Raw genomic sequence first — 128237 nt, forward strand, 5'->3', positions numbered from 1 at the left:
CATCTGAAGGACCTTGAGAAACAACTCCATTTAAGGACTTTGGGTTCATGGTTTCTGATTTCTCATTTGAGTTTGGTTGCCACAAAAACTTTGGGGAAAACGGGATTTGGGGTTTCACTTTTATCTCTTTGGAGAAGCTGATCTGCATTTTGGAAGAGCCATTCTAGAACACAGGAGTTGGATATCTAACCTTCTATGTTACTCTCTCTTCAACAAGTATTTATTGAGCACCTGTGGGGATACCAGGGCCAGTGCTACACACTGAAGTGGCCCATATGCTGCAAACAGTTTTCATATTCTGATGAGAATAAAGTGGGAGAAAATATAAACTTGACTATAATAACTCTTGCTCCATCACTGGGAGCACAGTTCTGTGTGATTTTCTCATTCCAAGTCCTTGAAATACCAGTAAAGAGACTCAAGAATTAAAAAAAAAAAATTGTTTATGTTCAGGCACATTTACTTCCAAACTATGCCTTTTTTTCCTCCCAATATTCCAGTAGGTATCAAGTAGTTTTTAAGAAACCAGGATCCTATTTTCATGGCGCAAGCTTTTGTAGGACAAATCAAGTAAGTAATAAACTGCAGAAAATGTCATAGAAGTTTGTCTGAATATTTTAAATATGTATATTTAATTTTGTTTCAACATTTTATCACAAAATTTACTTGAGACCTGAGGGATTTCAGCAAAATAATGCTGCATGTTTGGAAATAAAATCATTCTTTTAGCCTTTTTTTCCCATTTGGCACTCTACTGACATCTACCAATGCTATGAAAATCTAGTTCTTTAGTTCTTTTCCAAAGATTTAGACAACTATTTCCACCTTGAGACATTTGTAGAGACTAAATAAAAAGCAACGTAACTGAGACAGAAATATCTGGTACTTTACTCAGCCAAGTTACAATTGTAATGTTCATCATCTTTCCACTGGGGGAGGCCAGTGAAAAATAAGTGTGAGCCATCAAGAAGCCACTAGGAAAGCTAATTGACCACAAAAGCCTAAGGAACAGCAGTCCCAGATTACATAGTGCATACAGATAGATGTTTTATTCATTCATTCATGTATTTATTCAGTTTAGTACTAATGTGGACTCTGGAGTCAGACTGCCTGACTTTTAATCTTGACTTTGTTACTTATTACTAGTGTGTGACCTTGTTCCAATCATTCAACTTTTCTGTGCCTCAGTTTCCTTATCTGTAAAATAGTACGTAGTGCTTCATAGGGTGTTTAATATTTGCTCTTTGAACAGTGCCTGGCCCATAGTAAACATTACAGAAGTGCTTGTTAGATTAATTTAACTCAATAGTTTAACAAATATGCATTGAGCAACTACTATGGTCCAGGCATTGAGCCTGATGCTTGGGTTACAGTGGTTAATAAGAGAGTCACAGAATCTGCCGCCTTAACTTTGAGACAATGGAGAAAGACACAATTAAACACGTGATAACAGAAAATGTGAGGAGTATTTTGACCAGGAATGTATAAGGCATTATGGGAGCACAGTGTGGAGGAACATCTCTAGCCCATGTCAAATGGAAGTCTGGCTGTTCTTGGGAGGAGCTTTGCAGGCACCAGAGGGGCAGTACAGTATAGTGGTTAAGTGGCCCTGAGAAGCCCAGCTTTCTGGGTCTGTATCATGGATCTCTGTCACTTACTGCTTATGTGACCCTGAGCAACTTACTTAACCTCTCTGTACCTCAGGTTCCTCATCTACAAAATGGGAATCATAATTGTACCTGCCTCTTAGAGTTGTAATGTGGATTCAATGTGTTTACACATCTAAGATAGTTAAACAGTACCTGGAATATTGTAAGTACATTTTAAGTGTCTTAATAATGAGTATTACTTGAGTATTAGTATTATTACTTAATAATAAGTAATAAATGAAAATAGGATGATAATATGATAATACTGTTGTAGTTGATCTTTTTTTTTTAATACATGTTTATTTATTTTTGGCTGCGTTGGGTCTTTCTTGCTGCGCGTGGGCTTTCTTTTCTCTAGTTGCGGGCAGGCTTCTCATTGCAGTGGCTCCTCTTGTTGCAGAGCATAGGCTTAGTTGCTCTGTGGCATGTGGGATCTTCCTGGACCAGGGCTTGAACCTGTGTCTCCTGCATTGGCAGACAGATTCTTAACCACTGTGCCACCAGGGAAGTCCCTGTTGTAATTGATCTTATCTAGCTCTCTTCTTCAGCTTTACCTCTCCTTTTATGAGACAGGTGAAAATTTTAGAGCATTTTAGAGCGTTATGTTTTTCCTGCATCTTTTGCCTAAATCCGTGGTATAACTAAAAACTTCCTCCCCTTTGAAGTCTAGCTTTTTTTTTTAAGTTTTTCTTTTTTCTTTTTTTTGATGTGGACCATTTTTAAAGTCTTTATTGAATTTGTTACAATTTTGCTTCTGTTTTACGTTTGTTAGTTTCATTTTTTTGTTTTTTTTGCCTGAGGCATGTGGGATCTCAGCTCCCCAGCCAGGGATTGAACCCGCACCTGCTGCATTGGAAAGCGAAGTCTTAACCACTGGACTACCAGGGAAGTCCCTGAAGTCCAGCTTTTAGTATAGGTTTTAAAAGGGATCTTTAAAATTCTAGAAGCTGTAGCCATTGCATGCATGGATAATACCAGCATGCCTTCTAATGTATTTTGGCTTTCCGTTTCTTGAAAGAGCACTCAACTTGCAGTCAGAAGACTTAGGTTTCATGCCTGGCTGTGCCACTTTCTGGATGGCAAGACTTTCTGGGCTTGGGCAAGTCACCTAATTTGTCTGATCTTCAGTTTTCTCATCTGTAAAACTGGAGAATAATAACTCCTCATTTGGGCTTCCCTGGTGGCGCAGTGGCTGAGAATCTGCCTGCCAATGCAGGGGACACGGGTTTGAGCCCTGGTCGGGGAAGATCCCACATGCTGCGGAGCAACTCAGCCCGTGCGCCACAACGGCTGAGCCTGGCTCTAGAGCCCGTGAGCCACAACTACTGAGCCCGCGTGCGGCAACTACTGAAGCCCACGCACCTAGAGCCCGTGCTCTGCAATGAGAGAAGCCACTGCAATGAGAAGCCCGCGCACTGCAACGAAGAGTAGCCCCCGCTCACCGCAACTAGAGAAAGCCCACGCGCGGCAACAAAGGCACATAGGAAGGAAGGAGGACTTTGTAACCTGTAAAGATCCATTCAATTAGAAATACAGCTGATCTCCCTTATATGTGGAATCTAAAATAGTCAAGCTCATAGAAGCAGAGAGTAGAAGTGATTGCCGGGAGCTGGGGGGAGAGGGGGATGAGGAGGTAATGGTTGAAGGATACAAAGTTTCGATTATGTGAGATGATTAAGTTCTGGAGATCTGCTATACAGAATAGTGCCTATAGGTAACTACTGATTAGTTAAAATTTGCTAAGAGGGTAATTCTTTTCTGTTTTTTTGAATTTTATTTTATTTATTTTTATACAGCATGTTCTTATTAGTTACCTATTTTATACATATTAGTGTATATATGTCAATCCCAATCTCCCAATTCATCCCATCACCACCACCACCCCCGCCGCTTTCCCCCCTTGGTGTCCATACGTTTGTTCTCTACATCTGTGTCTCGATTGCTGCCCTGCAAACTGGTTCATCTGTACCATTTTTCTAGGTTCCACATATATGCGTTAATATACGATATTTGTTTTTCTCTTTCTGACTTACTTCACTCTGTATGACAGTCTCTAGATTCATCCACGTCTCACAAATGACCCAATTTCATACCTTTTTATGGCTGAGTAATATTCCATTGTATATATGTACCACACCTTCTTTATCCATTCGTCTGTCGTTGGGCATTTAGGTTGCTTCCATGATCTGCCTATTGTAAAAAGTGCTGCAATGAACATTGGGGTGCATGTGTCTTTTTGAATTAGGGTTTTCTCTGGGTATATGCCCAGTAGTGGGATTGCTGGGTCATATGGTAATTCTATTCTTAGTTTTTTAAGGAACCTCCATACTGTTCTCCATAGTGGCTGTGTCAATTTACATTCCCACCAACAGTGCAAGAGGGTTCCCTTTTGTCTACACCCTCTCCAGCATTTGTTGTTTGTAGATTTTCTGATGATGCCCATTCTAACTGGTGTGAGGTGGCACCTCACTGTAGTTTTGATTTGCATTCCTCTTTTAATTAGTGATGTTGAGCAGCTTTTCATGTGCTCCTTGGCCATCTGTCTGTCTTCTTTGGAGAAATGTCTATTTAGGTCTTCTGCCCATTTTTGGATTGTGTTGTTTGTTTTTTTAAATATTGAGCTGCATGAGCTGTTTATATATTTTGGAGATTAATCCTTTGTTCGTTGATTCGTTTGCAAATATTTTCTCCCATGCTGAGGGTTGTCTTTTAGTCTTGTTTATTATTTCTTTTGCTGTGCAAAAACTTTGAAGTTTCATTAGGTCCCATTTGTTTCTTTTTGTTTTTATTTCCATTACTTTAGGAGGTGGATCAAAAAAGATCTTGCTGTGATTTATGTCAAAGAGTGTTATTCCTACATTTTCCTCTAAGAGTTTTATAGTGTCTGGTCTCACATTTAGGTCTCTAATCCATTTTGAGTTTATTTTTGTGTATGGTGTTAGGGAGCATTCTAATTTCATTCTTTTACATGTAGCTGTCCAGTTTTCCCAGCACCACTTATTGAAGAGACTGTCTTTTCTCCATTGTATATCCTTGTCTCCTTTGTCATAGATTAGTTGACCATAGGTGTGTGGGTTTCTCTCTGGGCTTTCTATCCTGTTCCATTGATCTATATTTCTGTTTTTGTGCCAGTACCATATTGTCTTGATTACTGTAGCTTTGTAGTATAATCTGAAGTCTGGGAGCCTGATTCCTCCAGCTCTGTTTTTTTCTAAGAGGGTAATTCTTAAGTGTTCTTATCACATACACACATAGACACACAAATAATAATAATACTAATGAGGGAGGTGGGAGGAAAATGTGGGATATATTTATGGCTTTGATGGTGGTGGTTTCACAGGTATATACTTAACCCAAACTCATCAAGTTGTATACATTAAATATGTACAGCTTTTTACATATGAATCATATCTCAACCAAGTGGTAAGAAAATTAGAAATACAACCACATGAATATACCTCTTAGAATATCTGATCTAGTTTTCCACATAGTTGGTTACTCCTGTGGCCCATTCATGTTGCCCAATAAATCCTCAGCCATCTGCCCCAAAGCTTTGGCTACTTACATCAATTCCAGATCAATCTCAGAGGGCTAACTAGGGCTTAAATTGCGAGAGGGGTAAGTTTGTGGGTATGGGAAAGAAACTAAAATTGTTTTCTTCTTTTTTACCCTGTTCTCTTTCTTCTCTCTCTCCTTTACTTCCTGAAAAACCTTTGAACCACCCATTCAACAAAAGGAAAATAGGTAAGAGGAGTTTTTCTTTCTGTCCCTTATCTGTATTTCTATGGTCCTTTATTTCCATCTGTATCACATAGAGAGTCATGGTGTATTGAAGTTATGTGTTGATCTATCTGTTATTCCTACAGATCTCTTTTTTGTTTGTTTTTCATGGTGAGTTCTCAATAAATGTTTGTTGGATTGAATATACCTGAATAGAGTGTAATATAATTGAAGCTATTCAGAGCTCAGAGCGTATTTCACACACTTAGATCAAGTGATTTATTCAAAAAGAGTTTCAGGGGGGTTAAAAATAGAGATCTGGATCCAGGCAGTTTTGTTCAGAGAATTTTGAGGGGGTAAAATAGCTCTGGCTGCAGGCTAGGGTCTTTGTAATGAGAAAAATGCAAATATGAAGAATTGCAAAACACCACTGGGGAAATGTCTGGGTATTTTTGAACCTTTGGCAGAGTTGTATTTCTGTCTGGAATACACTTCCTTCTCTTCCCTCATGTCTCTAATCTTAGTCATGGCTTAACCCAGTAGCACATAATAAATATGCAAAATTTATAGAAGTCTTTTTCTAAATCCTCATCCCTTGAAATTACGACCTGGCAATTTCTTCCCTCACCAATAATTCTGAATTCAACATGGAATATAAATATGGCAACTGCATATCCTGACTTTTCCACCACAGTTTTGATTTAAAATATTATCTCAGTATCAGACTTGTTTCCTTTTTGTTTCATATTTATGGGGGTCCTATAATAAATAGTTTATGTGAGAAAATGACTAAATGACATTATTTTTAAGATATTATGATTTATTTAATTATGTTTTTAAACATAAGGTAAGGAGAGTATTTGGATTCCTAAAGAAATATATTTCAACAAATTCCCGAACTTGGCCAGCAATAAAAAATGCAAGTTAAAATTAGATATCACTTTAATAAAAAACTACTTAATAACATATATTTAAAAGTTATAATATTTAGTGTGGGTGAAGGTTGGAGAATCAGGTTCATCCTATGTAAGGAAAGTAAATTCTTTAAAACAAATTTGCAATATTTGTTGAGAGCATTAAAGAATTCATGCATGTTAAACTAATAACATTACTTCTAGGAAACCTTTCTAAAGAATATGGACAAAGATTCATACATAAAGATGTTCATCAAAGTATTTATAACAATGAAAAATTAGAAGAAATCTAAATATTCAGTATTAGAAGCTCGGCTACATAAATTTAGGACTGTATATCCATGCACTGGATTAATACACTGGCTTTTGAATTCTTAGCACATAAATGTTCTCTGAGCAGAATGACAAAGTTGAAAACGGTGATTTCGAAGAATATTTAATGATGAAGAACATAAGAGGGACTTCCCTGGCAGTTCAGTGGTTAGGACTCTACACTCCCATTGCAGGGGGCCTGGGTTTGATCCCTGGTTGGGGAACTAGGATCCTGCTCAGCCAAAAAAAAAAACTACACATAAGAAACAATGTAAATACATAGTATTAATAATTTATAGTAATATCAATATGTCCAGCTGGAATTAAAGCAAGATCTCTAATGATGGGATTACAGCTAATTTCAGTTTTTATTCCTTGAACTAGTTTGTGTTTTCTAAATGCTCAGTGATGAGCATGTGTTATTGTTATAATCAGAAAAAAATAATTTAAAATTATGGATGCTTAACAGTGACCTCAACACAGAGATAAACTATTATACTAGAAGCAAGGTTGGGTGAGTGAGGGAGTCAGGAGAGGTGTGTCAAAGAAATTCTTGCCTGGAAAGAGCATTGTAGTGGACCACTCTGCAGACCCAGAGGTGAGAGCTGGGCTTTGCCTGTTGACATCCAGAGAATATTTAACCACTGAGAACTCAGAAAGCCAAGATCGTGGAAGAATTTGGTTTGAACATGTTTAAAAGAATTGAAAACCCCTCTGTCTTGTAGGAGAGAGGATCAGAGAAGAGAACACCAAGAGTTTAAGAAAAGCTAACAGCTATGAAGTCACACAGCAATGCAGAACAGTGTTCTGGGAAGGTCAGCCAGTCACCCAGACAGGTCCCCCACCTCTGCCCAGGAAGGTGGAAACTAACAAATCATTCTCATTTATTTATTTATTTAAGATATTTATTAAGCACCTCATAAGTACCAGGCACTGTGAAAAACCCAGGGAATATATATTGGTGAATAATATACCAGGAACACAGGTATAGTTGAACAAGCTGAGTTTATTAACTCATTGTTGCAAATGAGTTAATAACACCATGGGGAAATGAGGGGCGTTTCAGAAAGAAGGTTTTAGAAAGGACTTAAAAGATTTGGATTTTGTTTGGGTAATTTGGGGGAGGGTTCAAGGAAACACAGGTTTGTTCTGGATTGGGTGCTTTCAGGAAGCAGGAATAATTCTATGATTCATCATATCAATCTATCTTATCTATAGGGAGGGCAAACTGAAGTAAGGCTAAAACTGTAGTTGGGAAAGAAGTGACAGTCACTCACATTAGCTGGAGGGAGGGTTTTGGCTTTTTTTGTTTTGGTTTCTTTCTTTTCTTTTTTTTTTTTTTTTGCAGTACGCGGGCCTCTCACCGCTGTGGCCTCTCCCGCTGCGGAGCAAGGCTCCGGATGCGCAGGCCCAGCGGCCATGGCTCACGGGCCCATCCGCTCCGCGGCATGTGGGATCCTCCCGGACCAGGGCACGAACCCGCATCCCCCGCATCAGCAGGCAGACTCCCAACCACTGCGCCCCCAGGGAAGCCCGGATTTTGGCATTTTATAGCTTGGAAAATGTTATCATTTTCTCTCCTATTCAGATGTGATTACAGAGTGGTCTTATTTTGGTCTTGATTCATCATGGTCACAGAGTGCCTTTATCTGCTGTTGATGTTGTGTGACATTGTTTATGTTCAGTGGGAAAACATCAAGACCTAGTTATGAGCGCTGGGCCAACTCACAGCAACACCAAGGCCTAAGTGATTATATCTGGCCAGCTCCTGGATATCAGTGGGCTACTTTTTCTCACAAGTAAGTAAGTAAATGTAAAACTTCAGATTATGCTAAGTGCTATACAAAATTAATAGGATGCAATGATAGAGAATCAAGGACAGGGTGGGATCCATTTACATAAGTTGGTTAAAGAAAGCTTCTCTTAGGAAGTAATGTTGCAATCAAGGCCAGAAGCACATTACATTTTCTTATATACATGTGGATTCTGGATGATGATGTAAATGTATTTCTTATTGTGGGTTGTCAAAAGAAAAAAAGAAAAAGGAAAACCATCACATTATGAAGATATGAACATGCGTAAAACAAAGAGATGAGATTGGATCCAGATCATACAAGTCCTTATAGGCGAGGAGTTTCTGTTTTATTTTTATTAGATTGATCAACATAAAATTGTTGATTTTCACTTTTGACCAGTGATTTTGATGCTGAAAACATAGCCTCTGTGCACCGGTGTCTACTGAATCTTGGAGACAGAGTTTTGGATAAAGTAGAAAAGAATAGCTTTATTGCTTTGTCAGGCAAAGGGGGACACAGCAGGCTCGTGCCCTTCAAAACTGTGTGTCCCAACCCGGGAAGATTTGGTGAGGGGTTTTACAGCAATGGTTCAAGGGTGGGATTGCTGATAAGGATTAGGGTGTGTGCAGGGCCTGCACTCCTTTAATCTGGCCTCAGGTGGTCTTCTTCTGGAATGAAGAATGATAACATCTTCCATTTGTTGGGGGTTTTAGTCCTGTAAAGAGCTCAAAGATGTTGTTATGTGTATCCCTTGAGGTGGAACCAGGACCCTGTCCTAAGTCTGCACTGTTGTTTCTTGGCTGCTCCTCCCGTGTCTCTGTATCCCCTCCCTTCCCTGATTAGCAACTCTTCCAATCTGCCCTTTGGGACTCAGGGAAGGTCATGGAGGCTGGACTCTATTCCCTATAAACAAGTAACAGGGGACACAGAAAGGCTTCTGAGCCCAGGAGCCCCACAGGGTCCTGCTAGATTTCTATTTCACTTGGTTCAACTTAATGCAGTTAAACACCTTTAAAGGTTCTAAGCAGGGGCTGCAATGACTGGATTTATGTTTTAAAAAATCACCCTGGCTGCTGGGTGGAAGATAGATGGGAGGCAGGTCAGAGGGCAGGGAAAAGATCAGTAAGGATGTGATTGCTTTGAAATAACCCTGTTTTGATACAGAGTCCTTGCATTGGTTGAGTTAGAAATCTGTTTTATTAGTTACACAGTGGAATGTGGGCAGTAAGGAGTTGACTCATGCTAGAAAAATTCACAAGAAAGTGATAATAGTAGAATCAAAATGCCATTTATTAATTCACAATGAAAAATAAAACTGTCAGGCAGGGCTTCCCTGGTGGCGCAGTGGTTGAGAATCTGCCTGCTAATGCAGGGGACACGGGTTCGAGCCCCTGTCCGGGAGGATCCCACATGCCGCAGAGCAGCTGGGCCCGTGAACCACACTACTGAGCCTGCACGTCTGGAGCCTGTGCTCCGCAACAAGAGAGGCCGCGATAGTGAGAGGCCCGCGCACTGCGATGAAGAGTGGTCCCCGCTTGCCACAATTAGAGAAAGCCCTTGCACAGAAACGAAGACCCAACACAGCAAAAATAAATAAATTAATTAATAAACTCCTACCCGCAACATCTAAAAAAAAAAAGAAAAAAAATCAGAGCGAGGGGAATTAGCCATTGCTAGCAAACATTGTTGGCGTGACCCCTAGTCGGAAGTACATTTTACATGGAGACCTAGTTTACACCACACAAAATAGAGCTGAAACAAAAATTTTACAAATCAGAACATACCCTTATTACACATGAGACACTGATACTTTGTTATATTCTATCTTTTTTCAATAAAAAAATATTGAGGCACAGGCCCAATAAATTGATTTCAAGATCTACTAATGTGTCACAGCTTGCAATTTCAAAATCAGAGTCAAATCATCTTAATGCTAGTTGGCATCACACTGTGATAGTCCAGTTTGGGATGATGCATCAGTAGCACCTCTAGATTCAGGGTTAGTCTGCCAGCTGCCCTCTGCAACAACTTCCTGGCTTTCACATTTCCTGGCAACGGCCCCAGGCTCAGTCTCCCATTATCCTCCAAAACCTGCTGGGAGCCTTTCCTTGCCGCAGTTTTTTCCCAGTCTCTGCTCAGGCCCTAGGTGATGGGTAGCACCTTGCTTGAACTGCCTCCGCCCTCAACCTCACCTTGCCTTTACCCTGTTGAGCAACAGTGGTCTTTCTCACTCTGGGTAGGACAGAAGGAGAGAATGAGTCACCTGCGCAGCTAACGGCCTATGCCCCAAAGTTTAACTGTGCTACGCAGCTCCATATTTCAGATTCAGCAAATTAAAGTTAGCTATAAGGACTCAGTTCCACCTCCAGCAGAGGTCCAGGACTGATTGGGTTGAGGATGAAATGAGGACTCTGCAAATTAGAGTCATGATCCGAAACACCCAGGAGTCAGGAGGCCAGCAGCAGCCCCTGAAAGTGAGGTTTCTCCCTGGAGATTTTTCCACTTGCTACTGATCCAAGTTTCCTACCAGAACAGCAAAAAGGGAAATGCTTCCTAGAACTCCGTTAGGTCACCCACCAGGGAGCAGTTTAAGGGTAGGGGCGATAATGCTGAGATGAGTTAGAGGTCAAGAAGGCCAAGAAGGCCTGTTGCAGGAGTGACCTCTGGGGAGGCCCAGATGCAGGTGTTGTCACTCTAACCTCTTTTGGTTGGCCCTAAGTAGAAATGTTGCCCTGCATAATTGTAGGTAGTACTGTCACTCACATCTATGTTCAGGTCCTGGACTGGTTCTCGTTGTTGAAAGGATTTTGTACCTTTTCTTTTTTTTCTTTCTTCTTTTCTTTTTCTTTATTTTTTATTGAGGTATAGTTAATTTACAATGTGTTAGTTTCAAGTGTACAGCAATGTGATTCAGTTATACATGTATATATTCATTTTCAGATTCTTTTTCATTATAGGTTATTACAAGATATTGAGTATAGTTCCCCATGCTATACAGTAGGACCTTGTTGTTTATCTATTTTATATATAAGTGTGTATATGTTACTCCCAAACACCTAATTTATCTCCCCACCCTCCCACTACCCCCTTTGGTAACCATCAGTTTGTTTTCTATGTCTGTGAGTCTATCTCTGTTTTGTAAATATAAGTTCATTTGTATCAATTTTTAGACGCCACATATAAGTGTATCATATGATATTCATCTTTCCTTTTCCGACTTACTTCACTTAGTATGATAATCTCTAGGTCCATCCATGTTGCTGCAAATGGCATTATTTCATTCTTTTTATGGCTGAGTAGAATTCATTGTGTGTATATATATATATATATGTATATATATATATACATATATATGGCACATCTTCTTTATCCATTCATCTGTTGATGGACATTTAGGTTGTTTCCATGTCTTGGCTATTGTGAATAGTGCTGCTATGAACATAGGGGTGCATGTATCTTTTTGAATTATAGTTTTGTTGGGATATATGCCCAGTAGTGGGATTGCTGGATCATATGGTAGCTCTATTTTCAGTTTTTTGAGGAACATCCATACTGCTCTCCATAGTGGCTGCAGCAATTTACATTCCCACCAATAGTGTAGGTTATTATAAAATATTGAGTAAGACATGCTTAACTTTCATTCGGTTTAAAGTATCTTCTAATTTTACTTGTGATTTTTTTCTCCTTGGGTCCTTCTTAGTAGTTTCTTCTCTCTCAATCTCACTCTGCCTTGCACACCAACATTTTTCTCCTGTATATTCATTCATTCAACAAATATTTATTGATCACCTGCTATGAGGTGCTAGGTACTGTTCTAGGTATTTCAGAGACAAGAGTGAGTAAAATAACTATCCCTGCCCACACAGAACATATATCTTAGTAGGAGTTACTATTTTATGATTTGGCCTGTATTTACTCCTATCAAAGGGTCACCTTCCTTTTGAAGTCTTGACATACTATTTCCTTCCTATATCTCCTTATGACTTTACAGAACTTACTTACAACTATGCAATGGTACCAGTGACTTTTACATCTAAAAAGTACTTAATGCCTCTTATTTATATTATACTTAAACAGTAGATTCAAACCTCTTGTCTGCATATATTTCCTAAATTTATAATCATCTTTTTGAGAGGGATGGTATTTATTGGGAGATGTGTTCTTCTCTGTCGTATTTATGACTTGTTCTGTCTGAACTCAGGAAGATGGACTGAATTTTCATAAGCAATGGCTAGCTTTAGGATTGAATCATAACCAAGGTTTCCTAACATTGTCAACAAAAAAAATTCTGGGATTATGCTGATTTAAACTTTCTCTTTTATACTTTCACTGTTTGAAAAATGAACAAAGTAAGGAGACTCTCCAACGACTGTGAACATAATTAACAACTTTTCCTGGTCACTTGTGGAGTGATCATAGTTTTTAAAATAAGGCAGTCAAAAACCAAATACATATAAAATGAAACCAAAAAATGAATAGCTGAGAAGGGATTCATATCCACAATATATAAAGAACTTTAAAAATCCAACAACAACAAAAATCAAATTAAAAAATGGACCAATGACTTGAATAGACATTTTTCCAAAGAAAATATATAAACGGCCAATAAGCACATGAAATGACGTTCCACATCATTAATCACTATGGAAATGCAAATGAAAACCAAATGAGATACCACTTCATACCCATTAGAATGGCTATTATCAAAAAAATGAAAATAACAAGTATTGATGAAAATGTGGGGAAATTGAAAAGCTTGTGCACTGTTTGGTGGGAATGCAAAATGGTGCAGCTGCTGTGGAAATGTTATGGTGATTCCTCAAAAAGTAAACACAGAATTACCATATGATCCAACAATTCCACTTCTGGGTATAATTCCAGAATAATTGAATGTAGGAACTGGAAATGTTTGTTCACCCATGTTCATAGCAGCATTATTCACAATAGTCAAAAGGTGGAAGCAACCCAGGTGTCCAACAGATGAATGGATAAACAAAATGTGGTCTATACATACACTGGGCTATTATTTAACCTTAAAAAAGAAGGAAATTCTGATACCTGCTACAACATTGATGAACACTGACATTATGATAAGTGAAAATAAACCAGTCACAAAAGGACAAGTATTGTATGATTTGTCTTATATGAGGTACCTAGAGTAGTCAAATTCATAGAATCAGAAAGTAGAATGGTGGTTGCCCATGGGCTGGGAAGAGGGGAGAATAGGGAGTTGTTTAATGGGTACAAAGTTTGGATGGGAAAGATGAAAAAGTTCTGGAGATGGTTGGTGGTGATGCTTTGAGAACAGTGTGAATACACTTAATGCCACAGAACTGTACACCTAAACGTGGTCATAATTTTAGGCTATGTTTATTTTATCACAATTTAAAAAAATGAATACCCAGACTTGGTCTAGGTACTGTGCAGGTGTAATTTTAGAAACCAAGAAGCAACAATATTTCAATGCTAGAAAGTACCTTTTTTTTTAAACTACATTTTTAAAATGATTACCTTGCTTTGGCATTGTCACGCTTATGACTGGAGATTAAAAATCTTAAAATCAGGACTTCCCTGGTGCAATGGTTAAGAAACCACCTGCAGGCGACATGGGTTCGAGCCCTGCTCTGGGAAGAATCCACATGCCGCAGAGCAACTAAGCCCGTGAGCCATAACTACTGAGCCTGCGCTCTAGAGCCCACAAGCGACAACTACTGAGCCACAACTACTGAAGCCCATGCACCTAGAGCCCGTGCTCTGAAACAAGAGAAGCCACTGCAGTGAGAAGCCTTCGCACCACAACGAAGAGTAGCCCCTGCTCGCTGCAACTACAGTAAGCTGGCGCACAGCAACGAAGACCCAACACAGCCAAAAATAAAATAAATAAATATATTTTAAAAAAATCTTAAAATCACAATATACTCAACTAAGTTCTAGCAGCCACATTAATTTTCTGTCTAATTTTAAAAGCATCTAAATTAGTCTTATTACTACTTATATGCTTATTAAATGAAATGTGTAAATTAAAATGTATAAGGTTATGCAACATGGCTGAGTTAACGCTGCCATGGGAGCCTCATTAAAAGAGTTCGTTGGGGCTTCCCTGGTGACGCAGTGTTTGGGAGTCCGCCTGCCGATGCCGGGGGCACGGGTTCGTGCCCCGGTCCGGGAGGTTCCCACATGCCACGGAGAAGCTGGGCCCGTGAGCCATGGCCGCTGGGCCTGTGCGTCCGGAGCAGGGGAGGCCACGGCAGTGAGAGGCCCGCGTACCGCAAAAAAAAAAAAAAAAAAAAGTTCGTTGATGCTATGCTATTATTAACACAGTCATCCCTGGGTATTCACAGGGGATTGGTTCTAGGACCCCTCACCAATACCAAATTCTGAGGATGCTCAAGTCCCTTATATAAAATGGCGAAGAATTTGCATATAACCTACACATGTCTTCCCCCCTAACCATACTTTAAATCATCTCTAAATTACTTGTAATACCTAATACAATGTAAATACTATGCAAATAGTTGCCGGCACCAGGCAAATACAAGTTTTGCCTTTTGGAACTTCCTGTAATTTTTTTCCCCCAATATTTTTGATCTGTGGTTGGTTAGATCCTTAGTTGTGGAACCCACGGATACAGAGGGCTGACTGCATTAATACAATGTATCTTTATCAGACACTCATTCAATGGCTCCTTTTTTCTTTACTTAATCCCCATATTTTACCCTCATTGTTCTTTATACTGATCGTCCTATGACTACAGCAGAATATCTTCTAAGTGTTTTATATTAAATTTATATGTTATTTTACTGAATCCTCACAGCAATTCAGGGAAAGTATTATTTCTATTTTAATGGATGAGGAAACTCAGAGAGGTTGAAAAACTTGCTTACTATCACACAGTGTGTCACTGGCAAGGTAGAAATTTAAGATTTTATTTTTTTTTAATAAATTTATTTATTTATTTATTTATTTATTTATTGGCTGCATCGGGTCTTTGTTGCTGCACACGGGCTTTCTCTAGTTGCAGCAAGTGGGGGCTACTCTTTGTTGTGGTGTGTAGGCTTCTCATTATGGTGGCTTCTCTTGTTGCAGAGCACGGGCTCTAGGCGTGCGGGCTTCAGTAGTTGTGGCTCGCAGGCTCTAGAGCGCAGGCTCAGTAGTTGTGGTGCACGGGCTTAGTTGCTCCGCGGCATATGGAATCTTCCCCGACCAGGGCTCGAGCCTGTGTCCCCTGCATTGGCAGGAGGATTCTTAACCACTGTGCCATCCGGGAAGCCCAAGGTAGAAATTTAGATTCAGGGCAACCTGTCTCAAAAGTCTCTCCTCAACTCCACCAGCATGTAAACCTTACACTGCTGATTAGTCCCTTCCTAAAATCTCAACTCTTCCATGAAGCAGGAAGAGAAGATACACAATACACATCACTGAAGAATGGCCCTAGGCCAAAATGGAAGCAGAGATATGACACACACAACAGCTTCATGGTAATCTGGTGTCTTAAAATCTTCTTTCTCTAATTTATTTATTTTGCATTTGTTTGCACTTGGGAATGTTTCCTATTGTCCTTTGTTTCTGAGTTTACATCATGTCCTGAACAGTACGGTAGTTTATTTCAATTAATGCTCTCTTGTTCCTTGTACATAGTTCCACTTTGAGTATTCTTCTGATAGGATGAATGCTCTGCTTTTTCATCACACTCAGACAGAGCTCTGCTTTCCTCAGTAACTCCCCACTGTCCTTCACACACTGCTGCCCAAGACTGGAGCCAAGTATTCATGCTAATTCCCAGAATACAACCCAGACTCTTTTTTGATCAGGTAAATTGACTTTGCCACCAGCACTATTACACTCCTTTACTCCTGCTCATTTTCCTGTTCTATGTCACACACCTCTGTGGCACATGCCTCCTGTCAGGACACAAGTTCTCACATGTATATGTAGGAAAACCTCTCAAGAGGATTCAACCAGCTAATTCCTTAGCTGGAGCCCTGGTGTTTTTCATCTAACGAAGTATGGAATACCCTATCCCCTTCAGGTCCGTATTGGCAATCCATGCATGAGGAAAAGAGGGACCAGCCTTCTTTTCCAAGAGTTGTCAGGTACTTGCGAGAGAGATGGTGGAATATGAAGCCGTTTTCAAGGAGCCCACGGTATAGTCTGGCAATGGGTAGAAGACAGCAGCTTGACCTTTCCTTACCTTTATTCATTCAACAAACGTTTGTTGGCTACTAGCTGCCTCTACTCTTCTGTGTGCAGCTTTCAGTCCAGAAGGACAGACAAACTTCTGGGAAATTATAGTACATTATTGGAGAGCACAGGATGGTGTGTAGTCCAGGCTGGGGTAGGAGGGGCGGGGCGGAAATGATGCTTGAGAAGAGTAACCAGATGAAGGGGCTAAAGTTATTCCTGAACGAGAAGATAGTGCCAACAAAGATTTGGAGGGAAGAAGGTGTGACTCCAGCAGCTAGAGGGAATACCCCATGAAGAAGGGAGCTGCCCTGGTAAAGGGCTCCAGGAGCTGAAGAGGCTCAGAATGTGTATCTAAGTAACCCAGTAAGCACTAAAGAGCCTAAGGGGAGTACGTGTGAGTATAATTGAAGAGGCCTGAAGGGACCAGGTCGTGAACTGCCTTGTATTCCATTGTAAGAAGTGTGGACTTGCCCTCAGGATAGTGACAAGAACTTGAAGGGTTTTAGGGGGAGGATGAAGTGGACCCTCTGGTCACACTGTGGAAGGTAAACTGGAAATGAGTGAGACTGGAGGCAGGAAGACCAGTTAGGGGGCTGTTGGAATAATCCTGCCTATGAAGGGAGGCTTTTACACAGAGTCACTTGCTGCATTGTGGTTGCGACTCTCTCAGGGAAAATCTGGGGAAATTTTGTGTCCTATTCCACCAGAGACTGCCAGTGTTCCAAGGCCAGTAGTTCTGCTACTGCAAACCCACAGCTGGCCACTGACTGGGGGCAAACGTGACGGTGAATCTGTCATGCCTGGAGTCCTCCACTGGCCGGATATGGAAAATCACAGAACTTGAAACTCACCTAAATTTCTAAGCCTTGTCCAGAGGAATGCTGGCAGCTCTGTAAATATGAAACCTTGGACTTTGTCACTTTTTCACTGATCTGTTCCCCCACTCCCAGCCCCCATACGCTCTCGTGACCATGTAAAATTCTAGCATCTATCCATTCATGTGCCACTTCCTTCATGTAATTTTCCAATGTTTATTTCCTGGACTCCAAGTAAGAGTTAACTGTCATGGAAAGATATCTACATCCCCATGATCACTGCAATCTTATTTACAATAGCCAAGATATGGAAACCACGCGGCCAAAAAAAAAAAAAAAAAAGAATGAAATCTTGTCATTTGCGACAACATGGATGGACCTTGAGGGCATTATGCTGAGTGAAATAAGTCAGGCAGACAAAGATAAGTACTATATGATCTCACTTATATGTGGAGTCTTAAAAAAAACCAGCAAACAGGGAATTAATTCCCTAGCAGTCCAGTGGTTAAGACTCAGCTCTTTCATTGCCGGGAGCCCGGGGTTCAATCCCCAGTCTGGGAACTAAGATCCCGCAAGCCATGTGGTGCAGCCAAAAAAAAAAAAACACAAAAAAAAACCAAACGTCATAGATACAAAGAACAGATTGGTGGTTAGCAGAGGCAGAAGTTGGGGGATAAGTGAAATGGGTGAAGGGAGTCAAAATATACAAACTTCCCAGTTATAAAAATCAATAAGCCACTGGGATGGAATTACAGCATGGTGACTATAGTTAATAATACTGTATTGCACATTTGAAAGTTAAGACAGTAAATCTTAAAAGCTCTCATCCAAAGAAAAAGGATTCTGTAACTGTGTATGGTGACCATGTTAACTAGACTTACACGGTGATCATTTTGCAGTACATACAAGTGTTGAGCTATTATGTTGTACACCTGAAACTAATATAATGTATGTAATTATACTTCATTTTTTTCAAAAAAGAATTAACTGTTCTTATTTTAAGATTTCAAAGAATTTTGTGTATACAGTTAAAACAATTAATTGGAGCAATGAGGGAAGTTACAAACAATGGATCAATTAGACTGGGGCACAGTTCTACCCCTTACCCCAGATAAATCACAAATTGGTTAATTGCTATTACTTCCATGTTTGCAGTGCACTCTTACAGCTTGGTTAAACTCCTCCTAAGTAATTGAGTATACCTCCACTTAGCACTTATTTTGCCTTAGAAAAAGTTTATTTTTGTTTAAACAGCACTCACAGAGCACTAAATGTCAGGCACAGTCTAAGCACTTTATGAATAAGCCTCTTAACAACTCTACAGTGTAGATACTAATATTATCACCTGCATTTTGAGATGAGAAAACTGAGCCACTAAGGAGGGTTTCACAGCTAATAAGCAAGGGACACAGAATTTGAATCCAGGAAGCCTAGCTTTAGGGTCTGTGCTCTTAGCCACAATTGCATACACATGGCCTCTTTCTCCGCCAGTAGATCTTGGAAGCACCAAGTTCCGCAAATTGTTTTTTTCCTGAATTGTGACTGTAAGCCAGGGATGTGGCAGCAGCAGGGAATACAAATGTAAAAAGACATAGCTGTTGCTCTCTGGGAGTAAATCAGTTGTTTATTGAACATAACAGACCACAAAACTGTGGTCTAAAACAGCAGCCACACTTGCTCACAATTCCGAACTCTGGGCTGGACTCACTTACCCATTTGCAGTCAAGTGATGGCTCAACTAGGACTAGAGCATCCGAGATGGCCTTACTCATGTCTAGCATCTCAGCTGGTTTAGCTGGAACAGCTGGAGGCTGGCTAGGCTTCTCTCCTCCTGGTCTTTCATTCTCAAGGAGGCTGGCTGGGGTTTCCTTTCATGATATCTCAGGGCAGTAAAAAGCAAAAGTGGAAGCAGCAAGGCCCCTCAAATGCTAGGCTTGGAACTCAGCCAACGTCACTTCCACTGTACTGTTTTGGTCCAAGCAAGTCAGAAGTCCCACCCAGATTCAGTGAGGCAGATGATTACATAATGGCTTGAATTCAGGGACGTGGGTGGTGGTAACTTGGTGGGTGGTTGACAGAGGGACATAGAGAGAAAGATAGGTATTCTAGGCGGATAGGAAAGCAGATGTACAAGTACACGTACCAGAAAGCATGTCGTACCTGGGGAATAAGAAATAGTTCAGAGTGATTAGAGTAAAGGGCACTTGAGGGAGAATAAGCGTGAGGAGGTTGAAGAAGGAGGCGGAACCAGATCAGGAAGTGGCATGAGTGCCTTCCTAAGAAGTTTCAAATGTTACCCATAGGAACTAGGTCACTGAGAAATTTTGATTAGGGCACGTACATGATATGATTTGTGTATTTGAATGTCACTTTGGGAGACCATGAGAAGGGGTGAGATGGAAATCAGGAAGACCCTTGAGAAAGTTATTGCAAAATACCAGGTATAAGAAGATGAGACCTCGGGCTTCCCTGGTGGCGCAGTGGTTGAGAGTCCGCCTGCTGATGCAGGGGACACGGGTTCGTGCCCCGGTCCAGGAAGATCCCACACGCCGCGGAGCGGCTGGGCCCGTGAGCCATGGCTGCTGAGCCTGCGCGTCCGGAGCCTGTGCTCCGCAACGGGAGAGGCCACAGCAAGTGAGAGGCCCGCGTATCGCAAAAAAAAAAAAAGAGACCTTAATGGAACAATGGCATAGGGAGCAGAGAAGAGAAAAAGGACCCCAGAAATATTTATGAGGCAAGATGAATAGGATATGGCAATTGAAGGAAGAATATGGAGTGAATCCCAAGTTTCCAACTTTGGCAACCGAGTAGATACAGGGGACTGAGTTTTATGAGAAAAGTGCTCATTTAAGCTTTGGATCAATTGACTTTGAGATGCCTGTATGACAGTCAATAAAAGTGTGGGGTAGACAAGTTGGATATACAAATCTGAATCCTAGGAGAGAGGACTGGATTAAAGATACAAATACAAAATTCATTAACAAACATGTGGTGGTAAGAAGCCATAGATCCCAGAAGCATGTAGAATGGTAGAATAGAGGCTGGGAATGACCAAAAGGGAAGAACAACATTTAATGATGAGAAGAGAGAGAGAGATTCCCTGGTGGCGCAGTGGTTAAGAACCGCTTGCCAATGCAGGGGACACGGGTTCAATCCCTGGTCTGGTAAGATCCTACATGCTGCAGAGCAACTAAGCCCGCGCACCACAACTAGTGAGCCTGTGCTCTAGAACCTGTGAGCCACAACTACATGAGCCTGCATACTGCAAGTACTGAAGCCCACGCGCCTAGAGCCAGTGCTCCACAACAAGAGAAGCCACTGCAATGAGAAGCCCGCGCACCGCAATGAAGAGTAGCCCCACTAGAGAAAGCCCGCACGCAGCAACGAAGACCAAACACAGCCAAAAATAAATAGATAAAATAAATAAATTTATTAAAAAAAAAAGATAGAGAAAGAGAAAGCCATATAGGAAACTTAAAAAGGAGAACTATAAAGACAGGAGGAAAACTAGGAGGGGTGGTGCCCCATAAATCAAGGGAGAAAAGAATTTCTAAGGTATTCGGAAAAGTGCTTGTGGGATTTGACAATCCATCACTGGTGACCATGCTGAGAGCAGTTTTAGAGGAGCTAATAACCCAATTGCTATGGATTGAGTAAACCTCAGTCAAGTGAGTGCATGCCTGTATGTGAGATGATAGGTGAGGGGGAGTTGCAGGAAGTTGGATTTCTTTCATCGAAAGTGATCTACCAAGAGGGAAATGTGTGGGCTTAAAGAGTGTGTGAGGGGAAGGCTCATAATAGTTGTGCTGAGAAAGAAAATCTTCTTTGAATGCCACTTCCTGCCAAGTTTCTGCTCAATATTTTTCTCACTTTCATGCTAAACTTCGGAAAAAATCCCTTTACCTTTTCATTCTCTCTTCTCCTTCACTCCTTAAGACCACTTTCACTGTAATCCGACATTTGTCTCTATATAACAATGACTTTCAAAAAAATAACCCGTGACTTTTGTGTTCCACCTAATGTACATTGTGTCATTCAATATTATTTGTTCAGAAGAATGAATATGCTTGCTATTCTTAACAATGTACTCTGTGATTTTGTTTAAATTATTTAATTCTGATTTCCAGTAGTGAAATGAGACTATAAACTCTATTTTCTTCCAATCTCAGTGGAATGTTGGGAGGAGTTGATAAAGTGAGGGTGTGAGGTACATGGAATATCTATGAAGTAAACAGCTATAATTATATTTCCCTAGTAGGATTGTTTCAGGGATTAAATGAGATAATGTAAAAACAACAACATTATTAATAAATATTCTTAATAAATATCTGGTATATGTTAGCAAATTCATTTTTTATTGAAGTATAGTTGAGTTACAATGTTGTGTTAATTACTGCTGTACAACAAAGTGGCTCATTTATACACATATATACATACATTCTTTTTCCTATTTTTTTCCATTATGGTTATCACAGGATATTGAATATAGTTCCTTGTGTGTATACCATAGGACCTTGTTGTTTGATAGCAAATTCTTAATAAATTCTTAATAATTATCTGGCATATGATAGCAAATGGTAATGACTGAATTTTAGTTTGAAAATTAGCAAACTAAAATTTAGCAAGTGAAAAAAGAAGGTCCAGTTATTTGGGGGTGCTTAGGTAGAAAAATATTTGGTGTTTATGAAATGATATGTCTGCAAATTGCTTCAAAATAATCTCCTGTGTTGGGGGTGAGGAACAGGAACTGACCAGCTATTGAAGCTGGTCATTCATTATTCTAATTTTGTATACATCTGAAATTTTCGTAGTAAAAAGTTATGATTGTTTATCTGCATGCAACTATATTGACGCAATACACTGGTATATACAGTAGATGAAATGTAATGAACTTAGTTTGCAACCCATCAAATGGATTTTTGAGGTTTAGACACCTTACACCCCACTCCACTCCCCAAAGTAAGGGAGTAACGCAAGGAAGATTTAATTTGAAATGGAGATAATTATTTGGATTTACGGCTTTCATATCATAAGTGGGCGTCATTTCAATAAACAGTCTTTTTCTGTTCCAGCTAACCAACTTTAATCACTAGAAACAAACTACAAGTCCCAGGATGCACTGCACGATTAACGTCAACTCGAGGACCTCGGGTCTTCGAACTGGTTACCCTCGCCTGACTTGAATGGGAATTTTCGTCAATCCCGGAGAAAATTGACGTCTGTGACTTAGAGCAGATTTTGGAGTATTTGTACGCCTGTGTCGGTCGAGCGTGCATTTCGGAAGGGACAGCGTGGTATCTTTCTGATTAGGCGCGGCCCCGGGCAGCCTCACCCCCTTCTGGGGCTTCCGTGCGGCGGGAGGGCTCTGTTAGTTCGCCTCCAAGATGGCGACGCTGTTGGCGGTAAATTCGGGTAGGTACGGGCCGGGCCAGAAGGCAAGCTGTGGGGCAGGGTGCTGGTCCGTTCTTCAGGCAGAGACGCGGGCAGTGAGGTTCCTCGGAGTCCAGGTCCGCACTTGTGCATAGTTCCCGCTTCTCCCTAGCTCTGGGCCTAGAGTCCCGCCCCTCCCCAGTTTGAATGGCGCGCGTCGGCGCTGCGGCTCTAGCCCTAGAGTTGGGGCTTAAGGATCGAGGTACGGAGGCTTGGTCCTCTGGAACCGGGCGTGCAGTTCTCGCAGCCCAGGGCCGAGTCTGGTCCCTTCCATTCCCCACCCCATTATGTGTCTGCGGTCCGAATTCCTGCGGGATTTGCAGTTCTCCGGCAGTGAGGCCGGGAGACCTGAGATATTTTTCAGCCACGAGCGCAGGCTGAAAACTCGCACCTCAAAATGGACACTGGGGCCCTTCTTGGAGGTTGGGTGGGTGGGTGGGTGGGTCCTACAGGAAGAGAGGTCCCTTGATTATGAAGCCTGTAATCCGGAAGGTGGCCCAGGAGTGCCGTGATTCCCAGCTCTGCGTGTGTGGCCCGCCCCTGGATGCTCCTGTACCTTTGGAGCAGTAGGTCTTCGGGGAGGGGCAGAATCTAGAAGGGAGTAAAGAAACTCTGGAAGATTTGGATTGGGTCCTCTGGGCAATTCTCAATCAGGGGCGGAGCCCCCCCCCATCGGGGCGTTTGAAAGAGTGGGTGCATTTTGACTGTCACAATTCCTGGGATGCACCGCTGGTTGCTAGTGGGCGGGCCAAGGATGCCAAAAGTGCTGCAGCGGTCGGAGCGGGCCTGAAAATGAAGAATTTCCTGCTCAGAATGCCTTGATTGAGCCGTACTAAACTTCATGGGCGGTTAAGAGCACGTCTGTGTGGTAAATGCTTGTAGAGGATCTCACTCAAGAGGAGTCTTTTCTGGGCGCCTTTTCTTTCCGTCCTTATACAGTCTTTTTGTTGCTGGTTTGTTCTTTTCACACGACTGATATTCTTGAAAACTTGTCTAAACCTGACTTTCGCAAATCAAACCATTTCGGAAACACTACGATAAATTGTTGTATAATAATGCATGATTATGTTTATCGAGTACCTCCTTTTTCACAGCCACTGGACTAAGCGTTGTACTTTCATCTTATTTAGTCCCCTTTATACAACTCTGGGGTAGCTGCTATTAAACACCCCATTTGTGATAAAGCAAAAAATAAAAAAATAAAAAAAAAAAAAAAAAAAAAAAAAACACCCCATTTTACAGGTTAGGAAATAGAGTGTTAGAGTGGTTAAGTAACTTCTCCAAGGTTATACAGCTAATGATTCTAAGCCAGTCTTTGATACTTAAATGTCTACATGCTCCTACTTAAGCAAAACCTAATTCATTTCATTACATAATATTTCCATACATCTGAATGTAAGTAGTGAAATTACTTCCTTAGTACTGCTGTCCTGCCCTCCCACACAGATGTAAACTTAAAACAAGACTTGGGTGTTATATGTGTGGTTATATACTTTTCTTTAGTATGTACTCGTCTTAAGTTACTATCATTAAACATAAATCATTGAAGGAAAAGGAGTTGCCAACAGTTGCAAAGAATATACATTGTATAACAAGGCCTTGTGGCAGGAGTGTTTAATTGGCAACATAGAAAGGAAACATTTTAAAGAGCCCAGTCAGGAGAATATTTTTTTTAAAAAAGTAAATGTCCAGCGAAGCAACCCAAATGCCCATTGACGAATGAATGGGTAAACAATGTGGTCTATAGATATATAATGGAATGTTATTTAGCTTTAAGAAGGAAATCCTGTCCTATGCTCAGCATGAATGAACCTTGAAGACATTCTGCTAAGTGAAGGAAGCTAGTAACAAAAAGACAAATACTGTATGATTCTAGTTGTATGAGGGGTTGAAAGTAATAGAAACAAAAATGTTGGTTGCCAGAGGTTGGTGGGAGGGGGAAATGGGGAGTTGTTTAACGGGTACAAAATTCCAGTTTTGCAAGATGAAAGAGTTCTGGAGATATGTTGTACAACAATGTGAAAGCCCTTAATGCTACTGAACTGCACACTTCAAAATGTTTTTAAGATGGCAAATTCTATGTTATGTGCTTTTTACCATAATTCAAAAAAAAATTAAACATCTCAGAGTTGTAGAAGGGGAAAAAAGTAGAGGTAGAGTTTGAAGGCCTATGCCTGAGTTTCAGCGGCATGATTTACTAGTATTGTGACCTGTATCAGCCCCGCTGAGTAGACCTACAGGCTTGTGAGTAAGCAACCATTAACACTGACAATCCTTGGATGGCTGTCTGGTCACCCCTGTCCTGTTCATAGCATTGTCTATTTCAGACCTTTTCCACGCTCCTCATATCTTTAAGCTCCAACTGATCCCTCAGTCTCCTAGCCACAGAGAAAATAGAAGCCAACAGGCATGAACTCTTTTTTTCACCCTTGAACCTACAAACCTAGATATATCTGCACTCTTTCGAGTCAGTTTCCCTGTGTCTTCCTGTCCAAGGTAAATCCTGCCCTTTACACTCTTCTCCCCATTATTCCCTCCTCTCTCTTTTATTCCTTTTCTTTCCACTAGTTGCCCAAATCTTTATCTTGACCTCATGCCTCATTCCAGTTACTGTCCTTTTGCTCCTCTTCACAGTCAAACCTTTCAAAGATTCATCAGTGTTCAGACTCTGTTGCCATACCTTCTCCTCCTCTACCCACTCTAGTCTGTTCCCATCCTCCTAACAGCTCTCAACATTTACATGCTTTTCTGTTTCACTAAGTCCACCAGACATTTGAAATCTATCTCACTTGAGCTTTTAGGGTAAAGACCCAAATCCTTAACATGGGCAGGTAAGCCCTGCATGGTATGGCAGTTGCTTCCCTTGCTGATCCCTTCTTGGTACTCTCGCTCTCTTGGCATTTTCAGGGGTTTGAGAGTGCAGCATTTCCTCTTGCCTTGGGAACCCACATGCTGTCTTCTTTTCCTGCAGTGTACGTCCACCACCTCCCACTCCTACTTTTATCCTTCACATTTCAGCCTAATTATCACTTGCTCAGTGAATCCTTCCCTTCCCTGATCTCCCTGGCTAGGTCACATTCCCCTATTATGTGATCGTTGCCCTGGGTACTTCACCTTCATAGCACATACCATAATGGATATTGCCCATATATATGACTATATGGTAAATGTGCTTCCTCACTACACTGTGAGCTTACCTATACCTAGTACATGATGAATGAGTGAATAAATGTGACTTGCTGGAAGTATTCCTAAAATTTAGGAAAATAAATGTATTCCTCAAACAAGCAAATGACTTATGTTAAAAATACATATTTAGTAATTTGGAAAAATTATAGCCTCCTTTCATATGTAATCAATAACAGGGAGATATTTACCAAAATTAGTCAAACCAAAGACAAAATGAATATAAATCTTTGTTGCACCTACCTTCTGTGATGTGTTGATGTTAATGATGGATTCAGGAGGCTGGTATCTGTGGGGTTTTTTTTTTTTTTGGGCTGTACGCGGCCCTCTCACTGTTGTGGCCTTTCCCGTTGCGGAGCACAGGCTCCGGACACGCAGGCTCAGCGGCCATGGCTCACGGGCCCAGCCGCTCCACGGCATGTGGGATCTTCCCAGACTGGGGCACGAACCCGTGTCCCCTGCATCGGCAGGCAGACTCTCAACCACTGCGCCACCAGGGAAGCCCTATGTGGGGTTTTTTAGTGTAGATTTTTGATCTGTTATTGGATGCCTCCCCACAAATGGGGGGAAGTGAAATTCTCTCTAGAATTCACTGAGTTTATTCAAACTAAGTGTGTATAGTGCAAAGAAAGTTATTCTTCAGGGGTTCTATTGAGTATTACTTTTACAGACAGTTTACTTTTGTTAGCTTTTTGTCAGGTTTTAAAAATACCTGTGGTAAGGCAAGTTTCACATTTGCCTACAAGTCATTTTTGATAACTTTCCTTCATCCCCTGTGCCAATCAGTTACCAGTTCTGACTCTACCAACAGACCTTGCCTTTCTCTTTTACTGCCCTCATCCTGGTTAAGGTTCCATCACCTCATGAGTAGCTTACCTACCCAACATCCTTGGGTCCTGACACTTCATATTCTAGTTAGTCCATTGGTCACACCATTGTCCAATTTCACTTTGTCCTCTACTACTTGAAATATTCCCATTTACTAACAGGAAAAATTCCATCTTGGCCAGGAGTAGAAGGCTCAAACCTACTCTGTCCTTTGCAGCTGGAAAGAGCCAAGAAAATGATCTCTAGGGAAGTCAGTTAGTCACCATCCAACTAGCACCTCACAGGCAGTCACCAGGATCCAGAGTCAGGTCCTCATTTTGGCAGGCCTGGAACTGTGATGTTTGTTAGTGTATCCACAGTTGAGTAGATTCCAGTAATTGATGTTCTCTGATCACATTGGGAAAAGACAGATATATAAACCAGTATGTCAATTAATTGATCTTTAGTGGGAAGTACATCTGCATGGGTACTCATTTCATCAGCACATTTTTAATTCTAGAAATTTGTATGATGAGCTATATTTTTCATTAGAAGATTGGCAAGTTTAGGATCAAACAGGAGAAGCAAAGCAGGGAGTTGGATGGTTGCTCTCTATGTAAGGTCTAGACATGGTGATTCCCATTCCTCCACATCCCCACACCAAAGACCTGATGCAAAACTTCCTGCTCTGCCCTTCAGATTAGGTTAGAGTCTTCCTTTTATATGTTCGCATAGCACTCTGTACTTCTCCATTAGACTAGTACTTCTGTTTTTTTTTTTAATTTAATTTTTATTTTTGGCTGTGTTGGGTCTTCGTTGCTGTGCGTGGGCTTTCTCTTGTTGCGGCGAGTGGGGGCTACTCTTCGTTGCAGTGCGCGGGCTTCTCATTGCGGTGGCTTCTCTAGCTGCAGAGCATGGGCTCTAGGCACACAGGCTTCAGTAGTTGTGGCGCACGGGCTTCAGTAGTTGTGGCTCGCGGGCTCCAGAGCGCAGGTTCAGCAGTTGTGGCGCGTGGGCTTAGTTGCTCCGTGGCATGTGGGATCTTCCTGGACCAGGGCTCGAACCCTTGTCCCCTGCATTGGCAGGTGGATTATTAACCACTGTGCCACCAGGGAAGCCCTGGTAGTTGTGTTTTGAATCCTGCATTTAATGCCTGTCTTTCTTGTCAATCTATAAGTTCCCTGAGGCCTGGGATCCCGTCTGTCTTGCTTGCTCTGTAGTCCCTGGCACATGCATGGCCCTCAGTAAATGTTTGTTGAGTGAATGGCTGATCCAGCTTGACTGGTTTAGTCTGTCCTCTCCCTGCACATCCTTTTAAAAAAATTTTTTTGCCCAATAAATTGCCTTCTTCTGACAACATTGTTCATAAGATTGTAATGCATTTAGTTAGGTTATCTTGCATGTCATTCTGACTGTTCTGGTGACTTTAGTGGGATTTGTGTTTTCTCAGATGGCAGTTAAACATGTTTGCAGACCACCCTTTACGGTTTAAGCTATAGTTAGTTCATCTGTTGAGTGAGTGAGTGGTTTTGATTAGTTTCTCTTTCAGAGTCTTTATAAACACAGGGGTGCCATATCTGATTGTTTGCAAACAGAAACTTTGGGCTTCCAGGTCGTGTTTTTCAAACTATGCTTAGTAGCAAAAGCTCTCTAAGTATTACTTATTATTGTTATTACCTTTACAAAGCAAAATGTGATCCTTTTTATAAGAGTTTACAAAAGAATTCCATATTTCTATGTTGTTTTTTAATAGCTAGTGTCCCAGCCAAAATAAAAACTTATTTTTTCAGCTTCCAAGTTTTATAGAATCTGATTTTTCCCCCCCATTCTTGCTTTTCCTCTGGATGATAGGGAGGGAAGGAAAGGCAGTTACATTTATTGAGTGACTATGATATGCCAGACACTATATTGTATATTTTACCTAGTTTATCTCATTTAATTCATTCAACCCTATGAAGCAGGAGATGTCCCTATTTTATATAAAAGGAAACTGAAGTTCAAAGAGGTTATTTTCTCACTCCATGTCACGTGAGTAATATTAAGTGACAAAACCAGGTTCAGCTGATATTCCAATTTAAAGTCAGGATTTACTTTATATTAAGTTAGGTAAAATGACATTTATATTATTGCTTGTGAATTCTAATATTCTTTTATGTTAATGTTTGGTTTGTATATATAACTCCTTATATTTAAAAGTAGCTGTGAGCATGGCTAAAATGTATAGACGATAACCTTACCTTATTTTCCAAATATATGTTTTATTTGATGCTGATTTTTATTTTTTTTCTTTAAGCTGCTAGTCTGTGGGGTCCTTACAAAGACATTTGGCAGACTGTGGGAAATGCTCTTTGGAGAAGACAGCCTGAAGCTGTTCACCTTCTTGACATGATTTTGAAGAAACACAAACCTGACTTCATCTCATTGTTCAGAAACCCAGTAGGAAATTTTCTTTTTTTGCTTCTTGCATTTGCTTTTTCCTTTAAAGATTGAAGGAGCAAGTAAATTCTTAATGCATGTAAATGAAATGTTACTTGTTCTAGTCCATTGATTCAAGTTTTTTCTAAAAATGGAAGTTTCCTGGGAGCAATTATTATCTTTTTTCTCTTCTCCATAGAAGTTAATATTGTATTTATCTCTAGCTAGGAGATATCTTAATAGTATTTGAATACAATTTAGAAAGTTCCGTATATTTCAGAAATATGAGCCTCCTTGGAATTTCTGACTTATAGTTAATCTGTCTAAGCTTACTTAGTAAGATTGATTATTTTATTTATTCCCAGGTACACTTCAACATTTTAACTCTTCCTAATGTTATGTAAGTTGTGTTAGCAGTTAATTCTTACATATTGTTAATCACTGCATCTTGACGTACTTTTCAACCAGGGGTAGTGTACTTCAGTGGCAGGGATTCATACTTGGAAGCTCCTTTCCCTGCTGCTTGACAATTTTTTTTTATAGACCAGCAAGACCATCTAAGAACTATTTAAGAGCCCTAGCCTGGGAGCCAGTTGAGCTGAGTTCCAGTCTTGGCTCTACCACTAAAGAGTTGTATGACCACAGGCAAGTCACCTGACTTATCTGGGCATCAGTTTTTCCATTCTATTAATAGAGAAGTTGAATTAAATGACTGTATGGCCTTTTTCAAGGTGTAAATACCTAAGATTTTATGATCTATCAAGTAATTCTATACTATATGTTATTTGTTAAATATTTGCACTAAGTAAGCCTTTTTGCAAATAAGACTACATTTTAAAATAACATACTAATAAGCGATCATTAGCCCTACTAATTAATTCTATAATTCTTTTCGATTTGCTATTTCCCACTTGAAGATTTATTGTTTTTATATTTATTAAAGACATAATTGGAAAGTTTCTTAGACATTTGAAAAATAGTATGCTATTTTGTGTGATTTCTCAACATTTTGTAGTTCAGAGTTTAGCAGAAGCAGTTATTGAGAAGGTAATAACAGTATAAAAAGTTGAAAGTGATGTAAAATGTTACCTCATAAAGGTCTAACTATATCTGATAGTTAGACCTTTATCTGATAAGAAATGCTCCTGTTTGTCACTTTACCAGACTGCCTTGTGAATAAACTTCTCTAGGTAACAATTTACCTTGTCTCCATGTGCTATTGTCATTACATGATCCTATTTATTTATTTTTATTGTTGTAGCCAAAAAATGTTCAACAACACGAGAAGGTTCAGAAAGCCAGTACAGAGGGAGTTGCTATCCAGGGTCAACAGGGAACCCGACTTCTTCCTGAACAGCTCATTAAAGAAGCCTTTATCCTCAGTGACCTTTTTGATATTGGAGAATTGGCAGCTGTTGAGCTTCTCCTTGCTGGTAGGTTGACATTTAACTGAACCTATGCTAAGGTAGTACATAAATGTAAAATTATTCACTTGTAATTTAAAATATTATATTATTTAGATTCCAAAATAGTTTCTAAAGATGTAGTTTATTTGATATTCACAGTGTTTCCTTTTGTTTATCTTTTTTTTTTTTTTTTTTGTGGTACGCGGGCCTCTCACTGTTGTGGCCTTTCCTGCTGCGGAGCACAGGCTCCGGACGCGCAGGCTCTGCAGCCATGGCTCATGGGCCTAGCCGCTCTGCGGCATGCGGGATCTTCCCGGACCGGGGCACGGACCCATGTCCCCTGCATCGGCAGGTGGACTCTCAACCACTGCACCACCAGGGAAGCCCTCCTTTTGTTTATCTTTGACTAATGGGAAGGCTTTAGTTTAGTGATCAGAGTTGTTAAAGGAAATTTAACTTTTTTTTTTTTTTTGCTGTACACGGGCCTCTCACTGTTGTGGCTTCTTCTGCTGTGGAGCACAGGCTCCGGACGCTCAGGCTCAGCAGCCATGGCTCACGGGCCCAGCTGCTCCGTGGCATGTGGGATCCTCCCGGACCGGGGCACGAACCCGTGCCCCCTGCATCGGCAGGCGGACTCTCAACCACTGCGCCACCAGGGAAGCCCTTAACTGTTTTAAGATAGACTTTTTCATGGTAATTGACTAGCAAAGAATGACTCTATCTCAGAAGTTTTGTAGCACAAAGCATTTATTGTTATATAATGAGTAAGACGGTAAGGTCACTGCTTTTTTGGAGTTTCTTTTTGAGGGGGTGATTCAGATAATGAATAAAGAATAAGATAATTTCGATAATACTGAGTTCTAGGAAGAAAATAAAACAAGGCAGTGGGATATAGAGACATGGGGGGTGATAGGGGCACCTGTAAGTAGGGTACTTAGGGAAGGCCTCTCTGAGATTGGGGCATTTGATCTGCGACCTGTATGATGACAAGATACCAGAGTTGTTGGGGAAGGGTGTTCCAGGGAGAATAGACAGCTCAAGGTGCGAACAAAGGCCTGCTGAAGGCTACAAAGACCACTGTGGCTGGAACGTCAGGAACTAGGGAGAACGAAGGAAGACGAGGACAGAGCAGGAGTCGGATCGTAGTCTTGCAGGCCGTGAGGATTATTTGGATTTTATTCTAATTACAGTGGGAGGTTGTTGGCAGGGGCTTTAAGCAGGAGTTGCAGAATCCAGAATAACTGAAATTATTTCTCTGGCTGCTGTAGAGAGAAAAGATTGAAATTTCCATAAAATAAGCAGTTCATTTTGATTATAGCAAGGGAACCATGTGAAGAAGCCAGGTGGGCATTTTAATTGAAAGAAAGTCTAATATGTCTGAAGATAGCATGTGGCTGCCAGAATCCTTTTTGACCTAAGGCTGCATTAAAAGAAATATGATATTGAGAATGACTAATGTCGTTTTCCCATTCTGTGATGCACATGTTAACTGGCCATGCTTGAATTTTGAGTTTAACTCAAAACTTCATTTAACAGTTATTTTTTCTGTGCATATTATGGGCCAGGCACTGTGTTAAGACTCCAGGGTTATAAAGATGAATAAAACTTCAACTAGTGTAAAGGAGCTCATGGTCTAGTAATTGAGAAAGACATGGAAACCAATAACTATGCCACCATTAAGTGCACTAATGCAAGGTTTAGGGATTGTCCAGAGGGGAGGCATTTAAATTGACCTCAGGTTGTACAGGGAAGTCCACAAAGATAACGAGGCTTACGGTAGTTGTTGAAAAATGAGTAGGCATATGTCAGATGTAGTAAGTGTGCAGTCAGGAAGACAGAGGGCATCTAGACAGAAGAAATCGCCTGTAAGAGGTGTGAGGCAGTGAGATGAATTTGGGGAACAGAAGGGAGTAGACTGTAAGAGCGATTGGGCCAAGGGGCGAAAAAAACCATAGGAGATGAAACTGAAACTATAGGCAAAATAGTTCAGAAAAGAGAAAGTAGAACTTGTTCAAAGGAGAGCAGTTAAAAAGGGTGAGTAAGGCTTCCCTGGTGGCGCGGTGGTTGAGAGTCCGCCTGCCGATGCAGGGGACACGGGTTCGTGCCCCGGTCCGGGAAGATCCCACATGCCGCGGAGTGGCTGGGCCCGTGAGCCATGGCCGCTGAGCCTGCGCGTCCGGAGCCTGTGCTCCGCAACGGGAGAGGCCACAACAGTGAGGGCGAGTAAAAGCTGAAACATAAGAAAATGTTATTTAATTTACTAGGGGAAGAAACATACAAATATTTGAAAGACTTCTTGTGAAAGAGAGAAAACAATGGGTAGATGTTTGAAGTAGGGACTCTTAAGACCCTTTAAACCCTAAGGTTCTGTGATTTCTTTGAACTGAACATTGGTATAGTGATTTTTGTCTCAGCCTAAACACATACGTGTTTATTTACTAAATTATTTCTCAACTTCCTTTCCTAGGAGAGCACCAGCAGCCACATTTTCCTGGCCTCACCAGAGGCTTAGTAGCTGTTCTCTTATACTGGGATGGAAAGCGATGCATTGCAAATTCCCTGAAAGCCTTGATACAGTCTCGACGAGGAAAGACATGGACCCTCGAACTCAGGTCTGTTTACATGCTAAGATTTCAAGGGGTTAATTAGAAATTGCTTGAAGAATTATAATTTTAGAAACAAAAATTCTCTTTAGTAGGTATAATTTAAGTGTATAACCTAAGCTGAGTAATAAATAACTCCCTTATTCTGCCAAGAATGACACAACAGTTTAAACCTGCTTTATTTTGTTTACAAATGAAATGTAATTCAGTTATTTATGGTTAGAAGTTTATTGAAACACAATGATCTAAAAAGAATGGCAAGAGCTAGGTTATAACTCATCCTCGTTGTTTCCAGTAACCCAACATTGTCATCAAGAGTGTTTGCTATATCCATGTGATGAGAAAGTATAAACATTACTGTTCATTATAACTTTATTGATTATTTTCATTACAGTCCAGAGCTGGTTTCCATGACAACACGGTTTACTGATGAGCTGATGGAGCAAGGATTGACTTACAAAGTTCTTACTCTTGTGTCACAGATTGATGTTAACAATGAGTTTGAGAAACTACAGCGTGAGAGAGGTTTGGGCAGTGAAAAACATCGAAAAGAGGCAAGGGTTCAATGACATCAATTCATGGGTTGTCTGTGTCACCTCTTGGAGGCAGAAAAGTCATGTCACTTAGAACATTCTTCTAATACAGGCATAGGAAAATTAACAATGCCTAGGAAAGTGTGTAGGCAGTTGTGTCCATGAAATTGACTTGCACTTGTTTCAGCCTCTTTCTAGTCACTATATGCCATGCTAGCACTTTTTCTGGAATGAGTCCTTTAAGAAATTTCTTTTTTTTTTAATTTATTTTTGGCTGTGTTGGGTCTTTATTGCTGCGCGCGGGCTTCCTCTAGTTGCAGCGAGCGGGGGCTACTCTTTGTTGCGGTGTGCGGGCTTCTCATTGTGGTGGCTTCTCTTGTTGCAGAGCACGGGCTCTAGGTGCGTGGGCTTCCGTAGTTGTGGCACGTGGGCTCAGTAGTTATGGCTCGTGGGCTCTAGAGCACAGGCTCAATAGTTGTGACGCACGGGCTTAGTTGCGCCACGGCATGTGGGATCATCCCAGACCAGGGCTTGAACCCGTGTCCCCTGCATTGGCAGGCTGATTCTTAACCACTGCACCACCAAGGAAGCCCCGTGGACTTTAAGAAATTGATTGTCCTGTAGAGGAGGTTGGGACTTAAGATTGAGGAATTAACAGTAGGGTTTGTTCAGAATTGCAGAGGTGAGATTTTAGGGTCACTTATGGATTCAGATACATTTATATGGTTCGTCTTTATGATAGATAGTTTACATTTTGGAATAAGATCAGGCTTCAGTGTAATTTATTTATACCAATAATCATTCATCTTTATTTCTAGGTTTCTGATCTCATCAAGGAGTGCAGGCAGTCTCTGGCAGAAAGCCTTTTTGCGTGGGCTTGCCAATCACCTTTAGGCAAAGATGACACTCTGCTCCTTATTGGACATTTGGAAAGAGTGACTGTTGAGGCTAATGGCTCGTTGGATGCAGTGAATCTGGCTCTTCTTATGGCACTTCTGTACTGCTTTGATATCAGTTTTATAGAACAAAGCACAGAGGAACGTGATGGTATTGGATTTTGTACCTATTAATACATTTATTTCAAAAATCAGATTTAATTGTGGAGATAACATTTAAGACGGATGATTTTTTAACAACTAAGATAAAAATAGTATATTTTATTCCTTTGTGTGTAATTCATTCATATTTGAATACTTAGATATAAGATCACATTTTTAAAGTAATTGCAGCCTCGTTAGATATTTCTGTTATCTTTTGAGGTTTTGGAATGGGAAAGTACTAAGGGATTTGCGATATATGTTTGTTGAGTTAGGCATGCCTAATTTACTTGCTTGTTTTTTTTTTTAATTAATTTATTTATTTGGTTGTGCCAGGTCTTAGTTGCGGCAGGTGGGCTCCTTAGTTGCGGCATGTGGACTCCTTAGTTGTGGCAGGTGGGCTGCTTAGTTGTGGCTCACCCATTCCTTAGTTGCGGCATGCAAACTCTTAGTTGCGGCATGCAAACTCTTAGTTGCGGCGTGCATGTGGGATCTAGGTCCCTGGCCAAGGATCGAACCTGGGCCCCCCGCATTGGGAGCGCAGAGTCTTAACCACTGCGCAACCAGGGAAGTCCCCCTACTTGCTTGTTTCTTTACTATTCACATTTTAAACCTTTCATTCTAAGGGAGGATAACTATAATTTTTAGTAATATATTATCTTTGACTTTTTTTTTCTGTGAAGTAGATAAAATTTCTCTTGGTAACCTTGTAAATAGTTACTGCTTAGAACCGAGGATCTCAAAAATGATTCCCACAAAGGAAGCTTATTGCCATTTAATGTCATAAATATTTATAATTATTCCAGCAGTTGTCCGCTGTCCGCTTTTGATTGTATCATCCCCGTCTCCTTTCGTTAGGTATGTGAGGGGACCAGACATTTCCCACTCCTCTTTGGTGATCATCCTTAGCCATTACAAAAGGCTTATTTAAAATACAACTACTCCTTACCTCCAATCAAATTGTCACATAGTACATTGTGTGTCACATAACAAGCAGTACCTGTGCTTCTCATATAGGAATGCTGCCAGTTAATGCATTGGTCAGATTTCCTGTATTGAATGAAATGAATCACAGAATTAAGTAGATGTAGTCTGTTTTTATGATAGTATACTTATTATTTCAAACATTAATTATAATTAGTCATAATTTTTTGATGGGAATACTCTGACTTTCTAATTCTTAGACATTATTCCTGTATATCCAAAGTAAAAATTTCTCTACTTTGGTATAGTTGTCTATTTTTGTTTTCAGATATGATTCATCAACTTCCACTGTTGACAGAGAGACAATACATTGCAACAATTCACTCTCGTCTTCAAGACTCACAGCCTTGGAAACTGCCGGGGCTGCAAGCCACTGTGAGACTTGCCTGGGCACTGGCGTTGAGGGGGATATCTCAGCTCCCTGATGTGACAGGTAAACTGATTGTAGGTCATTTTGTTATGAGGAAATGACATATCAACGTTTAACGCATTTCGGAAAAGGTGTTATCTTTTTCTTTTTTTTATTTGGCCGTGCCGTGTAAGGAAAAGGTGTTATCTTTGACATGTATAAGCATGAGCCTAGGAAGATACCTAGAGTTGTGGTAAATGAAATTTTGTATTGTGAAATACGGACCTTTTCCTTTTTTCTTGTCTCCCAAAAGAAATTATTTGAAAATTTTTTTCCCTTTCTTGCAGCCAGTGACAATTCTCTTTTAGCTTCTTTTTTTCCTTAAGAGTTTTAAATTTGAAATGTCAGTATAACTTTTTTTTTTACATTTTTCTTTTTGGTTTTGTTCACAGACAGACTAATTTTTCTCACATTGTGTCAGATTAAAAACTACTATTATTTTAAAATACAGTATATTAGGTGATATTTGGTTCAATCAATAATGGATGTGGAATCTGACTTCTAACAATCTGTTACCCACTATAGCATATCCTCTTCTGCTGTTTATGTTCATGTAATTATCATACTAATAGTGGTTTACTCTAACAGGACGAGAACTATGCTTTTGTTGTAATTTGAAGCCCCCAAAATTGTCACTTCTGTAGGTTTTTACGGTAAATCTGGAAAGGTTTTATTAAAGTTTACAGTCCATGTCAAAGTCTCCTAGTCTTAGAGTGTCAGCAGATTCCAGTATCTTATCAACTGTATGATTCCAGAACATTTTGTTCTCTAGTCTCATGCTGTTCCCAAGTGGGCTGTGGAAAGATTTTTTTTTTTAATTTTTGAAATTTATTTATTTTTTCTACAGCAGGTTCTTATTAGTTATCTATTTTATACATATTAGTGTATACATGTCAATCCATATCTCCCAATTCATCCCCCCCCCCAACCAGTTTCCCTTTTTGGTGTCCATACGCTTGTTCTCTACATCTGTCTCTATTTCTGCCCTGAAAACCAGTTCATCTGTACCATTTTTCTAGGTTCCACATATATGCGTTAATATACGATATTTGTTTTCCTCTTTCTGTCTTACTTCCCTTGTATGACAGTCTCTAGATCCATCCACATCTCTACAAATGACCCAGTTTGTTCCTTTTTATGGCTGAGTAATACTCCATTGTATATATGTACCACATCTTCTTTATCCATTCGTCTGTCGATGGGCATTTAGGTTGCTCCCATGACCTGGCTATTGTAAATAGTGCTGCAGTGAACATTGGGGTGCATGTGTCTTTTTGAATTAGGGTTTTCTCTGGGTATATGCCCAGTAGTGGGATTGCTGGGTCATATGGTAATCTATTTTTAGTTTTTTAAGGAACCTCCATACTGTTCTCCATAGTGGCTGTATCAATTTACATTCCTACCAACAGTGCAAGAGGTTCCCTTTTCTCCACACCCTCTCCAGCATTTGTTGTTTGTAGATTTTCTGATAAGCCCATTCTAAATGGTGTGAGGTGGTACCTCATTGTAGTTTTGATTTGCACTTCTCTAATAATTAGTGATGTTGAGCAGCTTTTCATGTGCTTCTTGGCCATCTGTATGTCTTCTTTGGAGAAATGTCTATTTAGGTCTTCTGCCCATTTTTGGATTGGGTTGTTTGTTTTTTTAATATTGAGCTGCATGAGCTGTTTATATATTTTGGAGATTAATCCTTTGTCCGTTGATCATTTCCAAATATTTTCTCCCATTCTGAGGGTTGTCTTTTCGTCTTGTTTGTAGCCTCCTTTGCTTTGCAAAAGCTTTTAAGTTTCATTAGGTCCCATTTGTTTATTTTTGTTTTTATTTCCATTACTCTAGGAGGGGGATCAAAAAGGATCTTGCTGTGATTTATGTCATAGAGTGTTCTGCCTGTGTTTTCCTCTAAGAGTTTTATAGTGTCTGGTCTTACATTTAGGTCTCTAATCCATTTTGAGTTTATTTTTGTGTATGGTATTAGGGAGTGTTCTAATTTCATTCTTTTACATGTAGCTGTCCAGTTTTCCCAGCACCACTTATTGAAGAGACTGTCTTTTCTCCATTGTATATCTTTGCCTCCTTTGTAATAGATTAGTTGATCATAGGGGCATGGGTTTCTCTCTGGGCTTTCTATCCTGTTCCATTGATCTATATGAAATGTTTTTGTGCCAGTACCATATTGTCTTGACTACTGTAGCTTTGTAGTATAGTCTGAAGTCAGGGAGTCTGATTCCTCCAGCTCCGTTTTTTTCCCTCAAGACTGCTTGTGGAAAGCTTTTTTTGTGTTACAAGATTTTCTTTGCCCAAGTATTTTTTTTTAATAAATAAATTTATTTCTTTATTTATTTTTGCGTGCATTGGGTTTTTGTTGCTGCACACGGGCTTTCTCTAGTTTTGGGGAGTGGGGGCTACTCTTTGCTGTGGTGTGCAGGCTCTCATTGCAGTGGCTTCTCTTGTGGAGCATGGGCTCTAGGCGCATGGGCTTCAGTAATTGTGGCATGTGGGCTCAGTAGTTGTGGTGCACAGGCTTAGTTGCTCCACGGCATGTGGGATCTTCCTGGATCAGGGCTCGAACCCGTGTCCCCTGCATTGGCAGGTGGATTCTTAACCCCTGAGCCACCAGGTATTTTTTATATTAAAGCTGGTAGATGGCAAATTAGACATTTACAGTCATGTACAAATTCTGTTTCTCAACTATACCTCTTATTCATTTACAAGTCTTATTTCAGTACTTCTCTGGCATAAAATTACTGTATACTTTTAAGTAGCTGTGTGATAGTTAATCAAATTCATATACTGTAAATTACTGTACCATTGGCCTAATCTTGAGAGGCACAGTAGAAAATACTATATACTTCACTACATAAGAATAGGATTCCAGGCCTAGTTTCAAGTCCTAGATCTTTGGCTACTTAATCTCTTTAGTTTTACATGCTCATACCCTTTTATAATCTTTAAAATTAAGGGTATTATAATGAATGTTTTTCTTTTTTTCTTTTTTTTTTTTTGGCTGTGCTGCATGGCTTGCGGTATCTTAGTTCCCTGACCAGGGATTTGACAGGCCCTCGGCAGTGAAAGCGCAGAGTCCTAACTACTGGACCACCAGAGAATTCGCTATAATGAACATTTTAAAGTATACATTTTAATCTGTTAATTTGTATTTTAAAAATTACTAGAAAAGATGAATAGCTTATATTGCAGAAATGGTCATTTCTTGAAATAATCCAGACGAGTTTTAACAAAGATGTGAATTTTGAAAAATTAGTCCCTACTGTTTTTGTAGACTTCTGGACATTTTATAAAATATGTTTATTACATTATTTTATAAAAAGTGTGTTTTGAATTTTACTAAATTGAGACGATAAAACTCAATTTACATTAAGATATTAGTGTGCTTTATTACCTAAGTAAGTAGTCTTCAAGAAATAGTTCTTAATTCCAGTATTTCTGAATTCAAGTGAAGGCTTGGAACTAGTTATTGTTATTAATATTTAATTAATATTAATAATTAATAATTTTAGTAATCACTACTGTTAGTAGTATTAAAGAATTAAGAAACTATTTTGTTCTCAAGGAGTTTGTATGATATGGGTAGATATACAGGCTTTATTTCAAAATGTAAAACAACACATAAACAAAAAACGGGAAAAACCAACCAATCTCTTTTCCTCTGGTTGAGACTATCCTGGTTTATATCTATTCCTGACCCTTTTCAAGGCATTGAAAGTGTACTTTAAGTAACAGAATGTATTTGGTCTCTATGACGGTGAAGCAGAATAAGCTATTTAACATTTTTTTTTCAAAGACATTATCACAAAATTACCTAGTAATTAAAAAATTTTATTTATTTATTCATTTTTGGCTGCGTTGGGCCCTCGTTGCTGTGCGTGGGCTTTCTCTAATTGCGGCGAGCGGGGGCTGGTCTTCATTGTGGTGCAGGGGCTTCTCATTGCGGTGGCTTCTCTTGTTGTGGAGCATGGGCTCTAGGCACGCAGGCTTCAGTAGCTGTGGCACGCAGGCTCAGTAGTTGTGGCTTGCGGTGTCTAGAGCACAGGCTCAGTAGTTGTGGTACACGGGCTTAGTCCCTCTGCGGCATGTGGGATCTTCCCCGTCCAGGGCTCAAACCTTTGTCCCCTCCATTGGCAGGTGGATTCTTAACCACTGTGCCACCAGGAAAGTCCCTTAAGTAATTTTTTTATCACTCTCGATGTTATTGTGAAGAGTAGATGATTTTCTAATGTACTTTTTCTGTAGTTCTTTGGGGTTTGTGAGTCAATTACAGTTACACACTGTCTTATTTTGTGTACAGAACATGTTAGAAGGTTGAGAAGAGATCTTAATTTTGAACCATCAGCAGAATATTTTGAGATATTATAATCCAGTTTAGTAATTTTTCCTCCATGTGCTGTTTTTCTAAATGTGTTCCTAGCTCTGGCTGAATTCACAGAAGCAGATGAAGCAATGGCAGAGCTCGCAATTGCAGACAGTGTTTTCCTGTTCCTCACTGAATCCGTAGTGGTGTCAGAAAACTTCTATCAGGAGGAATTTTATATTCGTAGAATCCATAATCTCATTACAGATTTCCTGGCACTTATGCCAATGAAGGTAAGTGTAATAATGTAGGATGAGTAAAAAGTAATAGAAGAATTTTATAAACTAATTTAAAATTGACTAACCAACTTTATGTTTTGGAAACTAATAAAATCTTTTACTGTAGACTAATATTTGGCAGTAGTTGTTATGTTACAGCTTGTGAATTAGTTTGTGATTCATGAAAATGAAATAATGTAAGACCCATTAACTGAGAACAAGCTAAAAGGAAGAAATATTTGACGTTGAGAATTGTTTGTAATGAGAAAATAATAGGCAAATGAAAATGCTTCTGTGGGGAGAAAATTATTAACTTCATGCTACCCTGGAGAATCAGTGCTAAGGTTGTCTTATTTAATGCCTTTTATACATGATTTGGAAGAGATACAGTGGAGAATCTCCAGTTTTATAGTTTCATAGATAATTGTTTAGACTCTTAATTATAGTGTATAAATAGACCTCCACATAGATACGGGTGAAGTAATGGGTTTAAGACGCTAATGCAAAGGTTGCTTTTTTTCTTTCTTTCTTTTTCCTTAGTAACAGGGCCCAGGGGCCCTGCCTGCCTTTAGTGAGGTTACATTTGAATAAAGTGCTCGAGCTATAACTTTGATCCAAAAAGGAATTCTTAGAGCCATTTCAGACAGTTCCTACATAGCATATGTTCTGTGTGCCATTTTGTGTCAAGGAAGCCATCAGAGTCGTGGCAGGAAGTAAAGGAGGGGGTAAAGTCTTATAAAACTGCCTTTTGTGTGTGTGTGCATAAAAAAAGCACCTGAAGGGTCTACACTTATAATACTAATGTGCAGTTCTGATATCATACCTACTGAAAAACATAAGGCAAATGGAAAAACTACCCAGAATGGTAGCAAACAAGGAATGAAGTGCTTACTCATGATATAATGAATCAAGTGTTCATTGAGTTTCTCCTGTATTCCAGGTAACCTTGCTAGGAATTGTGAAGAAAACAAATAAGTAGGAGATTGATTCCCTGCCAGCAAAGAATATATAGTCTAGTTCAGCGGTCCCCAACCTTTTTGGCACCAGGGACTGGTTTCGTGGAAGATAATTTTTCCATGGAAGCCGGGGGAGGGGGTTGAGGGGGATGGTTCAGGCGGTAATGCGAGCGATGGGGAGCGATGGGGAGCGGCAGATGAAGCTTCTCTGATTGCCTGCTGCTCACCTCTGCTGTGCGGCCTGGTTCCTAACAGGCCACAGACCACTACTGGTCCACGGCCTGGGGGTTGGGGACCCCTGGTGTCTAGTTGGAGAAATGAGATATACACAGAAAAATACAGGTAGTAACAGTAAGTAAATGACAGGTATAGACAGTAAATTACAGTGGATTTCTTAGGCTAAGGATAGCTCACTCAGGACTGGAACAGTCAAGGAGTGTTTAACAGGTAACTTGAGACCTCATCAGCCTTGAAGGATGTGATAGATGAACATCATAGAATTTTGGAATAGGAAGAAATCCTTTCATTTTACATTTGTGGAAATGAAGCCTTAGAAAGGGTTAAGGCTTTAACTTTTTCCTAGTTATTGGTCCAGAAGGGACTTTTACTATGGAAAGATGGTGGTCATCTGGAAAGATAAAGGCTGAGAGGAGTTTGAATAAACAAAGTCATATATGGCTTGGATAGGGTAAACAATGAACTTATTCACACAATTTTGGGACACTAGAATTTTGTTAATAGATATAGTACTATTTAGGTTATCTATGTCTTCTTAAATGAGCTTTGAAGGTTTGTGTCTGTCAATGAATTTGTTTATTCCAGTTATCAAATCAATTGGCATAAAGTTATTCCTAATATTCCTAATATCATACTTTTTAATGTCTGTATGATCTGTAGTGATGTTTCTTCTTTCATCCCTAATATTGGTTAATTTGTGTTTTCTCCCTTTTTTCTTAACCCGGCTAGAGATTCATCAATCTCATTGATCTCTCCAATGAGCCAGCCTTTGGCTTTGTTGATTTTCTTATATTTTCTTTCACTGTTATTGATTTCTGCTCTTATTATTTTTTTCCTCTCTGCTTGGGTTTTAATTTGCCCTAATCATTTCAGTTTTTTACCACAGAAGCTTAGATTATTGATTTGAAACCTTTCTTTTTTTCTACTATGGGCATTTAATGTTATAAATTTAACTGTGATTTCTGGTTTAATTGGGTCACACAAAGTTTGATATGTTGTGTTTTCATTTTTATTCTATTTAATGTATTTTGTAGTTTTCCTTGAGACTTCTTTGATTGCTGAGTTATTTACAAGTACATTGTTTAATTAAGAAATGTTTGGGGAGCTAGTTTTGCTCATTACATGACTATAGTGGTGGTATTAGTAGTTAGTAGGTAGTACCAGGGATGCTAAATGTCCTGTAATGTTTAGAATCATCCAACCTAGTGAAGAAGTATCCTACCCCAAATGTCAGTAACTGAGGAACACTTTAGTTAAAATTAACTTATCTGTAGTGGAAAATGCATTGAAGTCATAAGATATTACAAATTATGGTTAATAATATTGCAGTAAAATTCCTAGCATATTTCTTTTTTTTTTTTTTTTTTTTTTTTTTTTTCGCGGTACGCGGGCCTCTCACTGTTGTGGCCTCTCCCGCTGCAGAGCACAGGCTCCGGACGCGCAGGCTCAGCGGCCATGGCTCACGGGCCTCTCTGCTCCGCGGCATGTGGGATCTTCCTGGACCGGGGCACGAACCCGCGTCCCCTGCATCGGCAGGCGGATTCTAAACCACTGCGCCACCAGGGAAGCCCCCTAGCATATTTCTTCACATTTTTAAAGTGGAATAGATATTTAAACAATATTTTTCTTTTATGTAATCACTTTTAGACAGTTGCCTGATTTTCTGATTTCATTATTATTAACCCATATAATAAATTTACATATAAACTATATAATAAATTTAATAGGTGAAGCAGTTGAGGAATCGGGCAGATGAAGATGCTCGAATGATTCACATGAGTATGCAGATGGGCAACGAACCCCCCATTTCACTTAGAAGGGATCTGGAACAGTTAATGCTCTTGGTAAGTTGTTATATTGGATGTACTATCATCTCCCTCTCTCCGTTATTTTTTCCCTACCTTTGGAAAATTTCAGATCTCATATCTTAAATATACAAGTGAATTCAATAAAAATGTAAATTTTTATTTAAAAGTAATTTTTGAGTTACAGGCATTTTCCCACAGTCTTTGTTTACTGTTTGCAGATTGGTGAGCTATATAAAAAGAATCCTTTTAATTTGGAGCTTGCACTAGAATACTGGTGTCCCTCAGAACCTCTTCAGACTTCCACTATCCTGGGTTCTTACCTTGGGGTGGCTCATCAGCGACCCCCTCAGCGCCAGGTGAGCTCCTAGTTTTTCTACTTTTGTACTCTGGGATGGTAACTGGAAATCTTAAAAACATGAAAAATGGTATTTCCTGCTGTTATTGCTGTTTGTGCAAATGAACATTATTGTAACCTTTAGACATTTATACTTTTTATTTAAGGAAATTGAAACTCTTAAATTGATCTGATCATTTTGGAGTTTATGTAGTCAGCCTTTTATTAGATTCTAGCTATGCATCAAAGCATTAGACACAGAAAAGTGCCTAGTTTCTTTATGAGTTGCTTACTTGGATTTAATTAGTATTTATTAACATACTCTGTCCTCTAGAAGCATGACAAAGAATATACATCATTCTTAGCAAGTTGAGGAAGATAGGAGAGGTAAAAATACTACAGGGAAAAGGCTTAGAAGTTATAATTAATGACAGAATGCCTATGAGTCAGTAGATAATGTAGGAAAAAGTCCATTTTCTATCCTGTAGTAACTAAAGGATGCTGTGCAGCAGCAAATCAGATGGATTGCCATATCTGTCTTCATCTCTTTGGGATTTTCTGTTCTAGATGTTTTCATGCATATAATACAATTTTCATTTATGTTAGCTAGAGTCTAAGATCAGGACCTCCCCTTTTTTTAACTGTATTTCTTACATTTATTGTTTCACTTTTTTCCATTTAAAAAGTTTTGGAGAAGGGTTTATTAAAACTTTATAAATACTAAAAGAAATTTCCATTATGAAAATTTGCAAACATATGAAAGCGAGAATAATTATAATAAACACCCAACATCTTAATTTATTTTTATTATTTTTACAGCAAATTCCCCTTTCCATTTAATCATTTATTTATTGACTGTGTTGCGGTATGTGGTATCTTAATTCCCCAACCAGGGATCAAACCGGTGCCCCCTGCAGTAGAAGGGTGGAGTCCTAACCACTGGACTGCCAGGGAATTTCCCCAGAAGAATTTCTTTTTTTTTTTTTTCTTGCCTTGTGACTTGTGGTCCCTTAGTTCCCCAACCAGGGATTGAACCCAGGCCCTCAGCAGTGAGAGCATGGAGTCTTAACCACTGGACCACCAGGGAATTCCCCAACATCTTAATTTAATAGCTGTTAACATCTTGCCATGTTCACTTCCACTCTTGTTATTTCTCCTGCTTTTATTTTGCTGGATTATTTTAAAGTAAACTATAGGCAGCATGACCTTTCACCTCTCATTGGTTAAGTTAGTATCTCTTAAAAATAGGGATATTTTTCTGTATAATCATAAAATTGTTATACCTAACAGATTTAACAATTTCCAGAGATCTGACATTTTTGGTTCTGAGTTCCAACTAATTAGTCTGAATAATATGTTTAGTTGTTGATAATAGATTTAAGGCATAAGCAAGAGAAAAGAGAAATCTAAGAAGTAGACTTAGAGAACAGGAGCGTAGGAACATGTATTGGCCAGAACGCAAAACAGAATATGTTTAGGTTACTATAAAAAGTTCTTTCAGGTTCCTAGATCTTCATACTAAATTTGACTAGGATTTAGGAACTCTGGGTTCTAAGTGTACCTTTGAATTTGCTAGTTAATTTTAAATGAGTAAATTTCTTCAGTTGTTCTACATATTTAGAATGTGAGTAGTCTTATGTTTTGTGACATTAAGATGTTTTTAAAAATGTACTTTATGTTCACAAAGATATTCTATAATTGCATTAAATTGCTAATGACAAAGTTGAAAATGCAATTTTTCATAAATAGAATACCAGATTATTTTGTCTTGGGTGGGGAGTTAAATGAGAGTACTTAATTCATTTTAGCTCATATGTAGTCTTTATTAGCTAGTCCATGTTAGCTTAAAGTTGAGATATGGGGCTTCCCTGGTGGCGCAGTGGTTGAGAGTCCGCCTGCCGATGCAGGGGAAATGGGTTCGTGCCCCGGTCTGGGAAGATCCCACATGCCGCGGAGCGGCTAGGCCCGTGAGCCATGGCCGCTGGGCCTGTGCGTCCGGAGCCTGTGCTCCGCAACGGGAGAGGCCACAACAGTGAGAGGCCCACATACCGCCAAAAAAAAAAAAAAAAGTTGAGATATGCTTTATGTAAACTGTTGGTTTTTCCCTATTTCAGGTTGTCTTGTCAAAGTTTGTTAGGCAAATGGGTGACCTGTTGCCTCCAACTATTTATATTCCTTATCTGAAAATGCTCCAGGGATTGGCCAATGGGCCCCAGTGTGCCCACTACTGTTTTAGTCTACTCAAAGTCAATGGTAGCAGTCACGGTAAGAAAAATCTAGTTGTTGTCTAAGTTTGTTTTGACATTCAGTATCCTTCTACCTATTAAAGCATATTGGTTATATGTGCTAGGTTCTACTGGGCGTATACGTTATTTTTATAACAGAGAGAAGCCCACTGCTGGCTTTATGTATGGCGATGCTTTGATTATGGTCTCACAGACTGGAGAGTTACCATTTGCTTTATAAAATACAGTTCAGTTTAAGAAATGAGAATTAATATACATTTTTAAGAACACATCTGGTGCTCAAAGCAAAATATACACCTTTGCTACATAAGTTTGATTTCTTTATCTTCATAAGTCCTTATTTTCTAAATTTCTGTTCTTACAGTTTTTCTTTCAACCCTCTCCCAATTTCCTCACTTAATTTTCAGACTTGAGTCTGGTTACACCAAAAATAGTGCAAAAGGGAAGAGGAAGAAATATTTATTAAACACCTCTGTCAGGTAGATATTATTACTTTCATTTTTACATGTGAGGAAACTGAGGTTTAGCAAAGTTAAGTAATTTACCAAAGGTCACGAGTCACAGGGAAGCCATGATTGGAACTGAGATCTGCCTGGCTCCAAGACTTGTGTTTTGACTATTCTGTCAAGCCTTCCTTGTCTTATCTGCTAGGCTTTTGCTCTCAGTGCTTGGTATGTAATAGAGTACTGTAATTTGCAAATCTAGATGGTAGTTCTCTCTCTCTTTGGGAATTTAATTTAAGCTCAACATTTGGGAACTACTCATGGGAAAAGCAGCCCTGTATAGTTACATGACAATACAGAGTATTGTCCTGGATTCGAAGTAGGTAACTGACATCCAAAGTAATTTACCTTTGCATTACATGGGCACCACCCAGTTTTAGTCCCAGGGAGAAATTGATCCAGAGTTTAGTTTACAGAGGGTTTCTAACCCATTTTCAACACACAGCTTATCTAGGACAAAGGCAAACAAAGTTTATTGTTTTAAATTTATTTTCTTCCTCCATTTCCAAGCAAATGCTTAGACAATTTTGAAAGGAAATTCTGTGCTGTGTTTCTTTACAGTTGAAAATATTCAGGGGGCAGGTGGCAGTCCTGTTTCCTGGGAACATTTCTTTCACTCCTTGATGCTTTACCATGAACACCTCCGGAAGGATCTTCCGAGTGCAGATAGTGTCCAGTACCGTCACCTTCCTTCACGTGGCATCACCCAGAAGGAGCAGGATGGGTTGATTGCTTTTTTACAGCTCACATCTACCATCATTACTTGGGTAGGTAACCCACCCACCGCATGTGAGAATGTAACTTTGTGTTCTAACACAGTGGCATTGTAAGTAGCCCCCAAGTTTCCTTATAACGCTTAAAGTTTATGAGTGATAAATTTAGCATATATATTTGGCGTACTGTTCTTTTTGTGTGTATGGTTAGTATTTTATGCTATTCTGTTTTTAAGTTCTTTGTTTCTTCACCTTTAGAGGGTATAGTTCTGGTAGCCCCTGCTTACTGCCATAAATGTGTATGAAAATAATAGCCTAAGCCTCAAAGAAAATAATCAGAAGGGCAAATAAGAATGAGCTGTTGGATACACATCCTTCTAGAAGGTTTCCTAGCATAGGTGTGGATATATAGGTTCTTGTGTATATACATACATATATATATATATATATATATATATATACACACACATAAAGAGTATTTTTAATTAAAAAGAAAATTTATTTACTGAATATTTTTTCTCATATATATATATATATATATATATATATATATATATATATCTCATATCTTCTTAATCCATTTATCTTTTGATGGACAGTTAGGTTGCTTCCGTATCTTGGCAATTGTAAGTAATGCTGCTATGAACATTGGGGTGCTTGTATCTTTTCAAATTAGTGTTTTTGTTTTTGAGTATATACCCAGGAGTAGAATTGCGGGGTCATATGGTAGTTCTGTTTTTAGTTTTTTGAGAACCCTCCATACTGTTTTCCACGGTGGCTGCACAATTTACATTCCCACCAACAGTGTAGGAGAGTTTCCTTTTTTCTCCATATTCTCGCCTTCGTGTTCTTTTTGATGATAGTCATTCTGACAGGTGTGAGGTGGTATCTCACTGTGGTTTTGATTTGCATTTCCCTGATGATTAGTGACGTTGAGCGTCTTTTCATGTGCCTGTTGGCCATCTGCATGTCATTTTTGGAGAAGTGTCTTTTCAGGACTTCTTCCCATTTTTAGTCGTGTTGTTTGTTTTTGTGACGTTGAGTTGTGTGAGCTATTTATATATTTTGGATATTAACCCCTTATTGGTCATATCATTTACAAATATTTTCTCCCATTCAGTAGGTAGTCTTCATTTTGTCGAGGGTTTCCTTTACTGTGCAAAAACTTTTAAGTTTAATTAGGTCCCATTTGCTCTTCTAGTTGTTTCTTTTGTTTACTAGAGCAAAGCTAAGTTCCTTAGTCTGACATTCTCTCCGAAGGATAGGAAGAGTGTCTTCTAACTTACTGGTTTTTCCAGTAATGCTAAATAGTATTAAAGGTCGAAACATAAAGTTTGTAATTATTTTTTGTTGAATTAAAATGGAGTGATACTTGATACCGTGTGTGTAGGAGGGTGTGTGTATTTCCATTTTTTTCTCAGAAAAGGACAAGGTATTTTATTCATTCATATCTAACGTTGTTCCAGAAAAGATGTAAAATGCCTATGTAAGATTTATGTGACCCTGGAAGACTTTCTCTGTTTGTATGTATTATTTTCCATTCTTAGAGCTGTCAAAGTAATTCTACAAAGGCTATCTTTTCTCCATTTTTTACACTGACTGAGCTAGTGATCTGATTTGATCTCCTGGTAGAGTTCAAGCATTTGCCGTAGGCTTATCTTTGTTTTAGTATGTATTAGGCCTATGAATACTCAGTGTAAGTGTTAGCAATTTAGATGATTACTGGTCATTTTTCTTAGCTTTTGAAAATGGAAAGTCTCTCTTGTTCTTTTTGTATTCAATACTCAGAGTGAAAATGCTCGTTTGGCACTCTGTGAACATCCTCAGTGGACCCCCGTGGTGGTGATTCTGGGACTCCTGCAATGCAGCATCCCTCCTGTACTAAAGGCCGAACTACTGAAGGCACTTGCAGCATTTGGAAAATCTCCTGAAATTGCTGCTTCTCTCTGGCAGTCGTTGGAATACACTCAGGTAGTATTATGAGCTCTCTTATTTACATTATTACAGTTTGGAAGTGAGATTTCATAATATTGTACAAGCAAGTGCATCCAGTTGAAACGTATAGTACACCACGAACTTCACAGATAGAAAGTTATGATTTTGGTACTAAGCATAGCATCAGAAACTAACAGTCTTGGGTTTTTCTCTTGGATCAGCTGACAGCTTCACTGGGTTACTGGAGACTGGTTCTTCTCTTTGTTTTTCAGTGTTTGTAAGATTAATAAATTCCTCAACTCTGTCTTTGATACTAGGCTGATATAAGCCTTCAGAAGTCATCTGTACTCATTAAATGTGGGAGATGCCTGGTTTTTTTGCTGCTTCCTTCTGTACCCTTCCTGTCTTAAAGCAGACAAGTGAAGTGTCTCTATCAACTCTTATTTCTTTAGTTATAAGCACTATTGGAATTTTTATGTCAAGATAGAGTTATTCTATATGTGGTAAAGTAAAAAAAGGAAAATAAGAATGTGTCCTATAGAGATTTTTCTAGTAAAATGGTTAGGGGGAATATATGTTTGTCTTAGAAATAATACCACATAAGGGAGCCTATGATTCTGACACATTGGTAAAGCTACTGTTTTGAAGCAGTATTCTAGTTGTTTTGTGACATACATGTCCTGAAGATGTTAATGATACTTTATAAAAACAAAAATTAAGGGAGTTGGTGTGTGCTGGAGGCTTGGCCACTTTTAGTTTAGTGTTGTTACTTCATTTTTTCATTCATGAGCGTGTCAGTACTTATCATTGTCCTAAGTGCTTCTTTATACCTAAGATGAAGTGTGTTTGGGTGAGGTTTTATTTCATAAATCCTTTTAAGGTTCATTCCTGGAATATCTGAGAGGAAAGTTGCTGAGAACACATCTTGTGTGCACTTAGAAATTACCAGTTTTCTGAAGCCCAGGTAATTGGAAGTTCTCCCTGAGCCTGGACGCAATTGCTAATGAAAGTTCATCAGAGACTTCTCAGTTGTCATTTCTGATTGACATTGTAAGATGTAGAATGTGGTGGGTGTTGTATATGACTGTTACTGCAAAGCTGCTTCTTTTCATTGATAAATGAGTGCTCCTAACATCTAATTCTTATTATTTTAAGGTACTGCAAACTGTAAGAGTTCCAAGCCAGAGGCAAGCTATTGGTATTGAGGTAAAGCTTTCCTTTTAGTTTAAATGCTATATTCATACATTCACATGATAAAAAGACTAAAAAAAATATTCTTACCCTATTACGGTTCTGTAATTTTCAACTTTAATGTATTTTCATTTGAGGGTTTTTTGTGTTGAAATGGAGATGAAACTTTTTATGAAAGAAATCAAAATACTTTTGGTTTCAGAGTTGGAAAGGCATGTTAGATGGCAGCCATCCAAACTGAAAGTTTGGTTTGAACTCAGTTTAATTAGGCTACTTGGGTCAACCCTAAAGTGAGAATTTACTTGTTTTAGTTTCTTTTCTTCTCTGTCCGCTCCCTTCCTCTTTTTTAAAGAAACATTTAAGGTTTCCATTTTTAACTTTTGTGTCTTTACCTCTGAATAAAAAATGATAATATCTGTGTGGGTCTTTGGGTGTGATATTAAACCGATATTAATGAGTTAATGTCTGAAAATGCTTTGCACTTTATAGCTGATGGTCTTATGTTACCGAATTTCCTTTATTTTTCTTTGGAAGGTGGAACTAAATGAGATAGAATCCCGATGTGAAGAATACCCATTAACTCGTGCCTTTTGCCAGCTAATCAGTACCCTGGTGGAGAGCTCCTTTCCTTCTAATTTGGGCGCTGGACTCCGGCCTCCCGGCTTTGACCCTTATTTGCAGTTCCTTAGAGATTCTGTGTTTCTCCGATTCCGTACAAGAGCTTACCGGAGAGCAGCTGAAAAGGTTATGTTCAGAGAAAAACTTTTGTCTCCTTACTCATTTATTGCTGCTTTTTCTTTTATTAGAGGTACAAGATGCTATAAGCTCATTTTAGCTTTTGAAAGTTAGTAAAATTCATAGCCTTATACTGACATATCCATGGTCTGATTGGTTTATATGCATTAAAAAATAAATTAAGGCATTAAAACCAAAGCAGTGACTTTTTAGTGATCAGTAATTTAATTGATATGAAGTCATAGTCATTTAGATCCTTAATTGAACAAATTTTGACCAAAATTGAACCAAAAGTGTTACACCTTTGGCAGTTGGAAACACACTATCCTTTATTGGGATGATTTTGGTTAGGGATTGAAATAAGTTTAAACTTGCACACTAATTTCTAATGATTAGTAGCACTTCTGGGTTGTGGAGTCTGGTTTAGTGGGAAGGCATATTGTGATTCATTAGGTATGTTTGCCGTGGATAGTGGCTGAGGGAGCACTGACAGTTATGTACATATTTGCTCTGGTTGGAATACACTCACAACTGAGCTAAATGTATATATCAGCTTATGTAATTCTAATATTACTGCAAGGCAGGTACTATTAATATTCCCATTTTACAGATGGAGGCTTAGCAAAGTTAAGGAACTTGCTTAAGGTCCAGGACCAGGATTTGAACCTAGGACTCTGATTCCAGATCCAAGCTCATAACCACTAAGCTATGTAAGAAACCCTTCCAGGTTCTGATGTAATTCACTTTAGTCTATAATACTGTTTATTGGTTCACAGACTACCCTTGGATATATCTTGTAGGGACATTTCTGCTTTATTTTTATAGTTTGCTGTTTTTGAACCTGTTGGGTTTATTTGTTGTATTAATGATTATAAAATAATATAGTTCATGCTAATTTGGGAAATTAGGAAAATATAGAAAAATATATGAAGAAATTATATCACCCATAATCCTGTTGCCAAGGGAAGGTTAACTATTATTCTTTTTCTTATGCATATCTACTTAAACTGAGATAATGAGCTGCATTAGCTTGTATGTCTTTTTGGCCACTAAACAGTATTATGAGGATTTTTTTCATGCTATTAAAGATTCTTTGAAAACAGTCTTTTTAATGACTGCATAATCATTACTTGTATCTAGCATAGTTTATTTTTCATTGCCGTATCGTTGGACATAGTTTGTTTCTAATATTTAGTCCCAAATAACTGAAGTTTAGTTTTTGTCAGTTGCTTTAGAAGTTTTGCTTCTCATATGGCAGAAATAAACACTGAGAGGGGTATACATTTTATTGAAGCACTAGAATTACCTTATTAACATATGTTTCCTTATTGGATGTAAACTATAACAGCAGCCATGCCTCATTAATAGAAGTCATTTCAGATGGATAATGGATGCTGATAATTGCAATCTCTTCAACAAAATGTTCTGATACTTTTTGGCATTTCTTTTAAGTATCTTATTTGCCTTTTCTTACAAAGGTCATTATGACCTAAGGGTTTAGAGCTTTAGTCAGCAACTTTCTTTACGTGTTTATTATTTTTCGCCCATGCATTTTTCTATATTTCTAGCACTGCTGCTCTTCCCAGCTACCATTTATTTCCCCATATATTACCCTAAGAAATTTTCCCTCAATTTTGTGAATTTATTTCACTAGGAAGTCTTCTTAAGGTTTAACTTACATCTTTGTATTTTAGAACAGTAGCTTCTCAAAAACAATGCTTTGGATTGAGATAAATAACTATAAACAGAGTGTTAGAGGCAGTGTGTATATTTATTAATCCTAAAATCCATTATTATGTGGTGATAAGCATTTTTTTTTTTTTTTTTTTTTTTTTTTTTTTTTTTTTTGCGGTACGCGGGCCTCTCACTGCTGTGGCCTCTCCCATTGCGGAGCACAGGCTCCGGACGCGCAGGCCCAGCAGCCATGGCTCACGGGCCCAGCCGCTCCGCGGCACGTGGGATCTTCCCAGACCGGGGCACGAACCCGCGTCCCCCGCATCGGCAGGCGGACTCTCAACCACTGCGCCACCAGGGAAGCCCAAGCATTTTTTATTTAAACAAATTATTTTGAAAAATTTGGAAAATAGAGAAAAGTAAATAATTTTTTAAAAACAGTTTAAAAATGATTATCCCAATTCTCAAAATCAGCCATGATAAAATAATGTACAGTGGAAATAATGACTAAAGTAATATTTAAAAAACCACCATGTACAGTTACCAAACTCAGCCTTATTAAAATTCTATGCAGTGGATTTTTTAAACAGTTTAATTTTATTGTCTGTACAGTTATATATATTTTCCCTTTTCCTTGTTGTTACATAGCTTTTGAAAACATTTTAAACAAAGAGGTGATAATGAGGTCATTTGGGGGAAGCCTACCAGTGATTCTTAACTTTTTTTTTTTTTTTTTGCGGTACGCGGGCCTCTCACTGCTGTGGCCTCTCCCGCTGCGGAGCACAGGCTCCGGACGCACAGGCCCAGCGGCCATGGCTCACGGGCCCAGCCACTCCTCGGAATATGGGATCCTCCCAGACCAGGGTACGAACCCGTATCCCCTGCATCGGCAGGCGGACTCTCAACCACTGCGCCACCAGGGAGGCCCTTTTTTTTTTTTTTTTTTTGATTCTTAACTTTGGCTAGAGCCATGAACACTGGTCTTGGAATTAGAAGTGCAGGGCTGGACCTCCAGCACGTTTGCTTCCAAGCTTTATGGTCTTGGGGATATCATTCACTGCTCTGAGCTTCACTTGCTTCACCTGCAAAATAAGTGTTGATTAAATGAGATTATTCCTCCGATCCTGTCCAGCTGAGATTCTTAAGAGAAACTGAAATACTTGACACTTTGGAGAGGTGTTCAAATCTGGTGTTGTTTAATTATAAATCGACTATGGCTAGATAACTGAGTGCTTTAGATTTATTAACAAAGCCCAAATATCTGCTATAGAGATGTTTCTTTTAGACTAATGCTTTTACAAATGTTTTACCTTGAAAAATTAACCAATCCATTGTCCTTTAGCAAAACAAAGCAAAATGAACTGAAATTTCTGTATTGCTTAGCATAAATAAAGTAGAAAGGGGACTTCACTCATTTTCTAGAGGAAAGTGGGAGGAATGAAAAACTTAGCAAGGTTATCACCTTGAACTGTTACTGTTATTGAAATATTTATATTTTTCTATAGTGGGAAGTCGCTGAGGTTGTTTTGGCGGTGTTTTATAAATTGCTCGGAGATTATGAACCTCAACTTGAAGATTTTATAGACCAGTTTGTGGAACTACAAGGTAATTTAATTCTGTCACTTTCAAACAAGGTGTCAGCTATTTATAAACCTATTTATAATTTATAAGTTATTATACATAAGCTATAAATTGTTTCTGGTTATAAGTTAAATTATAATTTTATGTTTTTTGGTGCATTGTTTAAGTCATTTTGATTGTTCTGAGCAAGATAAAATAAAGTAAAATTTCACTGAATGGAGGAGTAAGAACATTGCCTTACAGATTCTAGTGAGTTAACATATAACATGTGAACTAATTGCTATGTGCAGATCAGCTCTTTTGGAAATTACCACTGTATATAGTTGGTGTCACTGTCTCTAAATTGAAACTTGCCTTCATCTGTTTAGATACCATTTAATTTACAAGTCTCACATATTTCATAGAAATCAAGGGTGTGACAAAAATACGAATTCACCATCTTTTGCACTATGTTATGTTCTATTTAGGAGAAGAAATCATAGCCTATAAGCCACCAGGATTTAGTCTGATGTATCATCTTCTGAATGAGTCACCAATGTTGGAGCTTGCTCTTAGTTTACTGGAGGAAGGCGTTAAGCAGCTTGATACCTATGCTCCTTTCCCTGGTATGTGCCTGAATGTCTTCATATATTAAAAACAGTTTTGCTGGTTTTGTCTTTTGTAAACTGAAGGTTTGAAGTAGATGACCTCTGAACTTCCTTTCCACTGTAAGATTCTCTCTCTGTATCTACAGTGTTGTTTTAGTGAGTCATACAATGAAAGTATATTAAAAGTGAAAGCAGACTAAAGTACAGAGACTCTCATTATAACTGTCTTATTGCAGGATCTTTGGTAGGTAATCATAATTATCTCTTATCACTTTAACGTCTTTAACATGTCTAACTTTAAATTTTTAAATTTAATTAATTAAATTTTAATCTTTGTTTTGTTTTCTTCACAGTATTTGTAAAAGCCCTTACTATAGGGTGTGGTACATAGTGTTCAATAAATTTCATTTACTATTACTAGTAGTTATTATCATTTATTGAGTGCTTACTATACATTTGGCAATTTTTTTTTTTTTTGCCGGACACGGGCCTCTCACTGTTGTGGCCTCTCCCGTTGCGGAGCACAGGCTCCGTACACACAGGCTCGGCGACCATGGCTCACGGGCCCAGTCGCTCCGTGGCATGTGGGATCTTCCCGGACCGGGCCATGAACCCGTGTCCCCTGCATCGGCAGGCAGACTCTCAACCACTGCGCCACCAGGGAAGCCCCCAGAGCACATGTATTTTAAATTTGAATGGTGGGATTATAGGTGACTCTTTTTTTTTTTTTTTTTTTTTTTTTTTTTTTTTTTTGTGGTACGCGGGCCTCTCACTGTTGTGGCCTCTCCCATTGCGGAGCACAGGCTCCGGACGCGCAGGCTCAGCGGCCATGGCTCACGGGCCCAGCCGCTCCGCGGCATGTGGGATCCTCCCAGACCGGGGCACGAACCCGCTTCCCCTGCATCGGCAGGCGGACTCTCAACCACTGCGCCACCAGGGAAGCCCTATAGGTGACTCTTGTTTATATTTTCTGCTTCTTTATTTTCCAGATTTTCCACAATGGTTATGTATTATTTTAAATCAGTTTCTTGGCCTCAGCACCATTGGCACCTTTGGCAGAATAATTCTTTAATGTAGTGGCTGTCCTCTTGTCCTCTACCCACTAGATGCCTGCAGCACATCCCTTGTTGTGACAACCTAAAGTGTCTCCAGATACTGCTATATGTCCTCTGGGGCCAAGCTCACTCCCATCCGAGAACCATTGCTCTAAATAATCAGGGAAAGGATACAGGAAAAATTACTGAGAAACCATTGCATTAAAGTAATCTGAGTCACAAAAGTTACCATGACTTGTCTGGGTGAGGAGTCTTGTAAAGCTACTGCTGAAGATTTTAAAACTTGAGGTCTTTTTGAATCTGGAACTTGTCCTTTATCTTGTTTTCCTAAGAATTGATGATGAGTTTCTAAGATTCATGTAGAACTTTCTAACTTTGATTTTGCTCTATAGGGAAGAAACACTTGGAGAAAGCAGTGCAACATTGCCTTGCACTTCTCAATCTTACTCTGCAAAAGGAAAACCTCTTTATGGATCTTCTAAGAGAGAGTCAGCTGGCTCTAATAGTCTGTCCTTTAGAACAGCTATTGCAGGGAATCAATCCCAGAACTAAGAAGGCTGATAATGTGGTGAACATTGCCAGGTAAGTTCCATTTGTAGGTAGAGAAATGATGAAATGAGTGAGATGGCATTCTAGCTTTGATTTCCAAATCTGGTCAGATCCCTAATGCATCACTTAAAATTTTTTTTTTGTCTCATTTTATTATTATCTTCTTTTGCTTCTCTGATTTTAATTACTCTGAACCTTATAATCTTTCTCTTCCTTTTAACTTACTCTTTTTTTTTTTATTTATTTGATTCACTGGGTCTTAGTTGCAGCAGGCATGCTCCTTAGTTGCAGCTCGTGGGCTCCTTAGTTGTGGCATGCGAAGTCTTAGTTGCAGCATGCATGTGGGATCTAGTTCCTTGACCAGGGATTGAACCCAGGGCCCCTGCATTGGGAGGATGGAGTCTTGACCACTGCGTCACCAGGGAAGTCCCTTTCTAACTTACTCTATGTCCTAAAAATTTCTAAGTACAAAATGACATAATCTTAATATTGTTTGTGTCCTCTTGGGAAATTGGATGTTTGGAGGATAGGACTGGGGAGCAAACTTTTCATTATATAATCTGAACTTCTGGTGGTTTGCTGGCAGTGCTTGGTGTTCCATGACTTGTGGAAGCATCTCCCAATCTCTGCCTTCACCTTTACACAGCATTCTCCCTGTGTGTGTGTCTGTGTCCACATTTCCCTTTTTTATAAGGATATCAGTCACTGGATTAGGATTCTCCTTGATGACCTCATCTTAGCTTGGTTAATTATATCTTCAAAGACTCTATTTCCAGATAAGGTCATTCTGGGTTTGGCTATCAACATATGAATTTTGGGAAAACATGATTCAACCTGTAACAGGTTACATCTAGTTAGAAGGGGAAACCTTTGTCTAATTTACCCAAAAGTGCTGTATGGGTAGGGGAAGCCCTGATCCTAAATGTTCTGTATCGAGAATAGTAAGAAGCAAAAATTTCATCACATAGTTCCTCAAATGTTCTCTTGTTTTAAAGATACCTATATCATGGCAATACTAATCCAGAATTGGCTTTTGAAAGTGCCAAGATCCTCTGCTGTATCTCTTGCAATTCCAATATTCAGATAAAATTGGTTGGAGATTTCACACATGACCAGGTAACTGATTTTGTTGTTGTTATTTTTTGGTGTTTCCTGAGTACATCTTATTCTTGTATGTGGAAAAATTCTGAGAGTAAGTATATTTGTATATGATGGATGAAAGCCTACCCATGTGCTGGGCTGTGATTTGTGTTTGACGATAATACCATTCCCAGTGATACTACATACACTATAGTATGTGATTATACTCTATATTATGGTATGTGACTGTATGGCCTAATGAGACTGTTGCTACTCCAGGCACATTAAAGTGATTATTAGGTTTGTAAGTGCAACTTCTGTTTGTTTCTTGCATCCTTTGTTTCACCCTTCCTCAGTTGCCTCTGTGGTGAGTGAGCCTCTGCAATTCTGATTTCACTGTTGTGAGTTGTCTACTTCTATGGCTTTTTGGTGACCCACATTTGTGTCACTTCATTTGATACACTGGAGAACGTTTTTAGATGTTTTCCTCTTTTAGTCCAATGTATAATAGTTCTCTTTCTAGTCACTGAATAGCTATAATTGGGGAATCTGCTATTTTTCTTTCTCTTTATAGACATTTGTCCTTTTGTATTTTATGCTGGTAATCACTGCTCTTGCTAGTTGAAGAATATTATTATCTTACCATGTTTTGAAACAGGGACTTTTCTGGCATTCTGGGTGGGACAGATCTTCATTTTATGTGTAACTGTCCCTCAAATTGCAGGACTCTTAGCATCCCTGGTTCCCTGCCACTGTCTGTCAGTAGTAATCTCTAGTTGTGTTGACTCAAAATGCCCCCACATATTTCTAAGTGCCTTCTGGAGTGGCAGTATTGCCCAAGTTGGGAACCATTATTTATAGTAAAATATAGATGTCTAATCTGGTTTTTGGATGAAGTTCATGAAACCACATAATTAATTAGGGGATGTTGAATGAAGATTTTCAGTTTGCTGTCATTCGAGTATGAATTTGAATTGTTATTACCAATTTCAGCATCCTGCTAGAGTTCTTGTTTTTTATTTGTTTGTTTTTTTTTAAGTGTATCTATCTATTTATTTATTTTTTTGGCTGCTTTGGGTCTTAGTTGTGTCGCGCGGGCTCTTCGTTTCGGCACGCGGGCTTCTCTCTAGTTGTGGCGTGCAGGTTTTCTCTCTCTAGTTGTGCTGCACGGGCTCCAGAGCGTGTGGGCTGTGTAGTCTGTGGCATGCAGGCTCTCTAGTTGAGGCACGTGGTCTTAGTTTCCCTGCGGCATGTGGGATCTTAGTTCCCCGACCAGGGAACAAACCCGTGTCCCCTGCATTGGAAGATGGATTCTTTACCACTGGACCACCAGGGAAGTCTCCATAGCATCCTGCTAGAGTTTTTAAAGGAGGTAAAGTAGTATCTAGTCTCTCAGCCCAGAAATATAAAACTGGTGTACGTGTACATTTCTAAAGAGAGAAGGTGAGAATTTTATTTTATATTTTAGTTAAGATCTGATAGCATTGAGTATATAATGAAGAAGTTATGAAATAGCAATTTAATGTTATTTTTTAAAAAAACTAGTTTGATTCTTTGGGAAAGAAAATTAGTGAAGCAAGTTTTAAAACCAATAAACTTTAAAAGTTTTTGTTTCTTTATTTCTATAGCAAGCTAAATGGCACTCAGTTAAGGAACTCAGTTTTATATTAATTAAAAATGTAACTAAAACCTAAATACATTCCTTGGAGCAGATTTGCCTTTTTTCTTTATAGAAAAATGTTTCTAAATATATATCATATTTATCATAGTTTCTCTAATATTTAGTCATTTAAAAATCTTTATATGACTTCAGAGTGTAAGTCAGAAGCTGATGGCTGGATTTGTGGAGTGTTTGGATAGTGAAGATACAGAAGAATTTGTACGTCTAGAAGAGGGTATGTCTTAGATTAACATGTATATTTTTATTTTATGTAAATGCTTACTGTAAAGAAAACTGTTGAATGTCTAGTGGTGATGTAAGAGAAATTTGAGAATTTGCTAGCATAAAAGAATATAAGGCTTTTGGGAAACCTCTTAAATCTGAACTTAATGTAATGGCTAATCAAGTAAACTAAAACTAAAGAAAACATGGAGGTTTGGGATACAAGTTTTATATTTTTCCATTTGATTTATGTTAACTTTTTATTGTTTTGTGATTTCCACATTAAGGATCAGAACTTGAAAAGAAATTAGCTGGAATCCGTCATGAAACAAGAATCCACATCTTGAATCTTCTCATCACCTCTCTGGAACGCAATCCACCAAATCTTGCTCTTTACCTACTGGGCTTTGAATTGAAGAAACCTGTCAGTACCACAAACCTACAAGACCCAGGTATAGCCATAAGACACATAGGCATTTATTTCTTTTCATATTTATGTTGCTAAATGGTCATTTATTGAATTCCAGGCTCATGGGATAATTCACTGAAAGAAATAAATAATGTATGAAAGGTAATGTGATGGGCCAATCTTTAGGACTTATATCAAGTGTGGACAAACTAAGCCTTGAAAAGTTAGTATTTAATAAATTTTCTGTATCAATAGTTGAAAGGATGTTTATGATAGGGTATATGTGTATGGAATGTAAGTTTTATAAAGGTATTTTAAGGTTTTTAATGCAGAAATTTGAAAAGAGAAGCTGAATTTCCTTTTGGTTTTATGCAGGAGTGTTAGGTTGCCCTCGGACCTGCCTTCATGCCATCTTAAACATCTTGGAGAAGGGAACTGAAGGGAGAACAGGCCCGGTGGCAGTGAGAGAATCTCCTCAACTCGCTGAGCTGTGTTACCAGGTATACAGAGGGCTGCACTTTGTAGCACTTAGGAGAAGAAGCTTAATTAAATGCTTGATTCCATTGCAGATATGAAAGTATGACAGTATGACTGAATTGAAATGAGTTTCATGTAGTGGTTTGACCAGTCTTTCATTTATGGATAAAAATCCTGTAGATCTACATGATCCTATATGTTGATCACTTGAAAAATGAGGGAAGTTGGATTCATTTAGACCAGATAATGTGGGAACTTTTCAAGGATGCTGTGTTTCAAGTTGTTTCTTTTTGGTGATGAGAGTAGTAGACTTGAGTCAGAAGACCTCTGGTTCCTATCTCTGCCCCTTAACTAGCTATGTCACCTTGGGCATACCATGAAACTTCTCTGAGTTTTTAAATCTGTGAAATGGGCTGTTGTGAGACTTACATGAGAATGCAAGAATGTAAGTGAAAGTACTTTTTAAGAACCATGTAAATTATGCAGCCCTATAGCTATAGGTAAGGTGGTAGACAGTGAAATTAATGTAAGTTTAAACTGTAATGAGAACTGTTGTCTTATTTGTGTTTTATTCTTTTGTTTATTTCTTGTTTTATTCATTTTATAAGTATTTTAAGAAGTAGGCTTTATAAGATACGACTAATTTCTCAATTTAAGTGACACCCTGATTCTCATTTTCATGATAAGAAATGAGTCATTAACTTTTAGTAACGTGGAGATTTTTCTTTGTTATTTTCCTGTTTTTCTTTTTGTAATTCTTTACTGTTTTCCTCTATCCTCTAGCTATCCAAACAGCCCTTCACTTCTGAGTACTACAGCTAGGTCTTCCTGTGAATCCCTTAATTTGGGAACAAACTTGATGTATATTTTAGCACAGTGTTACAGATTTTGACATATTTAGGTAGAAGCAATTGATAAGGTTAATCATCTGGGCTAAAGGAGTTAGGCAGGCGAAGTAAGTGAATGAAACCAGATTTAAGACAAATAGATGGGGAGGGGAGGGAGAGGAGAGTCTGGCAGACTGGAGAGCACATGCCCTGCTACTCAGCCCCTGCTCATTCTTACCCTGTTGGGATGCAGGCCCTGGTTTGCCAGATCCTCTGCTTTTCGAAACACTGTACTGGCCAAACAAAACATGTCTAAACCAGCAGTGCGCCAGTTTATTACACGTGCTCTATGACTTTGCTACTCAAAATGTGGACCAGCATCAGCAGCATCACCTCTTGGAAGCTTGTTAGCGCAGAATCTCAGGCCCCACTCCAGACCTGCTGAGTCAGAATCTGCATTTTAACAAGAAGCACTGCTCCATTTTTAATGAAAGAGGCTTCCTTTTCCTCTAGTTTATTTATTTATTTGTTTGTTTGCTTGTTTATTTATTTAGGCTCTGTTGGCTCTTCATTGCTGCACAGGGGCTTTCTCTAGTTGCAGTGAGCAGGGGCTACTCCTTGTTGCAGTGCGCGGGCTTCTTATTGTGGTGGCTTCTCTTGTTGCGGAGCACGGGCTCTAGGCGTGCGGGCTTCAGTAACTGTGGCTCGCGGGCTTCAGTAGTTGTGGCTCATGGGCTCTAGAGCGCAGGATCAGCAGTTGTGGCGCACAGGCTTAGTTGCTTCACGGCATGTGGGATCTTCCGGACCAGGGGACGAACCTGTGTCCCCAGCTTTGGCAGGCAGATTCTTAACCATGGTGCCACCAGGGAAGTTCCAACCTCTAGGTTTATACTTCACTATGCTTCAGGAAAAAATTAAACCTCTAAGAAGAGCTTGTTAGTTTAAAAATAAATTTGATCAATCAATCAATCAATAAATAAATAAGTTTGATCATATGGAAGGGAAATAATTTCGGCCTTATTGATACTTTCATCATCCAGCAGTATGAGGTCTTCTGGTTGAAGAGTTGACACTGAATCTTGTGCCTTTGCTCTCTTCACTTTAACGATGGAGATTTTTCCTACCTGGTCTTGGGAACTAGGAAGTGTATCACGCAAACCCTTGTAAAGTGGCTCTTCATGCTTTTGGAACTCACTATTGTGTCCTTCTCCCTCTAATAGTATTACCTCTCCCATATCTGAGCATATTTGAGCATCTGTTCTTGAATCTTCTTAACTTACCATCTAATATGAATAACTTGGTTTTGTTTTGAGAAGTTCAGTATTTATAGAGTGTCAAAAACAATATCAAAGCTGTTTGAAAGACAAGCATACATCTGCAAGTACTTAAGCTTTACCTTGTGTTCCCTTCTTATGTTTTCCTTGGGTATACATGTTATTTATTTAGGTATGTTCAGTAGACATACAATTTTGTGTCCCCTCCCCCACCGTAAACTTTCTATGCTGCTACAATATAAATTACACTTAGGTTGTTTCTAGTCTTTTTACTCTGCTTACTCAACATCTTTAGTTACCTTTTGTTATTTTATATTTTTCTTAAGACTGTATTTCTAGACACAAATTGAATTTACAGTCCGTTGTCGTTACTAGTTGTATAGTCACAGCGAACACTGAATTGGTGAATACTGAACCATTGCTCTTCGGGAATACATAGGATTAGATACCTGCAAGGGATTCTCTGATCCCAACATTTTTATCAACTGATTAATACATAACTTTGGTTTTTAGAAGTTACTTCTGAGTAATTTGCTACTAATAATAGTTAAAATACTAAAACTTGTTAATTAACTACATGTATATATATTGGAGTTGGCCAAAAATGTCGTTCGGGTTTTTCATAACATCTTATGGAAAAACCCGAACAAACTTGTAGGCCAACTCAGTATTAATATATTTAGAGTGATTTCAAGATTAGTCCTATAATACTGTTGTCAGCATTCTCCAATTGTATTCCAGTATATTTTGAGTTAGTGTGCCAAGAACTGCTTGTAATTCTGAGCTTTTATTTTATATGTACATGTGTTTATCCATTTTGCTTTAGTTGCTAATGGGTCTTAGTTTCCACTTAGTAGATTTAAGTACGCCTTTTTTCTTAAAATGTATAATATAAAAAGCTGATTTGGGAGTTTTCTTATTTTACTGTAATTCTTTAGGTGATATATCAGTTATGTGCATGCTCTGATACATCTGGTCCTACTATGAGATACTTGAGAACCAGCCAGGACTTCTTATTTTCTCAGTTGCAACATTTACCATTTTCTAACAAAGGTAGGACATTATTTTCCCTTATTATTAAAACAAATCTGTAAAGTATGTATTGAGTGATTTTAATTTCATAACAGCTGGGGGTAGCAGTTTTAGAATTTGTGGAATTCTGTTCTCATTTTATTACTTTGCTTCTGTGTTCCTTTGGGTTGCTTTTGTAATTTGTGCTTGAGAAGCTTGATGTTTTAACTGCCAGCGTAAAATTATTTTAAAATAGCCTGTTAAGGATGGAATTTGATCCTTTTACTAACAAATAAAATTTTAAAATTGTGTTGAAGGGATAAGAAACTATTTATATAAGAAGATTTTGGAAATTTAGATTTTTTGAGTGAAATTATTTCATAAAAATCTGTTTTACTTTTGTTTCTTTTGTATATATTGAAACCAACTCAGGTCTTGAAATGAAAAATAGAAAACTAATTACGATGGAAACTATTTATAACTTTAGTTTATTGGCCTGATCAACACAGTTATCCCAGGATACCTATGTTTTATAGGATTCTATTTTGTATAATTTTATTTTTGATCAAGTTATAAGTTTTCTGAGTTCACATTATATCCAGACAGTAGTGGTTTTATTGAGTTTTTTTAAAGTTTATTTTGCATCATGTTTATGTTTCAGGAAATCTAGGCTCACAAATTTCATGAATTTCCATTACTAGTAGTTATCAGCTTCTATTTACTTTTTAGAGTATGGTGTGAGAGACTGTTGGGAATTACCTAGTGGCAGAAAATTTTCACTTAATTTTCATAATAAGTGTATTTTATTTTTAGCCCTAAGATTTTGTTTATAAGGTTTTTAAGAAACCCTTTTTAATACCTAATTAGAAAAAAACAATTAATATCTTGCCTATTATGCTTTCTACTTTTTAAAAATTGATGTAGCTTTGCTTGTAATCATTATTACTAGCAGTTGTAGTAGTGTTTGGTGAATTTTATTTATAAAACTGTCATAATTTAGGACTTCAAAGCCAGGTATATTGAAATAATATTGGATTCAAAAACTTCTATTGTATAAGGGATTCCCAGTCCTAATTATATATTAGACCAAATGTCCTTCATAATCTCAAGACATCATAAAATTATGCAATTTAGATTTATTTTAGTTTTTTAAAATGTATTTGTTTTCTGAAATAAGAATCAAATTTTATGATAGTGGTTTTGTTTTTAACAAGTTAAATATTTGCGAATTACTTGGGTTTTCTTTTTTATTTTCATGATTCAAGGATTTATTAAGTCATACATGCAAAACATACTGCTAATTGCATTAGCAAAAGATCAATGTAAAAACACTCCACCATTCTGCAACTGTCAGCTTAAACAATTTTGTTCTAGTGGTTGAAAGGTCCAAGCTCATATTCTTACCAGTGGGTAAGTTATGCAGAACTTCGTTAGCATGAGCACAGGGTTGACAGAACCTCACAGACCCCAAGGAACATCGGGCAAAGACAGGAAGCGTGTGTGCACTCAGTGAAGCAAGCGGTGGGGGGGTCAGTGTTATTAGTCCAGGTGCAGTGTCGGTGATCTGGCAAGGTTTACAGTTTAAGAATATCTAAAGTATTTTAAAAACTGTAAAGTTGCAACACATGATTTTTATACCTAGTTACTAGAAGACCAAGGAAAGCACTTATTGGCTTTGAATAAAGTAACATGAAAACAGGAATGCACTTTTACTAATCTACAAAAAAAAATTTTCTAATGGATATTCAGAAAGATTTTATAATACAAGGAGGCATATTGCTCATTAAGAAGGGTTTCTAGGGGCTTCCCTGGTGGCGCAGTGGTTAAGAGTCCACCTGCCAATGCAGGGGACACGGGTTCAAGAGCAACTAAGCCTGTGCGCCACAACTACTGAGCCTGCACTCTAGAGCCCACAAGCCACAACTGCTGTGCCCGCGTGCCTAGAGCCCATGCTCCGCAACGGGAGAAGCCACTGCAATGAGAAACCCGCGCACCGCAACAAAGAGTAGCTCCTGCTCGCCACAACTAGAGAAAGCCCGTGCGCAGCAATGAAGACCCAATGCAGCCAAAAATAAATAAAATAAATAAATTTGTAAAAAAGAAAAAAAGGGGTAGTTCTATAAGAAAAGCACTTACTAAGTTTGCAACTATGAGAATGACCAGATCAAAGATGCATTAAATGCCCAATTTCAGGAGGGATAGGCAGGTTTAAGGAAAAGGAAAAGCTTAAGAAAACACTTACTGATGATACTGACCTTTCTTCATCATCTACTGCATTTGACAGAAATTAACCTTTTAAAACTTTACCTGTGACACTTTTAATAGTTTAATTATTACGTATACAATGTAGTGTAAATTTCCATATTTTGTTAAAATACTGTCTTCATCCTCTGATCACAAGTGTTCCACACACTCCACCCAGTGCACCCACGGCCAGAGCAGAATGCTTCATCGGAGGGAGCACGGGAGTAAGAGCTCTGTTCAAAATCTCACAAAAGCTAATACACTAATTTGTTCTAAAAATCTCACTATGAAATCAAAAAGATTTATCCAAAGAGCTGAGCTGTTACATTCATTCATTATGATGTAAAGTACAATGTTAGGTAGTGAACACGGGCTGGTAAATCAGGATGCATTAAATGACAGCGTTTCAGGAAGGAGGCTGTACCGCTCTTCACATCTGAAACTCATTAGCGAGCGTCTGCATCTCCTGCCTCAGAAGCTACAGTCTCTTCCAAACAAAGGTCTTTAAACAGTTTAGTGGTTAGTGTTCTTAGCCCAGCAGTGCAACTTAGTTCACAAGGTATTTTGGCAACTCTTAATCTGAGCAAGAATAGGGGCTTTGAAAAATAAGGCTTTAAGGAAGCTTGTCATTTAAGGGCTACACTTTAATAGAATGTGAAAGTTTGAACTCTTACACTTTAAACAAACAAAACCTGGAAATTACTGATTGGTTCAAAGTGGTTTTATGGAAAAACTAATCTGTAACAAAAACTTGGCATTGAGTGCAAAGTCTCCACCGTTTGAGCAAAGCGTACAAAGGGTCCTGGGGGACCAGACAGGCAGGAGGGGCCCAGACATTCACAGCAGCAGGCATTTTCTCTTTCTCTGCTTGACGGGAGGTGGGCAGAGAACTGCCCAGATAGCTTCGTCAGAAACTGTCTTGAGGCCTTACTGCGTGAGCGCCGAGCACTCCCGGCGTTTGATGGCACCAATCTCCTTGGCCATGGCCAAGGCCTGCGGGTAGGTGATGGGTGTCAGCTTCTTCTCCTTCAGTTTCTCAATCGTGTCTTTATCATCCCTCAGATCAAGTTTCATCCGCACCAGGATGATAGGAGTGTTGGGACAGTGGTGTCACACTTCAGGGTACCACTTTGCACGAACATTTTCAGGACTCACAAGAGAAAAGCAAATTAAGAATCCATCTGTTTGCGGATAGGATAGGGGACGTAATAGGTCATAATCATCTTGTCCACCTGTATCCCACAAGCCCAGATTCACCAGTTTTCCATCCGCCATAACACTGGCAGAATAGTTGTCAAAGACAGTAGGGTATACTCTTCAGGAAAGGCATTGGTCGTGTAACTGAGGAGGAGGCAAGCTTTACCTACAGCGCCGTCTCCCGCCACCACACACTTGATGGCCTGCATCTGGTATGGTAGACTCAGAATCCTCTACGTCTGTGTGAAATTGTTCTGTTGACAGAAGCTTGATTCTCTTTTGTTCTTCAGTTGCTTTTGCTCAACTTTCATACACATATACTAGTTTATTTTTTCTCCCTTGGCATCTGTTTTTTTTCTTTTTTAATTTTCTAGAGCGATAAATTATTATGGTGCCAATTTTCATAAAATATTGACTATGTTACATGGGAAAATATCTGGTGAGTTATGGATTTTAGGTCTGTTCTGATCTTGTGTTATTATACTGGGAAACTAAACATTCATATTTCAATTCCAGAATATGAAATATCTATGCTGAACCAAATGTCATGGCTGATGAAGACTGCCTCGATAGAACTAAGGGTGACTTCTCTGAATCGCCAACGGTCACACACCCAGAGGCTCCTTCACCTCCTACTGGATGACATGCCAGTGAAACCATACTCAGGTGAACATGTGTTGGCATTTGTATTGTTATGCTGCCAACTGGTCTGTGTGAATGCAAGCACAAATCTGAATCTTATGGTTAGTATGTGATTGTAGGCCAAACAAGTTCTTTCTGCCTTTAGAATTCTTTTCCTTAAAACACAGAATCACCCATAATTGCAATTTTATTGTTGTTTGGAGCATTCACATTTTGCTGTATTCATAGACACAGATACACAGTGGAGTTTGTCACACTGACCCAGCATGACCCAAGATATTCTAATACGTGTTTTACATGCAAATTAAGCATAAGCTTTTCTAATCATCTCACTGGCATGATTGGGTCCTGCCTCCTTTGGAGTTCTGATTATGCTCTCTACAACTGTGAAGTGGATCTCATAGAGACGGAAAGAATTAGATGAATGTTGTTGATAAGTCCTCATCATCTTTGCATTTTAATTATCCATTTGCAAGGGGCTCTTTGACCTAGAAACAGTGAGATAGAAATAAAATACCTTGTGTTTGTTATTTCCAAATAAATCTTATGAGTGTGTTGTTCTTTTTCTGATCTATTATTACTGATGCTCCAACAGATGGGGAAGGAGGAATAGAAGAGGAAAACAGGTCTGTCTCTGGGTTCCTGCACTTTGATACTGCTACAAAAGGTAAAGCCCTTTGAATTTGTAATAAATTTGTAGATATGTATATATTAAATTGCATAAAATCTCAAGAGGTAATTAATGCCTGTATCTGCAAATTCTGAACTGATGTAGAAAAGCTATATAAAGGATTATTTATCATCAAAAAAACTTTTTTTATAACTAAGATGATAGGATGGGAAAACAATATTTTTGCAAATGAATGTATTAGAAATAAAATCCAATTTAGATTTCAACACAGTCTTCAATTTCCAGACTGCTGTCCTTTCTGAACATAGTGCTGTCTTTGAGGGTGAGCTGAGTACGGTGGTTAGCTCTTCTCTTCAGTGTCCCAAGTGAAATAGAACTACTTTTTTATTATTTCTAGTACGTCGAAAAATTCTCAGTATTCTCGACTCCATTGACTTCAGTCAGGAGATCCCCGAGCCTTTGCAATTGGATTTCTTTGATCGGGCCCAGATTGAACAAGTTATCGCTAACTGTGAACACAAGAATTTACGGGGACAGACAGTCTGCAATGTCAAGGTGAGCGTTGCTTTAGAGCATGTGCAGTATCAAGTGGTTCAGACTTTGAGTCGTTAAGGAAAAAACAACTTTTTATTTTCTAATAGAGATATTGGTTTATTGGACTGGTTTTCACTTTTCAAAGAGTCAGGAAAGAAAACTGAATAGGCCACACTAATTTTGCCTCTATAAAAGGTTCCCTATTACCTTCCTCTTAGTAGTCATGCTACCCAGCTATAACAATGGAGTGGTTTTACCCATTTAACTCTCTACCAGGTAAATGGTAATCACCTCACTAGTAGGAAGAAGCTATCCCGTGCAGTTCCACTAACTTTCCTGCCACAGGCGCTCTTTGGTATCACTCTCCGGCACGTGAGGGATATACTGTTTTTGACAGAAACTTGGACAGTGCCACTATTAGATTATATATAAAGGTATCTGAAACTTTTCCGTCTAGGGCAGTTCAGAGTAATTGCTAGGTTATTGTTCTACCAGTGTCTGAAATGGTCTTATTTTTCTCTCATTTCTCAATTATATAGCTTCTTCATAGAGTTCTCGTAGCCGAAGTAAATGCCCTTCAGGGTATGGCAGCCATAGGACAGAGACCTCTGCTAATGGAGGTAAGCCCTGTTGAGTATATGTTAGTTTTAACCTTTTAACTACGTAACTACTTAAATTGCCAGTTAGAAGACAAAACAGTGAATTGACTTCTAGTTCATTATTAGTAAACTACTTAAAAGTTAAATTTTAATGGTATCTTTCGCTTTTGACTTTGTGACTGTTAAAAGCTGAACTGAAGTTAATGTCTGGATGCCAGGAGAAATAACATCCTTTCTGCTAAGCTAGTTGAGGATTTTGTAACCTTTTCATATTGTGTAATAGAGTTCACTTGCTCCCTATCAGCAAGGAAGGAGTCATTTGTCACTACAAACGGGGAGATACGGGTAAGAGAGCAGGTGGGAAGAACCACATTCATGGAAACACAGTTGGTGAGGTCAAAGCAAGAGGCAAAGAAATAAAAGACACATCAAGGAAACATGCCATTGAACTTGGGTTTTAGGGAACTCTAGCGTTCCAGAGTAGTATAACTAGACAGTTGCAAGAAAAAAGAAGATGGGGTTAAAAACTCATTTCCACGCACATCACCTCTGCCCTCTGCCTTACACATGCGCGCATGCGTGCACACACACACACACACACACACAGCCTTATTTATTATTTTTCATAGCTCTGGCTACCAGTATAATGTGAAAAGTTATCTGCTGACTTGCAAGCATGTGGAAGGTTTCTGGACTATTCTATAAATGTTTTCGGATTAACTGACAGTGTTAAAAATAGGAACCTGTTGGTTAAAAGACGTTATTTGCCTGTGTGTTAACCTTGCAATTCAATTTCTGCGGCTTTAGGAAATCAGCACTATACTTCAGTACGTGGTAGGAAGAAACAAATTGTTGCAGTGTCTTCATGCAAAACGGCATGCTCTGGAGTCATGGAGGCAGCTGGTAGAAATTATACTGACAGCTTGCCCTCAGGACCTCATTCAGGCAGAGGATCGACAACTGATTATTCGTGATATTTTACAAGATGTGCATGATAAGGTGACATGCTTCATAAGTTACTTTATACTGCCAAAAGAATATTTATATCATTTAAACATAGAGTTTGCCACTCCTTTTTTCCCATTTGGAGTAAATAGAGTTGTGCAATGCCAGTGTTAAGACTTTCCTTGAGAAAGGTATTAACTCTGTACAGTAATGGTTCTCAACCAGAGTGTGTATCAGAATTTTCTGGGAAGCTTTTTAAAAATCTACATGACACATCTTACCCTAGACCTACTGAATGGGAGACTCTGGTGGTGAGGCCATTATGTTAATTTCCATGAAAAACCTCTAGGGAATTCTGATAGGGCTCCCTTCTGGTTAAGAACACGTTACCCAGCATTCTATTTAAATTTCTTTTTGTGTATTAGCTTCTACTGTCTTTGAACAATACAATTCCATTCTTATATTCTTATGGTAATTGAAAAGCTAAATGTGTAAGACATGTTAATGACTGTAGCTGAAAGCAGGGTGCTCACTCTGATTTGTCTTTCTGCTTTAAGATACTGGATGATGAAGCAGCACAGGAGTTAATGCCAGTGGTAGCAGGTGCTGTATTCACCCTGACCGCTCACCTAAGCCAAGCCGTTCGCACAGAACAGAAGCAACCAGTAGTCTTGGGACCCGGAGAGGCTCATTATGCTTTTGTGCTTGATAACTCTTGCACCTCACCTCCGCCTGCAGAGAATGCAGTGATGGGGTTTGCGTCTATTGGAGATTCTTCGCTTCATATCATATTGAAGAAACTGTTAGACTTCATTTTGAAGACAGGTTTTTTCATCTAAATTTTCTATAACTTACAACTTCTGTATTTGTTTTAACTTAATTTGAAAAAAGGTTTTTACGCTACTGTATTTTCCTAGGTGGCGGATTCCAGCGAGTGAGGACACACCTGTATGGCTCACTGCTTTATTACTTACAGATTGCCCAGAGACCCGATGAACCAGACACCTTAGAAGCAGGTAGAATTAGATTTCTGTCTTTTCTGTTTTTAGAGATTGGTTACTTTAAATTTTTTTAAAAAATCACCTTTTCATCTTTTGGCTCAGCGAAGCTTTAATAAATGAGTCTTTATGGAATCAAAGTGCTTGCTCTAAAGTCAAGGAAGAATGTTTAGTTTTCTAAAATTGTGACAATAGTACAAAAGTAATATAAGCACAGACCCTCAAATACTACTTTAGCTTATATATTTTTGTAACTCCCACTCACCTCTGGTCCCATTGAACAATACATACAGTACATATCTTTTAAAATAGCTCTGTTATTCCATAGTATAGAAGTACCATTTGTTTAACCATTTGCCTTATTCATAAGTGTTTAAATTGTTTCTAATTTTTTACTATCACAAAAAAGCTGCATCAAATATTCTTTTATATACCTATATATTTCTCAGGAAGGATACTTCATGGTGGAATTTCCATGTGAAAGAGGGTGCACATTTTTATTTTAATAGATTCTACCAAATGGCCTTCTACCAGTTTAAAATTCTCATCAGTAGTATACATATGTCTTTTTGTACTAATGTGAAGTTTTTCTTGGATAAATTCCAAGGAGTAGAATTTCTTGGTCAAAAGATCTATGTATTTAAAACAATGATAAATCAACTTTGTAAACTATTGTTATCTTTTTTCTTTTTTTCTTTTTTTTTTTTTTTTTTTTTTTTGACTGCGCTGCTCAGCCTGTGGGATCTTAGTTCCCCAACCAGGGACTGAACCCAGGCCCTTGGCAGGGAGAGCACGGAGTCCTAACCACTGGACCGCCAAAGAATTCCCATATAGTTAGCATTTTTAGATAAGAGTTAATAATATGGATTCTTTCATTGCCAAATGTGAAAAATGTTTTTAACTATTCAGGAGACCAGCGTATAATACTCTTTGCCAGAGTAACTCTGCTATTTAAGAACTTGTCATAAGTACCTTCTCATAATGGGCTCCTTGTGCTTTCTGAGAACCTTAATGAGTATTTGTTATTTTGTACACAGATTCTTTTTTTTATATATATAAATTTATTTGTCTGTTTTTGGCTGCGTTGGGTCTTTGTCGCTGCGCGTGGGCTTTCTCTAGTTGCGGCAAGCGGGGGCTACTCTTTTTCGTGGTGTGCGGGCTTCTCATTGCGGTGGCTTCTCTTATTGCGGAGCACGGGCTCTAGGCACGCGGGCTTCAGTAGTTTTGGCACACGGGCTCTAGAGCGCAGGCTCAGTAGTTGTGGTACACAGATTTAGTTGTTCGTGGCATGTGGTATCTTCCCGGACCAGGGCTTGAACCCGTGTCCCCTGCATTGGCAGGCGGATTCTTAACCACTGCGCCACCAGGGAAGTCCTGTACACAGATTCTTAAAAACCACTCTGTGTGTAAGACTTAGATTATCTCATATTATTCATTACTGGCTATATATTTTTGTATAATATCTCCCTTAGAATGTAATAATAGCCAAATGATGTATTTATAGGAATTTCCTACCAGCATAAATAATGCACAAAAATATTTTTAAGGTCGTTAAAAATAATAGTTCAGAGAAACTTTTTAAACAAATAGGAGCTTTTTTTAAGAGAGATAATCTGCTAATACACCTCCCCCATTTTCCTCTTGACTAAAAAAATTTTTTAACATTGTATTTAGTTGAATTGGCAAAAATCACCACTTAACCACTAGATGGAGCTCTACAACGTGCTTTATAAGAAGTCATTATCAAGATGTGGTAAAAGCAGTGTGACCATAAAAGAAGATTCTCCTTTTTTTAAAAAAAAAATCTGTTATCTTTTTATTATTATTATTATTTATTTTTATTTTTCTTATTTTGGTTGTTCCGGGTCTTAGTTGTGGCTCACCGGCTCCTTAGTTATGGCATGCATGTGGGATCTGGTTCCCTGACCAGAGATCAAACCCAGGCCCCCTGCACTGGGAGCGTGGAGTCTTAACCACTGTGCCACCAGGGAAGTCCCTCTCCTTTGTTTTTAATTTTCAAATGATCTATTTTTAGAGCAATTTTATCCCTTAAGTAGCTTTTTTTTCTTAGTCATAATTACTGCTTATTTTGACTTGTTTTAGATAGATAGCAAAGTACTTTATTCCCTAGATACTAGTATTTTTAATTTTCAAATTAAAAATATTAAATTTAATAAATATTAATTGAGCACATACTTTTGTGCCAGTGTACCTATTTTCTGTTGTTTTAAAACAAAAACTGAATTTTTAATGTTTATATACTTATTTTTTGATACCACTTTTTCTTTATTTTTACATAAACATATGTACTGAATACTGGGCAGCCATTTTCCCTGTTTGGTATAAAAGGAATCTGACTTAGAGAGGCTAAGTGACTTGCTTCTTTTTGACAGATCTGAGAATTAGAGTTCAGTATCAGCAATGTATTTGTAGCTCATATCACAAATGACTAATTTCTAATAAATAAAGTGCATCTACAAATCAATAACCCAACAGAAAAATGGGCAAAGGATATGAGCAATTTAGGGAAAAGGAAATTCAGACGTCTCTTAAGCATAGAGTTAATTTTCTGAAAATCCATATGGGTGGATCCTATCACTTTGAGCTGGCAATGCAGTAGATCTGAGGAGGAACCAAAGCATATTTTGGGTTGGCCCAAAAGTTCATTTGGGTTTTTCTGTAAGATGATACGGAAAAACCCAAATGAACCTTTTGGCCAACCCAGTAATTTTTTTGATAAAATTATTTGGAGGATCTTATATGTTTCCTTAATTAAGAACAGTGTAGTTCAAATCTGACATTGCTTTTGCATATGTAATTCCTGGGGCTTAGTTGACAGCCATTGACATCACAAATATCTCTCTTTGTATTTTTTTCACTTTTTTTTCCTCTCTCTTTTTCGCCAGTGACCACTAGAAAGAAAAAGTGGGTAATCTGACCAGAGCCTAAATGTTTAATATGAACCCCAATTATTATGTTCTTAATTTCTCTATTGATCTGTTCCTTAAGCTGTAGTATTATAAAAATATTTCACATTTAAAAACAGATTGATAATGACAAAGATATATACTTTTCAGCATATTTTTAATCAGATTAATGTTTTCAATAAAAGTTTATAAAGCCAACCTATAAAGTTATGCTAACACCTCAGTGTAGAGGATATAGTTTATCCTCCTTAATTTTATTTCTGTGAGATTAGCCCTGTTTGAATGTTTTGTTGTAATTTCAGTAAAACGGATTATATTGCTTTTAAAACAGATTCATTTTTAACTTTCCATTTTCTAGGAGCTTATCATTCAACTTTAATTTATAGTTGATTGATATAGCTGTATGAAAGATGTCAGTTTGAATTTTTAATTTTAAAATTGTTTAAATTGTTGTAATTTTAAGCACTTTTATTATAAGTTTTTCTCATATGTTCTATTTTCTTCTAAACTGGCTTTTCTTTTTAAGTTTGACAAGTTAATGGTACTCGGTAGTATCTTTTATTTATAAATAAGAATTAGGAATTATAATAAGAATGAGGAATTTTCTCCTCTGCTCATAATTCTTCTGGGCTATTGCGACTTTTGATCAAGAATATTCCTGTTGTTCTTTGTTTATGAAACCATAATATCCAATCATCTTTTTAAAAGAGATTAGAAAAGATAATCTCTTGCCATTATTAAATTTTTTAGGATCCTATCATGAGATTTTCAGTTTTTATGGTCTAGGTGTTAGTATGATCTAGAATTATAGTACAAGTACACCTCTGATTTTAGTCATAAAGTAGTGGGACTAAAAGGATTTCATAGAGCATCTTGCCTGTTGTTAACTCCGTTCTTGTGAATCTGACTCCAATAAGTGACTTAAAAATACAGTACCAGCTACAGGAATTCCCTGGCAGTCCAGTGGTCAGGATGCCGCACTTTCATTGCCGAGGGCGTGGGTTCCATCCCTGGTCGGGGAACTAAGATCCTGCATGCTGCGTGATGTGGCCAAAAAATAAAAATAATAAAAATAAAAATACCAGCTGTAGCTATATATATGTGTGTAGTGGGTGCAGGCTTTATGCTTGATGTGAATTTAGATGTACATTTCTCACCACTCCTTTTATTTTTTTTACAACCTGAGTCAGGTCCTAGAACCTTAGAACCTGACTAAAAATTCATAATCAGATATTTAAAAAATATCTTTTAGGGCTTCCCTGGTGGCTCAGTGGTTGAGAGTCTGCCTGCCAATGCAGGGGACACGGGTTCGTGCTCCGGTCTGGGAAGAACCCACATGCTGCGGAGCGGCTAGGCCCATGAGCCATGGCCGCTGAGCCTGCGCTTCCGGAGCCTGTGCAAAAAACAATTTTTACTTTTATTTTTTTATTTAAAAATAAATATTGATTATAGGAAATTTAGAACATACTAATAAACCAAAGGAAAAGTCACACATTTTACCCTTCTAAGATAACTATCACGACATTTTGGTTATAGCCAGCCATCTTTTTTTATTGATTTAAATCTTCCGTTTTCTCTCTATTTAGTATTTTATCAGCTTTTCCTGCCTCATTAAGTAACATTTTTAATACCTGTATAGATTTTGCCACTTATGGATATACCATAATTTATTTAGCCTACCCATTTTTGGACATTTAGATTATTTCCCCTTTTTACAATTCAAACAAAAATCAGTAATCATTTGGTGGTTGATTATTTTTAGTTGTTCCAGGAAGCAGGAAACATTAATTGGGTTCTTGCTTTCATAAAATCTTTTATCCTAGTAAAAATGGCAATATATGTGTTTATAAAACAATAAGCCTTAAATTGGATGATATAGACCAGATGCCAGCAAGCTTTTTCTGTATAGGGCCAGATAATAACTAGTTCAGGCTTTGCAAGCCATATGTTCTCTGTTGCAACTACTCAACTCTGCCATTATTGTGCAAAAGAAGCCAGAGACGTATGCTATGTTGCATTAAAATTTTATTTACAAAAACAAGTGGGAGATCACATTTTGCCCACAAGCCTTAGTTTGCCAACCCCAAGTATAAATTACAAGTTTTATAAGACTTAAGAAGAGAAAGGAAATCAAGAGTTTTGCTGGACTCTTCTGGTGGGGTTGCATATACATAAGAATGTTTGAACTAAGGAATTCATGGTTAAAATATGTTAAACCTATAAGATAGTGGCTTTCAGACTTTTGTCCAAAGCCTTTATTCAGATAATTTTGTGGCAATCCTATGCGTAAAACAGAAGAGGAGATGCCATAGCCCCTCAGGCTGGGTTCCTGAAAACCCACCCACCGTGGTACCCCACCCTGAGAGCATCTGGTGGCATCCCTGGAGCAGTTTCTAAACTTGCCTTTAAGCTGTCAATCAATCAGTAATTAATATTTGAGCTTCTACTATGTGCTAGACACTGTGCTAAATTCTGGAGAAACAGTGGTAGACAAGACAGAATCCGTTGTTAATAAGCTTACACTCGATGTGAGCAGACAGAGATACAAGCATGGAAACTAAAAAATAACATAATTTGAGTAAATCTGATAAATAAGTACTGTGGAGAAGATAAAATAGGACTGTGATATATTGTGTGTGGGGTGGGAGGAGGAGGGAAGCTGGATGTAGTTGAGGAAGCGATATTTGATAGAGGCTGGAATGATGAAGAGGAGGCAGCCATGCTAAGATCTGGGGAAGAATATAAAGAACAGCTAGTGCGAAGATCCTGAGACTGAAGGAAGTGCTGAATTTGAGGGCTAGTGTGGCGGCAGCGTTGGGGTGGAGGTGGAGAGTGGAGGGAGGTGAAATAGAAGTAGATGGGACCAGGTGACCGAAGGAAGTGACACGGTTGAGAAAATAATCTCATACCCTGCTTTGACACTATTAGAAATTAAATATGACTAAAACAAAATCAAAGTAGTGGTAAAGATATTTTAGGGAAAAAATATCCTTAAAACTCTGAAGGTTTGACTGCTGCAAACTTTATAGTGGAATATAGACCACATTGAGTGTACTTTTTTTTTTTTTTCGGTACTCTCACTGTTGTGGCCTCTCCCGTTGCGCAGCACAGGCTCCAGACGCACAGGCTCAGCGGCCATGGCTCACGGGTCTAGCCGCTCTGCGGCATGTGGGATCTTCCCGGACCGGGGCACGAACCTGTGTCCCCTGCATCGGCAGGCGGACTCTCAACCACTGCGCCACCAGGGAAGCCCTTGTGTGTTACTTTTATTTTTCATGGTTAAACCTGCTTTGTTTTGTCCTCCATTCTGATCACCCTGTCTTGAGAATCTTTCCTCAGTTTAAAAACTGCTACCATTGGGGCTTCCCTGGTGGCGCAGTGGTTGAGAGTCCGCCTGCCGATGCAGGGGACACGGGTTCGTGCCCCGGTCTGGGAAGATCCCACGTGCCGCGGAGCAGCTGGGCCCGTGAGCCATGGCCGCTGAGCCTGCGCGTCCGGAGCCTGTGCCCCGCAACGAGAGAGGCCACAACAGTGAGAGGCCTGCATACCGCAAAAAAAACCAAAAAAACACAAAAAACTGCTACCATTGACATATATACACTACCAAATCTAAAATAGTTAGCTAGTGGGAAGCAGCCGCATAGCACAGGGAGATCAGCTCCATGCTTTGTGACCACCTAGAGGGGTGGGATAGGGAGGGTGGGAAGGAGACGCAAGAGGGAGGGGATATGGGGATATATGTATACGTATAGCTGATTCACTTTGTTATATGGCAGCAACTAACACACCAGTGTAAAGCAATTATACTCGAATAAAGATGTTAAAAAAAAAAAACTGCTACCATGTACTAGTTGGGGAAAAGTCATAAGATTAGTTTCAAATACAGATTATTGCTTTATGTAGTGTATTTATGAAACTTTTCTAAAAGGTTTACAGGAATCTATGTAAAGCGTATGATCCTATCTTTAATTATCAGTGTTCCTTGAATTAAATTAAATTTAATTAATTTAAATGATCTTCATAATGAGTATACCTTTTCTTTTTAATAAATATTTCAATTAAAAAATATAAAAGAATAAAATATCTGTTTTTTGGAAGCAGATCTTTGTCTACTTTGTACCTGCTCCTTTGTAGCCAAATTCTCATAGATCTCAATAAAAGATAAAACCAGATTGATTAGTGGAATAAATACAGGAATGTTTCTCCTGGAGTTTCATAATTCATTTTGATTTCTTTAAGGATAGTTTATCCTTTTCCTAATACCATTGTTATCTCAGTGTACATGCATGGAATAGTGCATTGTGTTCTTAAAGTTTACCTGCCTAGACTCATTGGTTGATGGGTCTTTGTGTGCAGGCAATAATGGAAGGATTTTTCTGTTGTCATGTATGAGGTGTAATTACTCAGTTACCAAACTGCTTTTTGCTGGAGTGTTTTATATTTCTTCTCTTGTAACCCTTTAGCCAAGAAAACCATGTGGGAAAGGCTGACTGCCCCTGAAGATGTGTTTAGTAAATTACAGCGAGAAAACATAGCCATCATTGAGAGCTATGGTGCTGCCCTCATGGAAGTGGTCTGTCGAGATGCTTGTGATGGTCATGAGATTGGAAGGGTACAGTAACTCCTGCTTAGTATTATAATTGGATAGATATTTTGACTTATTAAGGCATAAACTGGATCAGCTTTTCAAATGTATGTTATATATTGGGAATTATTTTCTGTAATATATTTTAGTGAATTTTCTTATTTACTATAATTTGGAATTTCTGTTTTGTTCATTCATATGTTTTGTTTACTTACGTTCAGAATCCTTTATTAGTTCAGACTGTACCCTCAGAATAATCTTTTTGCTAATTTTGAGATTTGCCTTACACTGGTAGAAGTTAACCAGCAGAGATGCTGGTTAATCAAGATCTTGGCCTAAGAGAATGCTGGATACGTAGCTTTTATACTGAATGTATCTTTCTCTGCTTTTTCAAGGAGTATTTGCATTTATATATCTTTAAAATATTATGTCATACTGGTGATAATACAGTGAGAAGAGATAATTCCCTGCTGGTGGAAAATTACATAGCATTTGAATCATGTACTCTCTCAATTATGTTAAAAAAAGTATTTGGGAAGACATAGAACAAAGTAATCTGTGTTTATCAGATAATGTATTTTCTGTATAGTTTTCTGTTTTCTACAAGGAGCATGTGAAACTTTACAATTGGGGGGGGAGCTATTTTTAAAAATCCCTTTCCTCCAGCAAGTAATGTTTAGATTTTGCTAAAATGTATTTAATGCCATTATTTTAATGTGTTAGGTTTTGTTTCAGAAATATAACTTTACCCTGAAATTTTTTCTTTTATTAATAAATCAAGATTCTGGATACATACATACATTTTTCTCAAAAAAAAAAAAAGAGAGAGAGAATTGTATTGCAGGCAACCATTCTCCTTGTAAGAAAACTTTTAAACATTTCCAGATAAAGGGAGTTACTGTTGTTGATTTTGGTAGCCATCTCCACATTTTGGATTTTGTTCTGTTCTTCCGTCAGATGCTGGCACTGGCTCTACTTGATCGGATTGTCTCCGTAGATAAGCAGCAGCAGTGGCTTCTGTATCTTTCTAACAGTGGCTATTTGAAGGTGCTTGTGGACAGCCTGGTAGAAGATGACCGTACTTTGCAGAGCTTACTCACTCCACAGCCTCCCCTTTTAAAAGCCCTTTATACTTACGAATCCAAAATGGTAAGGCTTTATATTCACATGAAGTTAGATCAACAGGTCATTTCCTCTTGGGGTTAAGGATATATTAAAGAAAATTAACGTGGCCTACATTTTGCATGTTTCTATCATACAAACTTTAATCATTTCTAAGGAGTTTTAAATTTGGGGACATGTGCTAGAACTGTATCTTCTGAGCATGCCAAAGTTGAGTTGAAATGGTCCTGAGAGGGTTAGTTGGGTACTGAGACTGCTGCTTACTCACTTCGATTGCTGGTGGTGGCAAAGCCACATGACACCCAGTGGTCTATGAGGAGAAGAGTGAGCAAAAATGTCCTTCTGCAACGAAAATCAGACTGTTGCCTGTTGAGATTCCAATGTAGATGTGCTGGTTCTACTTGAAACACAGGATTTTTCAGTACAGTATGTATAATTCATTTCTTTTCCTCCAAATCTGTTTTAATTTGTTTCCTCCTGCTTAAAAATACCACAAATGTCACAATAAGAGAAGCACTAGGGCCTCCCTGGTGGCGCAGTGGTTGAGAGTCCGCCTGCCGATGCAGGGGATATGGGTTCGTGCCCGGGTCCGGGAGGATCCCACATGCCGTGGAGCGGCTGGGCCTGTGAGCCATGGCTACTGGGCCTGCGCGTCCGGAGACTGTGCTCCGCAGCGGGAGAGGCCACAACAGTGAGAGGCCCAAGTACCGCAAAAAAAAAAAAAAAGAGAGAAGCACTAAAGTCTTAGATTCTTCATTAACTCTGTTTTCCCTCCTTCCTTCATTTTTTTTTTTTTTTTTTTTTTTTTTTTTTTTTTTTGTGGTACGCGGGCCTCTCACTGTTGTGGCCTCTCCCGTTGCGGAGCACAGGCTCCGGATGCGCAGGCTCAGCAGCCATGGCTCACGGGCCCAGCCGCTCCGCGGCATATGGGATCCTCCCAGACCGGGGCACGAACCCGTATCCCCTGCATCGGCAGGCGGACTCTCAACCACTGCGCCACCAGGGAGGCCCCTTCCTTCATTTATTCAACAAGTATTTATTAAATATCTGTTACATGCCAGGTATGGCACTAGGTAGTAGAGATAGAGCTGTGAGCAAAACAATCTTCCCTGCCCTCCATAAGCCCACATCATGATTGAGTTGAATGCTTAAATCCATGCAAGGTGTATGTAGCACTTAAGATACGCTGTGCCATTTACTCCTCATAAAAATCCTATGGTTAAGGTGGTATAATATACCCCTTCCTAGCTAGCCCAGAATTTCTCTTCACCAATGATTACAGATCAGAAATGTGCTATGAGAAAGTCTCATTTTAATGTGAGACCCTTGGCTCTGATCTCTGTACTGATGACTTTCGTTTCATAACTTCTTAGGCATTTCTCACAAGAGTAGCCAAGATACAACAGGGCGCTTTAGAGCTGCTGAGGTCTGGGGTGATTGTGAGGCTGGCACAATGCCAAGTCTATGACATGCGCCCAGAAATGGACCCACAGGGGTAAGCATCCATATCAATTTCTTTTTTTTTAATGGTTTAAAAAATTTTTTTAATTTTATTTTATTTATTTTTTTATACAGCAGGTTCTTATTAGTCATCTATTTTATACACATCAGTGTATACATGTCCATCCCAATTGCCCAATTCATCACACCACCATCCTCACCACCCCCCCACCGCCTCTTTTTTTAAAGTTACCAGTAAAGGATTATTAAGGAAAAAAAAAATTTCAAACACAGTTTTGCCGTTTATAATTCTGTTGGAGCAGTACTCTCATCTTGATGGTTTTGTTTGGTCATATACCCCTGCCATTAACTAATAAGTGAAAATTGCTAATAAGGGTAAAAGTGGGTAGGGACCTAGTGCTTTCCATTTTAGAGCAGTAACGTAAGAGGGAAATGGGAGAGCATTTTGTTAGACGTTTTTCTTCCCAACTTTATTGTTCTGTTTAGTAGAAGTACATGTTTTCGGTTATACTGGTCTTTTATTGTAATGAAATTATAATTTGTTGTGGATTTTCTTTTCTTGATGACTTGAATAGTATTTTATATTTTTCTCATTTTAACATTTTACCAACTGCTTGCTAATTTGAAAGCTTCAAGTGAAATGATTTTAAGTTTCAAACTTTCTAGCAGATTTCTCAGTTGAGTTTGAATATGAATTTTTTCTTTTTTGTCTACATGGCTTCAGTGTTGTTAGGGCCTATAGCATACTCTCCTACTGTTAAATAACATTTAGGTCAGTTTGAGTAATTTTCCTCAAAAGATCCATTGCCAAATTGTATGTTTGAGTTTTTCAGGCTTAACTATAGAAGTATTTTACTTCTAGAAAAGAAAATTTTTTTAGTATAACTTTCTAAGGTTTTCAACACACGAGTTGTTACTTTCACCTTAGGTGAAGAGGATTGAGTAAATTGTGTTCCTCAGTTCATGGCACATTATTATTGCCTGTCTTTGGAAAGCCTTTCTGTTATTTCTTTTTATTTCCATATTCTGCTTTCATTCTCTTCTCTTCAACAGGCAACCATTTTTTTTGCTCAAAAATTTAAATAGAAATATTTACAATAAATAAGAGTTTATGAATACAGTGCTCTGAGACCTCATCTTAAAGGTCAAGTGATTTTACAATCTCATTTTAATTTTTAAAATCTTGTTTTATTTTATATAATGGACAATGTAGATTCATTTTTGGCTTTGGGTGTACAAGAGGGAAATTTGGGGAGAGTAATTTTTGTTTCTGTCTGTTTCTCACACATAGTCTCTGTGGCCCAAGGGAACATTTAGAGTAGAATAAGTATGTTTGGGGAATTTTAGCACAATCTTTTCAAATTAATGCAATTATTCTTTACGAAGATTTAAAAAAATTCAGATAACTGTTTTCACTAACTGTACCTCTGGGATACAGTGTCCTCATTAGTAGCTTCACATCTGAATTAGCCACCTGTGATTGTTTGCCGTGGAGATGGTTGGGGACTGTTTTAACTGTTGGACTGTTGCTCTCTCCTTGTTCACTGGATGCGAATCAAGCATGTTTGGCCTGAGAGATGCCCCAGTGTTCATCCCTACTCCAGTGGACCGGTACCGCCAGATTCTGCTTCCAGCTCTCCGCTTGTGCCAGGTCATCCTCACGTCTAGTATGGCCCAGCACTTGCAGGCAGCAGGGCAGGTAAGAGGAATCCTTAGTGTAGAAATCATCAAGTACAAAATCTTTATTTTACAAATGCAGAAGCCCTAGGCATAGAACACTTAACGTGAATTTACCTTAATTGTTCTGTTTATGGCAGAGCTGGGTATTGAAAATAGACCCCTTGCACTTTGCTCTGAACTTTATTGGCCTGTTTTTGTACTCTTGTTTGAATGAAACACCACAACTAATTAATAGAATAGTGAGATAGAAGGCAAGAGATCTAAATTTGTTGTTCTGCAAAAGGAAGCAGTTATTGTGATAGAAATAAGCTGGCTTCTAAAATGTAATTTAACCAGGTATTTATTAGAGAATGCTGCTCCTTTTATTAGACCTTGCAGAAAATACAAAAGATATATGATGATGCCACATTTAGTTGTGATGTTTAAAGAATGAGTAATTTAAATAAGTGAGTTTCTAATAAAATATTTTTCCTTCAAACACCATAAATTAGTTTTATTTTCATTGCTTTTCAGTGAAATCTTCAAAAATATGTTTGTTTCTTAGAGTAATAATGCAATATACAATTTAACCTTTCACTGATTAATTAGGCTTATTACTAAGAATCTGCAGTTTTTTATTGTGTTGCTCTATTATTATGATACCCTCAGGAATTAGGACACATCCTAATAATTTATGGTGATTTTATCTGCTTTCCCTGCCATCAGTCTTCAGGCGTACCTTCCCAAGATAGAATGCTGCTGTTTCTAGTGTGCTACCTGATTTTATATTGCATTAGTCTAAGTGACATTCTACCCCTTTCATATGCGGCCTTTGAGTCAGTTCCTTAACACCCAAAAACTTTGTCTTCTTCTTTCTGGAGATTAAGGTTTTTTAATAGAAGTGGGAGATTGTGATACAAGGCCAGTCTTATACTGAGCATAGTGGAATTACCTGAGTAGCTTCTTTAAAAAATACAGATTACTGAGTTTCATGTCCAACAATGATGGGCTGAGGCCAGGAATCTGTATTAAAAAATAAAAGGGGCACAGTTCCTGAGAGATTCAAATGTTCAGCCAGTTGTGGTGTAGTCCCTGCCTTCAGGGCATCTATAATCTAGTTAAGAAGATGTTTGAATGTGAAAATGAGTAGTCTTCTCTACTGGTACACTGTAAAATGCTAAGCTGAAAGGGCAGAGTTTAGAGGTCAAGATTTGTATCTCATTTATTTTCATCATATCAAAAGGAGAGTTAGACAAAAGCTTTTATGTGATTGTCCCCATGTCACACTAGTCAGACTTTCACAGAGCAAACTTGAATTCAGTAAGTCATTTTTTTTTAAATAAATAAATTTATTTATTTATTAATTTTGGCTGCATTGTGTCTTCGTTGCTGCGCGCAGGCTTTCTCTAGTTGTGGCGATCGGGGGCTTCTCATTGCAGTGGCTTCTCGTTGCAGAGCACGGGCTTTAGGCGCATGGGCTTCAGCAGTTGTGGCACGTGGGCTCAGTAGTTGTAGCTCGTGGGCCCTAGAGCACAGGCTCAGTAGTTGTGGCGCACGGGCTTAGTCACTCTGCGGCATGTGGGATCTTCCCGGACCAGGGCTCGAACCTGTGTCCCCTGCATTGGCAGGCGGATTCTTAACTACTGAGTCACCAGGGAAGTCCCAGTAAGTCATTTTTGAACACACTCATTTTAAATTCATGTTCTAGTTCCATTTAGACAAAAATAAAAAAAAATAGGGGTCAAATAATAGTTTTCATACAGTAGTTCCAAGTTATATTATACTCTTCTATAGTAGCTTCTAAGTGTATTAATCTCTAAACTTTGAAATAATCCTTATCTTTAGCTTTCTTATGAAATTTAGTTAGATGTTTGCTTCTTGAAGAAATAAACTACGTAAATGCAAAACACAACTGCTTATCTAATATTCTTCATTACATTAAATTACTTGCTTCAATGTTATTAAACAGGTGGATATAAATTTATAATACAATTTTCTACTCTTCCACCTCTGTTTTTCCATTTCCCCTCCTTTTCTTCATCTTAGGTGTTGCAGTTTCTCATTTCTCATTCTGATACCATACAAGCAATCCTGCGCTGTCAGGATGTTAGTGCTGGGTCTTTGCAGGAATTGGCTCTGCTGACAGGAATTATAAGTAAAGCAGCACTTCCTGGTGAGTTGATTATGTTGAATGGATTTTTACCAGTGCTTTACAGACTGACATACACTTAATAGAATGAGGTTATTATTACTTTGCAGCTATATATGACTTATTTGTGATTGGAACTAACAGAGTTAACTGCCTTTTTAAAAAATATTTATTTGGTTATTTATTTTATTTTTGGCTGCGTCGGGTCTTAGTCGTGGCACGCGGGATCTTTGTCGCGGTATGTGGGATCCTCTGCTGCAGCACGTGGGCTTAGTTGCCCCGCGGCATGTGGGATCTTAGTTCCCCGACCAGGGACTGAAGCTGCGTCCCCTGCATCGGAAGGTGGATTTTTAACCACTGGACCACCAGGGAAGTCCCCTTAACTGCATTTATTTGAAGTAATATGTTTATAAAAGTGATATATGGTCAGTGTAAAAAATTCAAAAAGTTCAAGAAAATAATTAACACTCAAATCCCACTATCTAGAAATTATCAAATGTTAACATTGATAAGTAGCTTTTCAAACATTGCTCTATGTATATGTATGTATTGGTGGGGGGAGGGGCAGTGGAGAGAAACAGACATACAGAGGTAATTTACGAGAATGGGATACCTTTTACATTCAGTTTTAGAAAACAACTATTTAATTTTACGTGAACTTTACAGATGAAAAACTAATTGAAGAGAAACTGAAGACATTGATGAATTCCAGACAAATGTTTCTTTACTACAAGTGTACAAGAGATATTAGTTCTTAAAAGATCACTATGATTAAGAAGAAAAAAAGATTATGCTAAATTACTAAGATATTTTGGTCATTAAAAAAGTTTTTTTTTTACTACATATAAATTTTAGACAGGGGGCTTCCCTGGTGGCGCAGTGGTTGAGAGTCCGCCTGCTGATGCAGGGGACACGGGTTCGTGCCCCGGTCCGGGAAGATCCCACATGCCGCGGAGCGGCTGGGCCCGTGAGCCATGGCCGCTGAGCCTGCGCGTCCGGAGCCTGTGCTCCGCAATGGGAGAGGCCACAACAGTGAGAGGCCCACGTATCGCAAAAAAAAAAAAATTTTTTTTAGAGAGAATCAACTAACTCCTGATGTGAAAGGTGAAGTAATGAGTTATTTTACAATTCTTCTTCCACCCTCATGTTGTTTGCTTGTATTATTTTTACTTTGTTGAGTAAATATCATTTATATTCAGTCCTGCAACCATAATAACTTCAGCTATTTAGTTTTACTTGTATATTTACATGGATTCACAGAAAAACACCAATTCTTTTTTTTCCTCCTATAGCTTCACCATTTCTGAGTTCTTTCTTTTGATTTATCTCTTGGTGTTTTTAATTCATATTGAGGTCCCCTCCCCTAAGAAAAAGTATATAATCTTCCCTGAAGTCTCTAATGTTTACAAACATCTAAAGGTTGCCTTTATTCTTGAATGACAGCATGGCCTACTATTAATAATAATGTCATATTTTTTACAAATGAGGAAACTGAGGCACAGAGAGGTTAACTTGTCCAAAGTCACACAAATAATTCTGTAGGGTTTTTCATGCAGTGTGGCTTCGGAGTCTGTGTGCTTAACTACTAGCCTATACTACCTCCATCTTTATATTGCTGTGGAGAAGTCTGAGGCCAACTTCTGATTCTGCCCCAACACCCGCAATATTTTTTCCTCTCTGGGCATGCCTCAGTGCCTGAGCCCTTTGTGTTGGGAGGAGAGAGTTTGGCAGGGCGTAGTGCAGTGCATATTATGGTACTTAGAGCGTGTGCTCATTCTGAGGAGATCCCAGGGTCAACTTCACCCAACCTTGGAGTGTCTTAGTCCTGTGTGCTTATTATGTTCATTTCCCCACTTCATTCCAGTGTCCTGAGATGATACCAAGACAGGCCACCCTTCTTGCCTTTACTAAGGTCCCATAGTGCTATGTAGTTGTTCTTCTCCAAATGGTTTTTACGTTGGTTTCTCCTAATTACTAGTTCTCCTGATTACTTAATTTACTTAATCACCCGAATGTGCTTCTTCGCAAATTGTGGGGTCTCTATGAGAATTTGCAAGAGTTTGTTGGCTTATCTTCTTTTCTCTGTACTGCTTCTGAGGGGTGGGATGAGGGTCATGAGTTGAATCATGCTACTTACTCCCCTGGAGTTTTCTTCATCTCCCCCCCTTTTTTTTTCCTTAACCACCACCATGCTTTAGTATTTATGGTGAAAGTTGGCCCCTTTCCCTTTTTGGTGAATTTCATTTATTTGTAGGTTGATTATAGAAGGGACATTCTATGATACTACTTCATTCTGCCATCTTAATCCAGAAGTCCTGAGTTAGTACAGAGAAAATTTACCTTTTATCAGATCCTCTGCCAAGGTGATTTTATTGATGAATTTTCCTTTTGTTACTTTTTAAAATTACTTGAAATATTCTGTATTTTGCTAATAGCAGCATTTAACCCTGTCACTGTATTAAAGTTTTCTTCAGAAAGGCACAGTTTATTTTAACATGCTCATGATATATTCAAACAAAATAAAAGAATAAAGCACCCTGACCAGCAATTCCTGCTCCTTAAAAGGAACCAATTATCAATTTATACTTTGATTTTCTAGCAGTTTCTCTGCACGTGGTGTAAACATTTTTTCCTCCCTACACAAATGAAATACCATACACACTGCTCTGTAATTTTTTCCCCACGTTATGTCTTGGGGATTTTTTCTCATCGGCATGTATAGTTCCTACCTGACTCTTTAATTGGTGGAATAGTTTTCCAATTGTGAGGTGGTTACCCAGACCCCTATGACACGTTGACTGTTTCCGATCTTTTTAAAAATGTCAAACTGTTTGGCATTTAATAACTGTGTGTGTGTGTGTGTGTGTGTGTGTGTGTGTATACATATACATTTTTGTATATATGAGCTGGTAGGCTTGCTAAGTTCCTGGCAGTGCTTGGTCAGATATAAATACACATATATATATATATTTATACATATATACCATTACATACGTGTGTGTATGTATACATACACACACACACTTTAAAATAATTTTAAAAGATAATGCCAAATTACCCTCCTAATTTTTTAAAATAACTTTAAAAAATAATTTATACGGGGCTTCCCCTGGTGGCACAGTGGTTGAGAGTCCGCCTGCCGATGCAGGGGACGCGGGTTCGTACCCCGGTCCGGGAGGGTCCCACATGCCGCGGAGCGGCTGGGCCCGTGAGCTATGGCCGCTGAGCCTGCGGGTCCGGAGCCTGTGCTCCACAACGGGAGAGGCCACAACAGTGAGAGGCCCGCGTACTGCCAAAAAAAAAAAATAATAATAATTTATACTCCTCTTAACCCTACTCTGCCCAGTTCAGCCCTTGATTACATATGGTTTTGTATTATCCTGTAATTTTACCATATGGTTTTGTCTTAAATGCTTAGCCCAGTACCAGATATGTTGTACCTCCTCAACTACTTATCATCAGGTTAATTTTTTATCTGTGACCCACAGATATTCTGTAAAGTGTTTTGGAGTTGAGGATGATATATATGGTCCACAGCATTCAGGTGGCATGTAGCGGAAAGGTCTTAAGAATCTGAGAATTGGACTTCCTGGTGGTCCAGTGGTTAAGGCTGTGCTTCCACTGCAGGGGACACGGGTTCGATCCCTGGTTGGGGAAGCTCCGCATGCCACTCGGTGCTGCCAAAAGAAAAAAGAATCTGAGAATTGCTAGTTTTTTTAAATAGAGGCAGCAGTTGGTGTGCAGGAGGAATGAAAGAACTGGGGAACAGCAACACAGGCTGCAGAGATCAGAAAGGTTAAGGACAAACAGGAAAAAGCCAAAGTTCCATGGTAGTGTTAAGTGCAAACTCCAGCTTTCAAGGAGTTAAGATGGAAAAGGAGGGCATAAGAATCACAAGCAACAAATGGAGAAAAAAATATTTCAAGAATTTGATATTAACCAGGGTTTTACTTGGTTTTGTTTTGTTTTGGAGTACAAGGGAGACCTGAACACATTTTTAGATAGTGTGGAAAAATCCTCTGCGGTAGGGTAAATTTTAGAGAGTAATTAAATAAAGTGATTCTGGGAGCCTACTCTCCGTGGAGGTGGAGGTGGGAAAGGGAAAGGAGCTAGTGGAGCAATGAGGCGCAGGTGAGGTAACAAGCCAGCATGTGCCAAGTGATATGAGTATTTTCTGTAGGTTTGTTTAGAGGTTGATGGGCTGAGAAATCTAAAAGGAGGAAGGCTTGTCATTATAAGGAGCAAAGGGTAAGGTTCCGGGTTATGTGCTATGGAGTGTATGCTTGGAAGTAAGAAATGGATTAAAGGGATTGTGAAAACACATGGATAGTTAGGGTGGCTGGGACTGGATCAGCTGGGTTCTCCTCATGGCTACAGTCATGGAACAAAGAAACACACCAGTGGAGAGAATGACCCATGGCTTTGCTTGGAGGGCTCAATAGCAATTAAGGGAGTCCATGGTACTATAAAAGGTTGATCAGCTTTAGGGATTTCATAATGGGTCCTAACTGAGAAATTGAATGGCAACTTTTTTGGGTATGTGTAAATGGTACTTTGCCTAAGGGAAAAGAAAAAAACTCAAATGGTACAATACATAGAAGAGATAAAAGAAAAAAAATGCATTTCGTTCTTAGTGTTTTATATTCTGAACTGTTACATGAGAAAGTAATTTACTGCTGAGTTTAGAAAATTTTAACTTTTATGTTTATAAATAAAAAGTAGATTTTTCTCGAAAATTTTGAAGTGCCTTTTTGAATTACTGATTCAGTCTAGATTTAGCTTGCATATGACTGAATATGTGGTGTGGTACACTTACATATTGTGTGGTGGTACACAATCTTTGTAAAGTCGTATTTCTCAAACCTCGTTCATGGCAGAGTCTGTGTCTATTTATGCATATATATAAAAGAATATATATTTATACATATATAAATATAAAATAGTAAAACTGCCATTCCTGGTTTTTTAATGTTTTTATTTTTTTGATTATAACACTACATTTAAAAGCATTCCAAATTTTATAGGTATACTAAGTGAACTTGATGTTGATGTAAATGAAGGATCTCTAATGGAGCTACAGGGACATATTGGAAGATTCCAGGTAACTGATTCTTTCTTACTTCTTTTTTATTTTTATTTTTTAAATTAAAAAAATTTTTTTTACATCTTTAAAGAGCAGCTGTAAGACTTGTAACAAAATACAACAGTCCTCTCACTGATCCTCCCCATTCTGCTCCCTGAATTTGGGTAAACCCAGCAACGGTTTTAATTGATTCTTTCATATCTCTAAATAATATGCTTATGTTACTACTACTTGATTTTCCAATTTTAAGAGTCGTCTATTGACCTTCCATCGAGAAGGATGAGAATTTAGATCTCTTTACTCCTGTTCTTCTGTCATACAATATGTACCTCTCTCGTAACGTGTCCCCACCCCCAACTCTAATTGTATCATAATTTCGATTAGATTAATATTTAGTGTTATATTATTATTACTATGAAATGTCATTTATGAATAAGCCATGGATGGACCATATGTTACTTTTCTATACAACACTTTTTCCTAGAGTAATTGTTTCTTTTTTTTATTTGCTTGGTTTTATGTACTTATTTCTAATTTATTCCCAAACTCTCCTCCAGTTATGTAATCTCTTTTCAATATATTCAAACAGAGTAGATAGCTTATCAATTAGATATTTTATCACAGTCTTTCTGGGAGCCTCCTGGCCTGCTTTGATTTGAGCACCTTCACTTTTTTTTGGCTGCAGAAGAATTACATAGTAGAATTTATATTCCATTGTTTTTGATACAGTAATTTTCTTAACCAGTCCTCTTTTCATGAGCTGTTTTTCAAGTTTCCAAAAGAAAAATGCTGCCATCAGCATAATTGTTATCACTGGGTGCATGGGTAAACAAGTAGTACATTTTGAGTCATTGTCAAATAGCACTCCAGAAAGGCTTGTACTCTCTCTAACCAAGCCAAAATACTCTGTTTTGTTTTGTTTTGTTTTTTTAAGCCTTCTAACTTTTTTCATTGGTGGGGAGAAAAAAATATTTTTGATGCATCTTTCATAAGGTAGCCTCTGGAAATGTGTTAGTGCATCTGTTTTTGTAAGAATAGCAAACAGCCAGTTTTAAGTTTTAAAAAGAGTATTTTGACAAATTAAATTTATATTATAATCTCCTTAGTATGTTTTGCCTTATCCATACTTACTATTTAAACTAACATCAGTTTAAGCTAGATATTATATAATATATATGGATATATATATGTAGGGGTGAGTGTGTGTATGTGTAATACCAATGTTTTAAATGTGTTTTTATTGTGCACTTACTAGGTGCAGAACACTGTACTAAGCACTTTAAATACAATTCAATGTCTCAGGTAATCCTAACAATAATCTTATAAGGTAGGAGTTGCTATTATCACTAGAAATATGAACACAGAGGCTTGAGGAAGTTAAGTAACTTGTCCCAGGACATATAGCAAAAAGTCATGTACCTGTTATTGGAACCCACATCTCTGATTCTGGACATACTGCCAATTTTGCAAAGCTTGTCCTTTCCCACTGAGAACCTTAGGAACAATTATATTCTCAGGTGAAAAGTACCAACATTTCAAACAAATGAGCTTTGCGATTTATCTGCCAAGGTTTCTTCTGTGTTCCCAACTCCTTTTTGAAGTCCCCAGAAGCAGCCACAGGAGTAAGAGCCTTTAAATTTGAGCCTTAGTAGACAAAATTATCACGAATCTGCTTCTGTTTGCCATCTCATTTTGCTTCTCATTGTTTATTGATTAGTATTTATTTAATGGGAATCTACTAAGGAATTATTTGGTGTGATACAAAAAATCTTTGGCAAGCACTTAGATTTTAGTGGGGGTTAACTGCTAAAACAATTAATATTCTTTTAATGAGTTGTCTGCCAAGTAAATACATTTGCAGAAAGGTACATTTTAATATTGCTAACTTTAGTTGGGTCCGTTGGAAGTAAGAGATTAGATGCTTTAAAGAGTGAGTTCACTCCCCACTGAGTTTTTCTTTTTCATCTCCCTCAAGAAAGATAGGTCACTAACTTTAAACATATACAACTAGATATGAACAAGAAAGTATCTTTTCTTTCCTTAGCGCCAGTGCTTAGGACTACTAAGTCGCTTTGGTGGCTCCGACAGACTGCGTCAGTTTAAATTTCAAGATGATAATGTGGAGGGGGATAGAGTGAGCAAGAAAGATGAGATCGAACTGGCCATGCAGCAGGTAAGAGGAGTGAGAGTTGTGGAACCATTCTTTAAGCTTTTTATGTTTTTGGAGATATTTGAGAAAAATAATAGATGTGGGTAATTTTACAGATTGATTTGTAACTTTGTTGTAATTTTACAAACTGATCTATAACTTTGTTCTCCTTCAAATCTGGATTTCCATGATATGAGGCATTTGGGGAGCTAATATTTTTGTTACTGCTTGTTCTTCCTTTGTAGATTTGTGCCAATGTCATGGAATATTGCCAGTCACTCATGTTACAGAGTTCCCCTACCTTTCAGCATGCTGTGTGTCTCTTCACCCCTAGCCTGTCAGAAACCATTAATAGAGATGGGCCCCGGCAAGGTGAGCTAGCTAGTTCTTTCTTTCTGTATTTGAGGAGTTAAGTTGCCAGGATTATGACAAGCTCTAGTTGGCCCCAGTAAGATGCAATTTTTTTTTTTTTTTTTTTTTTTACCACCAGTAATGAATGGGAAATTTTAAAAACGACTTCTTTAAGACGGAGTGATGAGGAGGTACTGTTGTCAGACCTGTGGATACAGCTGGAGAACTGGAAAGAATAGAGAAATTTAAGATTTTCTGAGGATGAATCTGGAAGAGCCATGTGGGGAGAGTATAGTTTTATGTAGCATGTGAGACCCAAAAGGCTCTAGGATTGGAGAGTAAACTAGCCAGGTGAAAAGTATGAAAATAGACAGTTTGTATGTTAAATCATGTTAAGCTGAATTTAGTGTCTCAGTTGGGTTTTGTATTTAGCTCCAAATTTCTGTAACATAGCAAAGTAAAATTTCGATACTTAGTAAGCTGATGTAGCCTATGATTCCCTAGTGACCCAGTAGGGAAGATTAGGAGTATGAGGCCGGATTATGGATTGGTTAAAGCTTTTGTCCCATGGGACATTCAAAAGCCAAAGCCCGTTTGGATCTTGGTGGTTGTATTGTGATGGACTGGTGGTGATCTCAAGAAACCTTTTGTTTGAGATTTCTGTGAATCATTTTGTCACATTTTCATCGTCTTCAGGATCTTATTTTCTCTGAAAATTGCTTAATCACATAAAATATCTATTTAATAGAATAATATTATGAAAAAATATGTTATGCCAAGAACTCTTGTCTGCCTAACTCCATTATAAAATGTCCTAGCAAGTGGGATTAAGAAAAAATGTTTTATTGAGGTTTTTTATTTACATACAACAAAATTCACCCATCTTAGGTGTACAGTTTGAGTACTTTTTGTAATTTTATGCAGTGTGTAACCACTACCACAACCAAAATATAGAATAATTCCCTCATCCTTAAAAGTTTCTTCTTGTCCCTTTGCATGTGATTGTTTCCTTTGACCCCCTGGTCAAGGTGTCTATTATTTTGCCTTTTCCAGAATTTTATATAAATGGAATCATACAATATGTAGTCTTTTTCGTGTTTCGACTTCTTTCATTTAGCTCAGTGTTTTTGAAATCCATCCATGTGTGTATTACTATTTTGTTCCTTTTTATTTCTGGCTGGTATTCCATATTAAAAATATACCATAATATATCTCTTCACTAGTTGATAGACATTTGGGTTATTTCCAGATTTTTAGCTATTGTGAATAATGCTACTATGAATATTTGGATATAAATCTTTATGTGGACATAATGTTTTCATATCTTTTGATTAGATACCTAAGAATGCAATTGCTGGCTTCTGTGGTATGTTTAACTAAATAAGATACTGCCATTCTGTTTTACAAAGTACAATCATTTTGCATTCCTACCAGCCATGTATAAGAGTTCTAGCTGATCCACATCCTTGCCAATGCTTGGTTTGTCAGCCATTCTAGTGGTTGTGTTGTGATATCTCACTGTGATTTTAATTTGCATTTCCTTGATGACTAGTGATGAGCCTGTGTCCAGTTTTAGTACCATTTGTTGAAAAGATTATCTTTTTCTGTTTGGATTACTTTGATACCTTTTCTCAAAAATCAATTGACCACATAAATTTGGGTTTATTTTGGACTCTCGATTCTGTTCCATTAATCTGTATGTCTGTTCTTTCTCTTAATACCACACTGTCTTTATATACTTTATACACACTGTCTTTATATACTTATTCTTCAATAGCTTTATATCAACAATAAGTTTTGAAATCAGGTGGTTTAAATCCTCTAGCTTTGTTCTTCTTTTTCAAAATATCTTATGCTTATGGTTTACATGGTTTATTTCTTTCTGTCCATTTATTTTCATCCTATCCATGTTTTTATGTTTAAAGTGCATCTCTGGTACACAGAGAGTTGAGTCTTTTTTTTCTTTAATCCATTTTGACTATCTCTGCTTTTAGTGATGTGTTTAGTCCTTTAATATTTAGTGTAATTATTGATATGATTGGATTTGGGTCTATCATTTAATTGTTTTCTACTTATTAATTGCTTTCTACCTCCTTTCTCTGTTTTTTTATTTTTCCTTACCTGCTTTTAAAAAAATCTGTTTTATAGAATTTGATTTTAATTTTACTATCGGGTTTTTACCTACACTTCTTTGTATTTTTTTTTTTTTTTAGGAGTTGCCATAGTTTTTCACAGCCTATTTATTGTTAATATAGTACCACTTCATTCAAAATTTACAACTCTTACAGCTGTATAGGCCCACATTCCCCCCTTCTTTTATGTTACAATTGTTACATGTATTACATCTACATACACTATAAATTCCCTTAGACAATAATTTTTTTTTTTTTTTATTAGTTTCTGCTTTATAACAAAGTGAATCAGTCATACATATACATCTGTTCCCACATCCCCTCCCTCATGCATCTCCCTCCCTCCCACCCTCCCCATCCCACCCCTCCAGGCGGTCACAAAGCACCGAGCTGATCTCCCTGTGCTCTGCGGCTGCTTCCCACTATCTATCTACCTTACGTTTGGTAGTGTATATATGTCCATGCCTCTCTTTCCCTTTGTCACAGCTTACCCTTCCCCTTCCCCATATCCTCAAGTCCATTCTCAAGTAGGTCTGTGTCTTTATTCCCGTTTTACCCCTAGGTTCTTCATGACAGACAATAATTTTTATTTCAAACAATCTATTGCTTTATAAGTAAAGAACAAACGGGTAAAAAAGAAAAAAATAGTCTTTTGCATTTATTTAGATATTAAACACATTTGATGCTCTTTATTCTTTCTCAATGATCAGAGTTTCCACGTGGTGTTATTTCCCTTCAGGCTGAAAAATTTCTTATATAAGTACGGGTCCGTTAGTGATGAATTCTCTTAACTTTCTTTTATTGAAAATGTCTTGATTTTGCCTTCATTCTTGCAGAATAATTCTGCTGGATATAGAATTCTGAGCTGGTAGTTTTGTGCTTTCTGTACTTTAAAGATATGGTTTCACTTTTGTCTTCCATGATTTCTAATGAGAAGTCAGTCATTGATGGGAATATTGTTCCTCTATATGTAAAGTGTTGTTTTTCTGTTGCTGCTCTTGAGATGTGCTCTTCCTCTTTAAACAGTTTGACTGTTAACGTACCTTGGTGTGGGCATCTTTGTGTTTATTCCGTTTAGTGTTGTTGAGAATTTTTTATCTATACATTTCTTTGTTTTATCAATTTTGGGGAAATTTTGACTGTTTTTTCTTCAAATATTTTCAGCCTCATTCTCTTCAAACATATATTAGATGGTTTGATACTATGTTTTTTTTTTGTAATGCTCTTTATTTATAAGAAATAGGATGAGAACATTTGCTATACTTTTTTATTATTTGATTTACTATCTCATGTAAAGTTGCATTACAGTTTATGTATGTTAGCATGATTTCAAGGCCCTGAAGGTAAATGTAATGGGCAGATCATTTATTTTTTGCAAACATTCCTCCTTGTAATTTTTTGTTTATATCTTGGTATCATATGAATATGTAAATTTTACGTTAGCAACTATATTTACAGATAATTGAAGACTGGAATTTTTTTCTTCCAGTTTTATTGAGATATAATTGACATACAGCACTGTATAAGTTTAAGGTGTACAGCATAATGATCTGACTTACATACATCATGAAATGGTTATCACAATAAGTTTAGTGAACATCCATCATCTCATATAGATACAAAATAAAAGGGGAAAATTTTTTTCCTTGTGATGAGGACCCTTAGGATTTGCTCTCCCAACAACTTTTATGCATGACATAGAACAGTGTGAATTATATTTATTGCATGGTACATTACATCCCTAGTGCTTATTTATCTTAAAACTGGAAGTTTGTGCCTTTTGACCACTTCAGTTGCTTTATCTTCAAGTTCACTTATTCTTTCCTCAATAAGCTCTATTTGGCAAAATATATCCAGTGAATTTTTTTTACTTCAGAAATTGTATTTTTCAGTTTTAGAATTTTTGTTTGATTCTCTTATCTCATTTCTATTTTCTCTACTGAGATTAACTATGTTTTCATTGTTTGTTTTCCCTCAGTTATAATAGCTACTTTAAAACGCTCATTCATTAGTTACCAACATCTGGTTTATCAGGGATTCAACTTGCTTGGTTTTCTTGTCCCTCGAGAATGTATTCCATTTTCTTAGTTGTTTATATGTTGGGTATTTAAAATTGTATACTGGACATTACAAAGGTTTGAAGGTTCTAGATTCCATTATTTTTTCCCTGTATGGTGTTTTTCTTTTGTTTTGGCTTAATTACCTTGGCTATTTTGACCTGTGAACACTGATTCTTGGGTGACAGGTGCTGCGTCAGTTTATGTCTTTTGCCTTTAGCTGAGATGTTTTGAGTGTGTTACGTGCATGGTTCAGTTAGTGATGTGGGTAGCTATAGGGTTCCCCTGTCTACTCTTCTGGGATTCCCCTAAAACTTTCTTCACTGGTCATGGTTTCCCGGCTTCTCTTTTTTTGGTTTGTCAGGCGTTAATGACTGTGCTTTTTTCATCAGCACTCCTGCTTCTGCATTGTGTTGCTTGTGCTACTGCTGGGTGTACTTAGCCCCAGGCCGAAGGCCATGAGCTGAGAGCTTAGAGTTGTACAGGTTCCATCTGCCCTCTTTCCAGTGCGCCTGCACTCTCCCTACCAGTGTCTGTCTGCTTCTATTTACTTTGGTAACTTTAGGTAGTTATTTTTTGTGTTATGTCTAGGTTTTTTATTTTCTGCCATGAGCAGGGAGTGGGCTGTTGTCTGGTATGGTCTTAGTTTGACATATTTGGAAACAGAAGTTCTTAAAACCTAATAAGATACCTTTACTTAAAAATACCTGTCATTCAGTGATTCATTTGGAGTAGGCTTGGGTGAGAGTATGTCTTAAAGAAATTGAGGAAGTAACTATAAAGATTTATAGTAATATTTTATGGAGTAAAGTGCTTAAATCATTCAAACTGGATATATAAAACAATTTCTTTGACTTCGTTAAGCAAATTAATTCTACATAGTTCTAGCTTTCTCCTATATTCAAAAAGTTTGCTGCCAGGAAGATCACTAGACTACAAAGGTGCAGCCTCACCGGCATGAGGGAAAAGTGCTAGTTCAGGTGGCTCGGCAAATAGGAAAAAGGAGGTCTTCTTCACTTGGAGGGGCATGGAATGATTGGGAATCCTACTCAAAGACCCCTTTTCATTCAGAAGAGTGGTTTTCCTACCACGTAGCAGTGACATTTAACCTGCTGTGTCCCCCTTTCTGTCTGGGAGTTTGTAAATGAGCATGAATCTGTTTACTAATCCCTGTAGGTCTATAGCTTGATGCAGACCTCTAACTCTGCCTCAAGAGGGCAATCCTTTTCTTCCCCTTTGAATCTAACTTTTTAAAACAAATTTAACCTGAGCATAACATTTTTCAAACAAAATTGTAATTTTGTCATTTATTCTTCAAAACATTAATATCACTAATAATTATTAAAATTTCATTAGTTTCTTATCATTTTGAGCCAATCTTTTGCATGCCATGTCATTTTTTGATCTTTAATACTTAAAGATGAACTTTATGAAACCTTATAAATTGGTCTTTTTCTTCAGACTTTTTTAAGGGTTAATAAGCATATTCTTCTCTGCCAATTCTAGACATATGAATGGGTAGGTATCTGGTAGGTTCTAGAATATTTAGTTATAGAGACATAGCTTAACCTAGTGGTTAAGAGCACAGACTGATGATGAACTGCCTGGATTTAAATCCCAGTGCTACAAGTGACTTAAGAAAAATGACTTCTCTCTTTGTGCCTCAGTTTCCTTGTCTATAAAGTGGAAGTAATAACAAGCTCCCTCTGATGAATTATTGTAAGGATTAAATGTGTTAATATGTGTAAAGTGCTTTAGAACAGTGCCTGGTGCTTGGCATGACATCAATGTTAGCTATTATTATTATTATTATTATTGCTCTTGTATTATTGTTATCCTCTAGTATATTTACTATTACTTGTGATCAAGGAACCCCTTTCTGTAGCACTTCCACTTCTTTGACTTCATGGTCTTTTCTGAAGAATCTGTTTCTGTAGTTAGATATCTCATGGGCCATCCTCATCTGATGTCTAAGTCTGGTGCCTCTGAATGCTCTAATATTTTCTAGTCTTAAGCATTAGTACATAAGAACTCCTGAAGTGATTTGGAATACTCTCAGCATTAGACCATCATATTTATGGATAGCTTCCTACCAAGTTGAGGTCACACAAATGTCTGGGGACCAGCGTACCTAATTTCACTAGAAGAAGGCTCTGTGTGATGACCTGTATCATAAAGATTGTCATATCTTCACTGAGACTGGTGAAGGAGAATTGGCAAATCAGATGAGTATAGGATATTTTTTTGGTGGCAGAATCCACTGACAAGGGACTCTTTTCTCTTTTCCCCTCCACATGAAGGTCTATGAGATTGGACTTTGGAGCAAAGTTCAAGGGGGTGGCAGTGAAGGAAGCAAATGTAGATCTCTCCTTCAGTGTTCATGTCAGTTGGGGCCATTAAACAAAGATTATCTGCAAATTAAACCTGAAATTACCAAGGTGTTTCTCAAAGAAATTCCTCAGTCACAAGGGGAAATTGCTTTACTTGCACCACACAAACCGTCTCTATCAATAGAATAGGAACATTATTGCTCGCCTTGTTTTTCTTCCCTCTGCAAACAGCTTTTCCAACATCACGTTTTTCTTTTATACCTTCATCAGAAAGTCGTCAAGTAAAAGGCAGATCATTTTGTTTTGCTATCCAAATGGAGTTATTGTGGTAGAAGACTTACTAAACTTTAAATTTAATTATCTATTTTTTAACTATTTGTTAGTGTTCTCCTTGTCTCTTTGTAAGAATAACTTTGATCTGGGAACTCAGCAACCAGAAAGATGCAGACTGGAAATGAGTCCATATAAGTAGAGCCACAGGGCAAGGCAGGAGTTATTCACCTGGGGTCAGGAAACTATAAACGGTATTTGTGTGCACGGGGTGGGGGGTGGTGGAGAGACGGGTGTAAAGGTTTATAACTTCTAGAGTTCTCAAAGAGGTCTTCACCCAGTAAAGGGTAAGCTGTCTCAGTGTCCATCAGCCAGATTTCCTTATTGTCTCAAGGCTCCAGCATTATGTACCTACCTCATTACAGTAGCTCCTAACCACTCCTTTGAACTGTCAATGGTATTTAAAAGTAGTCTTGGACTGGTTTTAATAATAGTTTACATGCCCTTAAATTCCTGGGCTTTCCTTTTTTTAAAAAAAACAGGTCATTTGAGATTCATATAAAATGGCTATAAGTAGAACATTGTTTTTTATCAACTCTATTAGATACCCAAGCTCCAGTGATTCCATACTGGCGCCTACCTGGTTTGGGCATTATTGTCTACCTGCTGAAACAGAGTGCTAATGATTTCTTCAGCTATTATGACAGTCATCGACGGAGTGTCAACAAGCTACAGAACGTGGAACAACTTCCCCCAGATGAGATAAAAGAGGTATAAATCTTATAATGAGTGGTAGATACTTTTATTTTTTTAAGATTTATTTTATTATTTATTTATTTTATTTATTTTTGGCTGTGTCGGGTCTTAGTTACGGCACTCGGGCTCTTCGTTGTGGTGTGCGGGCCTCTCTCATTGTGGCGTGCAGGCCTTCTCTCTCTAGTTGTGGCTCGTGGGCTCCAGAGCGCCTGGGCTCTGCAGTTTGCGGCATGTGGGCTCAGCTGCCCCGCGGCGTGTGGGATCCTAGTTCCCTGACCAGGGATGGAACCTGCGCCCCCAGCATTGTGAGGCAGATTCTTTACCACTGGACCACCAGGGAAGTCCCAAGCGATGGAGACTTTTGAGAAGCCATTGTTTTTACTGATAAGGACAAGGGGTCTGGTGTCAGACTTGTAGGTAAAGATGATGCATGCAGTGAGATGAAAGGAATTACAATGACTCAGAGCTCTGTGTGGCTTGAAGAAGAGTTCCTCACCTAAGCAGCACACCTCATGAGCATAGAAACTCTTGAATGAGTGACAGGAAGTTGTACCTGTTCAAGAAAACCACCTGCTATTCAGTAGAAATTTCGGCAGCTGGCCTTTGAATAAAGAGTTTGGTAATTTATACTCTAAAAATCTGTGCTGAGAAACTTAGGTGCAGATGCTTTTTCAGTTAGAAGTGATTCCTTAGGTAAGATGTCTCTGTTCCTTCAGCATTTTCAATATCTGTTAAGTGAATTTTTCGGACAAATGAGATGGCATATCAGACTTGACTGCCTTCTCTCAATGATCCAGAATCATACCCTGGCACTTATTGTTACTAAAGATGCTGAGTTACTGGGCCTGCTCTCTAAGTAGCCTGCCTTTCTTTCCATTTGGCACAGCTGAGCTATAAGGCTTCCCTTGGCCAGTGCTGAAGCTTCGTGGTGTCTTTTGTGGCAGCCTGCACGTTGAGCCATTTTGCCATTCCTGGTTCACACCAGGTTTTCTGAAAAACACCATGTCACTCTTAAGTGTAGTCAGAGCCTACTCCCTTTTACCGTTCTTATAATTCTAGGGGACATTTATTGAGAGTTTATGATGTGCCAAGCCATGAGCTACATATTCTACCTGAATACCTTAGGCAGATATTGTTGTGTCTCCCATTTCTCAGATGAGGAAGCTGAGGCACTAAAAGATTGACTAACTTATCCAAAGCCAAACAGCTAGCAAGTACAGGTTGAGGCAGGTGTTATTGACTGGGTTCAGGTAATCCCTGAAATTGTGTGGTTTACACCCGGCAGTCCTTCCCCGTCGTGCACAGCTTATGGGTGATGCTAGTATGCACAGGAGGAGCTGCAGCATCACAGAAAAGCATGTGGCACTCCCCCAGTCCCACTGCAGAACACCTGCCGCCAAACCCAGGGTCTGCACGTTAAATTGACCCATTGTGCTTGCAAGTGTGCCAGATGGAGAAGGGATCAGGGGAGGTTCTGGTTGATGATCTTATATTTATTACGCTCTGCAAGTCTAATTCACATTTTCTTCAGAAGATACCTGACAGCTGTTATAGAAATTCTCCACACGGCATTGTGACAGTTACTGCTTGGAAATCCCACTGTTTTGTTTTGTTTTAATTTGACAAGAAATTCAGGATTGGTTGGCCCATCAGCAGATTGGAAATGTCTGTTTCAGGGACTGGACTTTCAAAAAGCAGCAGATGAACGTTCATTTGTGAATTCAACTGCTTCTTTGGCTCTCGTTTTTTAAAATTACTAGCTTCCTAATTAGATAATTAACTCTTGTCTGCAAGGATGTTTAAATTTATTTGAATGTTTTTCACAGTACATATCACAAGTGACTACTTATAGTATATATAGATTTTCATTAAATTTTTGTTACAATATATGTCATTCTTAATACTGTGTTTTTTTTTCTTAGTTGTGTCAGTCTGTGATGCCAACTGGTGTTGATAAAATCTCCACTACCCAGAAATATGTTCTAGCAAGACGCCGTTTGGTGAAGCTGATCAACAATCGAGCTAAACTGCTCTCCCTTTGTTCTTGTATCCTTAATGGAATCATAGTGGGGCTTGAAGGGTGACCTTTAAGAGAATTTTCAAATATGGAAACTGTTTACTTATTTTCACATTATTTGGGTATCAAAGTCATATGGAAAGGGACATAATTACTGTTAGTTTTTTTCTAGTTAAATGTGTGATATATTTCTAAATTGAAAATATTTTTCTTACCTTTTAGAGTAACTAGTAATCCTCATAATATACACAGACACTTTCTGTCCAGACAGGAGACAAGGACACTGAAGGCTGTGCTGGCACAGCATCCCACAGTTTCCACCTCCTTCCTCTCAGCACATCTTGCTGCTTTCTGGAGAGACCTTACATCCGGTTTATTAGACTGAGGCTGTGGTGCATCACTGAATGGTGCAGTCTCTTCTTTTCCCTCCTGCTCAGAAACTGTTTTGCAAAATCATATGATGAGATTGTTTTCCTTTAATCTGGGCTCTCCTCTATAGTTATCATAGAGACCTGCCTGTTTATTCTCTGGCGCCATCTGGAGTACTACTTGTTACATTGCACACCCACGGATTCTCAAGACTCCTTATTTGCCTCCAGGACCTTATTTAAAAGCAGAAGACTACAAGGTAAACTTTATTCTGAAAATTAGTGAACCATAAATGCCTATAGATTTTAGCACCTTAAAAAACTAGTTACATTTAATCTACTTTTTACTGTTCAGGTTACTAAGGGTGGACTAGGTAATCAAGAGCTACTTAGTTACTAGGCATAGCTATGTTTTGTATTTTCCTTTCTGTCCATGGGAAATTGTGTGGAGCACAAGAGCGTTGTAGAGGCTGCCTTCAGCTGCTCCTCAGCTTCTTGCAGTTAATGGCTGACCCAGGTCCAGAGTCCTCTGGTCACAAATAATTTTCCAGAAGAATGGAAATGGGTCAGCCTAGGCCATGATTCTTGTTGCTTGAGGGACCTTCTGTGGCTGATGAGCGTGTATTGGATCCCTTAGGTGGCAAGAAACAGAAGGAAAGCTTGAGAACCCTGGGCTAGAACAGTGAAATGCTTGCTAGGGGCTTCCATTTACTGAAAGCTGAAATAGAGTTCTCAGTCTTGACCCCTGTGGTTCATTGTCATCAGGTTCTTCCATTGTGTAGTAGACACACACCTGCAAAGCTGGTTTGACTGTGTCTTTATCTCTAGATTCCTTCGCTTCAGAAAGCAATCTGGATTTTAGAAGTGGGCTGACTGTAGTGAGCCAACATGATATAGACCAGGTAAGGTTCTATTCTCATACTCTTTTTTTTTTTTTTTTGAAAGTAAAAAGGGAAAGCCTGATATATTAGTAAGATAATAGTTTTCAAGTTTGCATACAAAGACCTGGTTTGAATTCTAGCATAGCCACCTATTAGCTTCTGAGCCTCCATTTCCTCAGCTCAGAAATGGGAATGATAATTCAACCTCTAAGCATTTTGTCAGAATTAAATGAGGCTTCATGTGTGAGACTCGTAGGGTAGTGCCTAGAACATAGTAAGAGTTCAGTAAGGGTAAGCATCATGATCTGGAAACTCCGTATATCAATAGTTATTGCTATTTAAAGCAAATTTTAAGTTTTACACATTTATACAACAAGGGAAAGAAGGAAAAACATTAGTATCATACCAGTAAATTCTAGGGTGGAAAATGTGAATGTTGAGTTAATTTGGCACTTGGGAAAGGACCACATTACAAAAATTCAAAGGTATTTTAAATAGGAAGACATAGAATAAAATAAATATTTGAGACTACTTAATAATGAAATGTCACCTGCGTTACTTGTAGCTTCAGGCTGATGCCATCAGTGCTTTTGGAGAATCACTACAAAAGAAACTTCTGGACATTGAAGGATTGTATTCAAAAGTTCGATCTCGCTATAGTTTCATACAAGCTCTTGTCAGACGTATCCGAGGCTTGCTGAGGATATCACGGAACTGAGAGCCCGTGCTTATGCTCTTCTGAGGAAGAGAGGAATTGGGGAAAACTGTCTCCTTTTTATAGTTTCTTTCTAAATTATGACCAAAAGATATTTTGCTATTTCTTTCTTTATATATGGACTTCTTTTCTGTAAACTTCTTTGCCTGGTGTCGTCCTCACTAGTAAAAAATAAATAAATAAATACTTTTTAGAAAAAACAAATATGTGGTCAGTCTCTTGAAATTTTATCTAGAATATGGTCAATATTATCAGGAATTCAACAAATAATCCTTCCACAGTGATGGTTTTCCCCCAGGGGTGTTATTCGGAATGCTAAATTAAAGGCATGGTCTGAAAATTCTAATTTTTTCTCTCTTTGTAGCTACAATACACTTTTTATGATAATGCTCTTTAAAGTCAAGCCATCTCTTTACTAAAATTATTTTTTCTTTTCTGCATGTAAATGACAAAATAATCACTTGCATTTGTTCCTTAAAATGTCTGTGGAACTTTTAAAATAAATCATCTGCTTGTATTTCTCATATAGTTAATAGGATGGCTGCAGTTAGAGAAAAAGAATTTACCCAATCACCACTCTATTTCTTGCCCGATAGTATTTATGTGCACGTGACTACCTCATCTGAAAGTCCGTTTTCCCGTTTCCAGCCAAAAATTATTTCAGCCTGATATATAGAAGAGACTGCTGAGAGGGGAAGAGTCTTGACTCTCAGGTAGTGGCAGAAAATTAACACTTAGTTCTATGGTGTTATGGGTTTTTTTCCCTTAATCTTATAATAAAATTTCCATGGCTTTTTAAGCATTTATAAAAGGCTTTGTCATTGTTATTGTATTTTGAAATTAATCTACTGCCTACCACTTATAAATATCAAGCCTTAGCTGGAAAGCATCCTGTTAATAAATAGCATTCTTAGAGGGATGTGAATGAATAATTAACTGGTCCAAGATATAGTAATACTGACTGTTGCTCCACTGGTGAGGCATATGGTAAACTTTATCACGTGGAACACAGGCATGAACACAGAAATAATCAAAAAGAGCTTGGGGCACAGATTCAAAGCATCTTATAAACCTCTGAAGTGTGAAGCCTTCTGCAGGACAGAGATATTAGCTAATTTGGAATTAGTTACGCTTTGGGATTTACTAAGCTTCTTTATTTTGTTTTCCCATCATTTCTTCCAAAATTACAGCAGACTGGGGGTCAAAAGTTAGGGCAGTGGAGAAGTGTGTGGGAGGGAGAAGAAGGAAGGATTGCAGCTGCACGTATGCTACTTAAAAGACTGACCAGAAATGCTGTTTGTGTAATAAATACGACAGGGAGAGGCTAGCACTCAAGGCCCACGCCGCCTGACTCAGCACTGTTCCCTGGGGCGTGGAGAGAGGCTGTTTTATGCATCATGTGCTCTTCAGCAAAGCAAAGGAGATTGAAAGAGATTTTAGATGGCTTGTTTAAAAAAGTTTTAGCATTTAAAGGTAGATTCATCGGGCTTCCCTGGTGGCGCAGTGGTTGAGAGTCCGCCTGCCGATGCAGAGAACGCGGGTTCGTGCCCCGGTCTGGGAGGATCCCACATGCCGGGAGCGGCTGGGCCCGTGAGCCATGGCCGCTGAGCCTGCGCGTCCGGAGCCTGTGCTCCGCAACGGGAGAGGCCACAACAGTGAGAGGCCCGCGTACCGCAAAAAAAAAAAAAAAAAAAAGGTAGATTCATCTATTCCTCAACAATACTAAATAAATATAGGATCTTAATATGTTGTTTTTACTGAGTTAATTAGTTTGGTGGAATTAGGAAATCAAAAAGAGGTGAGTACCTTCTTCCATTAGTGTTTTAGTTTTGATAAATTAGTGATGTTTAAATATAGCTGTCTGAGCTTTAGCTGAGCTATTTATAAAAGCAGTCATACACAATCTAGTCTTTTCTAAGTATTTGTCTATTGTTTTCCCAACTTATTTTGACAAACTTTGAATCTTCATAAAAGTTGAAAGAAAAGTAATGAACCCATATACCTTTCACCTAGCTTCATCAGTTATCAACATTTTGCACATTTGCTTTATCTCATTTTTTAAATATGTATATATACTGGTTTGCTTCCTTAACTATTTGAAAGTAGGTCGTAGACATCATGACACTTTATCCCTAAATATTTCAGCAGGTAAGAACAAGGATATTTCCTTCCTAACCACAATACAATTATCACACTTAAAGACGTTTACCTTTTTAAATTTTTTTGGCTGTATCTCACAGCTTGTGGGATCTTAGTTCCCTGACCAGGGATTGAACCTGGGCCTTTGGCAGTGAGAGCGAGGAGTCCTAACCACTGGACCACCAGGGAATTCCCAACAATATTTTCTAATGTTTAGTCCATATTCACATTGTTTCAGTTGCCCTGAAAATGTACTTTTAGATCTTTCTTTTAAACCCAGGATTTAATTATCACACATTACATTTAATTATCTCTTTAGCTTCCTTCATTCTGAAACAGTTCCTCTGTCTTTTGGGGGAGGAGAGGGTCTTTTACAACATTGACTTTTTTTAGCTGTTTTGAAAAGGGTATTTGGTTTTTCTTTATTAGATTCAGATTAAACATTTTTGGCAAGAATACTGCAATTATTCAGGTGATATGCCTCGGCGTGTCATATCAGGAGGTACGTATCAGTTTGTCCCATTATATTGTTTGATCATTTGGTTATGGTAGTATTTGACAAACCATCTCTATTGTAAAGGTTCTCTGTTTCCCATTGCAATGAGTAATCTGTGGCTTGGTACGCTGAGACCATGAATATCTTGTTTCTAAAAAATCTTTCAACCATAGCTTTTATCAGTCATTCCAATTAAATATTTTTATTGCATACTGTTTCAATCATACAAATAATATAGTCAAGGTAATAAACGCCCATCTAGGTGTTCTGTTCACTCTGTCATTTCATACAGCTAATTTTATCAAATCTTAAAATTAATTATATTTGCTGTAGATCTTTCTAAAGAAAGAAATATGGGGAATGTAAATTGGTGCAGCCACTATGGAAAACAGTGTGGAATTTCCTTAAAAAACTAAAAATAGAATATGATCCACCAGTTCCACTCCTGGGTATATATCCAGAAAAAATGAAAACACTAATTCAAAAAGGTACATGCACCCCAGTGCTCATAGAAGCACCATTTACAATAGCCAAGACATGGATGCAACCCAAGTGCCCATCAACAGACAATTGGATTAAGAAGATGTGGTATATATACAATGGAATATTAACCATAGAAAAGAATGAAATACTGCCACTTGCAGCCACATAGGTGGACCTAGAGAATATTATGCTTAGTGAAATGTCAGACAATGAAAGACAAATATTATATGCTATCAATTATATGTGGAATCTACAAAGTAATACAAATGAATGTATATGTGAGACAGAAACAGACTCAGATACAGAAAACAAACCTGTGATTACCAAAAGGGAGAGAGAAGGGGGAGGGACAAATTAGGGGTATGGGATTAACAGATATTGTACAAACTACTGTATATAAAATAGATAAGCAACAAGGATATACGGTTTAGCACAGAAAATCATACCCATTATCTTATAATGACCTATAATGGAATGTGATCTGCAAAACTACTGAATCACATCACTATGCTGTACACCTGAAACTTAAGACAGTATTGTAAGTCAGCTATAATTAATTAATTAATTAATTATAAATATATAGATACAGTTAAGGCTCCTGTGAATTCTCTGATCCCATTCCCCTCCCTCCTTCTCAGAGATAAACATTATCAAGAATTCGTTGTTGTTCTTTCCAATTATGCTTTATACTTCCACTACATATGTGTATTCATAGGCATTACAAAGTGTTGTTTTACAGGTTGTTAATTTATATATGTGTATCATCAGGTTATTATTTTTTTTTTCTTTTCTTTGGCTGCACTGCATGTGGGATCTTAGTTCCCTGACCAGGGATGGAACCCATGCCCCCTGCATTGGAAGTGTGGAGTCTTGACAACTGGACCATCTGTGTCATCATAGTATGTCATCATATTATGAAGCAATTTGCAGGTTGGTTTTTTTTGTTTGTTTTGTTTAATGTGTTTTTGATAATCCCTCATGCTCATTTATTATACTTATGGAATTATAGTATTGCATTTTACAAATACCCTAATTTATTCATTCTACTATTGGTGAGCTGGTAGACGTTTAAGTTCCCAATATTTTGCTATTACCAGCTGTGCTGCAATAATGATTATCATACATATAAGAGGGCTTCTCTGGATTATGCAACTAGAAATGGAAATCCTGAGTTGGAGATTAAATGCTTCAATTTCACTAGACATTGCAGTATTTTTCTTAGGGGTCGTACCAATTTTCTCCTACCCATAGGGTGAGGGCTCCTGTTCGTCCACACCATTGATAACACTTCCAATTGTCATACTTTTTTTAAAAGCAATTTTTTGTTTGTTTGTTTGTTTGCGGTACGCGGGCCTCTCCCTGTTGTGGCCTCTCCTGTTGCGGAGCACAGGCTCCGGACGCGCAGGCTCAGCAGCCATGGCTCACGGGCCCAGCCGCTCCGCGGCATGTGGCATCCTCCCGGACCGGGGCACGAACCCGTGTCCCCTGCATCGGCAGGCAGACTCTCAACCACTGCGCCACCAGGGAAGCCCCAAGAGCAATTTTTGTTTTACAACAAAATTAAGAGGAAGATACAGAGATTTCCCAAATACTCCCTATAGCTACACCTGCATAGTCTCCCCTGTTATCAACATCACTCACCAGGTACATTTTTACCAAGGATGTTCCTACATCCTACACTGACACATCATAACCAGCTGAAGTCCATGGTTTTTATCTTAGGGTTCACTCTTGGTGTTGTACATTCTATGGATTTGGACAAATGTATAATGACATATGTCCTTCATTGTAACATCGTACATCGTATTTTCACTGCTCTAAAAATCCTCCGCGATTTGCCTATGCCTAATCATTTCTCCACCCGCCCTGGCAACCAACGACCTTTTTATTGTCTACATAATGTCATATAGTTACCTTTTGCAGAATGTCATATAGTTGGAATCACATAGTAAGTAGCCTTTTCAGATTAGCTTCTTTCACTTAGTAATGTGCATTTAAGCTTCCTCCATGTCTTTTCGTGGCTTGATAGCTCTTTTTTTTTTTCTTTTAAGCACTGAATAGTATTCCGTTATCTGGATATACCAGTTTACTTATGCATTCACCTACTGAAGGACATCCTGGTTGTTTCCAAGTTCTGGCAATTATGATCCAAGCTGCTATAAACATCCACGTGCAGGTTTTTGTGTGGACATAAGTTTTCAACTCCTTTGGGTAAATACCAAGGAGCACGATTGCTGGATCCTATCGTAAGAGTATGTTTAGTTTTGTAAGAAACCACTAAACTGTTCCAAAGTGGCTGTATCATTTTGCATTCCCACCAACAGTGTATGAGAGTTCCTATTGTTCCACATCCTCTCCAGCATTTGGTGCTGCTATCAGTGATCTGGATTTTGGCCATTCTAATTGATGTGTAGTGGTATCTCATTGTTGTTTTAATTTCCATTTCCCTGATGACATATGATGTGAAGCATCTTTTCATATGTTTATTTGCCATCTGTGTATCTTCTTTGGTGAGGTGTCTGTAAAGGTCTGGTCCACTTTAAAATCAGGTTGTTTGTTTCTTATTGTTGAGTTTTAAAGTTCTTTGTGTATTTTGGATAACAGTCCTGTATCAGATTCATCTTTTGCAAATGTTTTCTCCCAGTTGATGGCTTGTCTTTTATCTCTGTTGATAATGTCTTTTGCAGAGCAGAAGTTTTTAATTTTATTAAAATCTAGCTTATCATTTATTTTGTTCATGGATTGTGTGTTTGGTGTTGTATTGAAAAAGGCACCACTATACCTAAGGTTATCTAGGTTTTCTCCTATGTTATCTTCTAGGATTTTTATAGTTTTGTGTATATAGTTAGGTCTGTGATCCATTTTGATTAATTTTGGTGAAGGGTCTGTGTCTAGATTCATTTTTTTGTGTGTGGATGTGCATGATCTAGTTTTACTTTACTTACTTTTTTCCCATGTGGATAATCAGTTTTCTTTTTATGATTCATTGAATAGCCCATGCTTTCTCACCAATCGGTAATATTGCCTCTGTCATATGTCTCAGATATGTAGGAGTTCTTTATATAAAGGAATTAGTCCCTTGTCATAGGTACAAATGATGTTTCTTTCTTCTTTTTCTATTTGCCATACTAACACTTTGCTTTTTTCTACTTATACTGAAGATCTTTCTATATCAACACATATAAAACCTCTCCCTTTCTTTCTGTCTCTCTCACAAACACACATATACACACAGTATTTCAGTGTATGTATATAGCATGATTTACTCAGTTACTTATTAACATTTCTTTTTTTTTTTTTTTTTTTTTGCCACGATGAATGTTTTTGAATATACACAAGTTCATGCGATTGCTGAGATAAAGGATATGATCATTTACACTTCTGATAGTTTTGACCAAATTGTCCTCCACAGAAGTTTTTAACAATTTGTTTCCAGACTTCCCTGGTGCTTCAGCGGTTAAGAATCCGCCTACAACGAAGGGGACACGGGTTCAAGCCCTGGTCCTGGAAGATCCCACATGCTGCAGGACAGCTAAGCCTGTGCACCACAACTACTGAGCCTGTGCTCTGGAGCCTGTGAGCCACAACTACTGAAGCGCACGCGCCTAGAGCCCGTGCTCTGCAACAAGAGAAGCCACCGCAATGAGAAGCCCACACACCGCAACGAAGAGTAGCCCCCGCTCACCGCAACTAGAGAAAGCTCACGCGCAGCAACGAAGACCCAACACAGCCAAAAAAAACCCACCAACAACAAAAATTTGTATCCCCGTTAGTACTGTATAGCTATGCCTGTTTCCCTACTTTTTCCAATACAGTGTATAATCAAGCTTTTTGATTTTTGCTAATCAGGAGAAAAATGACACCTCATTATGGTAGTAATTTACATTTCTCTTAGTGTGAACGTCACTGAGTATCTTTCCATATGTTTGAGCCATTTGTATTTCCTTTTCTATGAGCTGTTCATATCCTTTGACCCCATTTTATTGGATTGTTGGTCTCAATGAATTGTGGGAGCTCTTTACATAAAGAAAATTAGGCCTTGTCACTTATTTTACAAATAATGTTTTTCTTTCTTTCTCTTTCTCTCTTCCTTTCTGCCATACAGAAAATTTTTTATTGTATGTAGTTGATTTTATCAGTCTTTTCTTTTATGGCTTCTGGGTTTTGTACCATGTGGGTCATGTGAAAAACCTTCAAATTTGGAAATTGTAAAAGAATTTCTCCCTTTTTAGTGATTTTAATATTTCTTTTTGTTTTGCTTTGTTTTGTTTAGGTTGTTATTTATCTGTAACTTATTTTTATTTTTTTTTATTTTTTGGTACGCGGGCCTCTCACTGTTGTGGCCTCTCCCGTTGCGGAGCACAGGCTCCGGACGCGCAGGCTCAGCGGCCATGGCTCACGGGCCCAGCCACTCCGCGGCATGTGAGATCTTCCTGGACCAGGGCACGAACCCGTGTCCCCTGCATCGGCAGGCGGACTCTTAACCACTGCGCCACCAGGGAAGCCCTATCTGTAACTTATTTATGTGTAAAGTGTGAAGTAGGAACCCAACATTATTTTTTCCAGGTGGAAAAATAACAGTGAACCTCATTAGATCCATATCATTTGTTGAATGATCCATGTTGTACGCATTTGATGCTCAGAATCACTGGTATGGAACTGAAAAAGGCAGACTGATCAAGAATTAAAATTTTGAAAGGCAAGTATCACAGAATGGCAATGGATATGAAATTTGAGGCTAATGGTCCTTGATTGAAGTTCTGATCTCTTGGGGGTTTAGACCAGATAGAAAAGGGTGAAGCCAGGAGGAAGCTCATAGCTTGTGAGAATATGGAACAGCTGAGAGACTGGACATCTGGCTAAGGTCAAAGAGTTGATAGGATAGAAGGTAGGATTTTGGAATGTAATACTTCACAGGTGGAGCAGGTCCAGGAGGTGACAAAGTGTGGGTTATGAACATGATGGTGGATTGCTGAAGTGGTGTGAGGATCAAAGTCATTAGAGGTAAGGATTCTTTGAACATACAAGTGTTCATGGCCTTTGAAGTCACCCATGATGATGATAGCTTGGGACTGAATGGAAGGCTGTTAGATGCCAAACCTTCAGTGAATGGGGGGACTGCCTAGGAAGTCAATAAGTTAAGGCATTGTGAAGGGATAGAGGGAAGACGTGAATTTTAAAGGAGGTTTTTAAAATATGAGAACATTTAAGTAATAACCTGAAAGTAGTCAAAGAATCCTGCCTTTTCCATGCCTCATGGTTATTTGGGGTTATGGAGAGAGAGCCTTTGGAAAGGCCTTAGGGGGAAAGCCAGACTTCATTTAAGGCTTTATCTGTAAGAAGGAGACAGGTTTTTGTTTTTTTTTAAGATGTTGGGGGTAGGAGTTTATTAATTTTATTTATTTTTGCTGTGTTGCGTCTTCGTTTCTGTGCGAGGGCTTTCTCTAGTTGTGGCAAGCGGGGGCCACTCTTCATCGCAGTGCGCGGGCCTCTCACTATTGCGGCCTCTCGCTGCGGAGCACAAGCTCCAGTCGTGCAGGCTCAGTAGTTGTGGCTCACGGGCCTAATTGCTCCGCGGCATGTGGGATCCTCCCAGACCAGGGCTCGAACCCGTGTGCCCTGCATTGGCAGGCAGATTCTCAACCACTGTGCCACCAGGGAAGCCCCACCCGGAGACAAGGTTTTATACAAGGAATTTCAATAAATATTGTGTTCACTTTCTGGGCACTAGGAATGGAGTTGTGAACCAAATAAAGTCCTCACCCTCATGTAGCTTATAGTCTGGTGTCTTGTAACTCAAAGCATGGTTCACAGACCACTAGTAGCAGCATCTCTTAGGAGCTTAGTAGAAATACTGACTCTCAGGACCCAACTCAGATATGTTGAATTAGAATCTGCAGTTTAACAAGATCCCCAGGTTATCTGAGTGCACATTAATTTTGAGAAGCCCTGGTCAAGATTTGACTGACTCAAGTTTTAACCTAGACATATTGGAAAGTAGAGTGTGTTACAGCCATCTACCAGCATCTCCTTCCTCTTGGCAGCCACTTTAGTTCAAAGAGACCCTGTCCCTTCTAGTTACAGTTGATTGGAAAGCAACTGACACCAATCATCGTTCCTTTCCCAGGTATTTGAAAATAGTAATGAAAAAGTGATCCAGTCTTTCTATTGGATGGACCATTTAATGAGTAAATTTAAGTAACAGTGGCCATATTCTGGAAAGCAGAAAAGAAACGTAAAGCAAAGAAAGAAAACAATGAGACAGATGTATGGAGAAGGGCAGAAATGGAGAGAAAATGCTGCTTAATTCCTAATAGCTTTCCTATTCCTCCTTGTTGTCTACTGTATAATACACTCTCATTTGGTTTAAACTAATATGATTTTGTTTTTATTATTTGAAACCAGAGTTCTACTTAATATAGCAGATAAGGGTGAATTCAAAAGGCTGAGAGCAAAGAGAAGACGGTGGTCTTACTTTGTAAGTGTGTGTGTTGATGGAGGTTGTAGAGGGATTCGAAGACCAGGAGTAGGAGGTGGCAGCTCTGTGTGCACAGAGGCCAGGAAGAGGTCTTCCAGAGCTCACTGTCCACAGCCGACACATGACAAGCATTTATGGATCCCTTACCTTGTCTCATTTGATCCCCCTACAATTCAGCAAGGGAGCTGGTGCTAGCCCCATTTACACTGAAGAAAAGCAAACTTCAGGGAGGTTAAGTAACTCGTTTCTGGCTGCCCCAGGAAGTGCACGGCAGTCATGAATTGCACCCAGCTGTGCCAGACTCCAAAGGCCTCCATCTTACTACTTAACCTCTATCACAGATCCTCAACGCAGGTTACACAGCATATCTGTGGAGCTTTTGAAAAATACAACTCTGCGTGGGGCCCCAGTGGAGTATATCGCAAAAGCTCCACAGGTGATTCACTTTGCACGTGGGGATGGGAACCACCGCCTCCTGTGATCCTTCTAGGTCAGGGAGTTCTAAGACAGGCTGTGCATCATAAGTGTGGCGATGCCGGTTAATAATATAGATTCCTGGGCCCCGACCCAGCTTTACAGAAGCGGGATTTGAGGACTGGGCCCTGGAATCTGAATGTTCAAAGCTAATTCAAGCCCGGCTTGGGGCTTGGGACTTGATCCTACCCGACCCCGCACGCTCGCGCCGGGCAGTCAGTTCAGGAGGTGATCCCGAGGAGCTCCGCCAGGGGGCGCCAGGAGGCGCCAGGAGTCGCTTCCGGGTGAGGCGAGGCGGAAGGCGCCAAAGGGGCGGAGCGGGGCGTGAACCGGAAGTCGGCCGCGGGCTCCGCCCGTCGCGCCGGGGGAGGCACTCTCGGACGGCCCACGGAGGTGCAGCTGACCTACACGTCCTCCTTGCCGACACTATGCTCCAGTTCCTGGTGAGTGGAGCTGCCGAGGAGCGAGCTGGGAGCTCGGAGCGAGGGTCCCTCGGGTCCCACTGCCCCCGCGCCTGCTAGTCGCCTGCCAGGGTGGGCTGCGGGGTTTTGTTTCTGCCTCACCCAAATCCGTTGGCCGGCATTTTTCTGCCGCCCTTCAAGTCCCTAAAACTTTTGAGGGGTCAGAGCGTGCGTTTTCAAAGCTCTTCTGTGACGTGCCCGCGTGCTTTGTGTATTCCTCGAGTTAAGGCTCCCGGGGTCCTTAATGACTTTTTCTGCCCTGCCACCCCCTGACGTAGACGCATACCCCGTCGACTTAGAGCCCTGCTGGTTGGCGTCTTTGAAAACCTAGGAGGGCCAGGAATAAACTCTAAAGGAGTAAACCGCCAGAATTAGAGGCCTGGGGAGCCCTCATCAGACCTATTATAGCTTCCAGACGGAGGATGGCTGGTTGCTGGCCTGAGTCAGGCCCTGGTGTACAAATAATTTTTCCAAAATGCTCACTCTTGGGTAAAACGACTCTTACCATGAGTAAACAAATTATTTTTCATGCGTCTTTACTACAGTTAAAAGCGGGTTTTCTGGCAAGGCCCCAGTGTGTTTCAAAGATTGCCTGGTTGAAGGTTTCAGGAGGACTTGCCAAACTTCCAGGTGAAAGTCTTTCTTCCAGGTTTTCGTGCCTTCAAAACTGGATATTTAAATTCTGATTCTGATAAGAGGCAGGTATTCTAATACCTTCCAGGTGGCCGATGGAAATTGAGTGCTCTTGGGATAAGATACTTTCCCAAACGTTACGTTCTTTATGAAAGAGATTAAAGAAGAAAAAGTGCCCCTCTGTCCTTTTTGAGATGGTAATTAATTTTTCAATCTCTAGGCCGGAAAGAGAGTATCCTGGACGTAAACTGCCTAAACAAGACATGGCTACACCTCTGCTTCTGGAAGTTTCTCCAGTGTCCTAACTGGGTATTAGCTTAGGAGTCAATAGAAATAATTACTGCCATATGGTTGTAGGAAACACTCAGGTTAAAAACAGTGTCAGGGCTTCCCTGGTGGCGCAGTGGTTGAGAGTCCGCCTGCCGATGCAGGGGACACGGGTTCGTGCCCCGATCCCGGAAGATCCCACATGCCGCAGAGCGGCTGGGCCCGCGAGCCATGGCCGCGGAGCCTGTGTGTCCGGAGCCTGTGCTCCGCAACGGGAGAGGCCACAGCAGTGAGAGGCCCGCGTACAGCAAAAAAAAAAAAAAAAAAAAAAAAAACAGTGTCAGCCCCAAAGTGTGAGATGATGTAATTGAGTCTCCTGTACAGCCGTAGCTCATTGATAACTGGGAGGAAGCACATGGATTCATTTACACTTAACTTTCTAAGTACCTTTGCAGAGTGACTTTATTTGGTTTTGAAATACATTTTTGCTGTGTATGAATATGGATGTGACTGATATGCAAATTCAGAATTCTCAGCATTTAAGGAAAGATGCCGAAGCCATTCATTAAATTCCTAGCTCAGGGGCTTCCCTGGTGGCGCAGTGGTTGAGAGTCTGCCTGCCGATGCAGGGGACACGGGTTCGTGCCCCGGTCCGGGAGGATCCCACATGCCGCGGAGCGGCTGGGCCCGTGAGCCATGGCCGTTGATTGAGCCTGCGCGTCCGGAGCCTGTGCTCCGCAACGGGAGAGGCCACAACAGTGAGAGGCCCACATACCGCAAAAAAAAAAAAAAAAAAAAAAAAAAAAATTCCTAGCTCAGAAGTAACATGGATGTTCTCCCACCTCCTCATTGCATTTGTTGAAAGAAGTGATAACATTACTTTACCTTGATTCTAACTCTGTCAAATGATTCACCAGCTCATTTGAACTTGGGCGAATCTTTCTCCTTGCTTTCAGCCATTTCATCTATAAAACAATGGGGTTGATGTAGATGATCCCTAAGATCTCCTCGAGCTTTTAACCTGTGACCAGCCATCATGTCCTAGTGCTTGAGAGGTCAGATTCCAGAATCAGACTCCTGCCTTTGAATCATCATTTTTAAGCAGTGGGAACTTGGGCAAGTTATTTAAATTCTTTATGCTTCAGTTTCCACATCTGAAAATGGGAGCCTACTTCATGGTTTTATTGTGAGGATTAAAAATGAGTTAATACATTAAAGTACTTGAAACAATGACAGTAAGGACTCAGATATTGTTCAGTTTCTCTTTGGCAAGGTATCAGTTGTACTCTGAGTTTCTTCTCAGGAATGGGGATCAGTTTTCCTCAGAAGGGTAGTGATGGAACAGGTTTTGGAAGTGACGGGATAGTCACAAGTTAAATATCTTGGAGGGTGCTCTGTCATCACCCATTTTGGAAGCCTCCAAGACGTTTTCTGCAGTTGTCATTTCCTGGAACAGTATTTGAAAACCACTGCGCCTGATTGTGTTACTTGTATCTTCTTTTCATTGTTCATTTCTCCTTGGATTAAAATATTTGCCCATCATCCCTGTAACGAAACTTGCTCCTGTGGTCCTGCTGCGTCTTTCCCCTTGCTTGCACTGCAGTAGCTTCCTTAATTGCAGCATGGTTTAGCCAGTTTGGTGTAAGGAAACTTTTGAAGCTTTTAAAGGGAAACCTGATATGATGGGCACTGCTCGTGGCTTGTGTACACTGCCTGTTGTACTGTTACTGGGGTAATGCATTGCTTTTCTTATCTCTCAGAGCAGCAGCACCTGGTACTCTTAATCACCTCTTTAATCCCTCCTCCCTCGGCTTTTGGGTACTGCATCTCAGTGCTTTCCAATATTCTTACACATTGTAACACACATGGACTTTTTTTTTTTTAAAGTAGGTTGTCTTTTTTTTTTTTTTTTAATACTCTTCTGTAATGTGATTATTTATTTATTTATGTATTTATTTATTTATGGCTGTGTTGGGTCTTCGTTTCTGTGCGAGGGCTTCCTCCAGTTGTGGCAAGCAGGGGCCACTCTTCATCGCAGTGCGCGGGCCTCTCACTATCGCGGCCTCTCTTGTGTGGAGCACAGGCTCCAGACGCGCAGGCTCAGTAGTTGTGGCTCACGGGCCTAGTTGCTCCGCGGCATGTGGGATCATCCCAGACCGGGGCTCGAACCCGTGTCCCCTGCATTAGCAGGCAGATTCTCAACCACTGCGCCACCAGGGAAGCCCCACACATGGACTTTTTTAAAAAAATAAATTTATAATTTTATTTTTGGCTGTCTTGGGTCTTTGTTGCTGTGCGCGGGCTTTCTCTAGTTGCAGTGAGTGGGGGCTACTCTTCGTTGTGCGTGGGCTTCTCATTGCAGTGGCTTTTCTTGCGGAACACGGGCTCTAGGCACACGGACTTCAGTAGTTGTGGCACGTGGGCTCAGTAGATGTGGCACGTGGGCTCAGGAGTTGTGGCTCGCAGGCTTTAGAGCACAGGCTCAGTAGTTGTGGTGCACGGGCTTAGTTGCTCTGCAGCATGTGGGATCTTCCCAGACCAAGGCTCGAACCCGTGTCCCCTGTATTGGCAGGCAGATTCTCAACCACTGCGCCACCAGGGAAGCCCTGGAAGTCCCAAATCTTACTGTTTTTTTTTTTAATAGTCTTGAGATACAGTTAGTTCACATATCATACAATTCACCCATTTAAAGTGTAGGATTTAGTGGTTTTTTAATATGTTCACAGAGTTGTGCAAGCATCACCACTATCTAATTTTTATATCTAATATTTTATTGCCCCCCACAAAGAAACTCCATACCATTAGCATTCATTTCTCATTCCTCTCACACCTAACCCTGGACAACCACTAATTTATTTTGTGTCTCTCTGGATTTGCCTATTCTGGACATTTCCTTTAAGTTAAATCATACAATATGTGGTCTTTTCTGACTGCCTCTCACTTGGCGTAATGTTTTCAAGGTTTATCCATGTTGTAGCATGAATCAGGACTTCATTCCTTTTTATGGTTGATTATTATTACATTGTGTGAATATGCCACATTTTGTTAATTCATTCACCAGTTGATGGACATTTGGGTTGTTTCCACCTTTTGGCTATTATAAATAATCTTGCTATGAACATTCATGTAGTTTTTGTGTAGGTACATGTTTCAGTTTTCTTGGTTATGTACCCTAAAGTGGAATTGCTGCCTCAGATGGTAATTCTGTGCTCAGCTTTTTGAGGATTTGCAAGACTTTTCCAAAGTGGCTACATCATTTTACATTCCCACCAGCAATGTATGAAGGTTCTCCATATCCTTGCCAACACTTATACATCTTTTGGGTTTAAGTCGTCCTAGTGGGTGCGATGAGACACCTCATTGTGGTTTTGATCTGCATTTCCTTAATGACTAATGATGTTTTCATGTGTTTGTTGGCTGTTTATTTGTATATCTTCTTTGGAGAAGTGTCTATTCAAATCCTTTGCTTGTTTTAAAATTGGGTTGTCTTTTTATCATTCAGTCATAAGAATTCTTTATGTATTCTAGGTACAAGTCCCTTATCAGATATATGATTTGCACATATTTATTTCATTCTGTGGGTTCTCTTCACTTTCTTGTTGGTATTCTTTTTTTTTTTTTTCTTTTTTTTGTGGTACACGGGCCTCTCTCACTGTTGTGGCCTCTCCCATTGCGGAGCACAGGCTCCGGACGCGCAGGCCCAGCGGCCATGGCTCACGGGCCTAGCCGCTCCGCAGCATGTGGGATCTTCCCTGACCGGGGCACGAACCCGTGTCCCCTGCATCGGCAGGCGGACTCTCAACCACTGCGCCACCAGGGAAGCCCTCTTGTTGGTATTCTTTGAAACACAAATGTTTTAAATTTTGATAAAATCAAATTTATCTATTTTTTTCTTTTGTTACTTGTGCTTTTGGTGTCATATCTAAGAAACTATCGCCTACCCCAAGATCATGAAGATTTACTTGTATGTTTTCTCCTAAGAGATTTACAGTTTTAAGTGTTACATGTAGGTCTTTGATCCATTTTGAGTTAAGTTTTGTTTATGATGTAAAGTAGGGGTCCAACTTCATTCTTTTGCATGTGGATATCCAGTTGTCCCAGCATTCTTTCCCCATTGGATGTCTTAGCACCCTTGTTGAAAATCACATGACCATAAATGTAAGGGTTTATTTTTGGACCCTTTATTCTATTCCATTGATCTTCATTGATTTTAAAGAAGAAAAACAATTCATTCGTGTTTACTTGCTATCCCGTGTGCCTTCTCTAATCTGTATTTTTTCAGCCTTTTTTGGGAACAGCTGTCAGGTGAATGCTTACAAAGCAGTGCTTTCATCCTGTTGCTGCTGGTAAAGAGCAGTCATTGGCTCCCCACCGTTTTGTAAATGAACTAAACTCCATTGCTTGGTTTTTGAAGTCCATCAGCTAACCCTACCCAGCTCTCTGTACTAGTATTTCTCTCCATTTTTTAGTTCAAATCCACTTTTCTAATTGGGCCTATTTCTTTTATTCAGGTCATCACATTGTCATTCCTATCTTGTACCTTGATTCTCCACAGTCATGTCCCTTTCCAGTTTAAATTTTAACACTTCCTCAGCATCTTTAGAGCCTTTAATAACAAGTTGAGGTACACTGATCTCTTTCAGGTATGGTTTCTTAAAAGAATCACTTCTGTATCACTCTTTTTGTTACTTAATGCATGACTCAGTTCTGGTTTTTCATGCATCTATTACATTCAAGGTCCTGTGCTGGGTGCTGCTTTCTGTTGTTATATAACTATTTTACTTATATGTAGCTTTTCTTTCTATACATCATATAAATTCTTTAAGATAGAGACCGTTTTATAATCTTTTCACAGGGCTGGATATGAAATTGATTTTCAGGATATAAGGGACTGTAATCCTTTAATCAAAACCTTTGGAGGCCGTATGTATTTGGGAGGATTTTTTTCAGATTTCTTCTCACCTGTTTGTCCTCTACATTACTTCGCTCATGTCACTCCTCAGTTCCCAAACTTCTGGTGTTTTACCATTTATTGTCCCCAATATGTTTGTGAGAAGAAGCCACGTATTCCTAAAGTCTCAAAATGACGGCAGAGAGGACATAATAGTGATGTATTTAGTGTTGAGCTTGGGAAGAAGGCATTTCCCTTCCTTCTGCACTATCTTCTCTGCAGGGAGTACTCTGGGGGGACCATGTGATGTGGAGGAAGACCATGGTGATAGCATCCAGCCATCCGGATGGACCACTGAGGAGGCTTCCAGGTCTTGGCCTGGAGGAGGTTAAGCATTCTTGGCCTGCAGAGAGGCTTCAGACTCATTCGAGACGTTTTGTACTCTGGCTCCAGTCTAACTTCTCAGACTAATGAGTCCCTGTTCCTCAGATGTAGATTTTATTTTTTGAGATCCTCTATTTATTCAGATTAAAATTTTTTACCTGTCTAAACTTGTCTATTGAGTATCCCATGAACAACATATAAATGCTTTTCTGGTGTCATGCATTTTCCTCACATTTCTCTTCATGTGTCCATTTCTCTCATGTTGTTTATGTAATTTTACAATATCCCATTAGTAGACCTAGCAATATTCTGAAACTGGAATTGGATATGACTTGTCTAGAGACCCATGGTTTTTGTTTCGTGTTTCAAAATAACTATTTTTTTCATGTGCCCTGATGCCTTGTGAAATTGCCAAAATGAAGACACATTAGATAAGCCATATTTATTTTGAGACACACATGGTAAGAACCAAGAACCCTAGAATGTTGGAGCTAGAAGGAGCATTGTTAGTATAATGTTTTATAAATCAGGAAACTCAGATCGGCAAAGCGCCAAGGAGGTTAAGTGTCATGCCTAAAGGTACACAGCTAGACAGTGGTAGAACCAGAACTCTAATTTATTTGTCTTGACATTTTTCAACCCTCTGTTCTTTCTGTTTGGTGTTAGAGCTAACATTCTTAGATGATTTTTTTCCCCTCTTCTTTTAAGCAAATTTAATACTCTTTCTGGATTTGGAAAACCTCTGACTGCCTGGTTTCAGCCCATAGGAGTGAAAAAAATCATTTTGCTTCTTGGTGCACATTGGTAAAAATATTCACAAGATACGTTTGATTAATCAAATGATCAGAAAATGGTCTATGATTAGACTTGATAGCCTCTTTTATGCTTCTTAACTTACAACAAACCTATTTAAATTATGCTTTTGGTGTTTAAAGCTTAGTAAGCTTAAAACTTATTAAGGATCCAGCTGTGTTCTGAAGTTCCCCAACTTGTTCTCTGTTCTTTAACTTGAAGACGACACGTATGACCATTAGTGTTAAGTGCTGCGCTTTGTCTCTTTTAACCTCTGCTGTGTATTGAATAGGAGCGACACTGATTAAAAAAATGATAAAAGAATCAGATGCCAGTTCAAATTTATAAAATTAGAAGTTAGGCGTTCAATTGGAGATTTTTAATTATTGGGGGAAAAAACCCAGGAAATTATAGATCATCGTTAAAACTCCAACCTTAAGGAACTTTGAAACTCTTTTGGTGTGAAGGGAGTGCTTTAAATGTTCATGAAACAGTTTTTGTTCAGGAAAAGTCACCCAGTGGGAAAAACATTTACAGTTCTCTAAAAATCGTGCCCGTCTGTCTTGTCACTGATTAAAAGATGGTTAGGGGACCTGTGTCCTCTGCAGGTCTTAAGTGCCCTGCCCGTTAGACTCCTCCCAGGGCAGAGTGCTAAACCGTGTGCTGTCTCAGTTGCATGTCAGCTTCCTGCTTTATGTCACTGTATATTTTAGTGTTTGAGTGTGAATGTAATTTAGGTTGTCCTGTGCTCCTGTTATGAATGGCCCTGTCCTAGGCCTCAGGTGCCTCTTGAAATATGAAGAGATTGAACTGTGAAGGTCCCTTCATTTTCTAAGATCCTACGATTTAGCCGAATGCTTTTTAAAATTGAATACTTTTTACTTGATGTAGCAAGAAATAACAATCTCAAAACCAAAAAAATAAAAATAAACTGACTTTTAACAACAAAAATCGGAATTTTGGCTTGAGTTTCTAGAACTTACAGCCAAATATTTATAAGGTCGATGTGTTCAGTGCTACCGTATATTCTTTTGTATACTCTTTGACCTTTTGGGAGGATATTTCTGTGTTTATTTTATAGAAAAAAGATGTGAATTTCGTGCTATGCACGGCCCTAGCCTGGACACTGGGGTCTTATAACTGTCCTGCTCTCCTTAGGAGAATATTATCATGTAGTCTCGTGTGGTATCAGATGGCACAGAGCTGCGTCTCCAGTGTGACTCTTCCTGTTCTATCCTTACAGCTTGGATTTACTCTTGGCAACGTGGTGGGAATGTATCTGGCTCAGAACTATGACGTAAGTGACCATATTCACGTCTTCCTTGATTTCACGTAACTAATACATAGTGACTTGTGTTTGCTGAAGTAAGGTATGCCTTCCAGCAAACAAGGTCCATAGGTCTGAGGAAAGAGTCCTGAATTTTGTAGAAAGATTTTCCATTGTTTGAAAAAATAACAGAACTCACAGAAGCACCTGTCACCACAGGAGTGCAAAATCCCATCAGTTTAGGTGGTCTCATGGTGATACTGAGCTGGGTTTGTTAGCATAGAGTAACACTGTTAGATTCTTATAGTTCTATGGAAAATCATGCGAAGTGATACTGTAATTGGATAATCTTTTCAGCACCCTACCCAGTAGTAGAGATGACTGAGTAATTTGGAGGTGGATTCATACAGTGCAACACATTTAAGGAGAACAGCCGTTTGTGAAGTAGGGAGTTGTATTAGCTTCACTTTACAGATGGGGAAGTTGAAAATCAGGTGACACAAATGCCCATGAACGGGGATCCTAAAAGGTAATGCTGATTTTAAAGAGATAAGGAAGGGAAACATGATATTAACTTTTGATTTGTTTTATAGTGAAGCTTTTAGTGTGATAAGGGGAATTCCCTTTGTCAACCTTCACTTGAGTCATGTGGTTTTCTAGGCAGGTGCTTGTTAATTTATGTCACATTTATTGTTTATATGTACAACTTTTACTTGGCACTGGATTGAGGGGCTAAGTGGGTATATAAAAGTAGAAGTCAGGTTCTGGCTTTTGGGGAGGGAGCCTACTTTAACTTACATCTTTTGGTATACTTCTTAGGCAGTTATGAGGCTAAGAAAGACCACTGTTGAGCAGGTTTCTTTTAGAGGAAAAGTAAAAAATCCATTTATCTTTAGAGGAAGAGAAATGAAAAAATATTGATTAGGTAGATGGGAAATGATGATAATTTCTTTTCTCTTTAAAGATACCAAACCTGGCTAAAAAACTTGAAGAAATTAAAAAGGACGTGGATGCCAAGAAGAAACCCCCTAGTTCATGAGGCTGACTCCAGCATTGCCTCCTGGATAAACTGATTCTGCTGTTCTTGAGGGCCTCCTTTACCATCTGAACCAAAAGCTTTTGTTTTCATCTCCAGCCTCAGCAATTTTCTTCTTTGCTAGACCCTGCATTGCCTTACAGCACAAATGGGGCCACAAGTTAAGAACAGCCCTTACTTTTCCAACATCCTCGCTTCTTCCCTTCCTCCTTCCAGCCACTTGGGAGGTCCTGAGAATGGAATTATGGTGCTAGATTAGTAAACATGGCCTTTAATTAGTAGTCTCTCCCTTATTCTTTGGGATTTCTACTACCGTTTTCAAAAGAAAAATTGATGAGTTTTGTATAGCTGATGAGATATAAATTATGCTGATTTCACAGTCTAGCAATTATACTGGGTGTTTAAACCTTTGGTACTAAATTATGTTGTTTCAAAGTGGTAATTAAAATGAAAATCTAGGAGCCAGTATCTGGTGAGTTATCCACTAATTTTATGTTGTTGTCAGGATGCTCCATAGTTGCTAATTTAACCAATAAATCAATTTGCTATTCATTAACCAAGAAACTCTGTTCTGAGAACCCTATCAGGAACTGGGGAATTGAAAAGTATTTAAAGTAATGGCCTTTGTCCTCAGTAGAATTCATAGTCTAGTATGCATGTTTTTTCCTAACGATGCATTTGATCTGGCTCTGTTCTCTCATAAGAATCATACTTATTTTATGGGATTACAGGCACATTTGACATTACATGGTAGATAAATGAGAAGTTGTCTATAAAGGAAATTTTATGCCTTTTTACATTTTAAAAAATGTATTTAAGTTATAACTTTATAGTGATTCTCATAAGAAGACTTTTTGTGTTTTTCTTTCTGCAACCATAAATTACTCTTGTAATTTTTCAAGTGTATAATCAGTCCATAATTTTTTTTAATTGAAAAAAAAGTTTAAATACCTAACTTTTCCCCTGGGTCAGTACAAAGTGATTTGCGTTGTCCCTCAGCTCCTAGTTCCTCTCCCTGGAGTCAGGCACTGGCTAGTTTCCTGTATCCTTTTGCGAAAGATTTTGTGCCTGAACAAACACATGTACATTATACAAATTATACACATTATACAAATGATAACAAACTATATACAGTGTTTTCCCCAGTGGAGGTCATTCCATGTCAGTAGGTAAGGAACAAAGAACCTCTTTCCTTTTTTTGGCTACATAAGGTTCTACTGAATGAATATACCATAATTTATTTAATCTGCTCCTGAGGAACATTTAGGTTGTTTCCTATCTGTTGCTATTACAGTGATAACCTTGAACCTAATGTTATTATACATATCTGTGCAGGGGGATAGCTCCAAGCTAAAGTCCTGGAAGTGTATTTTGCACTAAATATAAATAAAGGCCCATTTCACTGGGTGTTTTGTTCCAGAGGGCTTGTTGGGCAGCTTCACTGATGACGCCATTTCTGAAGACATTTTAGCAGAATTAGTAAACTGGAAGAATGGTTTAGAGACCTTTTTTTTCAGACAGTGGATGCCACTGATACTAAATGTGATTTATAAAATGAAGTGATTCTACTTCTCTTTGGAAACATGGATCTTTCATACATGGAGATAAGTTTTGTCCCTGCAGGTTGTACTGGTGCGTGAGACAGGTTAGGATCATATTATGGTTGGCTTCTCCCTTGCAGTGTGATCAGGGGCAAGCAGCTTATTTTTCTGAAACTGTTGTGTTCTCTGTAAGATGTGGATACAATACCTACCTCATAGGGCTTCCATGAGAAACAGTAAAAATAATGTATGTGATGTGTAGCACAGTGCTTTGCAAATTGTCCAATAGATAGTAGATATTAGTCCAAACATGTTGCTTTTGGTCAGAATACTTTTGTTTTTCTGCACTCACTTTTGGAGCCAGTTTATGAACTGTGCAAAATTTGTCATTATTCTATGGTCACTCTCTTTGTTGATGAAAATCTATAGTATGCACCTTGATCATACCACCTGGCTTACAAGGTTTGATCTTGAATGACCAAATCCTCGAAGGCTAGAGGTTTACCATCCTTGAGGGTATTCAAAATGCCACAAGCTTGGAAAACTGTTTCCAAAGAGGGATCCCTTGTTATCAGCCATGGAGCATTGTTATTTGTGCGTGTGTTCTCCCAGAGTGGCTTGTTTGAGGGTCACTTGGACGTTGGAAAATTAGGTCTCTATAATTATATATTGTAAACAAAGCTCGTTTGGACTTGGAGCTTCCCTCAGGAGTGACACTTATCTCGATGACAGGATCATTTCTGCCAGTGGGAGCCACCCAGCAAATCACCTTCACCGTATAAACTGCTACACAGTGAACGCAGGCCAACTTCCTGGTCACCATTCAGAGCCCCTCTCCTAGTTTTAGGTTCTTGCAGGAGTGAAAAGGAGCTCGGAGTTCTCAGGCAGGATTATCTTCACTGAGATATATTGTTGGAGGAACCCAGAACCATCATGGCTTTTAAGGGGTGTGGTGATTGTGATTGTGGCACTGAAAGGTACATTCCCTGGGTGTTTTGTAGAGGCCCTTGCCTTACAAAGTAGTGGAGGGATGGGAAGAACCACTGCAAGACATGCCTCTTTTTCTTTTAAAAAAATTTGAAAACTACTGCTGATGTGACTTAAGGAAACTTTTTGCTACACCTGACCTTAAGAGGGTTACATAAAATTCTACTGAAGGTTACTCACGTGTGAAAAATAAGACTTCAGGGTTTATGTTGGGAACCTAAAAAATACATTGAACTGGAAAGCTTATTCTTAAACTGTAACCCTCCCAAACAAAAAAAACCAAAGGGAGAGAAAAAAAAGAACCTTACTTAAAGTTGTTAAAAGGCACTGTATTTTATGAGTTGAAGTTACCAGTTGATGTCTTTAGATGTCTCTTCTGATTTAGTGTTTTATACAATTAAGCAGTTTTGATTTAAAGGGACAATTTTATTTCCTTCTTTCTAACTCATAGTGAACTTTAAAAAAAAATTTATGGCTGCATTGGGTCTTCATTGCTGCGCGGGCTTTCTCTAGTTGCGGTGAGTGGGCTTCTCATTGCAGTGGCTACTCTTGTTGCAGAGCACGGGCTCTAGGGCGCATGGACTTCAGTAGTTGTGGCACACGGGCTCAGTAGTTGTGGCTCATGGGCTCAGTAGTTGTGGCACATGGGCTTAGTTGCTCCATGGCATGTGAAATCTTCCCAGACTAGGGCTCGAACCTGTGTGCCCTGCATTGGCAGGCGGATTCTTAACCACTGTGCCACCAGGGAAGCCCCTGAACATTTTAAAGCAACGTGACTGTAGTGATCTGGCTTCGTCAAACCAGATGTAGTGTACCTAATACTGGTATTTCATATGGGCTCCTTCACTTTTATAAGTGGCCAGATAACTTGGCTTAAGCTAATTGGCAGAAGCAGTAATATTCCTGATTAAACCTGGTGCAAGTTTGTCACAAAAGAATTTTATAACTCACAGATACTTGATAAACTAAGGGAGTGACTTATTGGTTAATTATTGTGGGAAAACTGCATGTGCTATCAATAGTAACTTAAAATCAGTTCAAGAAGTGCAGCAGCTATGGGGTCCTCCTTTTCCCATAAGGTGTATTTAGCAAGTAACTGATGGTAGAAATCAGAAACGTGTAATGCCTGAAGACTGGAGGGCCTGGGAGCTTCATCCAGTCCTATAGCAAGGACCTCTGTCTTGGGGGAAAGGGTGTATATAGTATAGGAGGAAGGAGGAGGCCTGGATTTCCAAAGTGATTTTTCTCAAAGGAAACA

At 38.8% G+C, this 128237-nt stretch overlaps 1 protein-coding gene and 1 pseudogene across 3 annotated transcripts; one reads left to right on the forward strand and one right to left on the reverse strand.

Moving 5' to 3' along the window:
- Positions 1–22774: 22774 nt before the first annotated feature.
- NUP205 (nucleoporin 205) lies at positions 22775–104802 on the forward strand (the record flags this gene model as incomplete). Of its 2 annotated transcripts, none has more annotated exons than XM_079711111.1 (43): positions 22775–22802; positions 29107–29249; positions 30490–30661; positions 33102–33246; positions 33632–33791; positions 34589–34817; positions 36060–36224; positions 40624–40799; positions 43705–43821; positions 44004–44141; positions 46234–46384; positions 47430–47635; positions 49370–49552; positions 50672–50722; positions 51242–51451; positions 54622–54721; positions 55165–55302; positions 56732–56921; positions 57884–58004; positions 59782–59863; positions 60138–60302; positions 60635–60759; positions 63776–63890; positions 67806–67955; positions 68527–68598; positions 68960–69117; positions 69636–69716; positions 70503–70694; positions 71198–71465; positions 71558–71656; positions 79029–79177; positions 80108–80299; positions 81646–81767; positions 83294–83432; positions 85439–85565; positions 90566–90642; positions 92669–92797; positions 93019–93145; positions 100518–100684; positions 102592–102715; positions 103186–103314; positions 103883–103956; positions 104501–104802. In XM_079711111.1, the coding sequence occupies 43 exons, from the start codon at positions 22775–22777 to the stop codon at positions 104651–104653; spliced, it is 6039 nt and encodes a 2012-aa protein (XP_079567237.1). In that variant the 3' UTR covers positions 104654–104802. The 2 variants fall into 2 exon arrangements, with proteins under 2 accessions (XP_079567237.1, XP_079567238.1); XM_079711112.1 differs by having other exon boundaries at positions 103898–103956.
- On the reverse strand, positions 66930–67498 carry LOC307058229 (ras-related C3 botulinum toxin substrate 1-like; annotated as a pseudogene). Its single transcript has one exon. The product of its transcript is annotated as a ras-related C3 botulinum toxin substrate 1-like (transcript).
- Positions 104803–128237: the final 23435 nt, after the last annotated feature.

This window comes from Hyperoodon ampullatus (genome assembly GCF_949752795.1).
Source record: "Hyperoodon ampullatus genome assembly, chromosome: 9".
Lineage (NCBI taxonomy): Eukaryota > Metazoa > Chordata > Mammalia > Artiodactyla > Ziphiidae > Hyperoodon > Hyperoodon ampullatus.